General features: G+C 38.7%; 3 protein-coding genes and 1 long non-coding RNA gene across 10 annotated transcripts; 3 read left to right on the forward strand and 1 right to left on the reverse strand.

The window, feature by feature from the left end:
- Nucleotides 1–19,570: 19,570 nt before the first annotated feature.
- Nucleotides 19,571–35,795, forward strand: C12H2orf69 (chromosome 12 C2orf69 homolog). The gene is made up of 2 exons (XM_015110643.3): nt 19,571–20,040; nt 32,594–35,795. The coding sequence occupies exons 1-2, from the start codon at nt 19,705–19,707 to the stop codon at nt 33,416–33,418; spliced, it is 1,161 nt and encodes a 386-aa protein (XP_014966129.1). The 5' UTR covers nt 19,571–19,704; the 3' UTR covers nt 33,419–35,795.
- TYW5 (tRNA-yW synthesizing protein 5) lies at nt 32,061–62,903 on the reverse strand. Of its 6 annotated transcripts, none has more exons than XM_077956254.1 (9): nt 62,483–62,903; nt 55,422–55,576; nt 50,903–50,972; nt 47,535–47,579; nt 46,377–46,514; nt 43,886–43,973; nt 43,406–43,522; nt 40,540–40,836; nt 32,061–34,172 (listed from the first exon to the last, which is right to left on the reverse strand). In XM_077956254.1, exons 1-8 carry the CDS (start codon nt 62,558–62,560, stop codon nt 40,580–40,582), a joined length of 948 nt encoding a protein of 315 aa, XP_077812380.1. In that variant the 5' UTR covers nt 62,561–62,903; the 3' UTR covers nt 32,061–34,172; nt 40,540–40,579.
- MAIP1 (matrix AAA peptidase interacting protein 1) lies at nt 62,587–71,507 on the forward strand. 2 transcript variants are annotated; one of them, NM_001193896.3, is given in 5 exon segments: nt 62,587–63,340; nt 66,402–66,473; nt 66,888–67,014; nt 68,852–68,999; nt 71,116–71,507. In NM_001193896.3, coding segments are annotated over 5 exon segments (876 nt in total). In that variant the 5' UTR covers nt 62,587–62,890; the 3' UTR covers nt 71,195–71,507.
- Nucleotides 71,508–71,902: 395 nt separating this feature from the next.
- LOC144333322 (uncharacterized) lies at nt 71,903–119,361 on the forward strand. Its single transcript, XR_013401900.1, has 3 exons — nt 71,903–72,021; nt 117,431–117,552; nt 118,646–119,361. It is a non-coding gene; the product is annotated as an uncharacterized LOC144333322 (long non-coding RNA).
- The last annotated feature ends 24,818 nt before the right edge of the window (nt 119,362–144,179 follow it).

Consider the following 144,179-nt stretch of genomic DNA (forward strand, 5'->3'; position numbering starts at 1 on the left):
GTACTTGCTCTCTTCTCCTGCCTTGTCCTTTCTCTCCTTGTTTTCCAGGTAACAACCCATCTGATTTCTACCTTAAAGCCTATTTTGAATACCATTCTGTAAACACTTTTTTGACTACTCCCACCACTTTGATTTCACAAACATTACAATTCCTCATCTGTGTCTCCGCTACTTTGCAGAAGTGATTTGTATTGTTTCCTCAATTATACTGTAAATTCCTTAGGCCAAAAGTTATTTCTTATATCTATTTCAGTCCATAGTCTTTCACACACAATAAGTTCTTACTAAGAGTTTGTTGAATAAATAATGTGATGCATCAAATGACACATCCATCTCTGTGTTTTTCACCAAAGGGTATCTCTAAATACGTTTCCTCTTTACTTTATCGTTAACATCAAAGGTAGACAGTCCCTCAATTCTCTCTTAAGTTCAATCATAAACAAAGCCCTTACTCCCAGCTTTTTTAATCCATCCAAGTGACTTCATCAGTTCTTTCATTTCCTTATTTATCTCCACACTCTCTCCTTTTCAATTTGCTTTATATTTTCTGCTGTCAAGTATATCAGGTTTCAGTTATTCATCCACAGGATTACCACCTTGACTCTATTGCTCCTTATAGATACTTCATTTGTGCCAGATCTTCCCACCAATGCGAGCTGTAAAAGCATCTGTTTATTCTTTTTGTCCATCAGGTAATTGTCAGATTGCACATACAAACACATGTGCAGAAACAAAAACAAAAAGTACAAATCTTAAAGAAGAAAGGAAATATTTTCCTAATATTCAGTAATTTTGCAAGATTGCTATACAAAAGCTAAGCCAAATTTTAGAAATTACTATTTATTTGGGCCCATTTAACATTTAGACAAAGGCCCCCTTCCTTCTCAAGCTGCGACTAATAAGCTGTAATGAATCTTTGGTCTTCTAGTCACATATATAAAACCTAGAGAATGGAGAGTTATTAATTTTTATAATAGACCTTTGAGAACCTGATGAAAGGTATATAGAGTCTCACCCCAGGAAAAAACATACTGTCATTTTTTAGTTAGTTCAGAGGTTCACAGGTCCTGTGAAGCCTAACCATAGATCCAGATGTAAAATCCACTCATCTAAAAAGTTATCAGTTATTAGAGATGGTTTAAAGGTTTCCTTTTTGCTAATTTTTATTTTCTAATTTTCATAAAATGAAAATTATTTGTGTTAAAAAAATATATATATATATTTAAAACAAGCCCATACTATATGATATGCATAAAGGATCTGGTAAAATAAATTCATCATGTAGTGAACTTGTCAAAGACTGACAGGTTTTGAATGAGGCATGACTATAATACAAGGCACTTAGTTTTCCCATCTGTAAAATGGAGTAATTAATATTAATCAGTCATCATGTCATATAGGTTAATACTTGCAAAATTCTAATAATTGTGATTTTTCTATTCTCTCCCTGGGTAGTCTCTCTGTCATTTAGGTTGTAATTTTCTTCCCTAGTCTTGAAGCAGATATAATGCCACAGCTGTTTCTTCAGCTATTCTGTTTTCTGTGAACAAACACCTGCTTAGAATGTACCTAAGGAGTTATTTCTTTGTTTTTTTGATAATTAAAGCACTGCTATAGTGATGGCCGACATCTGGATTCACTTTTAAAGACTTCGTTGTGTTTTTCTGGTTCCTGGGAGACTCATGAAGTATAACACATTAGATGGAAATGTGGTGATGTGCTTCATTTTGCAACAGCAGTTTTATTCTCACTTTGTTATTTCCCCACTGCAATGAGAGAGAGCTGCCACTCTACTGTTGCTGCTAAGAGATCAGGGGAGCTGAGTTGAGCTCTAGAAATTTAATATGCCATATAATGCCTGATTCATTTTGATTCTGGCTTTGACTTGATAAACTCACTTGGGACTGCTATAAAGAATCAATATTGGCCTGCCACCACAGTGGCTCATGTCTGTAATCCCAGCACTTTGGGGGGCTGAGGTAGGTGGATCACTTGGGGCCAGGAGTTCAAGATCAGCTTGGCCCACATGGTGAAACCCCATCTCTACTAAAAATACAAAAATTAGCTGGGCGTGGTGGTGCATTCCTGTAATCCCAGCCACTCAGGAGCCTGAGGCAGGAGGATTGCTTGAACCTGAGAGGCGGAGGTTGCAGTGAGCTGAGATTGCACTCCTGCACTCCAGCCTGGTGAGAGAGAGAGGGTGTATAAAAAAGAAAAACAAAAACAAAAGAATCAATATCCAGAGATTGAAAATTTGTATAAATTTGTGTTTGTATAAACTGGTTTTAAGATAATTTCTTTTGGAGGACAAAAAAAGTCTAAGGTCTCCAACTATTTCCAACAGTAATAGAGAAACTTGGCAAAAATATCCCAATATTATGTATAATTTCCTTAAAAGATACAGTCTTCAATTTCTGCTATATAATAATAGTTCACTAAACTTTTCTAGAGTTTGTTTTCAAGCATTATGCACCTTTGTTTACAGTGATTATAAATTACATCATTACTGCCTCCACCTTAATATTCTTCTCAGCCTGTGTTACAGGTAACAATTCTTCAAAGGAAGAAATATGTTGTCAGTCAGGGTTCACAGTTGTAAGTAATAGAAGCTAATTCTGGCTGAGTGAGGAGAAAAGAAGTTTGCTAAAAGGAGATAGGAGGACTCAGAGAATCAATGGGAGGCTAGAGGAACAGGCATGGAATTAGGCTTCCAGAAACAATGCTTAAAACTATACCATAAAACTGGTCCAATGACACAGTCACTGTCACAACTTATTATTGCCCTACCAAACACTAAATGTAACTGCTGCCACTCCCACTGCCCAGCAAGGCCACTACTGCACTAGTTGTGGCCTTGCAAGCACTGCCATCCCAAATGTCATATGCCTTTATCAGCAAATTGTATTCAAAGCAGAATCTTCCCTTTCTCAAGCTGCTAACTTCCAAATCAGTCTTCTGCAGGTATGCTGGCCCTAGCTTTGAGAGTCTAGAAAAATTTTCAGAGCTTACCTTGGGGAAGCACCACTTATATTAAGATTGGAAATTCCCTAAACATAGCAAATATATTCAAAACATCCTGAGCTACCAGAAAATATGAAAATGTTTACTACAGGGGAAAATCAATTTTAGTTAAGAGTATATGCTAAGTGCCAGATGCTTTAAATCACATTACTTAATGCTCACAAAAATAGATACTTAACTCTATTTTAGTGAAGGGAAAGCTGGGGCTCAGAAAGGATGTTACTAGGCTGAATTGTCTTGTTGGTAAAATGGAGAACACAGATTCACGCCAGGTTTTTATCCTTCTGAATTCTTCATTTTATTTTATTTTTATTTTTTATTTATTTTTTTTTTTTTGAGATGGAGTCTCGCTCTGTTGCCCAGGCTGGAGTGCAGTGGTGCGGTCTTGGGTCATGCAAGCTCTGCCTCCTCGGTTCACGCCATTCTCCTGCCTCAGCCTCCCGAGTAGCTGGGACTATAGGTGCCCGCCACCATGCCTGGCTAATTTTTTGTATTATTTGTAGAGACGGGGTTTCACCGTGTTAGCCAGGATAGTCTCGATCTCCTGACCTCGTGATTCCCCTGCCTTGGCCTCCCAAAGTGCTGGGATTACAGGCGTGAGCCAGCACGCCTGGCCCATTTTATTTTTTTACAACAGAACTCTAATTTCCACTTCTCAGCTTCTAATGTACATATAAGCAGTGGTGTACAAAGTTGTGGGGCTGAGGGGAGAGTAAAACCATCAGCTTTGGGAGCAGGCAACCAAAGATGCCTTATGTGGGAGAAAATTTAAAAACAACAGTAAAACAGACTAAAAATAGATCTGCTTTTCAATGATAATCATCATGTGATATCAATTCTAAACCATGTCAGCAATAAAATATTCCTTCTTGCTGAGGTGAACTGTTCCCCACTCCTTGGTAACCAGTACATATAGGAAGCTGCCAAGTTAATTTTCAAGACTTTTCCAAAGAGAAGTTTGTTTAGAACTTAATAAAGGTGCCATAAACAGTCTTATGTTCCTAGAGTAGACCATAAAGAAGCCATTTAATACATGATGCACTAAGTACCTATCTTTTAACATTGTTTCTAAGAATAAATGAATTCCAATTTTCATTTTGGAAGCACATCTCTCCCAATTTTGGCAGTGTGAGAAGGGGTTGTTTATCTTCTAGTAGCATCAGACCCTCTGGTAATATGACAGAACCTCCTGGGAGAGCTCCTTTGGCAGTAGAGGCTCTCTTGGCAAGATGGCTGTTGCAGATGAGGAGAAAGAAGATGGGTCTTGGTAATTTATACAGTAGAAGAGGAAAGGGCACCTCTTTAAACTGGCAAGGAAAGTAACTGTTTAGGTTAATAGGTTCAGAGAGTTTGAGATCTTGAAACATTACTTTGCACTACCACCAAATTATATGTTGAATTCATTCATAAATAGGGAACCTTGGCTGGGCACGGTGGCTCATGCCTGTAATCCCAGCACTTTTTCAGGCTGAGGTGGGAGGATCGCTTGAGCCCAAGAGTTCGAAACCAGTCTGGGCAACATAACAAGATCCTGTCTCTACAAAAATAATAATAATAATTTTTAAACATTAAAAAAATAGGGCGAAGCTGGATCAATTTTTTAGTGAGACTGGAAAACTAATGATATTAAATTTAACCTTCAGAGTTTCCAGGTATCCCTGTCATTTGTGTAAAGAAAATTACTGTCATTCTTATGTATTTTTATATATATTTTTTCAAATGTAAATCTGTGATTTGGAAAGATTAACTGACTTGTACTGTACATATAGTGGAGCCTAGTGTTACAGAAATTGAAAAACTATATTGCATATACACAAAAAGCTATTAAATGGAAGGCAGAAATACATGTGGCATATTGCACAAAAATGACTGCTTACCAATTAATAAATTAATAAAAAACAGAAAACTTTTATAGTATTAGTGAGGATTCCTCAAAGAAACAGAACCAGTAAGGTACATTTATATCCATGTGCAAACACACACACACACACACACACAGAAAGAGAAAGGCTGACACAGAGAGACAAAGTGATATTTTATCTATTTATGTATTGGAGACAGGGTTTCACTCTGTCTCCCAGAGTGGAGTGCAGTGGCTCAACCATAGCTCACTGCAGCCTCAAATTCCTGGGCTCAAGCGATCAAACTGTCTCAACCTCTAGAGTAGCTAGGATGACAGGCATGTGCCACCATGCTCAGCTAATTTTTGTACTTTTTTTGCAGAGACAAAGTATTGCTATGTATGTTGCTCAGGCTGGTCTCCAACTCCTGGCCTGAAGTGATTGTCCTGCCTCAGCCTTCTGAGTCACTGAGGTATTTATAAGGAACTGAGAAAATTCACAAGTATGGAGGTTAAGAAATTCCAAGGTCTGTTCCAGTCTAAGTATGGAGATCTGTAAATCAATATTGCCAGTGGTCTGAGTTCCGGTACAAGTCCAAAGGCAGGATGTTCCAGCTCAAAGACAAAGGCAGAGAAAGCAAATTCTCCCTTACTCAGCTTTTTGTTCTAATCAGGCCTTCTGTCGATTGGATGAGCCCCACCCACATGAAAAAGGGCAATCTATTTTACTCAGTGTACCAATACAAATGTTAATCTCATCCCAAAACACCCTCACAGGCACATCCAGAATAATATTTAACCAAGCAGCTGGGCACCCTGTGGCCCTCTCAATTTGACACATACAATTAACCATTATGCCTTTAAAAAGGGCTGTATTTCAATATGTTATAGAAATTCAATAGAATATATAGAACTTTCTTACTATAGAACATTTAATAGAACAACTGACCTTGAAGTATACAGAGTATATAAGACACGATGCCTTTGATTGCTTTAAAATTCTAAAGAGAGAAAAACTAACAAAAGAATAAAAAAAAAAATTAAGCAAGTGAGGCAAATGTGACTAATGCCTTAAAAGTGTTGAACCTGGGGTGATGAGTATAAGACAAAGTTATTATACCATTCTCTACTTTTGTTTGTGTTTGAAGTTTTTCATAATGAAAAAATTTAAAAATAAACACCGACTTGTGTCCTGAATATGCTCTTCCTATTATTTTCCCTTAACTACTAGCACAGACTTTGATAATCACACAAATCATAATTTGCATATTATCTTTGATTCCTCTTTTTCATATACAAGAAGTCACTAAGTCTTATAGATTCTATTCCTAAATATCTGTCATATATATGTCCCCTCTTCTTGGCCTAACACTATTTAACCTAGACTACTGCAATATCTTGCTACTTGGTCTTACTTCCTGTTATTATTCCAGCTAATTGCAATCTATTATCCACAAAGCTGTTAGAACAACTATCTAAGCATGAATGAGATCACGAAATTTCCTTTCTTAAAACCTTATGACTTTTACGTCCTTCAGGATAACAATGCAAACTCCTCTGCAGAACTGACACATTTCTTAAAGATATGACACCTCCTCACATCGTCAGCTTCATCCTTTGCCATTCTTTATGTCAAGCACTATAGTATTCCAAACTACTTGCACTCCGAATGTGTAATGCCCTCTTAGATCTTTCTGTTACTGCGTATGTTGTTGATTCAGCTGCCTAACTCCAATTCATTCTCCTCTGGTGAGTCTTCCCTCTTTCCCACACTCAAATCGTATTATGTGCTCTGTACTTTATGATCTATCCCACAGTACCAGAGGGTACCTCCATATTAAACTTAAATTATACAAAAGTAATTGCTTTCTGGTCTGACTTTTCCTATTAGATGGTTGACTTTCATAAGGCAGTGACTATGTCTTTTATCTTTGCAATCCTTGCACTTAGTACAGTTTTTGGTATAAATATTATGTACTCAAAATTTTTAAAAAATAAATGCCAGGTTTTATATATTGTACATGTTGAGGAGGTGACAATATAGTAGTGACAAATCAATTTCATATTACTAAAACATAAGGCACAAGTTGTGCCACAAAATAAGTTAAAATGAAATTATTTATTATTTTCAGGAAGGAATGCTCAATTCTCGTTTTAGGGTGGGATGGGGGTACAGAATTGAGAAAGTTTGAGGGAGAAGATGGCAATTGGGATGACTCTGACAAAAATAATTTTAATACTTGGAGAGGCAATACCTAAGGAATACGTTCAGTAACAGTACTGACATAGTAAAACTGAGGGTGTAATACAAGATGATAGTGTAGTGCCACTGAGCATGTAACAGAGTATTGGAAAAAGCTACAGAAGGAGGTTAGGCTTTAAATGCTGGCTAAGGAGGAAGTATGTAATTTAGAAAGCAACTATAGTGTCATTAAAGGCAGTTACTAGCAGAAGACAAAATATTAGAGCAACTATGCTAGTCCCATTAAGGAATAACAAGGTCATCTTTGATAGGTAGTATGGTATAGACAGGCAGACAGACTGGGTTTCAAGTGCTGGTTCTGTCACTTATTAGTGGTATGATCTTGAACGTGTTACTTAACTTTGCTAAGTCTTATTTTCCTCATTTATTTCAGAATAACTTTGTGATTAAATTTATATAAAGAGATTAGCACGGTGCTTGAATTAATCAGTGATATTTCTGCTGCAACTGATAAAAATTCAACTCAAATGAGCATAAGCAAATAAGGGAAATTATTAAAAGACTACTAGATCAATGAAACAGAATCGAAAGCCCAGAAATAGACCCACTCAAATACAGTCAACTAATCTTTGACAAAGGAGCAAGGGCAATACAATGGAGCAAAGATAGTTCAACAAATGGTGCTGAAACAACTGAGCATCCACATGCAAAATAAAAAATAAATGTACACATAAATTTTACATCTTTCATAAAAACTAGCTCAAAGGGCCGGGCGCGGTGGCTCAAGCTTGTAATCCCAGCACTTTGGGAGGCCGAGACGGGCGGATCACAAGGTCAGGAGATCGAGACCATCCTGGCTAACATGGTGAAACCCCGTCTCTACTAATAATACAAAAAAAAATTAGCCGGGCGTGGTGGTGGGCACCTGTAGTCCCAGCTACTCAGGAGGCTGAGGCAGGAGAATGGCGTGAACCCGGGAGGCGGAGCTTGCAGTGAGCCCAGATCGCACCACTGCACTCCAGCCTGGGCGACAGAGCGAGACTCCGTCTCAAAAAAATAAAATAAAATAAAAAAATAAAAATAAAAATAAAAATAAACTAGCTCAAAATGTCTCACAGATCTAAATGTAAAATGTAAAGCTATAAAAGTCCCAGTAGACAACAGAGAAAAATCTAAGTGACCTTGGGTTTGATGATGTCTTTTTGGATACATTACTTAAAGCACAATCCATAAAAGAAAACACTGATAGTTAGACTTCCTTAAAATTAAAACTTCTGCTTTGTGAAATTCACTGTTAAGAGAATAAAAAAGGCTCACGTCTGTAATCCCAGCACTCTGGGGAGCTGAGGTGGGAGGATTGCTTGGGTCCAGTTCAAGACCAGCCTGGGCAACAAAGTGAGACCTAGTCATAGAGACAGAGACAGATAGAGATAGAGATAGAGATAGAGATAGAGATAGAGAGAGAGAGAGAGAGAGAGAGAGAGAGAGAGATAGAAGACAAGCTACAGATTAGAAAAAAATCTTTGCAAAACAAATATCTGATAAAGGCCTGATATCCAAAATGATTAAAGAACTCTTAAAAGCTAAGCAGTGAGAAAACAAACAGCCCAATTAACAAATAAACAAAAGATTTAAGCAGACACCTCACCAAAGAAAATATTCACATGGAAATAAGCATATAAAAAGACACTCAACATTATACATCATCAGGGAATTACAAAATAAAACAATCAGTTATTATCACACACCTATTAGAATGGCCAAATCCAAAACATTCACAACACCAAATGTTGGTGAAGATGTAGAGCAACAGAATCTTTCATTTAATGATGGTAAGAATGCAAAATGGTATAGCTACTTTGGAAGATAGTTTGACAGTTTTTCAGAAAACTAAACATACTTTTACCATTCAATCCAGCAGTTGCACTTTTTCGTATTTACCCAGATGACCTAAAAACTTATGTCCAAACAAAAGTCTGCACACCAAATGTTTATAACAGCTTTATTCATAATTGCTGAAAACTTGGAGGCAACCAAGATACCCTCCAATAAGTGAATGAATACATTAACTCTGACTCATAAATTCAATGGAATACTATTCAGCAATAAAAAAATGAGCTATCATGCCAAAAAGGTATGAAGGCAACTTAAATGCATATTGCTAAGTGAAAGAAGCCAATCTGAAAAGGCTGGCTACTACCTAATTCTACCTGCGTGACATCCTGGAGAAAGTAAGCTATGGAGACAGTGAAAAGATCAGAGATCTCCAAAGGAGCAATGACTAAGTGGAACACAGGGGATATTTAGCGTGGTGAAACTATTCAGTATGATACTGTAATGGTGGATTCATGGCAGTACACATTTGTCAAAATCCATAGAATATAAATATTAGGTGGTGCAAAAGTCTTTGCCATTTTAATGGCACCAACCTAATACAAACAGTGAGCCTTAATATAAATCTGCCTGCCTCAACCTCCCAAAGTGTTGGGATTACAGGCGTGAGCCACTGCTTCTGGCTTTCCTGGTCCCTTTTTTAGATGGAGTTTCACTCTGTTACCCAGGCTAGAGTGCAGTGGCACGATCTCAGCTCACTGCAACCTCCAGCCCCCAGGCCTACCTCAGCCTCCCGAGTAGCTAAGACCACAGATATGTGCCACCGTGCCTGACTAATTTTTTAATTTTTTTGGTAGAGACGTGATTTCACAATGTTGCCCAGCCTGGTCTTGAACTCCTGAGCTCAAGCAATCTGCCCGCCTCAGCATCCCAAAGTGCTGGGATTACAGGAGTGAGCCACCATGCCTGGCTTACAAGCTCTTTTTGAGGAGGATTTTTTTTCTTTTTTTTTTTTGGTCTATGCCTAGGGGCATTTCTGAGTTGCTGGCTTCTTCAGCTCCAATTCTGCAATATATGATGCAAAAAGAATACCCAAGGTATCACCACCATTTTGTTCCTTGAGTCCTGAGGTACCTAGTTGGTCTGCTTTCTCCTTTCTACCTTTCAGAGTCTTCTTCAGTTTGTTTCATAAATAATGTCCAAGGTTTTTAGTTGTACTTATCAGGAGGAATACAGAAATTCCTATTTATTCCATCTTCTCAGAAGCATTTTATGAACTTCTCTATTTCACTAAAGAGTTCTTCAGTAAGAATGCTGATGGTATCAGCTCCTAGTTGTGTATGAAAAGAGATAGAATGAAAGAGACAAGAGTCAAACCAAATATAAAGAGAGTATAGAGGGCCCAGGATTTCTTGTGTTGGAAAATAAAATTTTCTATCTCCAGTTTCTCCAATTAAAATATAGCCTGGTAGCCACAGATATAGATAAGATCAAGAGTATAAATATGAGATCCTTCATATAGGTCTTTGAAAGAACTAAAGTAATAACTATTAGACCTTATCAGCAGGGCAGAGGGGTTTTGGAATTTTAAGGTCATGGTCTCACAGAAACCTCTTCCCAAAGTAAAAATCTCTATACAGAGAGGCATGCTTTATTATTATTATTTGTTTAAGAGATGGGATCTCATTATGTTGCCCATTACTGAGCAGCACGGAGTTGTGACCTGCTGTTTCTGACCTGGGTTGGTTTACCCCTCCTTAGGCAATCTGGTGGTCCTCTGCTCCTTGGAGGTTACCATATTGATGCTGAAGCTAGTGCGGACACAAAATTAGCGTAGTGAATTACAGCCCAGAACTCTTGAACTCAAGTGATCCTCCTGCCTCAGCATTCAGACCAGCTGGGAGTATAGGCACACACCACCATGTCTGGTGAGAGGCATGTCTTAAAAACAATTGTGGAGGCTGGGTACAGTGGCTCATGCCTGTAATCCCAGCACATTGGGAGGCTAAAGTGGGCGGGTCGCTTGAGCCCAGGAGTTTGAGACCAGCCCAGGCAACAGTGGGAGACTCTGTCTTTACAAAAAAATTAAAAAATTAGCTGAACGTGGTGCATGCCTGTGGTCCTAGCTATTTGGGAGGCTGAGGTGGGAGGATTGCTTGAGCCTTGCAGGTCAAAGCTTCAGTAAGCCATGATTGTGCTACTGCACTCCAACCTTGGCAAAAAAAGTGAGACCCTGTCTCAAAAAAAAAAACCCTAAACCAAAAAAACAATTATGATTGTGAGCTTTGGAGCATGGCATAGACTATAATCAAATTGCATAGGAAACACACAATTTTAAAGTAAATTTTATAGGTAAAAAAGCTATTAGCATGCCCTTAAAAGGGCTGACAGTATTCAAACATGCAAAAAGACCTCTGGATCCCTAATTTGCCATTGGCAGAAAGCAGGTTAAGGAAGTTAGTCAGCTGCCAATATGAGCTACTTAAAGTGTATCCAAAGGACAATGGAGAAGAAAAGGTGTCTCATAGTATATTGCTCAGAGTCTAGAGCCAAAACTCATTGAACACAATGGAATACAGAGCCACTCCCAGAGACCTAAGCTGGGCCACACTCAAGGAATATTCCCTTTCTCAGGAACAGAGGGATCTGAGAACACGTGTCTAGATGAATTTCAGAACAGCTCGGAACCAAGGACTGAAGTGTGCTAACTTTCCTCTTTTTGAATGGAAGTATTATGTGACTTTCCACTCCTTATTTCACCACTAAATATTGAGTGTGTGAGGGACAGGTAACCTTTTTCACCTTACAGTGCATATCAGGAGGTTCTGCCACATTGGTACCTGATATAGAACATGAAATTCTGAAGTATGAAACCATGATTGGATGAGAATTAGGGTGTTTTGGGGTAGGAGTGAATGTATTTGTATGTGAGTATATGGGAAAAGAGACTTATCTTCTCATCATTCACCAGATTCATGGCTGAGGCCCCTATAACAAAAGAAAGATTAATAGGAGAAAAGCATTCAAATTTCTTTAATACAAGTTTAACATGACACAGAAGCTTTCAGAAATGTAGACTCAAATAAACAGGGAAATTTGTATATTTTTATGCTATGTTTGATAAAGAAGTGGATAGCTGAGACGTATGGACAAAGGTGGTGTGATCTAATGGTAATAAACTCGGGGGAACTTAGCAAGGCTTGTTTGTTCAGATCCTTCTCCTGTGACCCTGTGCCTTCGGAGATAAGGATGTTCCTTTCCTCCGAAAACAAGAAAGGAACCTCTGACACAAAGGTCATATGATCTACTTCAGGGGAAGGTCAGGAAATTAAGTTTTATGGCTGCTCCAGGAAAGAAAAATGAGGGGAAGATGAGAGTGACCTTCCTGCTTCTGCTGTTTTCTCAAATGCCACAATACCATATTTTGGAGTAGGAAGAGGGATCATGAGGAGGGATGTGAATAATTGTGGCCAGAGAGTGGACTGTGGTAGATTATAAAAATGGCCACAATTCTTTAACCCTGTCTATGTCTATGTCCTATGCAATATGACTTCGCAGTTTTTCCCATTAAGAGGTGGAATCTATTTCTTCACTCCTTGAATTGAGCCGGCCTTATTTCTTGCTCTGTTTAATAGAATGCAGCAGCTGGATAACATGCAAGTTCTAAGTCTTGGCTTCACTTTTGCTCATTCTCCTAGGCACCAGCATCATGAAAATAAGCAAGCCCAGACTACTCTTCTGGATAATAAGTGATACATAGTCTAGTCACCTTTGTTGCCTTAGCTAATAGCTAGGCAGTCACCAGACATGCAAGTGAAGCTATAATAAATAATCCAGCCCCTAACATTTCTGTCAGCTGAACACAGGGATTAGCCAAGTTCAGCTGATACTGGGCCAGATCAGCAGAACTGCCCAGCTGACTAACAGGTTCATAAGCAATGATAAGTACTATTGTTTTATGCTACTGAATTTGAGATTGGTTTGTTATATATACAGCATTATTGTGACAATAAATAACAAGACATATATGGAGTACTGAAGTAGCTGTCCAACTGGCTTCCCTTGACTGCATTTCTGCCTCCTTCAATTTCTTCTCCATACTGCTGTAACAGTGATCTTTCTAAAGTGCAGACCTGATCATGAGTTTCCCTATTTAAAATTCTTCAGTGGCTCCCCAGGTTTTTCAAGATAAAGGTTATGTTTTAGTCTCATATAATCATTTTTTTAACCTTTAAGCTCTGTTGGACTTGACAATAATCTAGTCTTAGCTAAGCCTTCTTTCTTTCTTTCCCCTCCCTCCCTCCTTCCCTCCTTCCCTCTCTTTCTTTCTCTCTTTCTTTCTTCCTACAGAGTCTCTCTCATCACCCAGACTAGAGTGCAACGGCACGATCTCGGCTCAGAGCAACCTCTGCCTCCTGGGTTCAAGCGATTCTCCTGCCTCCAAGCGATTCTCCTGCCTCAGCCTCCCAAGTAGCTGGGATTACAGGAGCGTGCCACCATACCCGGTTAATTTTTGTTTGTATTTTTAGTAGAGATGGGGTTTCACCATGTTGGTCAGGCTGGTCTTGAACTCCTGACCTTGTGATCCACCCACCTCGGCCTCCCAAAGTGCTGGGGTTACAGGCATGAGCCACCGCACTCGGCTGTACCTTATTTTTTATTCACCTTGTGCTTAAGTTCAAAGTTCTCTGAATTCTGATGGGTCTAGCGTGAGCTTGGGTATGGTTGTTTTAAAATATGTCTACAAGAGTTTGGATACTCCTCCCCTCAAGAGGTAGAGCCTTTTCAAAAGGTGGAAGGTAATTCTCCTCCCCTTAAGTGGACTTGGTGACCAGGTTTTAATTAGTTCCTCTTCTCGCCAGCCCTATGTAATCACTAATGTAACTTCTGAATCTATAGATACTCAATTTTTAGAGCACTAATAAAAATGGACTCATATAATATGTAGTCTTTTGTGACTAGCTTCCTTCACTTAGCATGTTTTCATAATTCATTCATGTTGTAGCTTAGATCAGTATTTAATTACTTAAAAAAAATAGAGGCAGTGTCTCACTATGTTGCCCAGGCTGGTCTTGAACTCCTGGGCTCAAGCAATTCTCCTGCCTCAGCCTCCCAAAGTGTTGGTATTACAGGAATAAGCCACTGTGCCCAGGCTAATTCCTTTTTGTTATTATTGATTAATATTTTATTATTCAATAAATCAATATATTGTATGAATATATGACATTTTTAATTCATTTATCAGTTAATACACATTTGTGTTGTTTTTACTTTTTGGCTATTACAAATAGTACTGCTATAAACATCTGTGAACAAGTTGCTGTGTGGTTATATATTTTCATTTCTGTTGAATATATACCAAAGAGTAGAATTGCTGGGTCACATGATAAATCTATATTTAACATTTTGAAAACTATCAAACTGTTTTCTAAAGCCACTACACCATTCTTATGAGCAATGCATGAATACCCAACTTTTTGTTGACATTTTTTATTATCTGTCTTTTTACTGTGACCATCCTGGTGGATATAATGTGGTATCTCTTAGGGTTTTGATTTGCATTTCCCTAGTGGCTAATGGTATTGAGCATCTTCTCATGTGCTTATTGTTTATTTGTATATCTTCTGTGAAATGTCTATTCAGATCCTTTACCCATTTAAAAAATTGGGTTTTCTTTTTATTACTGAGTAGTAAGAATGGATTTTATGTTTTGGATATAAATCCTTTAACCAATGGTATAGTTTGGAGGTTTGTCCCCTCTGAATCTCATGTTGAGATGTGATCCCCAATGCTGGAGGCAGGATCTAATGGAAGGTGTTTGGGTCATGGGGGCAAATCTCTAGCCAATGGCTTGGTGCCTTCCCTATGGTAATGAGTGGTTGTAGGCTCACATGAGATGTGGTTGTTAAAAAGAGCCTAGGATCTCCTCCCTTCTCTCTTGCTACCTCTCTTGACATGTGACATGCCAGCTCCTTTTCTCTTCTGCCACGGGTAAAATCTTCCTGAGGCCTCACCAGAAGCAGATGATGGTGCCATGCTTCTTTTATAGCCTGCGGAACTGTGAGTCAAATAAACCTGCTCCGTTTTTTTAAATAAATTACCCAATTTCTGGTATTCCTTTAGAGCAATATAAAATGGACTAACACAACCAATATGTTATATCCAAATAATTTCTCTCATTCTGTGGGTTGTCTTTTCATTTTCTATTGGTATCCTTTGAAGCACTAAACTTTTTCTAATTAGATAAAAGTCTGATATGCCCCCCCTTTTTTTTTACTCTTGTGCTTTTGGTGCCATATATGAGAATATGAGATCAGAATTCCAACTGCCTCTTTTGCAAAAATGTTTAAGCTGACCCTAAGATGTATATGGAAATGCAAGGAACCCAGAATAGCCAAAACAATCTTGAAAAAAATGATCAAAGTTGGAGGGCTCACATTTCCCCATTTCAGTACTTACTACAGAGCTACAATAATCAAGACAGTGCATATTGGTATGAGGATAGGCATGTAAAACAGTAAAATAGGATTGAGAGTCTAGAAATAGACCTTAAATTTACGGTCAAATGTTTTTCAACAAAGGTGCCAAGATAATTCAATGGGGGAAAAAAAAAAGCCTTTTAACAAGTGGTACAGGGCCAACTGCATAGACACACACACACACACACACAAAATGAAGTTGGACCCCTTCTTCGAAGCATTCAAAACTCAAAAGGGGGTGTAGAACTAAATATATGAGCTAAAACTATAAAATTTTTAGAAGAAAAAAATAGGAGTAAATCTTCATGACTTTAGCCAAAGCCTTCTTGATATGCAGTGATTTGCATTTTGAGGAAGTAGGTCTCTAATAAATTATATACCACAGGAACAGTGTACATGGTATTGCTTAGCTGGTGAAACTAGCCAAAGAATAAGCTTTCAAATCCCCAAATGCTCCATTCTCTAATTTTTATTTTATTGAGCATTTTGGGACCCAAATTATATGCTAGAGTGGCACACCTCATATGAAGCCTGTTCCTCTCAAGGCCCAGTTTTGGCAAAGAAGCTTATTAAAACACAAAAAAATACCTGTTCAAAACCAAGAATAATTTTTTAAAAGTAAAACTTTTTAAATCTCTTAAAGAACATCAAATGTGATCCAATTAAAATCTCACAGAACTTCTTAAAATCATTTCCACATTCTTTTCCCTCTCAATTGCTCACAGAAAGTCACATTTAAGGGGTTTTGCCCTTTTATTTTATTTTATTTTATTTTATTTTTTTAAGACAGACTCTCACTGTGTTGCCCAGGATGGAGTGCAGTGGAGCAATTTTGGCTCACTGCAACCTCCGCCTCCCAGGTTCAAGTGATTCTCCTGCCTCAGCCTCCTGAGTAGCTGGGATTACAGGTGCCCACCACCATGTCCAGCTAATTTTTGTTTGTTTAGTAGAGATGGGGTTTCACCATGTTCACCAGGCTGGTCTCAAACTCCTGACCTCAAGTGATCCACCTGCCTCAGCCTCCCAAAGTGCTGAGATTACAGGTGTGAGCCACTATGCCCGGTTTTTTCTGTCTTGTCTTTTTCTTCCCCCGATCTCCTGCCTTTCTGTATCCAGTCATTTCACCTTTTAATAGAGAAGTTGTACATTTGTGGCCCATAGGCCAAATATGGTCTATATGTGCATTTAATACAGTGTTTTGCAAGCAAATTTAATTAGTTGTCAACATTTACAAGTTGGCAAATGAAACATAAAAATCTGTATCTGATTTGTGTCGAGAAATCTCTTAACAAGTTTGAAGGTTTAGCAAAATGTTGCCTTCATTTTACAACTGGCTAGCAGTGAATAGTGACTGCCTTCTTCAAATATGACATCTCTCTAGTTTGCCAGGGTTTACATTCCCCATTGTTTACTTGTGGCCAATTTTACTATTTATAATATAGACCTGGCCCCTGTAGATATTGGAGTTTGTGCCTTTTAATGCTGTCCTTTCCATTGTAAATTAGTCTTTCTCAGATTCCTTCTAATTTTGCAACTTTTCTATTATATTGAATAGCATTAAAAAGGGAGAGCTCAGCAGGATCCCTTGAGAACTCTCAAGAGTCCAGAGGCGAGCTATAGCCTTTTGGACACTATTAGCATTAATCTAATCCCTGTGCAGAACCCTTACCAGTTAGAGAAGAGAAAACTCACACAACTGATTAGAGTAACTTTCTGGGACCTCTTTCTGGGATGGAAAACCAGCTCTGAGAAAAGGGAGAATGCTGGGCCATCTGTGCCAGTGTTGTTACAAAAGTAGTGATTTACAAAATTGGTCTCCTAGAAGAAGACAGAAGGGATGGAGACAGAAAATAGATATTACAGTAATATCAAGGGGATCTGTGAGAAGGAATTGCAGTGGCAATGACTTGCCATAAATGACATACATACCTCAGTGAATCAATTGAGAGCTGTTACTTTCTCTGGAGGTGTCTCCTATAGGGCTGTACAAATCCCTTGACTGTAGGGAAACATTTGTGCTAACTTTAGTCTGTTTCTTTACTCTTTAAATCCTTACTGGTATTTCTTAAAGACCTTAATTATTTTAGCAATACTGAGACAACTCTGTAGTATTTAATATTTGCTACAATTTTCCTTCTAAAACACATTCTCCATCCTCTTCAATAAGAATAGATTTCATTAAGGCAGGGCATGGTGGCTCCTGCCTGTAATCCCAGTACTTTGGGAGGCCAAGGTGGGTAGATCACCTGAAGTCAGGAGTTTGCGACCAGCATGGTCAATGTGGAGAAACCCTGTCTCTACTAAAAAAATACACAAATTAGCTGGGTGTGGTGGCACACGCCTGTGATCTCAGCTGCGAGGGAGGCTGAGGCAGGAGAATCACTTGAATCTGCAGGGTGGAGATTGCAGTGAGCCGAGATTGTGCCACTGCACTGCAGCCTGGGCGACAAAGCAAGACCTTGTCTCAAAAAAATAAAAATAAAAATAAAAACAGATTTCATTAAAAGGTCAAGCTAAAAACAAGACCACAAATCAAAAGCTGCTTTTGCAATTCATGTACATGTTTGGACTTTTAGATAACATTTCAGCAATTCTCTATCTAACAATGGAAAGTAACATGTATGCAATTGGCAAAACAGAGTGAAGTCAGGTTGCCTAAATGTCATTATATACTAATTATTGTATAATTAACCTCTACTTGTTTTTAACCAGTTATTTTAGAAAGCAGCAGATCTCCTTAGTAATTAATTTTTGATTGATAACAATATTTTGATGTCAGATGGAATACAATTATTTAGACCAGAGTAGGTTAGCATACTAAATCTATATATATCTATATATCTATATAAATATATATAAATCTGTATATATATCACTAAGTCTATATATATAAAAAAACATATTTTATCATTTGCTCATTTATGTCTACTCCAAGCCATTTGTTAATATTTGCATATGTAGACCAAAGAAAACAGTATGTGTGCTTAAATACACATATATAAACTCCGAACAATTATATACAAAGTGCTTAGATTTCTGGCCTATAGTAAACCTTCAACAAATGTTGGCTGTAGTTTTTGTAATTTTCATTAATATTCTCTTTACAGTGCTTTGCCTCACAAGTACTTGCATCTCATCCTCGCATGCACACATTTCCCTGTTTTGTTTGTTTTTGGTTTATTTTTTGAGACAGGGTCTGCTTCTGTTGCCCAGGCTGGAGTGCAGTGGTGAGATCACAACTCATCGCAGCATACAACTCCTGGGCTCAAGCGATCCAATCTCCCACCTCAGCCCTCCCAGTAGTTTGGACTATAGGCATGCACCACCACGCCCGGCTAATTAAAAAAAAAAAAAAATTTAGTAGAGACAAGGCCTCCCTATGTTGCCCAGCCTGGTTTCAAACTGCTGGACTCAAGTGATCCTCCGCCTGGCCTCCCACAGCGCTGGGATTACAGGCCTGAGCATACATTTCCCCAAATCTTATTCCTACTCAACTGGACACAGATAGTTGCTGGACACACATGACTTTCCTACACTGTTTAGTTTTTGAAAACCTCCAAGTAGCAAATCTCATCGGTTGCAAACACCAAGTAATGCGTAGTGCCTCGCCCCGTTTTTTCCTGTCCTAGACCATGTGCCCTGTTCCCCGCTACCAAGCAGAGATGAATTAGCTTCATATCTAACCGCAAATTCCCCATGAGCATAGAGATCTTCGTATATCTATAATAATTGTACTCAGGAAACTCAGGGTATGAGGAAAGAGATTCCCTTCCTTCAGGGCATGTAGACTTCCAACGGAATCCTCGATAGGTGAGAATTACTCACATCTTTGGGACTGTCTCCCTTTTAAGGCCCGAAAGACCAGATAAATCTCAGGTGAACCCACAGAAACAGGGAGCTTGGTATACTCAAAAGTCTATACGTTTCGTATTATTGAAGGGCGACCTGCGGCCGCCCTTGCTGCTGCGCATGCGCTGCAACTGCCGCTTGCTCTAGCCGGGAGTACTCAGTTCAACTCTGCTCTTCGCCGACTCGTCCCCAGACTTTTGTTCGAACTTCCCGGCCGCGGCAGAACCCACCAATCACAAACGCCCTTCCTCAAGCCACGCCCACCGTCTTCTCCGGGATCCCAAGTCCGATTTCGCGCACACCCCTCCCTTCCTTTCCTTACGCACGCTGCGCGCGGTCGTCGGCCTCTGACGTCGTCGCCTCAGCGCCGGCTCCCGGCCGGGCCGCGGCAGCCGACCGTTGGGCCGCTTGCTGAAGTCCCTCCCTCAGGAACCCCCCTGCCACCCTCCACCTCCGAACCGCTCTCGCAGCGGCGACCCATGTGGGGGTTCAGGCTCCTGCGGTCGCCGCCGCCGCTGCTGCTTCTCCTGCCGCAGCTCGGAATCGGAAACGCCTCGTCGTGCTCTCAGGCCAGAACCATGAACCCGGGCGGCAGCAGCGGCGCGCGATGCTCCCTCTCGGCCGAGGTGCGCCGCCGGCAGTGCCTGCAGCTGTCCACCGTGCCTGGAGCCGATCCGCAGCGCAGCAACGAATTGCTCCTGTTGGCGGCGGGCGGGGAGGGACTGGAGAGCCAGGACCTCCCCGGGGACCCGGCGAAGGAGGAGCCGCAGCCGCCGCGCCAGCATCACGTCCTCTATTTCCCTGGGGATGTGCAGGTAACTCGGGGCCTGCTTGGGTATCTGTTCCCTCCTCTCGTGTATACGGACGCGGTCACTGGATTCTTCCCTCGTAGCTGCTGCCTGGTTCCTTTCGTTGCCTGAACACACCCACACATTCACTGAGGGTGGCTCTTCCCTTACTCCACGAAATCCAAAACCGTGGCTTCCACGCCCCTGGCCCCCTTTGTCCATAGAACCCAATGGGGAAGGTGTCGGACGAGGGCCAGCTGTCGGTCCAGGCTTCCAGGAGGCGGAATTTGAGACAGGGAATGAGACGCATCTTGTATATTCATTCTATAATTTGGTTTTTCAGAGGACCCTGTGTGTATGTGTGTGTGTGTGTGTGTGTGTTGGGCAGGGGACAGAGATGGCTTTCAAATTAAGTTAGCACGTAGTGTTTAGAAAACGGTGGCAGTAATTAAAAATCAAACATTATGAAGGTACGACACCCAGTAACCCTAAAAAAGAGTGGGGATGGCAGAAAAGGGATAATGATTATTAAGCGTGTCAATGTTTTGATGCTCACCTCATTTTGTACATTTGCATGTTATGTTTATTATTTTATAGCTGCAGGCAAATATCCGTGGTTATGTTGCCCTGAAAACTGGATCTTAATCTAAAGTTGCATTATTTAATATGGTAGCCATTAGCCGTATATATATAGCTATCTGAATTAATTAAAATTAAATAAAACTAAAAATCCAGTTAGTCATGTTAGCTGCATTTCAAGTGCTCAGTAGCTACAGATGGCTTGTGTGTACTGTATTGGACAGCACAGATATATAGCATTATCATAGAAAATAATCCATCATCATAGAAAGTTCTAGACAGGTAAAGCTAGAATATAGCTAGGTGTAGTTTCTCTTTTTTGTTTTTTTGAGACGGAGTCTCGCTCTGTTGCCCAGGCTGGAGTGCAATGGTGCAGTCTGGACTCACTGCAACCTCCTCCTCCCCGGCTCAAGTGATTCTCGTGCCTCAGCCTCCCAAGTAGGTGGGATTACAGGCGTGTGCCACCACACTGGGCTAATTTTTATATTTTTAGTAGAGATGGGGTTTCACCATGTTGGCCAGGCTGGTCTCAAACTTCCGGCTTCAGGTGATCTGCCCACCTTGGCCTTCCAAAGTGCTGGGATTACAGGAGTGAGCCACTGCGCCCGGCCTAGATGTGTTTCTTATACTATGAAATTACAATCGTTTATTTTCAAAATTGATGCCTTAAAATGACATACTTAGAAACTTTGTGCTCTGAGTCAAATAATGATTAAGATATATATGTACACACACATACACACACACACACACACACACACACACACACACACACACACACACACACACACACACACACACACACACACACACATATATAGTATTTTCTTTTGCCCTCAAAATAACTGACTGGTTTAGTTGACTGCTAATAAAAACTGGAAAAAAAAAGAGAGAGAGAATAAAGAAAAAAAACAACTAGTACTTAGATTTAAGAGAAAAAAAAAGTCACTTACTGACTTGGTGCCCTTGTGGCTCAGATTGGGAAAATAGCATGTGACATTTCTGACTATCAGAATAATTTTGTGAAACAATTACTGCATGCATTCCTAAAATAATGATGATGATAATGATAACATTTATTGAGCACCTCCTAAAGTGTTTTAAAGTGTGCCAGCCAAGATGTATAGTACAAGACTTCAGAGGAGGTCTAAAAAGTCTTACATGCAGTTTGAGGCCAGATTGCCTGGGTTTGAACCCTGATTTAGAACTTTATATTTAGGTATAAAGTCCTTGGACAATTGTTACATCTCTCTGTATTTCAGGTACTTCAAGTATAAAATAAGAATAATAATTTATAAGGTGTCAATGGAGATTAAATATGTGAATACTCAATGAGTTCTGGTCCCTTCTCGTCTCTCTGGTGACTTTAAAAAGTATTGGAGTATCCTAGTCGTCTGTTCCTCCATGTTTCCTCTGTCTGTGTTCACTCCCTTCAGTCTCATGGCTTTACTCACTACCTGTACACTGACACCCCTCAATGTTTATGTATCTAGCCTACACATACTCCCCAAACTTTAGGCCAACCAGTTATATGCAAGATTATTTCCTTTTGGATATCTAATAGATATCCTAAACCTAAAATCTCTGGATCTTCACCCCTGTGCAGTCTTCCTCATGTCATTAATGGAAACTTTACCTTCTCAGTTGCTCAAGATAGAAATCTTGAAGTCATCCATTAGAAGTCTTTCATACCTCATATCATCAAATCTAATGGCTTCACCTTTTCAGTGTATCTAATCAGAATAACGATTGAAAAATGTAAGTCAAATCATTCCACATCTGCTTAAAACTGCAATCACTTCCCATGTCACTCAGAGTAAAAGCCAGAGTCCTTCCTGTTAATGTCCTGTCCTGCAAGGCTTTTCATTATCTCTATCTTTTCCCACCCTGTTACCTATCTGACTTGGTCTCCTTTTTCTGTTTACTTTTCTCCAGCCTCTCTGGCTTTCTTGGTGTTGCTCAAACATGTCAGGCACACTATACCTAAAAAGCGTTGTGCATACTGCCTGCAGCAGCCTTCCAAGTAGATGACTTGTAGGTTTATTACCTCACCTCTTCTGGGTCTGCTCAAGACTCTGCCTCTCTGAGACCTTTTCTGACCATTCTGTGTAATAATCATAGTATATATAGGCTTCCTATAAACTTTTCTTCTTTATTTTTACCCATTGCATTTACTATACTAGTTACTTTTCGTTTTGAGTTTTGTTTGCCTTCTGCCACTAAAATATAAATAAGCTCATGTCTGTTCACTGATATAATCTGTGATGCTTAACAGCGGCATGTAGTAGGTGTGCAGTAGATGACATGTTGTATAAATGAGTATTTGTGAGTTGCTTTGAACAATGCATGAAGTACTTGAAATGTGTTGGCTATTATATAAAATGCTATTAGGCTGATTTCCTCATCTGTATTTTTGTACTTGATTCTTTTGAGCCTAATATTTATCCTGATGAAATTTTTGCTGTTAAATACAGCCCATCTTTTTATTGTGTTGATCCTTTTAGAATGCCTATAGACATTCTATTTTATTTATTTATTTTCTTTTATTACTATTTTTTACAGAGACAGGGTCTCACTGTGTTGCCCACTCCTGTGTTCAAGTGATCCTCCCGCCTCAGCCTTTTAAAGTGTCGGGATTACAAGCATGAGCCACCACACCTGGCTGAGCATTCTTGTTATAGCTTTATTCTTAATTTGAATAAATATTGAACAGATTAGAGCTAAACAGAATTTTATAAGATAGTATTAGAAGCTTTCCCTATCTTTTTTTTTTTTTTTCCTTGAGATGGAGTCTTGCTCTGTTGCCCAGGCTGGAGTGCAATGGCATGATCTTGGCTTACTGCATCCTCCACCTCCCAGGCTCAAGTGATTCTCCTGCCTTAGCCTCCTGAGTAGCTGGGACTACAGGTGCGTGCCACCATGCCTGGCTAATTTTTTTTAATTTTTTATTTTTTTATTTTTAGTAGAGATGGGGTTTTACCATGTTGACCAGGCTGGTCTCAAACTCCTGACCTCAGGTGATCCTCCCATCTCAGCCTCCCAAAGTGCTGGGATCATAGGCGTGAGCCACCACACCTGGCCTGAAGCTTCGCCTGTCTTGATACTGTTTCATTATTTGGTGTTAATTGGAACTGGTTTTTCATATGATTTTAAGTCCTCCTAATTCCTATTAACTTCTTCATGTTCCTTTTGCAGTCATGTTTTGTTGTATGTCCTTTTTTAAAATTCTATACTTGTCCTTTATCATTTGAATTACAAGAAAGCTAAGGCCATATATATTAGTCCATTCTCATGCTGCTAATAAAGACATACCTGAAGCTGGGTAATTTATAAAGGAAAGAGGTTTAATTGAATCAGTTCCACAGGGCTGGGAGGCCTCAGGAAACTTACAATCATGGCAGAAGGGGAAGCAAATGAGTCCTTCTTCACATGGCAGGAGGAAGGAGAAGAATGAGACCAAAGTGGGGGAAGCCCCTTATAAAACTATCTCATGAGAACTCTCTCAGTATTATGAGAACAGCATGAGGGTAACCTCCCCCGTGATTCAGTTACCTCTCACTGGGTCCCTCTCACAACACATGGGGATTATGGGAACTACTATTAAGATGAGATTTGGATGGGGACACAGCCAAACCATATCATTCCACTCCTAGCCCCTCACAAATCTCATGTCCTTACATTTCAAAACATAACCGTGCCCTTCCAACAGTTCCCCAAAGTCTTAACTCATTCTAGCATTAACTCAAAAGTCTAAGTCCAAAGTTTCATCTGAGACAAGGCAAGTCGCTTCCACCTATGAGCCCATAAAATCAAAAGCAAGTTAGTTACTTCCTAGATACAATGGGGATACAGGCATTGGGTAAATACAGCCATTCCAGATGGGAGAAATGGACCAAAACAAAGGGGCTACAGGCCCCGTGCAAGTCCAAAATCCAATAGAACAGTCATTAAACCTTAAAGTCTCAAAATGATCTCCTTTAACTCCATGTCTCATATCTAGGTCACACTGATGTAAGAGCTGGGCTCCCATGGCCATGGGCAGCTCCACCCCTGTGGCTTTGCAGGGTACAGCCCCCCTCCAGGCTGCCTTCATGGCTGGTATTGAGTGTCTGCAGCTTTTCCAGGCACACAGTGCGAGCTGTTGGTTTATCTACTATTCTGGGGTCTGGATGACGGTGGCCCTTTTCTCAGCTCCACTAGGCAGTGCCCCAGTGAGGAAATGTAGAGCCCCACATTTCTTTTCCATACTGCCCTAGCAGCAGACTTCTGCCTGGACATCCAGGTGTTTTCATACATCCTCTGAAATCTAAGCAGAGGTTCCCCAACCTCAGTTCCTGACTTTTGTGCACCCACAGGGCCAACATCACATGTAAGCCACCAAGACTTGAGCTTGCACACTCTGAAGCAACAGCCTGAGCTATATGTTGGCCCCTTTTAGACACGACTGGGACACAGGGCATGAAGTTTCAAGACTGCACAAAGCAGCAAGGGCCTGGGCCCAGCCTACGAAACCATTTTTTTCTCTTAGGCCTCTGGGCCTGTGATGGGAGGAGCTGCCCTGAAGATCTGTGACGTGCCCTGGAGACATTTTTCCCCTTGTCTTGGTGATGAACATTTGGCTCCTCGTTACTTATGCAAGTGTCTGCAGTCTGCTTGAAATTCTCCTCAGAAAATGGATTTTTCTTTTTTATAGCATCGTCAGGCAGCAAATTTTCCAAACTTTTATGTGCTGCTTCCCTTTTAAATATAAGTTCCAATTTCAAACCATCCCTCCCAAGGTCAAAGTTCCACCGATCTCTGGGGCAGGGGCAGAATGCTGCCAGTCTCTTTGCTAAACCATAACAAGAGTGACCTTGGCTTCAGTTCCTAGAAGTTTATTATCTCTGTCTGAGAGCACTTCAGCCTAGAAAATCACTATCAGCATTTTGGTCAAAAGCCATTCAACAAGTCTCTAGGAAGTTCCAAACTTTCCCACATTTTCCTGTTCTCTTCTGAGCCCTACAGACTGTTCCATCCTCTGCCTGTTACCCAGCTCCAAAGTCGCTTCCACATTTTCAGGTATCCTTATAGCAGCACCCCACTATCTGCAGTACCAATTTACTATATTAGTCTATTCTCATGCTGCTGATAAAGACATACCCAAGACTATGTAATTTATAAAGCAGAGGTTTAATTGTCTCACAGTTCCACAGGGCTGGGGATGCCTCTGAAAACGTACAGTCATGGTGGAAGGGGAAGCAAACATGCCCTTCTTCATATGGTGGTAGGAAAGAGAATGAGAGCAAAGAGAGGGATGAGCCCCTTATAAAACCATCTCGTAAGAACTCACTGTCACCAGAACAGCATGAGGGTAACTGCCCCCATGATTCAATTATCTTCCTTTGGGTCCCTCCCATGTGGGGATTATGGGAACTACAATTCAAGATGAGATTTTGGTGGGGACACAACCAAACCTCATATCCATAGTATTTTGTATTTCTCTAGGTATCTATGTTTTTCTCATCTGGCAATAATGATTCTGAAGGGAGATCAAGATTTTTTTAAAGTAGGTGCTTTCCATTTTGAGTTATCTTTTTAAAGCCTTGGGTATATAATTATATGTATCCCCTTTATTTTATTTTTATTTATTTATTATCATTATATTTTCAGACGGAGTCTTGCTCTGTTGCCCAGGCTGAAGTGCAGTGGTGTAGTCTCGGTTCACTGCAACCTCCATCTCCCAGGTTCAAGCAATTCTTGTGCCTCCGCCACCTGAGTAGCTGGGATTACAGGCATGTGCCACCATGCCTGATTAATTTTTGTATTTTTAGTAGAGATGGGATATCACCATGTTGGTCAGGCTGGTCTCAAACTCCTGACCTCAAGTGATCTGCCCACCTGGGCCTCCCAAAGTGCTGGGATTACGGGTATGAGCCACTGCACCCAGCCCTTGTATTTTAAGTAAGAGTACAATTTTGTGAATTTTGACAAGTGTTAGAATTATATAACCACCATACTCATGTTGTAGAGTATCTCCATTCTCCTAAAAAGTACCTCTGTGCTCCTTTATGGTCAGTTTTCTTTTTCTAACCACTAACCTGCTTTCTTTCACTATAGTTTGTGCTTTTTCTAGAATTTTGTTATGGTCAGTTTTCTTTTCCCAACCACTAATCTGCTTTCTTTCACTATAGTTTTTGTTTTTTCTAGAATTTTGTTAATTTGTCATATGGTATGTAGTCTTTTGTGTGTGACTTGTGTCACTGTCTAATACTTTTGAAATTCATCCATCTCATTACCTGTATCCATAGTTTTTTTCATTTTTCTTTTTTTTGTTTTTTTGAGACAGGGTCTCGCTCTGTCACCTAGGCTGAAATGCAGTGGCGTGATCATGGCTCACTGCAGCCTCAACCTCCCAGGCTCAAGCGATCGTCCTACCTTAGCCTCCCAAGTAGCTGGGACTACAGGCATGCACCATCACACCTGGCTAATTTATAAAATTTTTTGTAGAAACGAGGATCTCATTATGTTGCCTAGGCTGGTCTCAAACTCCAGGGGTTAAGTGATCCTCCTGCCTTGGCCTCCCAAAGTGCTGGGATTGCAGGCATGAGCCATTGTGCCCAGCCAGTAGTCTGTTCCTTTTATTTACAGAGTAGTATTCTATGTATGGATATATAATTTGTTTATCCATTCAGCAGCTCATAAACATTTGAGTCAATTCCAGTTTTAACTCTTTAAAAATTTTGCTTTCCTAAAGGTTAGAATCTATAGATGATCATGCCCTAAGTAGTATGTCCTGGTCATGTACCTTGGAGCTTCCTGTACTTTATCAGGCAGCTCTCTTAGGCTGGACCCTGTTCTGGTCATTCTAGCCTGCTTACCTCAGATGTGCCCTTTATGTTTATAATAAACAGAAATTTATTTAGCTTATGATTCTGGAGGTTAGGAGGGGCCTGCATCTGGTGAGGGCCTTCTTGCCCTGTCATCTCATGGTGGAAGGCAGAAGGGCAAGAGAGCACTAGGGAGTGGGGGAGGGGAAGGAGAGGCCAAATTCATCCTTTTATCAAGAACCATTAATCCGTTCATGAGAGTAGAGCCCTTGTGACCTAATCACCTCTTAAAGGTCCCACCTCTAATCATAGTTGCTTTGGGGATTAAGTTTCCAAAACATGAACTTTGGTGGACACATTCAAACCATAGCAGAAGTTTGCTCTGCTCTAAGGGCAGAACACTTAGTTTGAATCTATGATTTGTCTACAAACTCTTGGAGACACATGTCAAGATTTCCTAAAAATCCTTTGTTCCTTACTTCAATAACAGTTTGGGGTGGCTCTCTGAGTTTTTGCAGGTCAGCAAGCATCTAACTGTGGAGCAGTAAGCATTCTTTAAACTCTCAAGAGATTCTCTTGTGGCCTGCCTCACTGGGGATGAGAAGCATGGCCTTTCACCCCTTACCTCTTATGGGGATAGTGCATTGCATTCCCAACTAGGATAAAAACTCTCTTGAAAGAAATCTCTCTCTTTCCTTAGTCTTTAACCTTTTCTGTAGATTGGCCATGGGTAACAGCCTTGGTTGCAGAACCAGTTTGGGCTACCTTTTTGTAACTTGTATAGGGGTGTCTGGTGCCTCTTTTTAGAATATAAAAGTGTGTTTCCATTGTTCTCAGATCTGGGCTTTGACACACAGTAATGATTCCATCTTTACATTTTACTGCATACAGTTCCTTAGAATAAGCATTCTACTTCCTCTAACTGTGGAACCCGGGGCTGAGCAAGGAAAATATCACGTTTCTAGATTTAGAGCACCTTCTATGTGGTAGGGACAAAACTGAGAGTCATAAAATCTAGGTTCGTTTTGGCTCATTAACTAAATAAATATATAAATAACTGTAGTTTCTAGGACCTCAGGTTCCTTAACTATAAAAAGGATTTAAATGAGCCCTTCCAGATGTAACTGCCTATAATTTCATGATAATTGTATGTATCATTAATTATAAAATAATTGTGCAGAAAGCAATAGCAGAATCCATAAAAGGTCAAATGATGGCCTTCTAGGAATTCGCATTTTTTTTTTTTTTCAGACGGAGTCTTGCTCTGTCACCCAGGATGGAGTACAATGGCGCAGTCTTGGCTCATTGCAACCTCCACCTCCCGGGTTCAAGTGATTCTTCTGCCTCAGCCTGCCGAGTAGCTGTGACTACAGGCACGTGCCACCATGCCTGGTTAATTTTTGTATTTTTAGTAGAGATAGGGTTTCACCATGTTGGCTAGGATGGTCTCCATCTCCTGACCTCGTGATCCGCCCGCCTTGGCCTCCCAGAGTGCTGGGATTACAGGCATGAGCCACTGCACCTGGCCTGGGAATTAGTATTTTTAACATATATGGCTCAAACTACTAATATTAGTGAAATATAACTTAGGAAGGAATTGAACATCATAGTGGGAAAATTATCATAGGACATGAATAGAAAATTAACAAAAGAAAAATGAAAACTGCCAGTTAACAATGTTTAACCTGATTGGGAATCAAAACATGCAAATTAAATCAAAAGTAAATCAAAACATGCAAATTAAATCAAAACATGCAAATTAAATCATTTTATCATAGTAGCAAGGATTTTTAAAAATTGATGCTAATAGCCATTAGCATTAAGGATGGGTAAAGATGTGGGAAAATAAGCACTCTTATGATTCCAGTGAAAGTGTAAATTAGTATTAACCTTAGATGTTTAAAAATTATGATGCCAGTCTATATTGATATGGAACCATGCCTGTAATATATTTTTAAGTGAAAACTATGTATAAGCTTATTGCTTGGTGGGGGAGAAGAATGCTCCCTTGTATACGTACTTGAATATGTGTATGCTAGAGAAAACTGGACTGCTAGACATCAGAATTTTAATAATGATTATTTTTAATTGGTGGTTATATGGATGATTTTTCTATCTTACCTATACCTTTGTATATAGACTGAATTTTTGTAGTATTTACTAGTTTTAATTTTTAAATAGAGAAAATGTGCATATTGCTAAAAGTTCAGATTATTTCAGGTTTTACATTGAAAAGTAATTCTTTCACCCCATTCCCTCCAGTTGCCCATTTCCCTTCCCTTCTCCAAGGCTGCTACTGTTAGATATATATACACACACATATATATATATATATGGGACTACAGGGGCACACCACCACACCCTGCCAATTTTTGTATTTTTTTTTTTTTTGTAATAGAGACAGGATTTCACATGTTGCTCACGCTGGTCTCAAACTCAAGCAGTTTGCCTGCCTCTGCCTCCCAAAGTGCTGGTATTATAGGCGTGAACCACCGCCCTCAGCCTCAGGCTTTTTTTAAAAATACAAATGGTTGCATAGTGTACTGGATTTTTTAGCCCTTATTTTACAACCCATAGGAGTAGGAGTACTCCTAGAGCTGCCTCATTCTTTTGAAGCAGAGATAAATATCCTTATACATATTTATTTATGCATATATGTAAGTATATCAATGAGATAAATTTCTCGAATTACTAGGTCAAAAGGAGAGTGTATTTAAAACTGATAGATACTGTGTATGACCATTAGAAATTAGGAAAACTCACATCATTTATCTTATTTTTCTCTCACCCTCTATATCCAGTCCATCTGCAAATCCTGTTGACACTACCTCCAAAATAAATTCAGGACCTGACCACTTCTACTACTCTGGTTCAAGCTGCCTTCTCTTATCAGGATTTTATTTCAGTAACCTTTTAACGGTCTCCTTGCATCAGCTATTGCCCCTTCATTATTAGGAGCCAGAGTAATCTTTTCAAAGCATGTATTGTATCAGCCCTTGGCTCCAGATCCTTTCAGAGCAAAAGGCAAAATCTTTGTGGTGTCTTATAAAGCCTGGTCAGCACCTTTCCTCTTCCCTAAACAATCTCTCTGCCCTCCTTTGTGATCACGTTTGATACTGTTGACTCCTCTGGAGCCACACTGACCTCATTGCTGTGTCTGGGTTATGTTCAGCAAGCTCCCACCTCAGGGCCTTTTGCAGTTGTAGTTCCTTCTGCCTGAAATACCCACGTGGTTCACTCTCTGAGTTCCTTCAGGTCCTTTCAAACTATCACTTTATGGAGAAGCCTTTCCTGACCATTCTGTGTTAACTAATAATTTTCTACCTTCTCCAAAACCTTGTCTTCCTTTTCTCCTGCTTTACTTATTATGTTCCGTTGTACTTACTACCATCTAATATATATATATATTTTTGAAATGTTTCCAAGCTATAAGTCTAATATGTTTTGAACTGTCCAATATGGTAGCCACTAATCACTTGTGGCTGTTGACTACTTAAAATGTTGTTAGTCCACTTGAGGAACTAAATTTAATAGAGGAACGAAATTTTTAACTGTATTTAATTTCAGTTAATTTAAATGTATATTAAAAAACGGATACCCAGTTCAGTTCATGGAAAACTTTTAAGTATATTTGGAACAAGTTGGGTATGTGAGTTTACTTTTTCAGCTGTAAATTTTATGAGATTCAAATTCAGATCAAGTATTTCTGATGAAAATTTAGCATCCAAATTGAGATGTACTATAAGTATGAATACACACTGGATTTCAAGCACTTAGGAAGGAAAAAAGAATGTTAAGATCCTCCAGTAATTTTTAATATTGGTAACATGTTGAGATTGTGATATTTTGTATATATTTAGCTCAAGAAAGAAATTAAAATTAGTTTCACCTGTTAACTTTTTACTTTTTAAAATCTGGCGCTTGAAAATTTTAAATGTGGCTCATGTTTTATTTCTGTTGGACAGTGCTGCTCTATTTACTTGTGGAGTTGTTTGTTGTGTGTATCTCTGCAGTAGAATGTGAGCTCCATGTGAACAAGGGTTTAGTCTCTTTTGTTCCCTGCCCAACTGGTAGGTATCCAGTAAATTTTATAGAACAAATGAGTAAATTTGAATGAATCTCCCCCCCCAAAAAAAAGTCAGTATGAATAAAATTAAAACAGTTTATATGTACATCCTAGGACCTAAACAAAAAGTTATGGTTAGTATATATAGAATGCTTATAAATAAGGTGTAAATACAAAAGGACAAAGGAGGCTGGGTATGGTGGCTCATGCCTATAATACCAATACTTTGGGAGAATGAGGTAGGAGGATGGTTTAGTCCAGGAGTTTGAGACTAGCCTGTGCAACAAAGTGAGATCTTCTCTCTACAAAGAATAAAAACGTTAGCTACATGTGATGATATGCACCTGTGGTCCCAGCTACTCGGGAGGCTGAGGAGGGAGGATTGCTTGAGCCCGGTAGGTCAAGGCTGCAGTGAGCCATAATCATGCCACTGCACTCCAGCCTGGATGACAGAGCAAGATCCTGTCTCACACAAAAAGTGGGGAATGAGGGGCAAAGGATATAAATAGGCAAGAATAGAAATCCAGACTTAAATTACAAATATTCTTTGACCTAGTTTTTCCATATCTAGGAATTTAAGGATATAATCACAGATGTGTACAAAGAGTTTTCTATAATGTTTATTGCAGCTTTGTGTATAATACTAAATTTGAAATTGAATGTACTGTTCAGGTTGCTAGAGAAATCCAAAGAGGGAGGGGTATAGAATGGCAACTTAGGGAAATATTTTAAGATTCTGTGTTGGTCAGAAAGTCTATCTAGTGAACCAAATTTATATTTTCAGTTGATGTGTTAGGAAAATTGATTATATGTATATACTAAAATAAAATTTGTTAAACATTATCTATAACTCTTCAAAATTAAATTTTTAAAAACTTTTTACTGTTCCATGTAGGTATATCTTATTTCCTTGTCTCTTGATAGATTTCAGGCTTAAACTGAAGAAGTAATTGGTTCAAAAATCTTATTACTAGAAAGTAATGACAAATTTATAGTTTTCATTTCTAGTGTATATTAACCATAGGTCATTGTAACATCCTTTCTCCACAATAAAAATGGAAACTGTTTTGTGGAAATCATTTTATGTAAATATGTATTTAATACTTATTTCATCTTTCTTACCTTTCAGAATTACCATGAAATTATGACTCGTCATCCTGAGAATTATCAATGGGAAAACTGGAGTCTAGAAAATGTTGCTACCATTTTAGCCCACCGGTTCCCCAATAGTTACATTTGGGTGATAAAATGTTCCCGAATGCATTTGCACAAATTCAGCTGCTATGACAATTTTGTGAAAAGTAACATGTTTGGTGCCCCAGAACACAATACTGACTTTGGAGCTTTTAAGCACCTTTATATGTTATTAGTTAATGCTTTTAATTTAAGTCAGAATAGTTTATCAAAGAAAAGTTTGAATGTTTGGAATAAGGACTCCATAGCATCTAACTGTAGATCCAGTTCTTCTCATACTACGAATGGTTGCCAGGGAGAAAAAGTGAGGACCTGTGAAAAGTCTGATGAATCTGCCATGAGTTTTTATCCACCATCACTAAATGATGCATCTTTTACTTTGATTGGATTCAGTAAAGGTTGTGTTGTTTTGAATCAGTTGCTTTTTGAATTGAAAGAAGCCAAGAAAGACAAGAACATAGATGCTTTTATCAAAAGCATAAGAACAATGTATTGGCTGGATGGTGGTCATTCTGGAGGAAGCAATACTTGGGTTACTTATCCAGAAGTCTTGAAAGAATTTGCACAAACAGGGATTATCGTTCACACTCATGTAACACCTTACCAAGTACGTGATCCAATGAGATCTTGGATTGGAAAGGAGCACAAGAAATTTGTTCAGATACTTGGGGATTTTGGTATGCAGGTGACTAGCCAAATTCATTTTACAAAGGAAGCTCCTTCCATAGAGAATCACTTCAGGGTTCATGAAGTATTTTGAGATTACAGGTATATTAATGAACTTGTTCACTGGAAGAACATAAGCACTTTGAGTGCTATAAATTCAGATTATGGGATGTAATTCATACCTGCATTGTCAGTTTTGGGGTATGGGGGGAAGCACACATTCCTAAAATGTGAGTGTAATGTGCAATAGTATTTTTTGCTTGTGAATGTGAGCAGTTATTAATTTGGATTGAGTTAGAATTAGTTAATTTGAAATCTAACAAGGTGGTTTGTAATAATCCTGAGGAGATATAAGACCCTTAAAAATGAAAGTTACAACGTAGTTCTTATAAAAGGTAACTAAAATTGTTACTGTTGGAAATAACTGCTTTTCTGAGTAATGTTTTAAACTAATTTGGTGACATTTTAACAGTAACTAGCTATTTTAAGTGGAAATATTTTCATTTCTCTTCAAACAAAAGCAAAGGTACGATGCTGTTTTCTCTCATTTTGGAATAACTGTACTCTGCCTCTTGTGTTTTTGTAAACTCCTTGACTCATTCTTTAATGTGTCACCAAGTACTTTTCTCATGAGAGTCAACATATATTTGTTTCCAGATGTCCAAAAGTGTACAGTAGTGTAAAGGTGGTTTTTAAAAACATAGCCAGGTGTGGTGGTGTGTGCCTTTAGTTCCAGCTACTCAGGAGGCTAAGGCAGGAGGATTGCTTGAGCCCAGGCTGTGGTTCACCATGATTGTGTTTGAGACTAGATATTGCACTTCAACCTGGGCAACATAGTGAGACTTCATCTGTAAAACAAAATGAAACAAAATTACACTTAAGCACTATTGTTTAATTTTTAATTGTCAGTTTTTTATTATTTTGGATAAGACATTCTGGGGTTTCTTGAATCTTGGCCAAAAACCAGTTGTTTTGGAAAATTGCTTTAAATTGAGCATATTTATGTATATTGGATAAAAATGTACTACAGAGCAAATTTCAAATTTTTCATTAATCAGTCTTTTTGAAAGGATCAACTTGGATAAAATAAATATATAAAGCTCTATTTGTTAGAGCTCTATTAAAAAGGAAACAGATTCCATAGATCTAAGTCAGTGTTTCTCCAGAAGCATGATTTTGTCTGCCAAAAGAAAATAGCTCTCTTTGGCCAAAATGCAAAATTACACTGCTATAAGAAAAGTTACAAGGGAAAGTTTGAAGACACAAATGATTTAATTTTGGCTCAAAAACTGAATTTGCTTAACACTGCTACATAATTTGGGTGAAGTTTCCTTCTGCCCGTTTTTCTTGACCTAGATAAATACACTTTGAGAAACCCAGATCTAATGAATGTCAACCAACATTGACATTGTAATTGGGTGATTACAATAAAAGGTGAGCAGTTTGTTGTTTATTAATAATTAGCTTTTGCAGGTCATGAAATAGCAGGGAAGTAACATGCTGCTTTAGGACTAAAAAAAAAAAAAAGACACTGAAGCTTAATACCTTAATGACCCAGAAGACCTAGATTTATAAAGCCATATAGAATAAAAATGTTAATTTCTTGGTTTCTTCCCAGAATTATATTTTAATAACTCTATAAATACATTCCAAATATTCAGAGACTCATGAGAAAGGATTCTTAACAAATGCTTAAAAATAACATCTTTTTGGTGTTTTAACACTTAATTTTATAAACTGCAGAACAGCATCGCTAAATGGTTTTTTTTTTTTTTTAAAGACAAAGTAGTAGTATGTTGCTTCAGTTTCTTTAAATACCTCCTGTTTCTTTTGAGACCAAAAATTCCCATGAAGGAAATAAATCAGCCTGATTTTAACATTTTACATATTACATTGCCTTTAAGCACTATGATTGGATGGCTTTGTTTCTATTTGTTTAATAATCCTTGGTTAAATTCACACGTATCTAAAGTAAAGTAGCTGAGTTACTGAATTCTATAAGGGGAAGAAAAAGCATTTATTTTCACATGATTAACTGAAATGGAAAAGTAAGACATTTAGCAGAATTCATTTAAAAATAAAATAATTTTTAAAAAATCAGACGTATTTAAAAATCTGGGTTCTTTGTCTATCCAGTATGTGAATGCTTAATTATAAATGTTACATGTTGAATGGATATTAAGAGTAACTCACCAGGCACCCAAAACTGCCATCATAGCAAAATGAGACAATATTGAAAAGAAAAAATATTTTCTGGAATGAAAATATGTTCAAATTGATCCATATTCAGATATTTTCTATTTAATATTTCAGATTGGTCCTTTGTCCACATGTAAAACTTATTGTAATGTTAATTTATACTTTTGGTTTGTGCCTTTGTCATGAGTTGAGAAAAGTAGTCCTACAAATAATGTGAAAGTTGTTACCACCACAGCATGAATGTATAATTGTATTAAAATTGATCATCCACAGAAGTTTGTTTGGATGTGCTTTATATTATTAGCATTGTTAAAACTTCAGATTATTTAAAAGGAAGCCATTTCTGTCTACCCTGCTAGGTTGGGTTTGTATATAGTAAGTCCTCACTTAACATATCAGTAGGTTCTTGGAAACTGGGACTTGAAGCAATATAACAAAACTAATTTTTTTTCTCATTGTTTTAACTAGATGACAATGAACAAAATGTTGAGGACCTGCTGTTTGTCCTTTTGTTTAAAGTCACAGTTTCTTAAGAACTTGTGCACATTAAGTGAGGACTTACTCCTATGTCTTTTCATTATCCTCCATGTCTTTTCAAATGAGCAACTTTGAACCTTTTTTGTACAAATACATATCTTCTCCCTTTAAAATTGCTCCATAAAAATTTGCACTATATCCACTTCTTTTATTGGATTTCATAGAGAACAAAACCTCTAACAAGTTCATCCTTTTCTCCTTTTGGTGCTAATCATCTCAGTGATCTGTAGTTCTGTAGTCCTTTAGCTTCTTACAAGACTTGGTTAGGGTATGGTGTAATCTATTTTTCATTTCATTCATGTAATCTAAGTAACCACCAAGGTCAAGGAGGGTAGGCAATAAGGATATAGGACAGACAATACAAAGTCCCAGCATGTTGGTATAGAAATGTTTTTAATACATTAAAGCTTATGAGGTAAAATACAAAACAAAAGGTAGTATTCATAAAAGAGCTATTTTGTTTTATTTCACTTGAAGGTCTTTAAGAGAAACAAACATAAGAGGAGATATAGACAGACCTCATCTGTAAACTCATGTGCTCTTTACAAAGGCAGAGACCCAGCAGCTTTTAAGCCAGTTAGTGGTAGAGCCAGGCAGAGTCACCAAAAAAGGTCATTTTAGTATCCTGTTTAATGGAACTTAAAAAGACTACATCACACACTGGGGCCTGTCGTGGGGTGGGCAGAGGGGGTAGGGATAGCATTAGGAGATACACCTAATGTAAATGACAAGTTAACGGGTACAGCACACCAAAATGGCACATGTATACATATGTAACAAACCTGCACGTTGTGCACATGTACCCTAGAAGTTATAGTTAAAAAAAAAGAGAGGACTACAACTTAGGTATGTTTAAGACACCCAAAAACTTGTGGCTTGTATGCTTGAAACAAGACTAAGGTAACACCAGAGATGCATGGGTGACTGCCAATCTATGTTAGTTCCTCCTGACTACATCTATTTTTTAGCACTGGGGAAAGGAGTCACAGCAGCACAGTTCCAATTCCATCCAGGCCTGCCTTCCAGCTTCCTGCATTTTTTTTTTTTTTTGTCAACTCCTTTGATGTCTGTTGGCAACTTTTTATAGGTGATAGAAAAGCCGCCTTACTAAGGTTCTTTCCAAATGTTCACATAGCTGCTGTTCAAAAGGATGAAGGATACAAAGTAAGTTTTGTTGACTTTGTTTCCTTTGACTTGGTATTTCATCAAAGTGAGTTAGAAATTAATTACAGAACAAATAGAATTCTAATGTATTCAAATACCAAGACAAATAATATTATGGAAATGCTAATAATTATACTCTGCTAAGTTTTGTTTTGAGACAGAAGAACTTGAACTCCTGGTTTCAAGTGCTCCTCCTGCCTCAGCCTCCCAAGTTGCTGGGACTACAGGTGTGGACCACCACTCCCAGCTCTGCATATAGTCTTCTTTTTTTTTTTTTTTGAGACAGGGTCTTACTCTGTCACCCACGCTGGAGTGCAGTAGCACAATTCCAGCTCACTGCAACCTGCACCTCCCAGGCTCAAGTGATCCTCCTATCTTAGCCTCCTGAGTAGCTGGGACTACAGGCGCACACCACCACACCCGGCTAATTTTTTGTATTTTTAGTAGAGACAAAGATTCGCCACATTGCCCAGGCTGGTCTCGAACTCGAGTTCAGATGATGCGCCCACCTCAATGCATATAGTGTTTTTACAACGTATTTTGAAAGGATAATGTAAACAAAAGTCCAAATAATACAAAACTGCAGATTCCAATCGGCCCACCTAGTTGAACCTCTTCTTAGAGGCGTAACTATCACTGGTTTCTTGTGCATCCTTAGAGATAATTATATGCATATGCAAATAAGGTGTTCACACACCACGTACCTTGTTTTACACAAATGACAGTACAGTTTCAAATATGTTTTTCATGTAACATATTTAATTCTTGTATTATTAGTAGAGATGGAGTTTCACCATGTTGGCCAGGATGGTCTTGATCTCCTGACCTCGTGATCTGCCCGCCTTGGCCTCCCAAAGTGCTGGGATTACACAGGCATGAGCCACCGCACCTGACCCATCATTACTTTTATTTTGAATCTTGTCTGTGTAGCAAGCAGTGCTGTGAGAAATTTTGTTGGCAGAGGAAAAAAATTCCATTTTGCATCAGGTCAAGCCCCCAGACTAGTCAAAGAAAAGCTGTGTAATGTATTCAGAAGTACTGGAGAGGTGCTGCACATTAGGGAGAAAGAATGGAGAGTTACTGCTCACAACTAATCCCAGTTTCTATCACCCATAGCTATGTGAGCCCAGACAATCATTAAGCAATCTGGGTTGGTTAGATGGCTTCTAAGATCTCTTTCAATAAAAAAGTTCTAAGATTCAGAAATCCTGAGAAGTTGCGCTAACATACACTGTATAATATTTTATACGTTAAAAACAAACATCTCATTTGGTTAACCCAGTAGGAAAAAAAGATTATTTTGTATTTGAAATAAACAGACCCTAATATTAAAAATTATGACCAGGGAAATAATTTTAAAACATCCCAAAGGAAAGTTCTCTAACTTTCTAAATAAAAATTAATACTGCAACAAGAGCTACCTCAAATCTCTCAGCAAAGAAAGAATATAATTAAATAGAAGAACTAGCACCAGTCATCAACTATGTGCCTGCCCTTGAACTATCTATCTGCATTTTTGTAGTTCTGTTTTAAAGATGAGGAAAATAAGGTTCATAGATAAATGTTATTTTGTCTCAGGTCATACAGTTTGCTTCTCCATTAAACAATCAATTGAGATGAATATTCAGTGCACAGACTGTTTTATTGATACTTCCAAGTTTTCTACATGACTGGATTTATACTTTGTATCAATTATCTTGCTGGTTAAGATAAAAACAAGATTTATTAAAAACCATAAATACTGTGTAAACTAAGGAGAGTTTTGTCTTTTTCCTTACTGAAGGACAAGGAATCATTAAAGAAGTTCTTTGCTTTGCTTAATGAAGATCAAAATGTGGTAATTAAATTTGCCTAATATAATCACTCCTTTTCTGACAAGACTTTTTTCACTTTTATTCACCTGAGTAACTTGACCTGTTTCCAAAGACACCTAGGAAATTCAGAATGTTTTATATGCTTTTCCTTTCTTATTTACTATAATTTATAGGACATGAGTGGATGGATTCTCTTCAATAGAGAAAATGATTTTCTCTAATTAAAATGCACCAAATTGATGTACTAAGAGATTGCTTTAGATGAACACATTTATGTTCAGCGAAGATTATCTGGTCTTCAATGACACTGCAATATAATTACTAGGTACAAAAAGAAAAGCAGAGATCCACACACAATGGCTCACTGTCTTCAATGACAACACTTTTAGGATCTCATTTATTCATTCTTTAAGTAATTTTTTCTTTTAAAAAAGGGATAAGTGGAGAAAAAAGTTGGGAAATCTTTAATTAGGCTAAGGTTTAGACATAAGTATAAATTAAAACATTTATTTTCTAACACTCGAAAACCAAAAAAAAGACAGACCTGACATACTGGGTGGCAAGAAAAGTCAAGATCAGATTAAACATTTGTTTTGGACTAATCACAAAACTAATAATCCAAGTCACTATCATCAAGTTCAGTTGATCTCAGCTCTGATTATGCATCAAAACACCCTATGAGGTCTACTAAGTTCCTATACCAAATCCCAAACACGAATCCATCTACAAAGTTGGGACCTAGGTATCTGTACATTTTTTAAAGTTCCTCAAAAAATTCTGCTTCTAGGCAAATGTAATAAATATTGTTGGTTGCTCATGTTTTTCCTATCAGAACCAAGATTTTTAAAAAAACTATCCTTTCTGCCCCCATATATCCCTCATGTGGTCTCCACTTCTACTCTCAGCTCCAGTGGACCTGACTGCTGTAAAGGTTATTCCAGACTCTTTGCCAGTGACTGGCTTAGGGATGGACAGGTCTAAGTTACTTTAGAGCAATGAGATCTAAGGATATGGAAAATGAATTCTGGGAAAGCTTTCTCATATTAGGACGGGGCCCCTGGAATCCAGCCTGACTCTTCCGCTGCATGTAAATGAAGATGCACAAGGCTCCAACTGCTACTGGCAATCATCCCATGACCACGAGGGTAGCCAGCCTTAGGATGATGCCAATGTTGTGGTTGAAAAGGGGGTGGGGTGTGGAGACGGGCTCCCAAGGTTCTTGATGACATTACTGAATCACTGGATCAGAAACACTGCAGCCCATTCTGTCAATAGATTTCACGTATTGTGATTCAATATATTTTCTTACTGTTTTTAAGTCATTTTAAGTTGGACTTTTAGTGGTCAGCATCTGAATGTTAAATAGTGGTCCGAGCATAGCATTCTTTAATTATAACAATCTGTATCAAGTAGAATGCACACAAATACCCCTTCATACTTACATAATCTGTAAATCTGATGTATCTTTCCTATTTTAACAAAATAATTTATATCGTTATACCTTACTAAAGTGTTGATGTACATTGCATTCACTTCATTATTTACTCAGAGTTCTTGCTGTAGGCTTTGTCTTGAATGTGTAGGACCATTCGTCGTGCATAGAAGTCCCTATATTCCTCTGGTAATTCGGCCAGTGTTTTCAAGGCTCTGTCCAAAATTTGTGCAGCTCTTGATGCTGCTGTAGGATCTTTGTTTCCATAGGTATCTGTCTTATCATAGCATTCAGATGGAAGGTGCTTCCAAAAGATATTCACTCCCACTCCAAACTCTTCAGAAATTACATTATGGAACCATAAAGCTGGAGAAAGTTTAAAAAACAAGTTAAAAATAAAACCTACAGTTAAAAAAAAACCCAAAATGTCAGTGAAATATCACGAATTGCATATAGCCAATGTAAGAAATAATTCTTGTAACCAGATCCCTTCGTTAGCACACTCTAGGCTTTTAACAGAATCATTTTAACTTTTATGAATTGCCAACAAATTTAAAGTGTCAATAGCACAACCCTTACTTTTAAAACCTTTAGAAATAGCAATTTTTCCTTTAAACTTGAAAGACATAATAAAGATATATTTGTTTTGCAGTTCTCTAATCTAGGGCTGTGTTTTACTTGTTTATACTTCCTGAGTCATGGAACCACATCAAAGTGTTTATTTTTTGGTACACAGAACATTTCAATTACTTGAGGAGTATCTTTGACCTTTTCTGATTCATTATAATACTTTTGTCCCTAAAGACTTCCTGTTCAAGCTGCAATTTGGTTTTCTAACTTGCTTACATTCGTATTCATTATAGCCTCCTCGTTTTATATTTTGAATGCAATTATAATCGTCTTATATTTCCTTCAGCTCCTTTATAAATAGTATACAACACTATAGCAAATATTTTGGTGGTGGAAATGATGAGTAAACTTTATTATATACCTAATTAATTTTTTTCCTTTTACTGGGAAGTTTACTACTTTATTTTCAAGTGAATCTAAACATTTTCAGAATATAGGTGCTAGAGGAATACTAAAGCAATACCACAATATAACAAAGATGGAACACTAATCACGAAAAAACCCTTTTAATCCTGTGAAAGGGAGATTTAAATTTTAGAAACTTATTCTAAGAGTGTTTAAGGAAAAACAAAAGCTTAACATATTTTATTTGGAAAACTAATTTTCAAACATGGTTTTAATCTTAACTACACTTTCTTTCAGAATTTTTTTTTCCCTTATTCAATATAATAGGAAGAAAATGCTAACCATTCAGTTGAATTTAAACCCAAAGATAGGAATTTTGCTTTTGTTTAAAAATATATGCAAATGTTCAGTATTTTTTTTTTTTTTCTTAAAACAATTGTATGAAGAATAAGGGAAAACTACATAGACCTTAATCATGCTCCCGAGATACAAAAACCAAAAATGTAAATTTAAAAGATGGCAATGGATTTGAAGACTAATACATGGGTTGCTTTCAATGAAAATAAGAATAAAAAGTCAATCAAATTTTTATAAATGATTATATGAAAACCATTATATTATATCAGGCCATTTTGGGGAAGACAAAGATGAACAAAACATAGTTCTTTGTCTTCAAGGAATTTATCTAGTCTCAAATGAAATAATCAGATATCTATCTTTATTAATATTATTTTTATCAATGAAAAGAAGTATTAATGATTCTTAATATATTAATTTAAATATGGAACTATAATTATAAATAGAATTTGTTAACATATCCCTTTAATTTTAATTACGACTTTTATAATCTTCAAGAGTTCCCTTTTAAGTACTAATTACAGATGTTAATTACCTTGTTGTGTTGAACTTTATGGACTTTCAAACTAATGCCTATTAATTGAACAAGGAAATTAAGTGACACAAATCCAGACTGTATAGAAAAATAATGTACACAAATGATACTACAGGTGTTGAGATTATAACATTTTAATATTTAATGAAATCTTTCATCTGTTTTGGCCTTGAAAGATATTTATCTTTTTTTTTTTTGTAAATATTTAAGTGACAAAGTTCTAAAATACAGAAATATTTTAAAAATAAAATAATTTACAAAACCAATCAGTATAAGCTTTTCCCAGATATAAAGTGTCTTACTTGATGTCATTTGTATAATATTATTTAAAAAAATTTTTTTTTAAACCAACCAGTATAATGTTTTCCCAGATATAAAGTGTCTTACCTGGAAAATAATAATAATAAAAAAAAAAAAGCCATAAAAAAAGTGTCTTACTTGATGTCACTTAGTAAAATAGTTTAGAGTATAGTATTATTTTTATAGGTTGCCCTTGAAAGCAAGACTGTTAATTTAGTTTATTTAGACACAGGGTCTTGTTCTGTTGCTCAGGGTGGAGTATAGTGATTCCATGATGCCATGGCATCAACCTCCTCAACCTCAACCTCCTGGGCCCAAGAGATCCTTCTGCCTCAGCCTCCTAAGCAGCTGGGACTTACAGATGCACACCACCATGCCTGACTAAATTTATTTATTTATATTTGTAGAGACAGGGTCTCGCTATGTTGCCCATGCTGGTCTTGCACTTTTGGCCTCAAGCAATCCTCCCACCTTAGCCTCCCAAAGTTCAGGGTGGGAGGATTGCTTGAGGCCAAAAGTGCAAGACCTGTTAATTTATAGGCCAAAAGTGCAAGGACTGTTTTATAAGTTTGCCTAGGCCTGCTTTAAACACACACACACACACACACACACACAGAGTTTTGTCAAAAAATCATCTCGTATAGGACCAGATACATATAACAAATATATGTTTGTACTAAAAAAAAAAAAAAAAAAAAATCACATGAAGGATGAGTGACAGAGTACACATTTTATAAATAGCACATTAGTGAGGTCTAGAAATCTTACCAGGAATGAATAATACATCACCAGCTTCAAGGGAACATTCATATCTTCTAGCCTTGGAAAAAAGTGGATATTTAGCCAAGTCTGGGTTATCTATATTCAATACTTCTGATTTAGTACCTAAAAAATTCCAAAAAGGGATAATATAGATTCAGCAAAGTTAGCATTTTAAAAAAAGTAATCACAAATATAAATTTGAAAATTTATTCTTTTCTATCCAGTTACTTACTGTACCCACACTGTGAGAATTACTATGCTACTGACACCTAAGACAATTTTCAATGACTCACTCTTTAATTCTGATGACGATACCCATGTAATATAATTAAGATAATGTCAAATTTGAACCTGTTATTACATATATACACAAATACAATTACAATTAAGTCCTAAAGTGTTCTTTTCCTATAAGAATCAAGAGATTTCTCAAAAAGAGTAACTGAACAGACTTCAGAAATATAAACTTAAAGAAAAATCCCATACCTTTTAAATATAAATACTGGGCATCTCGAGGACTGAAGAGTACAACACGCTTTTTTCCTGTCACTTGTATTAACAAATTATCCATTACCTGAAGACCAATAAAAGCTTATGGGTAATCATTATCTAAAATTCAAATAAATAGAACCAATGGCACTCTAAACTTTAACTGCAAACCCGATCCTTTAATGAGACTTGACTTATTTTACTTAACTCTTACAGTTACCTAACAATAAAAACATTTGTATTCTATAAACAACTGGGCCTTAAAGACATTTCTGGAGTACTGCCCTAAAATGGGAAGACTTGGCAAATTAGAAAATGTGGAGTCAGAAAACGATTTGCCTTTGCCTCACTATTAACTGACAGCATAGTTAAGCCTATTTAAGGCTCCCCTTGGTGAATATTTACTATCTGTTAAGCAATGCTATCAGCCCAAAATTAGACAACAGAGTAAAAGCACTTAGAAAAATCAGATGCTAGGAAAATACAAGGTACTGCTGCAACCACTGCTACACTCTTTACATATGTTCATCCATAATTTCATTACAGGTATCTTGATTTTCAAATTATTTCTATAGGAATATAATCTCACAGATTTTCTTTTTTTTCTTTTCTGCAAACAGTATGATTTATGACAGATTTTCTTAATATATTTATTATTGGAGCAATCTTTTCCCATGAATGTAATGGTATACTTTCTTGGTATAGATTGTGAAAAAATGTTAAAGGCAGAGCCACATAATTCTCAGCTAAGGATTTAAGATAAACACTAAGCAAGATATATTCATGATTTTTTACTTCTACCTAAGCATTCTTCCTTTTAGTACTAACCCTTTACTTAGCGTTCCTCTGACTTAATTTTATAATAAAACCTTTATATATTATATTCTACTATAATTTATGTAAAAGGATACTACTCAAAATTTAAAACATAATCATAGAGGCTGGGTGCGGTGGCTCACGCCTGTAATCCTAGTACTTTGGGAGGTCGAAGTGGGCGGATAACTTGAAGTCAGGAGTTCGAGACCAGCCTGGCCAACATCGCAAAACCCCATCTATACTAAAAATAAATAAAATTAGACGGGTGTGGTTGTGCATGCCTGTAATCCTAGCTATCCAGGTAGCTGAGATATGAAAATCGCTTGAACCTGCAAGGGACTGGTTGCAGTGAGCTGGGATCGTGCCACTGCGCTCCAGCCTGGGTGAAAGAGCAAGACTCTGTCTCAAAAAACAACAATCATCATCATCATCAGCATCATCATCATCATAGAATATAGTTAAAATGTATTACCACATGATTTTCTCATATTATTCATATAAAACTGCAAAATATGCTAAGAGTTTATGTCTATTTCATTTAATTACAGATTTACTGACTATGGTAAAATCCTCCCAAGAGGGTCTCAACTTAATTATAAAACACATGTATAAAATGTTATAGTGTGATTTATAACTTAAAATTTTTTTTTCTTTGGAAACTTGTTAGATATTCCTTTACCTTCCTTAAGTTTCTCTACTTCCCAACACCAAACTATATACCATACTAGTATTTTTAATGTTTTTAAAATGCTTATAGATGTGTATATAAACTTAAGCAAACAAAATAACACCACAAATAATCAAGATCAAAATTTTTTTTTTTGAGACAGAATCTCACTCTGTCGCCCAGGCTGGAGTGCAATGGCGCCATCGGCTCACTGCAAGCTCCACCTCCTGGATTCACGCCATTCTCCTGCCTCAGCCCCCGGAGTAAGTGGGACCACAGATGCCCGCCACGACGCCCAGCTAATTTTTAAAATTTTTAGTAGAGACGGGGTTTCACCGTGTTAGCAGGATGGTCTCGATCTGACCTCGTAATCTGCCCGCCTTGGTCTCCCAAAGTGATGGAATTACAGGCATGAGCCACCGCGCCCGGCTGATCAATATCAATATTGTACACATTTTTGCTGCCCTACAAATACAGCAGATATTTGATATTCTCAAGGCATATATATATATATATATATATATGATCTTCAGACATCCCCAAATTCTTACAATTGGTAATGACTCAACAAGCTTCAGCCTTTTTCCTGAATAACATAACTCTGGATGACCCAGAGAGTTATGGATCTCTGGGTGGCCAGAGTCATGTGTATCATTTATACCTCCTCATATTACAAGCTTACCGCTTTTTCCAATAGTTTCCCCCATTATCTGGTGGCCATTTTTCACATGGAAAAAAAAATCACTTCATAAAACTTGGTATATATATGATGATGAATCAAGAATAGGACCACAGGGAAATACAAATGTGAGGAACCAATTATTTTGCCATTAGCAAAATAATTCATTCCTCTATCACTGCTATGCACAGCACCTATTTTCAAAAGTCATGTTTCAGTGAATTACACAGATCTTTAGGATAACCTATAGGAAGTTGAAACTGACTGTTAAATCTATAATGCAAAAGATCTATTGTAGCTTTAAATTTCTCATTTATGTAGCATACATCATAATGAGTCCATAGTTGTAATCCTGGTGAACTAATTCGAAAAACACTGGAAAAGAATTGTTCCTCTTTGAAGAATTCTGGAAACTTAATATCTTCTTTCAACAAAGGAAACTGCTTTCTGATATCTGCAACATCCTGCATTTACAGAAACATAAAAAGAAAACATCACATTAGACCCTATGATATTAAGGCAGACTGGGGCAAGCAAACTTTGTTCACTACTTTAAAATACTATGATGTGACCATGTGCCAATACAGGATCTCTCTCTCTCTCTCTCCCCCGCAAGTAGATGAGATTATAGGCACCTCCTACCACACCCAGCTAATTTTTGTATTTTTAGTGGAAACAGGATTTCCCATGTTGGCCAGGCTGGTTTCGAACTCCTGACCCCAGGTGATCCACCCGCCTCAGCCTCCCAAAGGGCTGGGATTACAGGCATGAGGCCGCCTTGCCTGGCCGATATATGATCTTTCAAATGAAAAAATACCAGGCTGTGTAACAAGATTGCAGATTTAATAGTATCACTACTGTTAAGCTCAATATGCTTCAATAATAGAAAGGTTCTTTCTACTTTAAGCAAGAATTACACAATTGTCATTCACTCTAATATTCAGGAGTCAACACCTTGAACTAACATTACTAGTCATCACCTACACAAAACCTGTGAATTCTACTGAGGGAGGGGACTAAAAGAGAGGGTAAACAACTAAATGGTGACATAAATGGAAAAAATAATCTTATTTGATCATTTTAGGGACTACTCCTTAATATGGCAGCCATACTAATTTGACTCTGAATACATGTTAAAACTTATAAACTTATACAATGAACTATTCAGGATTCTAATAATTATTTCAAATTAATATTTTATTAACTGAGTCGCCATATATAAAATATACAGTAGAAGAGATTTCTTATTATATAGAGATTAGATGACTATAAACACTAAGATTCTACAGGCCTACCTGAATACTAAGTAATCAATTTTTAATCATCTTACTTCTTATTCAGGGGCACAAAACACTGGGAAAAGAATGGAAAAGGACAGAACAGGGAATATGTCAGGCAGTAAGTATAAAAATTACAGTGTTGCCAGTTAACATATATACGACCATTTAGATTTTAGGGAACTGTTTTACATTTAGAATTCTTACCTTTCTAGGGTCTTCTCCAAGTGACCGTAAGTAGTATTTCTCATCCTTAAACATCCCAAAGAAAAATAACATCAGCAATATTTTACCTTTTTAAATGTAAAAATACTAGGATACGTACAGCTATCATGTATTCATAATAATTAAAAGTAAAAAAAAATTATGTACTGAGAACTATGAAAAAAAATAAAACACCTTCACTTCAAAAATATTAGGAAGTAAAGAAGGAAACAAGTCTTAAAATCTGACCCAGTTAAGTAGTTTTCTAAAAAATTCAATTATCGCTGGGCGCGAGGGGTCACAACTGTAATCCTAGCACTCTGGGAGGCCAGGGCAGGAAGATAGCTTAAGTCCAAGAGCTCAAGACCAGATTGGACATTGGAGTGAGACACCACCTACAAAAAAATACAAAAAATTAGCTGGGCATGGTGGTGCGTGCCTGTAGTCCCAGCTACTTGGGAGGCTGAGGCTGCAGTGAGCTATGATCATGATACTACACTCCAGCTTGGCTGACAGAGCAAGACCTTGTTTCAAAAAAGAAAAAAAAAAAAACTTCAATTTTCTTACCCTTTCTACTAATGCTCTCTGGTGGCCATATGAAGAAATGTCTTTAATATGTTGCTCATGATAGTGACTGGATCCAAAAAACAATAAGGAGAATAAATTCCAAAGGCAACATATACATACCATCTCTAAAGCTACAATGATTTAGTCTTTACATTCCAAATTATTTAGACTCTTATTTTAATAGTGTCTTAATACTTAGTAAATATAATACAAATGTACAGTAACAGATACCTTATGCTTTTAATAATATATTTTTTTAAACTTGAGAACGCTGCATTTTATCAAGCTAAGCCTATCCCTGCCTATCAATTCTCAAGCCAAATGCTTAAGATTCAGCTCTTGTATGAATTAGAAAAATATAATTTTATTGTAGTAAACTTAAACTGATCGTTTAAAAAAATCATGATTTAATTTTTTTTTAATTAATTAATTGTTTTGAGACAGGGTCTCATTCTGTCACCCAGGCTGGAGTGCGGTGATGCGATCACACCCACTGCAGCCTCAACCTCCTGGGCTCAGGCAATCCTCCTGCCTCAGCCTCCCAAGTAGCTGGGACGTTCAGCTAATTATTTTTACTATTTGTAGAGAAGGAGACTCGCTATGTTGTCCAGGTTGATCTCAAACTCCTAGACTCAAGTGATCCTCCTTCCTTGGCCTCCCAGAGTGCTGGGATTATAAGCATGCGCCACTGTGTGTGGCCAAAAATTATTATTTATCCTTCACCAAGTACCTAAATAGAGAACTGTTTGAATTATAAAACATTCACTGTTAAGAGAAGTGAGATATACCAAGTCAAGCACTTGGACAATCTAAACTCAGAATTCTGCCTCTTTCACCCAACACTGAGCATTATAAACTTCAAAAGAGCTTCATATTTATCTTAAGACATAAATTGATGATTGAGGTTTTAATTGAACTCTCAGTGTTTTCTATTTTTAGCTAGCACTACATCACATAGATTCTATAAATTACTGGCTAATAGGTTTCAAAATATGTTCTTCAAAATTCTAAGGGTTTTCTACTAGTTCTAACATTTCAAGATTTAAAAAATAAAATTAATGCAGCAGACACAGAAGTGCATTGCTCAGAAATTCCTTCAGGAAAGAACTCACTGCTTAACTGCAAGGAGTGTGATTAGCTTAGAGCTACCAGCTGTTAACTTCTTCAGGTCCACTTCAGGATTGGAACCTAGGTCATGCTCTTCTTGGGGTAGTCCCAACCAGTGACTTAACCTGTTAAAAGACCTAGACACTGCCACCCAATGCAGGACTTTTCTCACAGGCAGTCTGCTCAGGAGTTCCAATGAGCCGTCAGAGACTGTCAGATCTGTATCTACAGCTCATGGCTTCCCCTTATCCAATCCTGCTTCCTCCCATTTCCTTTCACAGGTATTTCTCCTATTTAAAAAGCCTTTTGCACTCCTAATTCCATCTCAGCATCTGCGTCCTAGAGGACCAAACTGACAGTTCATGTTGATCTTGTTTACATACTTTCCATGATTTTTAGACTTTAATCTTTTACCATGTGTCTATTTCTTTTACTTCACATTTCATGGCTATTTAAATCTATACCACTGATTACCCTTAGACAGGAAAGTACCAAAGGGCAACTGAATATACATGTTCAAAGCATGGCTATAAAGTTATAAAACAGTTCTCAGGTGTAGCTAATGGAATCAATTTAAAAAGACATTTTGGTTATACTACAGAATCACAGACCTACAGAGTTTGTGGGGATTGCAGCGGTAATCTAGTGTAACTATTACCTGACAAGAGGACTGTAAAAATGTAACACCTTTTGGAACCAAACTGCCCAGCCCAGCTGGCTCAAATGCAGAAAACAGGTTTATTCAAAGCTTAAAAAGCAATTTGTTTTTAAAATGTGCTTTTGAATAACACAGTGAATTTTTTTTGTGTGTGTGAGACAATTAACGCTCTTGTTGCCCAGGCTGGAGTGCAATGGCGCGATCTAGCTCACCACAACCTCTGCCACCCGGGTTCAAGCGATTCACCTGCCTCAGTCTCCCAAGTAGCTGGGATTACAGGCATGCACCATCACGCCCAGCTAATTTTGTATTTTTAGTAGAGACGGGGTTTCTCCACGTTTGTCAGGCTGGTCTCGAACTGCTGATCTCAGGTGATCCACCCGCCTTGGTCTCCCAAAGTGCTAGGATTACAGGCGTGAGCCACTGTGCCTGGCCAACACAGGAAATTTTTAAAAACATATTTATATACAAGGCCTTGATGCCTTATCTCAAGGTATTTAAATTGAATTATTTAAAGCTAGACTATAATTAAGTAGAATTCTTCCGCATTTAATCCTGAACAAATATTATAGCAAATATACACAAAAGAAATCACATTGATAATAAGAATACAGAAACAGTCTAATAGTCAATAGATACGAAAATGAAGTTTTCCATTAGCATTTGAAGTTGACATATCAGACCAAAGCATTTTAAAAGGATGTAACATTAATAGCTAACATTTAATGAGTAATTTCCACACATCAGGCACTGCTAAGTATTTTACTGATTTTATTTAGTTAATCCTCACAAACACTTTATAAAATAGGTACTATTATTTCCCCCATTTCACAGATGAGTATACTGAAGTACAGAAAAATAATTTGGCCAAAGTTTGAGAGCTAATAAATAGCAGAGCTACAGTCTATGATGCATCCAACCAAATCTTATGAATGTCTATCAGAGAAGGCTATAGCTCTTGTATACTATTCCTTCATAAGGAAATTCATTTAGTATATAGATATTAATGCCTAATTTTAAAAATGTTAAAAGCAATTACCTCTGAAACAAAGAATTCTTTATGCTTCTCTTCAGCTGCCCTCTGGACCAACTGGTCAAAAGGTAAAGTTCTGAAATAAACACAAAAGAATTCTTGGACTTAATAATAACAGATCAACTAGTAAGAATCTAATGACTATACATAAAGGCTTGTTGGAGTTGGATATAATTTCCTGTTTTATAATATCTGTAATTTTTATTATAACCTATTACATGAAATTCTAACTTTTCAAAACTTATTGAGCAGTATGTTTACTTGACCTAAGTTGTCTGAAATTTTGGAATTAAAGATTTCAAAATCTATGGTACAGATGGATCCTTCCATAGGTCAATATTCTATTCCAAGTTATGACAGAAAAATGTTTCTATGGTATCTGATGACCTTTGTAAATATACAGACTTTCAGGTTCTGATTGCTACTTATTTTTAAGTGTCATGGCAAAACAAATCTTGTGAGAAGTGGGGCAAACTACTAGTGTTACTTTGGAAGAGACAGTACACAAATGGTCCCATGAAGATAACCACCCCCCATATTCCTGCCTTTTGGCATATCACAGAACTCAGAAGCCAGTAACACTGCTCTCATCCTGCTGCACCACCCTCTATCATTTTAAGGCTTCTGAGGAATAGTTCAATGAGAATTCCAGTGAAGTGACCAATTTTTATTCTTTAAAATTTCTGCCCAAATGCCTGTCTCCTTCCATCCTGATGAACAGGGCTGAACACTGTGGAACCAAAATTTGTTTCCTTTACATCACACTCTTGAGCCAGAAGGATATTCTTACTCTAGATTGCATCTATCCCTTTACTCTCTAGAATCAAAAGTATTGCCCTGTAAATGAAGATGATATGGTATAGGTAACAAGACAATGAGTCCTCAAAAGCCTCTCCTCTGCTACCCCCACTACACTCCTGCCTCCAAACTTGTGATTAAAAGCTGTAATCTTTTCAGTCTTACTACTAAATATCTTCCCACTTGAACTCTGTACTGAGAAAGTTGAAAGAAAAGGTTGAATACTTTCTCCTTCTCTATGAGAAGATGACCTTGGGCCAGCTTACTTTCTCCTTGCACTGTTTTCCCAGAAACATACTGGGTAAACACAAACACGGTGTGAACCCATGAATTACGTTGAATACAAAAAAATTAAAGATAAATGTAGAATGTCAGTTGTCATATCGGGTAACACTGTTTATTGTAAAAATAATCCGATAGATGAATTATGTTTGCACTAGGTGGCCTAAAAATGGACTACAAATACTTGTTCAGAAGCAGATGATTTGGCTTTCCTATGTGTAGTGCAACTCTCCTGAGTATGGTCCTTGGAGGAAAGCAGAAGCTAAGTTCATGGGGTGTTTCAAGCTACTGGTTTCTATGGACCGTATGTTTTACCTAAGCTCAGCTGTTTCTATACTACCTCCATTGTCTCATTCCCTTACAACTAAGCTGTAACTTGATGAGTCAAAAAACAGTCCCTGGATTTGTATAAAGACTCCACTGATACTATCCTGCTAGAATGCCGTTTCCTGCCTTATATCCTCCTGCAGAAAGGTAAGGGAATCTGAAGCCAGGTTATGGATTGGTGGATGCTCTGTATGTCAATCTGAACTTGAGGCCACTGCTGGTAATTATGTAGAGTGAGCACTGCAGGAGAGAAAAGAGGGATCTGCCATCTACTTAGACCAATGCAGAGTACTATTTCTTTGACTATAAATAGTGTCTGACTAATATCAACAAATTTACTTGGCATTCTCCTACTCAATGTTTCCCATCTCTGACCTCACCATATACCCTTCATTCTTTCTTGCTTTCATTCTTCAAAGCATCTTTGTCTGGGCCAGTGGGGAAGTTTATCTGGACCATAGCTACTACTATAATTGCTGCATTTACCCAGGCTTAGCTTTCTTACTAGGGAGAACAAAAAAGTGTTTCAAGACTTTTAGAAAAACAGAGCAGAATAGTGACCCTGAAAGAGCAGACAGAGTAGCTCAGCCCAGAGAAGCAGAACTGGGATGCCACCAGCAACCTTCTCTCCTAGGTAATGGTACCTGTCATAGCTTCTACTAAGCCCAGATGGGGGAGAAATTAGGTATGTAAATTGGGAAGTTCTTTGGCTTTTTAAAAATCTATCCTATCCATGCTTCAAAAAGAAGGGCATTGGTTATTAAAGTGCCATTTGTCTGGACTGGCAGCACCAGTAAGGAAGGTAATGTCAAAGAAGGCTTAATCATGGGCCCCGTGGAGTCAGGGAAATTAAACACCTTGGGTTCTGTCACTTCAAGCTATGTGATCCTGGAGAAGTTACTTAATATTTTTAACCTCTCTTTCCTCATCTGTGAAATTATTATTAAAAATATCTGCCTCACAGATTGTTCTGCAGTTGAAATGAGTAATATAACCTAGATGGCTTGGCACAGTACCTGGAATATAATAAGTGCTCAGCAAAGGACAGATGGTGGGGTTAACAACAATGACAACGTACCCTTCTGCAGCATGCAAGTAGTCATCAACACTTTAAAAAAGAAGAAAAAAGCCCTTCACTGTCTTGTTCCCCGTTTGGAAAAGGCTGCTTTATAAAATCAAGATCAGAACTGATGAGAGTACAATAAACAAGAGCAAGATGATGACAGGAATTACAGGATGTGACAGGAAGATGTGGCAAACCTTACATGATGAGACTTTTTTAAAAAAAAATCTATGATCAGAAGAATGCCAACAATATCCTTTGACCACACAAGGTTCTTTTGTCCATACTCTCCTGACTCTGAACAATGAGCGCTACCAAGAAGAAAGAAGTAAAAGTTCATACTTGTTAATGTATCACTCTTCCAAAGTTTGATAAAGCATAAAAGCAACCTCAATTTCAAGTGATAATAATAATATATATGTGTGTGCAGGGTTTCTTACTTTCTAGTCTCTCTTTGGCCTGGTTGCATTCCTTCTTTCCTACTGCCTGGTAAATGCTAAAAATGACTAAACCTATTTTTTTTGTTGCACTAAAAAAATAATCTTGCAACTTTTTAGTAGCTCTAGTGAAAGGCTTGGCGGAAGCTGCGATAGGAACTATTACATAATGTATGTGCTTCAAAAACAAGTTTTGAAAAGTTTAAAAAGACATGACAAAACATCAAGGCAATTCAAGATGAAGTTTCAGTACTCATTTGTTATGGCATTGGACTCCCTGGAAAATAAACATCATTAACTGCTGGCTGAAAAACACTCATCGTTCTGGCATTTTTAATTTGATAAAAAATGAAAAGTTCCTACACTTGGAAAAACTTAAGGCAATTAAATTCAATTCATGGACTATTAATAACTAAAACCATTATGGTGACTATTCAAAGGATTAAAAACTGAGCAATGCTTTGGCAGCTGCTATATGAACTTGGAAAACTAATGAGAAAGGAATGGCTGTGGACATTAGAAGCTCTGTTTAACTCATCTCTAAATTGAAGTCTTGTGAACTACATGGTTTTTCAATAGACTGAATTTGCTGGGAACTTCACATGCTCAGAGTTTGAAAGCTGTTTGTTTTTAATTTAACAATTTAAATGAAACTCATGGGAATAAATAGCAAATGAAATCTGTAAGATGACAGCATTTAAAACTTTCATCTTTAGACAATCAGCAGCTTTTGACTATTTCTTATTTACTTTTAAGAAATTCCACAGCATAAAATGATAATCATGGGAGAAATTAAAGGTACTTAAGACTATTTTATCAAAAGGGAAAATTAAGTATGATTTTTAAAAGTTATCTAAGATGATGAAATATTATACCAAACATAGCTTGTCCTGGTTGTCTGGAGAGGACAGAAAAAGAAAACACGAGCCTTTTAGAATTTCCTATTCTATATAACAGTTACTAATGTGATAGGATCAACTAATTAATCAAGCATTGAATGAGTATGGCACATCCAACTTCGTATGAAATCTAACCCTAGTTACAGAAATTTTCTCTTCCTTCCATGACTCCAGAAGGTATTGGGTATATACCCTATTTAAAAAATTGTTGGCCAGGCATGGTGGCTCATGCCTGTAATCCCAGCACTTTGGGAGGCTGAGGCAGGTGGATGCCTTGAGGCCAAGAGTTTGAGACCAGCCCAGCCAACATGGTGAAACCCTGTCTCTACTAAAAATACAAAAGTCAGCTGGGCATAGTGGCACGTGCCTGTAATCCCAGCTACTCGGGAGGCTGAGGCAGGAGTATCACTTGAACCCGAGAGGCAGAGGTTGCAGTGAGCCGAAATCACGCACCTGCACTCCAGCCTGGGTGGCCCAGTAAAACTCTGTCTCAAAAAAAAATAAAAAATAAAATAAAAAATTGTCATTGTATAATTATGTAAACTCAGAATTCTTGTCTTTTAAAAACCACTCTTTAAAAATCAGTAAGCTATTCCATGATTACATCAAACCAGCCAAAAGATGAAATGCCATATGGTCTTTGTATAATAATGCAAAAATATTTTAAAAGTTTTAAAAAAGTTATTTGTATCCCCAGAGTAAACCTCAGAAGAAAATACCTATATACAAAGTTCTTACTAATGAAGTCCATCTGTGCAACTGCAGCAACATGAATCTTTACTTCTTTCTTCCCTCCAACTTGGCTTAGGTAATCCACTGTCCATTTGCTTGTACATGGCCCCAAATCAATCCCTTCCAACACAAGAGGTTTTCTCTGTAAGTGGGGAAAGAAGTACAACAACAAAATTCATGAAAACCAACGACACATCAAGAGCTGTATTTGGCAACAGGAAGACAAAAAACAAGTAAGATCTGACTCTTGCTCCCAAGATGCTCGACCTCAAAGCTTTTGACAGTTCATGTTGTCACTAAAACAAGAAGAGGGGCCATGTGAAATATCTAGAACAAAATTTTAAGATTAGAAAAACAAAACAAAACTGCAAGACCATCAATATATAATGACTAAAATTTGTACTTTATAGTCAAATATTTTTGTAACTTTTAATTTCGATGTCATTTCAAACTTATAAAAAAGTTTTAAGAACACTACAAAGAAGTTCCGTAAACGCTTTACCCCAATTCACCAACTGTTAACATTTTGCACATTTGCTTTATGATTTGTTCTTACTGTCAATAAAAGGACATATTATCATTAATTGAAATTAAATTAAGCATAATTTTTCTGGAACCATTTCAAGGTTAAATTGCTGACACCATGGTCCTTATCTCTAAAAACTTAAGTATATTTTCTGAGAACAAAGACATTCTCTTATATAACCACAGAATAATTACCAAAATTATATTTAACATTGACGTAGGCTGGGCGCAGTAGCTCACGCCTATAATCCCAACACTTTGGGAGGCCGAGGGTGGATTGCTTGAGGTCAGGAGTTTGAGACCAGCCTGGGCAACATGGTGAAATCCCATCTCTACTAAAAATAAAAATTAAAAAAAAAAAAAAAATTGAAGTGTGGTGCATGTCTGTAATCCCAGCTACTCGGGAGGCTGATGTGGAAGAATTGCTTGAACCTAGGAGACGGAGGTTGCAGTGAGCTGAGATCGTGCCATTGCACTCCAGCCTGGGCAACAGAGTGAAACTCCGTCACACACAAAAAAACAAAAAACAAAACACTGACATAATACTATTATCTAATCTACAGTCCATATTCAAATTTTGCTAATTGTCCCAATGATTTCCTTTAGCGTTTTTTCCTAACCCAGAATTCAATCTGAGATGTCACACTGCATTCAGTTGCTATGTCTCTTTTAATCTGAAATGTTTAATCATCAGCCTCTTTATCTTCTATGACCTTGACATTTTGGAAGAGTATAGGCCAGCTATTTTTAGAAAACCCTTCAATTTGGGTTTATCTCAAGTTTCTTCGTAATTAGACTCAAGTTACACATTTTGGAAAAGGAATGTGCCACAAAAGGAATGGTGTAGCCTTCTCAGCATGCCACATCAGGTAGCACACGATGTTTTGCTACGATGAGTAAAAAAACAGTGATTTTTCTAAACTCCATCATTTCTTCTACATTTATTAGTTGGCATACTAATATCGAAATGAGCTCTAACTTCTCCACTGAATTATTTTATTCACTGGGTAATAATCTAGTGGTATAATTTTGACACCCAAATTATCCCAGATTTGGCCAGTAAGCCCCTTCAAGATGCTTCTTGTGACTTTTTAACCGGGGCACTTCCTTACATTATGGCAAAACAACATGACCCAACATCTTTGATACTTTCTCTGCTCAGCCTTGTGATTAGTCATTTCTTAAAGTAGCTCTGGTTTCTTCTGAGTGGACAGAGCTAGGATATATGTGAGGGTCTATGTATATCCCACAAATATATCTACACGTATACCCCATATATGCATATACCTATTCTGTTCAGCTCTCTCTCCATATATGTCCATATATATAATACATGCCCACACACATTTACCTAACAGGTGTACGTATGAGCCATAAACATTTCAAGGTTCATTATAATCTACTGAATTTGTAACTCCGATTTTCAGCCGTGGGAAACCTAGTTCCCATTATCCTCAATGTTTAATGACTTGTAAAATCCCAGAATTCACAGGAAGTAAAGAATTCACAGAATTTGCTTTTGCCACTGTTAGGTCACACCACTGTAAAAAACATGTCTACAACAGGTCCTCAAGTAAAGTTATAACACAGAAAAGGAAAAAAAGAAAATCAATTCCTAGCCAGGGCCCCTGTCTGAGTAGAGTTTTTGCATTGTCCTCACATCTCTGTGGGTCTTCCCTGGGTACTCTGGTTTCCTCCCACAACCCAAAGATGTGCACATTAGGTTCACTGGCATGTCTAAATAGTCCCAGCATGAATGAGTGCACGTGTGTGTGTGTGTGCGCACGTGTATGTGTGTGTGTGCCCTGAGATGACATGGTATCTTGTCCAGGGTTGGTTCCTACCTTGTGCCCTGAGCTGCCAGGATAAACTCTGGCCACCTGTGACCCTGAACTGGAATAAGCAGGTTGGAAAATGAAGGAAGAAGTGAATACAAAGTATGTAAAACAAAAATTTGTAAAGCATATGATAATCATTCAAGTGCACAATAAACAAGTCAGTATGAAAGCACTCAGTGAACCTGCCATACTTGTTTTGAACTGTTCAGTGGTAGGAGGTGCTCCTTACAATTTTCCATTTGTAAACATTTATTCCTTGATTTAACCCACCACTACTATGACCACTGTCACATAACAATTCACCAAAAATTGAGTAATTATTTATTTTTATTAATCCTTCTTAAATATTCATGTAGCTCACATTTACTTCAATGTTTAAGATTAGAAATGTTTTGGGTCTTTATTTACAAGTTTGGTGATGTTTTTGTGACCAGAAATATGCCACTGGAACTTATATCTTGTTTCTATCAATTAGCCTGTGGTAAAACTGGTTTCATTATAGGTCATTTCCCTTAAAGCTGCAGCTTCCAAGAACCTACTGAGAACGTTAAATGAGGACTTTACTGTACTAACTAGAATTCAGTTTGTTTTCAGTTCTTTCTGTCTTAGATTGAGGACATATAATTAAAGTATTGTGTTTAAAAAAAGTGACTTGGGTAACTTCTCCCTCTCCCACTTAAATAGGTTCATGTGTTACTTTTTATATTCTATGTTAGGGTGTTTTAAAAAATAACTTTTCCATCCTTGTTGATTTTATTATTATGACTTTAGAATGTAAAACATTAACGTGATTACCCAAATCAAAACTATATAAAAGTCACCCCATCCACATTTTTCCATCTCATACTCACACATCCCCTATGCATAACCATCTCATTAATTTTTGGCTTATCATTCCTTTATTTCTTTTTTGCAAAGTGATTAAAAACATGTATTTCATTATCTCTTCCATTTTTTACATAGATAGTAGCTTACTATATATTTTCTTTCGTTATGTGCTTTTTAAAAACTTCATAAATATATCCTAGAAATCACCACTATCAGTTCAGATATCGCCTTTATTCTTTTTTACATCTTAGTATACCTCAGTGTAAATGGGCCATAATTTATTCAACTATTCTTGCCTGCATAGGCATTTAGGTTATTTCCAATAATTTGCAAGTGCAGTAACACTATGTAAATATTTACACATTTTTGGAGCTATATCTCCAGAATAAATTCCTAAATGAGGAATTACTGGGTCATAAAGTAAACATAGTTAGACATGCCAAAAGAGTTGTACCATTTGATATAAAATTTGACTGTGTCAGTTTCTTCACGGCCTCACCAAGAGTATTACCAGAGCTTTTCAAATTTTTGCCAATATGATACGAGAGAAGTTGTATCTCAGTGTAGCTTTATTTCTCTTAAGAGTAAACTTAAACATCCTAGTTTAAAGGCCATTTTAATGTTGTTTTTTCCCCCTCTATCATTTGCTCATTTTTCTACCAGATTTTCAGCCTTTTACCCCCTTTTAAAAGTTCTTTCCATACAAGGGTTTTTACTGTCCTTTATATGAGATAAATGTTGCAAATATTTTCTCCCACTTTGTATTTGTCTTTCAAATTTGCTTATAGTGTTTCTGGCAAACAAATGTTTCATGTAGTCAAATTTTAATCTAATATTATACCTGAATTTTGAGTCATAGCTAGAAATGCCGTCCATACACCTAGATTATAGAGGAATTTACCCTTATTTTCTTCTAGCACTTGTGTAGCTTCATTTTTTTTGTATTGCCAAGTATACTCACAACTTGTGTAGTTTCATTTCTTTACATTTTTCTGATCCACTTGGAGTTTATTCTTGTGTACAGTGTGAGATATAAACTGAATTTTATCATTTTCTAAGTGAAACTCCTCTGTATAACACCATAATGGTGGATTCATTTCATTATAAATTTGCCCAAACCCATAAAATGTACAATATCAATAGTATGCCTTAATATAAACTATGAATTTTGGGTGAAAATGATGTGCCAGGCCGGGTGCGGTGGCTCTCGCCTGTAATCCCAGCACTTTGGGAGGCTGAGATGGGCGCATCACCTGAGGTCAGGAGTTCGAGACCAGCCTGGCCAACATGGCAAAACCCCATCTCTACTAAAAAATACAAAAATTAGCCGGCCGTGGTGGCGGGTGCCTGTAGTTCTGGCTACTCAGGAGGCTGAGGCAGGAGAATCGCTTCAACCCTGAAGGCAGAGGTTACAGTGAGCTGAGATTGTGCCACTGTACTCCAGTCTGGGCGATAAGAGCAAAACTCCATTTCAAAAAATGAAAAGAAGAAAGAAAAAGAAAATGATGTGCCAATGTAGGTTTATCAATTGCAACAAATACACCACTCTAATGAGGGGATGTATCATGGAGGAGGCTATCCATGTGTCAGCGCAGGAAGGATATGAGAAATCTCTGTACCTGTGGTCTATTGTGCTGTGAACCTAAAAAGGCTCTAAAAAACAGTCTATTTTTTAAAAAGTCATTTTTTGCCCTATTGATTTCTGAAATGTCATGTTTATTATACACTAAATTTCCATAGAAATAGATATTTCTGCACTTTCTATTCTAGTCCCTTGGTCTATCTATTCATGTACCTGTACAATGTACAGTGTTAATTATGGAGTTATTAGAAAATATTTAACAAAAACTCATAGGACTATGCTCCCTCATACTTTTTAGTGTTTCCAGATAGAAAGGTCTTTTTTTCCAATTTTGTTATGAATTTCTAGTTTTACTGCCCTATGGCCAAAGAAAGTTGTTTGTAATTTTCAACTCTTTAAAATGTAATGATGCTTTGTGATATGTCTTGTCTGAAGAGATTAAATTACAAAATACCTTTTACTATGCATCTTACAAAGCACTTCCACATACATTAATCTTCACAACACTGCCCTTAAGGCAACTAATGTCTAGCACATTCTGAGATGGGGGGGTCTAGGGACAGGAAGAAAAAGAACATCCCATCTAGTACAAGTCTCCCAACTAATAAAGGCTTGAATCCCCTCCCGTAGGTTGCTATCAAAAGAAAAACTTTATTCCTCCCACGTCCCCCAAACCCCTTCTTTTTTTTTTTTTTTAAACTAGGGTCTCACCCTCTCGCCCATGCTGGAGTGCAGTGGCAGGATCATGGATCTCTGCAGCCTCGACCTCCTGGGGTCAAGCAGATCCTCCGACCTCAGCCTCCAGAGTAGCTGGGAATACAGGCGTGTGCCACCACGCCCGGCTAATTTTTGTATTTTTTGTACAGATGGGGTTTCACCACATTGGCCAGGCTGGTCTTGAACTCCTGACCTCAAGTGATCCACCGACCTGGGCCTCCCAAAATGTTAGGATTACAGGCATTAGCCACCGTGCCTTGTCCATCCCTGATTTTTGTAACACTCAGAACTGTAGTGTTTATTTTTTTTGAGACTGAGTTTCGCTCTTGCTGCCCAGGCTGAAATGCAGTGGCGCGATCTCGGCTCACTGCAACCTCCGCTTCCCGGGTTCCCCAGGCGATGCTCCTGCCTCAGCCTCCTGAGTAGCTGAGATTACAGGTATGTGCCACCACCATGCCCGGCTAATTCTGTATTTTTAGTAGACACGGGATTTCTACTGGCTGGACTCTAACTCCTGACCTCAGGTGATCCGCCCACCTCGGCCTCCCAAAGTGCTGGGATTACAGGCATGAGCCATCGTGCCCGGCCCCAGAACTGTAGTTCTATGTCCACCCTTAGAAGTGTAAATATCAGGTAAGAAAATTGCTGTTTTTTTTTTTTTTTTTTTTTTTTTAGTGAGACGGAGTCTCACTCTGTTGCCCAGGCTGGAGTGCAGTGGCCGGATCTCAGCTCACTGCAAACTCCGCCTCCCAGGTTTATGCCATTCTCCTGCCTCAGTCTCCCTAGCAGCTGGGACTACAGGCGCCCGCCACCTCGCCCGGCTAGTTTTTTGTATTTTTTAGTAGAGACGGGGTTTCACCGGGTTAGCCAGGATGGTCTCGATCTCCTGACCTCATGATCCGCCCGTCTCGGCCTCTCAAAGTGCTGCGATTACAGGCTTGAGCCACTGCGCCCGGCTTGCTGAGTATTTTTCCTACCATAAACTGACTGTAATCCTGTAGATTTTTTCCTTTTAACACCTTCTGTTTTTCTTAGGTCTGGACTCCCTTGTAAAGCACTGCAAGTAAAAGCACTTTTTGTTCCCCTAATATTTCTCTGAGTTTTAAAGACCTAAGGTTCTAACTACAGGTATAAAAGACTCCAATGTCGGAACTAGAACCTAAGTAAGTTAGAATTCAAGACAAGTAGGAATTTCCCGGGGGAATCCCATTGCTTTCCTTTTTGGCTCAGTGGAGTGAAAAGTTGTGCCTTCAAACCCATTAATTCGGAATAGACTGACAGATGCGGAGTAGAGTTTAGGCAAAATACCTCTCGCACTCAGCTCTCCGCCATCATCTTGCTCCCTAGAAACATGGGGCTTTCTCCGGAAATTTCAATAGAGCCAGTCGGCGTCCCACGTGCACCTTTCCCTTGGCCTAAGGGCCAACCAGTCATCTGCTGCCGTCCTGCGCCTCTTTTCCACACCCTGGGTCTCTAAAAACCAGTTCCCCGTCGTCCAAATGGTGAAGACCCGTCTCCCGCTGGTTTCCCGGGGTTCTGCCCCGCGCAAGAGACTCACCTGTGGGTAGAGGTGCTGCATGAACTGCTCCCGAGAAACGCCCTCCAGCCGGGTAACCGGGAAGTGCTGTCCGGCCATGGTTGCTCACGCCTGCCCTCTTACAGGTCCTCGCAACTTCGGCTCTAAAGCGTTCCTCAGCGCCATCCGCCCGGAAACACGAGCGACAGAGAAAAGGTCCGCGAGGCCGGCGGACTCCAGAGAGGCTGGGTCGGAGCGCGGGGCGGGTTGCCGAAGGGCCTCGGCCTGGGCTGCGTGCTGGAGAGCGGGGACGGGGCCGACTCATCAGAGGCGGCAGCAACAAGTCCACTTTGCTCTCCAGTCTCTTTCTCCGACACCGCTGAGGTGGTTTCCCACCGACTTCCTTTCCATACAGCACCAGCAGGCACCGGGGTGAAGGGTCATATAAAAATGGCGCTGGCCGCTGGTCTGCTACCCCAGTTGCGGCACTCTGGGTCGCTGCCCTGCGGGGCCGTCCGACTCCGGACTCCCGCTGCGGCCGAGGTGAGGCTGCCGTCGGCCAGACTTTGCTACCTCTGCCGCTGTCGCCTCGGCTCGGGAGCGGCGTCATTTCCCCGAAGCGCTTGGGCCTTGGCGGCCTCGGCGCTACCTGCCCAGGGCTCCCGGCGGCCAGTGCTCAGCCGCCCGGGACTCCCCACAGCCTTCGCTTCTTTCCCTGCCTGCCTTCAGCGCAGCTACAGCACGGAGGAGAAGCCCCAGCAGCACCAGAAAACCAAGATGATCGTCCTGGGATTCTCCAACCCTATCAACTGGGTTAGGACTCGAATTAAGGCCTTCCTTATCTGGGCCTATTTCGACAAAGAGTTCAGCATCGCAGAGTTCTCTGAGGGAGCGAAGCAGGTTTGTTTATTTTCCTGGTTGACTTGTCTGTCTCTAATGAGTTCAACTATTATTCGCAGAAGTGCTTAGTTTCTTCACTGGGATACAAGTGATCCAAAGTGATTAGTGGCCCAGACATAGAGCTTTCCAGCCATTGCTTGACTTAAAGTAAGCTTCTGGCCAGGCATGGGGGTACACGCCTGTAGTCTCAGCTACTTAGAAGGCTGAAGGGGAGGATTGCTTGAACCCAGGAGTTGGACGTAGTGCTGTGATGGTGCCATTGCACTCCAGCCTGGGAGACAGAGCCAAGCCCTGTCTCAAAAAATAAAGGAAAAAGCTATATGGTCTCATATTGTCTGAACGTAATTTTCAAATCTACAAAGTGGGCAAGACAATCCCTGGCACATAGTAGGCCCTCCATGAATGTTTGTTGAATACATTAATAAATGGGTCAGTTTGAAGAATAAATGAGATAACATTTCCAAAGTGCTGTAATGTCACCTTGGGTAGAAGAGCTGAACTTTCTGCCGTTTATTTGACAGAGTCCACCAACACACCACCCCATACTCCTTAAAGATTAAACTGGAGATGAGCAGTTTTACCCTTTTAAAGGGTTTGCTGAGACTGCCTGGTGGCTAAGTGCGCAGCACCCTACACACAGAAAATATTTAGCCTTTAGAGATTCTTATCCCTGACTTCGTTAGTTACGTACCTGTTTCTGAATGGCTGATTATACCTTGCCTTACCCTTATGACAGTGGTCACTTGGGCCCTGAGGTTATTTGTAGAGTTTGTGGGTACATGCTTTTTTTCTAGGATTAAGGGCCATGTATACCTTTTTTTTTCTTTTTTTGACTCCTTTACAGATTGTATCGTTCCCAAACATTGCAAAACTATTGATAACAATAGAAGTCGGCCAGGCATGGTGGCTCACGCCTGTTATCCCAGCACTTTGGGAGGCCGAGGCAGGTGGATCACAGGTCAGGAGTTCGAGACCAGCCTGGCCAATATGGTGAAACCCCATCTCTTCTAAAAATACAAAAATTAGCCGTGGCGCGCCCCTGTAGTCCCAGCTACTCTGGAGGCTGAGGCAGGAGAATCGCATGAACCTGGGAGGTGGAGGTTGCAGTGAGCTGAGATGGCACCACTGCATTCCAGCCTGGGCGACAGAGCGAGACTCTGTCTCAAAAAACAAAAACAAAAACCACAATAGAATTCATAAAGTATATTTCCTGCTTCATACCTTCATATGCCTTAAAACCATACCATTGGTGTAATCATTTTACAATATTGGTTGTATACTGGTATTGATATTTTTACTCCAAATTTATTTCAGATTCTTTCCATAATCATGGCCATTTGTATTTATGAGACCTATCAGTTGTAAATAAATGTTTTCAACTTTATGTAATAAGTGTCAGTATTAACTCCTGCTGCCTGCTTCTCTGAGTCAACTCTTGACTACTATATATATTTACATAAAAAAAAGTCAAAGAACAAGCTTGATTAAGATGGTTAACTCAGCATCATAATTAAGGGATAAACCTCTGCTCTTGTCAGTTCTTAAAATCTTTTGTCCATGCAGTGGTAAGTTGTATTGATCCTCCTGTTCTTTACAGTGCCCACCGATGATATATGAGCTTGTCCACCTCATAACACATATGATGGTACCAGTTCATTTATGTTTCAGTAAGGATTGGAAATCATCGCCCCACCATTGGCAGGAATCAGGCCTCAGTACTTGTTTCCTCTGAACACACAGAGGAGCCTGCAGCATTTTTGGAGTCACTCCAGTCCTAGTGGTTCTCCAGCTGTTAGCTATTTTCACCTCCTTCCTTGCTATTAAGTAGTATTTCCACCCCATTCATCAGCCAGTCTGTATGCAATGTTGCTTATATAAAGCAACCAACCAAAATTTCAGTATCAAGGTGTCGGAGGGGTTTTTTTCCTGAGGCCTCTCTCAGCTTACGGATGGCCGTCTTCCTGCTGTGTCCTTGCATGGTCCTCCCTGTGCATGTGCGCTCCTGGTGGTTCTTACTCCACATTTGCCCCTCTTCTAAGGATGCCAGTCAGATTAGATTTTGGCCCATCCTGATGGTCTCATTTAACTTAATCACCTCTTTAAGGCCTTATCTCCAAATATAGTCACATTCCAAGGTTCTGGGGGTTAGAGCTTCAACATAAATTTTGGGGGAAGGAGAGCACAATTCATCCTATAACAGTTAGGTAGTATTCTCTGATATGCCATATCTGACATGCCTGTGCATCCTCTGGCAGCCTAGATTTCAGCTTATTTCAGATTTCAGTTTAGATGTTTCTTCCCTTAGGAAGCCCTCTCTGATCTTCTCAGATTGGGTTAGAAGGCTCTTCTGTATGCTCCCAAGTCATCGTGTTCTTATCCCTGTCAAAATTCCTAAACTTGTCAGTTTACTTGTCTTTTTCCCAAGTGGACTGAAAGTTCCCTGAAGACAGGTAGGATGTTAATTCACAGTTTGATTTCTCATTGCTAGCAATGAGAATTGCAGTTGGGATTTTCCCTCCTTGAAAATGGAATTTCACACTTCAAAGCTAGGATCTACTGTTTTAGACCATATAAACTAATGACCTTTTCTCCCACTTTTCTCAAACCTACATTATCTCCCATACTGAGATTCAGACTTCAGCCCAGATTTCCAGACTCCCAGTGCAATCTAGACTGTTCTCCTTTCCAACTGCTATCTATGCATGATTAAGAGGTGGGTCATACAGCTGTCAAATGATTGTTTACGTCATCATTTTAAAAAGAAATATAAAGGAGGATTTTTATTGAGATATCTAGATTGTACACAACACGCTGTCATTTCCCAGGTCCTGAAGGTGGATCCAGAATTAAAAGTCAAGTCACTTACTGCTATATATGTGGCAAGGCCATATAGAAAAAGTCAACCAACCTTGAAGGAGTCATGCCTTGATAAATTAATATTTGATGTTGTTTATCACCATTACCATAAAATAGTCTGTATTACACTTAGCCATTTAAATATGAACATGGTATGATATTTTGAAATAATAATCCCCACACTTCCCTTAATATTTTTTTCAAGGCTTTTGCTCATGTATCCAAGTTGCTGTCACAGTGTAAATTTGATCTGTTGGAAGAACTTGTGGCCAAAGAGGTAAAGTATATTGTACATTTTGCTTTAAAAATAAATGCTATTCTCTTGCAATAGAATGATGCACATTTTCCTTATTTATGCTTAAAAATAGCATGTGTGCCAGCATCCAAAGTAGAGTCTGTGTATCTGTTCTTATGGGTACTTCGGGTCATATAAAAGCATGGAATAACTCCTGCTACTTAAGGCATAAGTAAGTAATTATGATGTCTTTCAATTGCTCTTATATAGAATGTTCTGTTAGGAATTACCTAGTTGAATAATGAGATACATTTCAGCCTTGCTTTTGAGGATGAGTAAATACGGTAGTAAATTTAAAAATAGGTTTGGAAAAATGTATTCCATGATAAAGATCACTTTTTGAAAGGTTTCAAAAATGGTATTGGTGAACTAATGGCTTGCTTTTTTCAAACTTAGGTGCTACATGTATTGAAAGAAAAGGTTACTTCACTACCTGACAACCATAAAAATGCCCTTGCTGCTAACATAGATGAAATTGTATTTACATCAACAGGAGACATCTCCATTTACTATGATGAGAAAGGTAATGCCAGAGCATAGTCAACTTGAAATGATCCATAATTGTCCAGATAAGCTAAAGTAGTGGATAATCACAAAATAGAGTTTTGTCAGGACAAGTAGAAATTAATAGAACTTCCAAGAAAATGTTATATCCATTCTTTAAAGACCTACTTCTGAAAGAGTTGAGACATGGTCATCATTTCTTAAGCCTTTCTATCTAGAACTTTTTTCTGCTACTATTTATTTATTTATTTTATTTTTATTCAATACAATAGTAACTTGAAGGAAACAACTGAGTATTTTAAAACTGCACCTTATACGGAAGGAATGAGGGGTAAAAGAAAATCAAATTAGATATTGTCAACTAAAGATGATTTCAAAAGATTAACTGCAGAACTCCCAAATTGGATCTAGTTGAGAATAATGAAAAAAGTTGGGAGGAAGTTTAGTGGTTATCTGGTTCTTCTTGTCTGAGGCATACATTTTCCCTATAGCATTCCTGATAATTCACTGTTTGTTCCTGATACATACAAAGTTGGCCCTCTGTATCTGGGGGTTTCACATCCATAGATTTAACCAATCTCGGATAGAAAATATTTTAAAAAAAGTTGCATCTATACTTGAACATGTAGTTTTTTCTTGTCATTATTCTCTCAATAATACAGTATAACAACTATTTACATTAGCATTTACATTATGTTAGGTATTATAAATAATCTAGAGATGATTTAAAGTATACTGGAGGATGTGTGTTATGCAAATACTACACCATTTTATATAAAGGACTCGAGCATCTGTGGATTTTGGTATCCACAGGAGGGTCCTAGAACTAATCCTCCATGGATTTCAAGGGATGACTCTATTTGCATATGTATTATGTGCCAGCCACACAGGAAATGTAGACTCTGCTTAAACACTTCCTAAGGTAGAAGAAAGAGACTCTTAATGATGATAAAATTTTTCATGCACACATTATTTTGAAACATTTGTAAAGATATTTTTAGTGATAAATATTTTCTTCTTCCCTAATATTTCAAATTGCATCTCAGCACCATGGTCACTAACTAACTTTTGCATCAGGAGGTTGTCAGAATCACCAGGCACAGCAAGGTGAATTAGGGTAGAATAGAAAGCCTTTACTCTTTCTGGCAGTTGAAGTTAAGATAGTTACTGAGCAGCAAAAGATATTATTTTTCTCCTCGTTTTTGGTTTGACAATACATATCTGTCATGAGATTATTATAATCTTAGAAAATGCCTGGCCAGATGCAGTGGCTCACACTTGTAATCCCAGCACTTTGGGAGGCTAAGGCAGGCAGATCACTTGAGCTCAAAAGTTCAAGACCAGCCTGGGCAACATGGCAAGACCCAGGCTCTACTGAAAATATGAAAAAATGCCGGGCATGGTGGTGGGTGCCTATGGTCACAGCTACTCAGGAGGCTGAGGTGGGAGGATTGCTTAAGCTTGGGAAGCGAAGGTTGCAGTGAGCCGATACTGTGCCACTGCACCCCAGCCCTGGTGACAGAGTGAGACACTGTGTCAAAAAAAGAGAAAGAAAAAGAAAATGCCACTAATTGAAAATAATCCATATAGTATACTTAGTAAAGTATGTGCTCAGTTAAGTAGTAGCTTTTTACTGAGATACAGAGAAGAGAGCAAGTATGCCATAAACCCTAAGACAATTTACTAAAAATAAAACAGTATCAATACAAATATTTTAAGTCACATCAGAATAAGCACAGAATTTGACCTGTAACAACTGTATGACTACTGCCAATTTCTGATTTCATTTTGTATATATGGATGATAGATTATTTTGATTTGTATTTGTATGTGTGTGTATATGTTTTTTCTCTAAGGAAGGAAGTTTGTTAACATCCTGATGTGCTTTTGGTATCTAACCAGTGCCAACATCCCCAGTGAAACTTTAAGAGGAGCCAGTGTATTCCAGGTTAAGTTGGGGAATCAGAATGTGGAAACTAAACAACTTCTTAGTGCAAGCTATGAGTAAGTTTAATCAGATTTCATTGCTTCCTTTCTCCAGAAGATGGAAGGTAGTTTGAAGGTATGAAAATTAAGAGATCTTTAGGAAGAAAAGAATTGAAATTTGACAAGTTATTTATGAAGAGAAAAGGTCAGAAAGACACACTGGATATGAAACAGGAGAGTTAAGAAATTAGAAAGAGGTAATGTTGCTAAATTTAATTAAATGATGTTTTAACTATCTGTTGCTGCTTAACAAACTCCTCCCAAATTCATTGGCTTCAAACAGCCATTGATTTTGCCTGCTATTTCACGCTCAGAAATTTTGGATAGGCTCAGTTAGGGGGTTTTATCTGCTTCACCTGGCATCAACACGGGTGGCAGGAGCTGGAGGATTCATTTCCACAGTGACTTCTTAACTCACATGTGTGGCACCTTGATACTCCTTGGCTTCTCCATGACTCTGCATTCTCCAGGGCCTCTCTTTGTGGCTTGGACTTGTGGTAGTTTCAGACTAGTCATATCTTTCACAGAGTGGTTGAATTCCAGGAGGCAGAAAATGGAAGCTGCTAAACCAGTAAAGGTCTGTGCCCAGAATTAGAACATCAGTTCTGCCATAGTCTCCTTGTCAAAGCAGTCAAAGGATCTGTATAGTTCAAAGGGTATAGAAAGAGTCCCCCGCGGCCGGGCGCGGTGGCTCAAGCCTGTAATCCCAGCACTTTGGGAGGCCGAGACGGGCGGATCACGAGGTCAGGAGATCGAGACCATCCTGGCTAACACGGTGAAACCCCGTCTCTACTAAAAAATACAGAAAACTAGCCGGGCGAAGTGGCGGGCGCCTGTAGTCCCAGCTACTCGGGAGGCTGAGGCAGGAGAATGGCGTGAACCCGGGAGGCGGAGCTTGCAGTGAGCTGAGATCCGGCCACTGCACTCCAGCCTGGGAGGCAGAGCGAGACTCCATCTCAAAAAAAAAAAAAAAAAAAAAAAAAAAGAAGAGTCCCCCGCTTTTTGGGGCAAAAAACAGCAAGGTCACATAGCAGAAGAGCACATAGGAGGGGAGATATGGTTGTGGCCATTTTTGGAAAATAAAATCTGCCATAATTGGTACATGAACGATTTATTCACTAGACATCTGTTGATCATCTGTGTGCCCACATGCTCTGGTAGAGGTTCAGATACAAAGTTGAAGGGATACTGCCCTTAAGGACATACTGTATAGTAGGAAGTTAGCAGGTTATGTAAAAGAGACATTATATTGTATTTTTATGTGAATAAAGTCTACAACAGTAAACTGCTGGAGCATGTCAATGAAGATATAATTTGACATTTATTTTTAAAAAAATGATTATGTTGCCAGAGTTACACAAATCTGCTTTAAAATAACAAAGTAACAAACCCCCAAAATGACCTAAGAAATAAAATGTATTCTGTTTTACTAAGGTAAAAGAGAATCATATCCTCTTTTTTTTTTTTTTTTGCTTTTCTTGGAAGAAATGTGTTTTTTAAATTTTGCTTTATTTGTAATTACCCAAAATATTCTATATATTTAAATACTTAATTTAAATCTACTGAATTGTCTGTTAAGAAATCATTTTTAAAGAGCACTGTCATCAATACTAAACTTTATCTTTTCTGATGTTTCTTACTAAGACTGTGGGTACCTCATAAACATTGTTATTTTCAAGATTGATTTAATGTATGTAAACTAAATTCCACTATTTATTCCTAAATTGGTAACAGTGCAATTTGAAAAACAGCTTTTTTCCTGTATCCTAGGTTATATTTAAAGTGCTGTTTGCATCACCAGAGTCCAGTTTATTTCTCCTCATATTCGGCAAGTGTTATAGCTAGTATTTAAACAGAATAATATCCAAGTTTCTCTTAGGGGCTGGCAGATGTTGAATATAGATTAGTCCCTTAAAAATACTCACACTACTTGAGAATGTACTTCAATTTTGTGGGTATATTTATTGTGATTGAATGGGTAGGTTAAACTTTTTATTTGTTTTGATTTTGATTTAATATTAACCATTAGCTTGTTGCCAAAAATTCTTCTAAATATACACTTGCAAATTACATAGTTATCTAAGACATACTTGGACTGATGTAAGATTTACATTATTTGCAATATCTTTCCTAGGTTTCAGAGGGAGTTCACACAAGGAGTAAAGCCTGACTGGACCATTGCACGGATTGAACACTCAAAATTATTAGAATAATTTTCTTGGAAAAATCAGCTTATGGACTTTAGCAGTTGCTGTGAAAAACTAAGGAAGAAAAATTTTTGGATCATTTGATCTTCATTTAATCTAAGTCTGTGAATTACTTTTATATTATTTTGAAATACTCCTTGCAGTATATTGGCATGATACAGTAAAAGCATTTTCCACAGATTGTTATCACCTTCTTTAAAAGAAGTCAAAATTAAAAAAAATACAATAGCACGTCATTGGTGTCATATTCAATAATATTTCCAGTGCTCCATATAATTTTATAGACATAATAAAGAAGGTATTGAAAAAACTACTTACACATTTCTTTATTTTTTAAATTGTTTGAGAAACAGGGTCTTGCTGTGTCTCCCTGGATGCAGTCCAGTGGCATGATAATAGTTCACGGTAACCTCGAGCTCCTGGGCTTGAGCAATCCCCCTGCCTCAGCCTTCAGAGTAGCTGGGACTACAGGCATCCACCAGCATGGCTGGCGAATTTTTAAAAATTTTTATAGAGATTTTGCTGTGTTGCCCAGCTGGTCCTGAACTTCTGGCCTCAAGTGGTTCTGCCCTCGGCCTCCCAATGAACTAGGATTATAGGCATGAGCCACTGCACCAAGCCTACTTATACAGTTCTAAATTAATAGTCCTTACATATTTTATTTGTGGCCAATACATTTATACCTTTTTTTTTTTTTTTTTTTTTTTTTGGATGGAGTCTCCCTCTGTTGCCCAGGCTGCAGTACAGTGGTGTGATCTCAGTTCACTACAACCTCCACTTCCCGGGTTGAAGCGATTCTCCTGCCTCAGCCTCCCGAGTAGCTGGGACAACAGGTATGCACCACCATGCCCAGCTAATTTTTTTGTATTTTTAATAGAGACAGGGTTTCATCATGTTAGCCAGGCTGGTCTAGAACTCCTGACCTCAGACAATCTGCCCGTCTCGGCCTCCCAAAATGCTGGGATTACAGGCATGAGCCACCATGCCTGGCCTTATACCTTTATTTTAAGTATGTGTAAGATTTATTTTTAAATCACTGCTGCTGTTTGACTTCTTTGGTCACTAGCTAGGTAAGAAGGAATAGATGAAATTATAGCAGATCAGTCTCTACAGAACTGAAAATTAGTGAATTTAAAAGCATGCTAAAATACAAAGAGAAAAAAAATAGGACAGTGTCTTAGCCACCTATGGGATAATATCAACTAATCTAATATACTTGTATTTTGTGTCCTAGAAGTTGGAGTAGTGGAAACAAAAATAGTATGTTAAGAAATAATGGCTGAAAAGTGTCCTAGTTGATGAAAACTATAAGCCCACAGATCACTAGAAATTCAACAAACAAGGTAACAGAAAAAATCTGATCAAGGTACATCATAATGAAATTGTTGAAAACCAGAGAAAGTTGTAAAAGCAACTGGAGAAAAAAAAGTATATTCATGCAGAGAAGCCAAGATAAGAATAACTACCTATTTTTCTTAAACAGCAAGTTAGAGACCTTGGCATGCCATCTTAAAAGTGCTGAAAAAATAACATGTTTACCTAGAATTCGATATTCAGCAAAAATCTTCAAAAAGTGAAAAGACTCAGAGAAAAGATGAGAGAATTTATTGCCAGTGACATGTTTTATAAGCAATGTTAAGGACCAGTGGACAGAATAGAGTTCAAAAATGGACTCATGCGTATATGGACAATTGATTTTTGACAAATGCACAATTAGCTGTGTGTGGTGGTGTGTGCCTGTAGTCACACGTACTTGGGAGACTGAGATGGGAGGATCACCTGAGCCTGGGGAGGTTGAGGCTGCAGTGAACTGTGATTGCACTCCAGTCTGGGCAGAAGAGTGAGACCCTGTCTAAAAAGAAAACAAAACAAAAAGGCACCAAAGCAATTCAAAGAGGGAAAGCATCTTTTCAACAAATGGAATAAGTATATATTCATATGAGAAATGAACCTCAACTTTTACATCACATACATAATTTTAGTGCAAAATTTAGATTTAAAATGGATGATAGACCTAAACAAAAGCTAAACCTAGAAATTCTAGAAAAAAAACATAGGAGACATTTGCTATCTTGGGATTAGCAAAGATTTTCTTAGGATATAGAACGCATGAACCATGAAAGAAAAAAATTTATAACTTGGAATTTATTAAAATTAAAACTTTTTGAAAGACATCAGTAGGATAATTAAAAGGCAATTCACAGATTGGGAAAGATGATCTGAAAAGGTTTTAACAAAATTAGCTGAGACCACAATATCTTTGAAACAAGGAGAACACGCAATGGATCTTTGACATGTTTCATGCTGTTGAGTTATGGCCCCTAAAGGAGAAGAGCTTTATCTTTTCACACACCTATATAACTGAACTTTTATGATAACCTTGAAAGAGTCAATGGCTTCTTATGGCCTTTATTGCAAATATTCTGACCACATCTGTGGACCATAGAGAATTCTGCAGTTATTTCTTGAATTATACATAGTGAAAGTTTTCCAATTCATAGACCAGTTAGTAAGTGTGTATATGAGGGAAATTTTAGGGACCCTTAAAAATAACCCTTCTGCTTTAATTTTATCTGGAAATTCCATGTAAGATAGGACTTATGTCACAAAGAAGAAAGGAATGTTCTCATAGTAGTCCCAAAGTAACATTTAAATATTGGGTCTGGTGAAAAGATTTAGGATTGATAGAAATTCTCACTTCTGAATTGCTTTAGTAAAGCAAGGCAAGTAAAGTCCACTTTTCATCAAGGCTTCTAAAATTTATATACACCCTCAAGTTTGCTTGTTACTGTTTTCTTTCACATTTCACAACCAAACATTTTCACTTCAAGACAAAACTCTCCCTTTCCCCTCTTCTGAACTTGTATTACAAGTCAATTCATCTTTCCTCTGGCTCTTCAACTTTAAAATGTTTTTCTAAGCAATCTGATATTCTACAGAGGTAGAATTAATGATAGATACGCGGCACGTTTAGTAACATAAAAGCTGCATTGTTGTCCATCTGTATTAATAGGCAATTCCCCTTGGGACTTTAGAGGAATGACAGAAAATTGCTGGGTGCTGAGTTTTCTCTTAGAGCAGCATAATTGGACAGATCTAGGATAACTGTCTTTTTGTTTCGTTCATATTTTGTTCAAAATATCGCTCATTGTTTCCTTCACTGGCTTTTCTGCTTACAACATCTACAGGTGTTCCTAGCCATAGGCTCTTTATTCTTAAAGAACAGAGGACTTTCGGTATTATTTTTAACTTAGAGCCAGTTACTTTATCTGAAGGGTGATAAGCTTGGTTTAATTTTCAGCTAGTTTCCTTTTTAAAGCTCTTTGAAAATATTCAGTTACATATTGGAACTCTCCTAAACCGGCAATTTTCCATTCCATTGTATAATTGCTGTTTAAGACCCCTGTTTTGAGTCTGAGCCCATTATAATGACAGATAAGGTTCCCTTCATTTCACATATTGGGGCTATTCTGACTGTCTACTCAAACTGAAACTTTCCTGAAATCCATCTTTAAAACCCTGTATTAATTCATGTTCACTTTGCTTACAATGTTGAATCTGTTCATATCCATAAAGGAAAAACTGCATGTCCCTATATAGTGTACTATATATACATCTGTTTTCCCTCTCAAAGCCACTTTCTTCACTTATACACAGCTAAGTGATGAAAATCTCCTCCTGGTATTTCCCATCCTGCTGCTTTTAACCGTTTTTCCCTTTTGAGAAACTAGCAATTAAGCAAGCTATATAAATTAAATAGTCCAAAATTATGTGTATCTAACAAAATGCCAAATTCTGCAGCAAATTTGTGTTAGTCTTACTGATGCTCTAGACCAAGGTTTAAATTCAGCTTCTATTGATCCTGCTTTCTCTTCTAGAAAGTCTTAGGAGATACTATACAATGGCCTTTTCTGAGAAAAGTCCTGAGGAAAGGGTATCATATTTAGGAGGCCAGGAGTAGATGGAATTGAAAGAATATGACTGAGTAATGAGAATTTTATATCATCTATATACGGAGCATAGTTTCAGGAGGCTTGAATGATAGGAAATTAGAGAGTCTTTGAAAGAGACCATCTTCTCATCAATTGTTTGTTTTGAGGTCTCGACACACCAAAGAAGTTGACTAATGAATTGTGAATATTACTAGTTTTCCTCATTTTTCTAGAGCTCTACTTAAATGTATTAATTTTGACTATCAGAATGTCCCCCAAGGTAGTCATTGCTACTTTGAGTTAAAAATATTTTTGCTGTACTAGGGTGAGCACGTGAGTTAGTATTTTAGTGAGAATTCATATAAAAAGTAGTTCTGCCAGTAAGAAGTTATGACTTTAATTTAGAAACATTCATGACAAACAAGAAAGAAGCCATTCTAGTCAAATAAAAATATATGCTAAAGAATAGCATCTTGGGTTACCTGACCAACTGGGGCTAAGAAGGGACTATACAATGAATGGCATGACAGTTTTTTACCCTGGCATGTGAACTAAACAAAATGGCCTTTCATTAATTAGTAAAAGAGGAAGTATCCCTATGAAGGTGTTTAGGGGACAAAAGACAAAGTTTGATCATGAATTTTTCACTGTCTACTGGACCTCTAATTCATAGTCCTTGGACTCAACATGGATTGAATTGGAAACTGAATGGACTTATTCCTTTGTTTATTCCCTATGTAGAACCACCTTATATATCCAAGAAATAAAATGACTATGAAAGACAAAGCAACAGAAAAAAAAAAAGTCCTGAGCCAAGACCTTGTACTAATAGATGCACTAAAGCAAAACAAGCACACACTTGAAGAATAATGAAATTAATGGCCAAAATATTGACAATGCCATCTACAAAGAACTATTTTGATAGGAATCCTCATTTAACAAAATAAACTCAACAATACATGCTCACTGAGAGTCAGAGTACAGATCAATATTGAGACAAAAATACTTGGAACAAATCCAAAGGATAAATGAAATCTGGACCCAAAGGGACCTGGTGAGCACACCTTTATTTATTTTTAAGTTAGAGTCATCAAAATAACCTTGGTGGAACCTCATACTTGTCAAAATATGAAACCACCACTCAAAATCAGTATAAAACCCCAAATTTGAATTGATTTCTTACCTAAGTAAGGGAGGAGTCTTGTCAAGCAGAGCAAACCATTGATCTTACAGGGATTTTTGAGGAAGAGTGTGTTGTGTTAGTGAAAGGTGGGAGTGGAATTATGTCAGCTTTATTTCTGATGTGTGTGTTTTCATGTCTACATGTTCCATTTGACTCTTTCTCATAGCTTCTCTATGTCCATGTTTTCCTTTAACTTCCTGGGCATAGTTATAACAACTTTTTGTTTGTTTGTCTTGAGATAGGGTTTCATTCTGTTGCCTAGGCTGGATTGCAGTTGTGCGATCTTGGCTCACTGCAACCTCTGCTTTCCAGCCTCAAGTGATCCTCCTACCTCAGCCTCCCAAGTAGCTGGGACTGAGGTGCATGCCACCATGTCCAGCTAATTGTTGTAGGTTTTGTAGAGATGGGGTCTCGTTATATTGCCCAGGCTGGCCTCAAACTCCTAGCTAAAGTGATCTGCCTGCCTCTGCCTCCCAAAGTGCTGGGATTACAGGTGTGAGTCACTCTGCCTGGCCTAACAGTTGTTTTAAAGTTGTCTTTCATGAATCTTACTATTTCTCTCTCTTTAAAATCTCTTTCTAGTAACTGATTTTTCTTTTGGTTATGGGCCACGTTTTCCTGCTTTTGGCTGGTCTAGTAATTTTTAAAAAATAAAATAAATAGGGATGAGGTCTCACTATTTTGCCCAGACTGGTCTTGAACTCTTGAACTTGAGCAGTCCTCCTGCCTCGGCCTCCAAAGTGCTGGGATTACAGGTGTGAGCCACCAGGCCTGGCCTGGTCTAGTAATTTTTGATTGGACACTGAATTTATGAATTTTCTGCCATTGAATATCTGGGTATCATTGGGTATTATTTCCCTTGAGAAGAATGTTGAACTGTGTTCTTTTAGATAGCCAATTAGGTCATTTGTGGTTCAGGTTGATTTTTTTGAGGCTATTGTTAAGCTTTGTCAGGGTTTATCTAGAGTAATTTTTACTCTACTGAGAGTGTAGCCCATTTGTATGGAGTAATTTATGGGGTCTCTACTGGATGCCCTGAGTGATCAAACAGGACAGCACTCTCCATGCTGGCTTAGGGAACTCAAAATGTATTCCCAGCACTACAGGCTGTCTGGGAACTGTTCACTTCACAGCTTCTAGTCACTCTTTGCTTGACTTTATAGAGTCTCACCCTTTGTGTTCATAGCTTAGTGTTCACTAAAAACTCAAGGAAATTACTATACAAACTTCTGAAGTTCTGTTCTGCATAGCTTGCTCCTGTCTGAACATTTGCCTTACACCTCGGGCCTCTTCAGACTCCATGGCCTTCCATGTCCATCTCCTCAGTTCATCAAGTTTACCATGTTCTGCTGGGGACTTTTTTCCCCAGCTGGGTGGTCTAGAAAGTGCCCCACACAGAAATTTGGGTTATCATAGGATCTGCCTTGTTTGTTTCTCTTCTTCCATAGATAAAAATACTGTGCTTCCTACTGTCCAATGTTTGAGCACAGTAGTTTCATGTAATCTGTTGAGTTGTCTAATGTTTAAGGCATCAGGATAAATGTTTATTATGGCCAAAGCAGAACCTGACTTATTTTCTTATTTTAAAATTTTTTTATTTTTAATTTTTGTGGGTACATTGTAGGTTTATATATTTATGGGGTACATGTACATGGGATGTTTTGAAACAAGTATGCAATGTGTAATAATCACATCATGGAGAATGGGGTACCCATCCCCTCAAGCACTTATTCTTTGTGTTACAAACAATCCAATTATATGCTTTTTGTTATTTAAAATGTACAGTTATTATTGACTATAGTCACCCTGTTGTGCTATCAAATAGTAAGTCTTATTAATTCTTTCCAACTATTTTTTTGTACTCATTAACCATCCCCACCCCCACTCCCCCACCCCACCTCCATTTCCCTTCCCAGCCTCTGGTAACCATTCTTCTATTCTCTCTGAGAACTTGACATGTTTTTAAATAAGCTTTCTAAATGTGTTCTGTGTTGGTTACAGAGGAAGAAAAGAGTTTGTATCATGTTCACTGGAGTTGTCTGACTTTTGAAATATGAAGCTGTCACTGTTGGCTTTCACTGAAGTGGCTATATCATCAATACAGGCTCCCTGATCAGAAAACCTGTAGATTCTCTTAAAATCAAGAACTAGTTAGATGTGTTCTACTTTGACCCAAATGAACTTGGCTTGCCAAGTATGGGACACACAGTGACACAGGAAGAAGTTAGCAAGGACTACTTCTGGGTGGCTTCCCATTCTTTTCCCAGGACTGAGCATTAACCACTAAGACAATAAATTCTCAAAAATATTTGCAAACTGACAGGTGATGCTTATTTTTTGTTGGCTAGTCTATTTTCCATAAAGACTAATTTTCTCTCCTAGAAGAACAGCCATGAGCTACAAAATAATGCACTTAACTCCTGAATGTCAGCATTGACTAGATCAGGAAAATGTTTTTAAAAACTCCTGAATGTTTTTAAAAAATTATCTGAATTTAATTTTTTCCCTAACTTTTCATTAGAAAAAATTTCAAACATACTGAAAAATTGAAAGAAGGGTATTGTATTAGAGTTCCCCAGAGAAACAAAACTTATTATTTATCTATTTCATATCTATGGAGAGAGAGAGAAACATAGATATCTATGGAGACATATGTTATATAGATAGATTTAACATTCGTATAGTGGTTTAAATGTTAATCTCATCAAAAACTTTCACAGAAACATCTAGAATAGTGTTTGACCAAATGTTTTTATCGAAAGCATTTGAAAGTAAGTTTCAGACATCATGTATTAATATTTCAACCCTAAATATTCCAACATGTATTTCCAAAGGATAAGGACACTATCCTATATAACCACATGTACGTTAGCAATAATTCCATAATATCAGCTAATATTTCAATTTAAAATTTCACCAATTGTCTTTAAAGTGACTTTTTAATTCAAGATCCAGTCAAGGTTTACCCGTTGCATTTGGTTAAGTCTCTTTAGTCCTTTTTTCAAAATTTAGAATATCCCCCATCCTCGTTTATGGCATTACAATTTGGAGAAGTCTAGAATGGTGGACATACAGCATGTCCCGTATCTTGCATGTGCTTGTTTTTCTATGGCATCATTTCTGTAAACTGGAAGTTAGGGCGAAAGGGTTGATTAGATTCAGGTGAAACATTTTTGGCAAGAATATATCAGTGATTTTGGACCTCATATTATATAATATCAGGCAGTACCTAATTTCTCATTGTCCCATTGTTTAGAGTGGTGATTATGAGAACCCTTAGTTGTAAAAGTCATTTTTTTCTCTTTATAATTAATAAGTAATCTGTGAGATGATACTTTGATACCTGGTAAATACTCTGCTCACAAGATGCCCACGTACTAACCCCTGGAACACATCTTCACGTGTTCTAGGGCCTGGAACACATCTTCACGTGTTCCAGGGGTTGGCAAAATAGGACTTTGCAGGTATGATTAAATTCAGGATTTTGTGATGAGGAGGTTATGCTGGATTATGTGGGTGGATCCAATGTTATCACAAATGTCCTTATAAGAGGGAGGCAGGCTGGTTGGAGTCAGAGAGAAGAACACGTAGTGATGGAAGCAGAGGTTAGAACTATGCGGGGCCATGACAGCCACAGAATGTGGACAGCATTTACAGGCTAGAAATGGTAAGAAACATTCTCCCCAGAGCCTCTAGAAGGAACGCAGCCACGCTGGCTCATTTTAGACATTTGATCTCCAGAACTGCCAAATAATAAATCTATGTTGTTTTAAGCCACTACAATGTGGTAGTTTGTTACATAAGCAACAAGAAATTAATACAGAAGATGATCCTTATATGAATCAGTACTACCTCATAGTTTGCCAAAGGATTATTCTTTAATTCTATAATACCTGCTATTGGCATTCTTCAATAAAACAGAACCCTAGCCCTTCATTTTTCTTAAATATCACCAGAAACTCATGAATTCTTTCATTTTTTAGATGAGGTCTCATTCTGTCACCCAGGCTGGAGTGCAGTGGCAGGATCATACGCACTGCAGCTTTGAACCCCTGTATTCAAATGATCTTCCCACCTCAGCCTTCCAAAGTGCTGGGATTACAGATATGAGCCACCACACCCAGCCTAAACTCATGGATTTTTATTCATCCAATGTAATATCAATTACAGTTATTATTCTCGTTGATGCCTAAATATGCCCTAGTTTTGCCAGCAGGAGTCCTTGTAATCTATCTGCGTGACAGACTAAAGATGAGCATGACTGTTGTTAGCCTTTGAGTGCTCCTGTGTTTTCCAATGTAACAATACATTTCAGGATCTTCTTGTCCATTTCCTGCCTCAGACCTAGAATCAGCCATTTCTCCAAGGAGTCTTTTTTTTTCCCCAGGGCAATGAATTTGAAAACCAAGATTTGAGCATTTTGAGGTGTTTTCTCATTTTATGTCTGTAAGAGAATGTTTATACATGTTTATATCTGTTTGAGATTTTGGATCATTTATCTAAAATAACTTTGGGAAAGCTAAATGTGGATTGTATGCCTTTATTTCTGTCAACCTTATTTAAAATAATTCTTTTTTTTTTTTTTTGAGACGGAGTCTCACTCTGTCGCCCAAGCTGGAGTGCAGTGGCGCAATCCTGGCTCACTGCAAGCTCCGCCTCCTGGGTTCACGCCATTCTCCTGCCCCAGCCTCCCAAGTAGCTGGTACTACAGGCGCCCGCCACCGCGCCCGGCTCATTTTTTGTATTTTTAGTAGAGACAGGGTTTCACCGTGGTCTCGATCTCCTGACCTTGTGATCTCCCCGCCTCGGCCTCCCAAAGTGCTGGGATTACAGGTGTGAGCAACCGCGCCCGGCCTAAAATAATTCTTTCCCCATCACTCTCTATATGCCCTAACCCTGATTTATTTTGGCTTATAGCACGTATCACAATCAGACATTGTAGGATGTGTTTGTTTATTTCTCCCATTGTCTTTGGGACTAAGGCAAGAACTTTACCTATCTTGTTCACTACTGAATCCCCAGGCCCTGAAACAATATCTCATACAAAGTGGAGCTCAGTAAATATTAGTTGACTGGATAAATAAGAGTGAGCCTCACTTCTATTGAACTTCCTAGTTCACATGGCAGGAACTTTTTCCCTCTTGCTTTTGATTTGATACCCTAGCAAGCTGGATGTGATTTTTAAAATCATGTACAGTACCCCTCTCAAGGAGTATATGGTATTATTGGATATTTGAACTCACTTTCATGGTCCTGTAACAAATGTCATTCTTTTCAAGTTCCACACGGTGGAGCTAACCGTATGTAGAATCTAAATGCCAGAATTGGCTGTAAGTTTGATAGGGTATGAAGCCACTAAGGAAGGGGAAGATTGCTTTGCTTATTGACGGATTTTTCTAGATAGATATGTTTTAGGAAATTGCTCCACAAAAAATATTTTATGACTATAATTTGTTGATGTAAAAGTGATTAAGTGCATGGTCAAATTGGAGGAAAATTTTACCCGTATCCCTGCTAGAACCACAGATTACATCATTCGGTACCTCTGTAATTACGCCCATCCTGGGAAGATATTTTTCCTGAATGGTGTGGTGTATCAGCCAGGACAATGTAGATTATTCTGCATTAACAAACAGCTTCTCAATCTCAGTGGATTGAAACAAAACAAAACAAAAAAGGTTTATTTCTTGTTCATACTGTATGTTCAGTAAGAGACACCTGGGGACTCTGTTCAGTGCCAGCTCATCTTCCTCCCTGGACATGGGCTGATAGGAAGCCACTACTGGCTATGATAGCAAATGGAAAAGACAATTCTGAAGGATGAACCTGGAAGTGATACAATTATTTTTGCCAGAACATAGTCTCACTCAACCATAGGGACCCAGGAAGTACAATTCTGCCATGTTACTGGAAGGCAGAGGGTAAGAAGTATTTGGTGAGATGCAATAATGATTACCACATACAGAAAAAGCACACAGTATTACATCACAGAGACCAAGAGAGAGACTTTCCAGGTATTTTAGTTATATATTATTAACTGAGCATTATTGACTATTCTGCTATGGGGGTCTGAAGATGAGAATCACTCATTTAGTATAACAATGATTGCAGATGTCTAAACCAGTTTAAGTGAGAAAGGCTACAGACCCTTGAATTCCATTATCTCCATTTGATGAGATCTGCCAAGGTGCACTAACACACTCCTTAGATTAATGGGGTCACCTAGGAGGAAGCAGTGGCTTACGCCTGTAATCCCAGCTACTCCGAAGGCTGAGGCAGGAGGATTGCTTGAGTGTAGGAGTTTGAGGTTAGCAGTAGTCTGGGCAACATAGTGAGACCTTGTTTCTAAAACAACAACAAAATTGGTCACCTAAGACCTTATATAATGTCAATATTATTATAAATTGTTCATCATCTCAAAATAAATTTTAAGAAACTTACATAAAATAAGACCTTATAAGAGTACTTGATATTGACCATTTTAATTTCACAATGTGGGCAGATTATGCAAATGATTGGCATATTGTTTAGAATTACTTCTATTAAATAATTGCAGGAAACAAAAACTTTTAAATATTATGGCTTAAATAATATAGAAGTAGTTGATTCCTCTTACACTAACAGAGATTCAGAGATATGGTACTTTGGGGCTTGTATGCCAGCTCCACAAAGTCCTCAGGAATCTAGGCTCCTTCTAGTCACAACTGTCTTCTTTAGGGCATGATATGTGCCCTTATATTAAAAAATGGCTGATAGAGCTGCAGCTCTCATATCCATATTCCATAGAGCAGAATGGAGGAAAGAAAAGAACAGGCAAAGAGTATATACATCAGCTGGCTTTTAAGATGCTTTCCCAGAAGGCACAAAAAAAAATTCCACTTAATTTCATCAGCCAGGAATTAGTCATATGTCACATGTAATTGGGAAGGTAAGGCTGAGGAATAGTCTTTTAGCTGGGTACATTTTGTTGCCTCAAATAAAAGCAGAGGTCCTAAAACTGAGGAGGAGGAGGAGGAGAATGAATATTGGCTGTAGGCCTCTAGCAATTTGCCCTAATTGGGTTACTTGAGTCATGAAGCCACACAGACCCTGCCAAATGCCAAATAGTTGACAGACTTGCTTTCCCCAGCTTCACCGAGAAACCATAGTGGCTTCTAACTGCAGTCTGAAAATAGTCCTAAATATTGTCTAGCTATTTTTCTTTTCTTTCAGGTAGGGTCTCACTGTGTCACCCAGGCTGTAGTACAGTGGTGCAATCACAGCTCACTTCAACCTCGATCTCCCAGGCTCAGGTGATCCTCCCACCTCAGTCTCCTGAGTAGCTGGGACTATAGGCACACACCACCATGCTAATTTTTGCATTTTTGTTTGTTTGTTTGTTTTGTAGAGATGGGATTTCACCATTTTGCCCAGGCTAATCGTTAACTCCTGAACTGAAGCAATCCGCCCACCTTGGCCTCCCAAAATGCTAGGATTCCAGGTGTGAGCCAACATGCCTGGCCTTGCCAAGCTAATTCTTAAATACGGTTTTTATTTTTAATTTTTTGGGGTACATAGCAGGTGTATATATGGATTACATGAGACATTTTGACACAGGCATGCAATGCATAATAATTACATCAGGGTAAATGAGGTATCAATCATCTCAAGCATTTATCCTTTGTGTTACAAATAATCCAATTATACTCTTATAGTTATTTCAAAATGTACAATTAAATTATTTTTGACTATAGTCATTTTGTTATGCTAGCAAATGCTAGATCTTATTCATTCTTTCTATTTTTTTTTGTACCCACTAACCATCCCCACTTTCCTATCACATCCCCAGTTTCCTATCACCCCCCTTCATAGACTCTGGTAACCATCCTTCTACTCTTTTTCTCCATGAGTTCAATTATTTTAATTTTTCGCTTCCACAAATAAGTGAGAACATGCAAAAACTTACCTCTCTGTGCCTGGCTTATTTCACTTAACATAATGATCTCTAGTTCCACCCATATTGTTGCAAATGACAGGATCTCTTTCTTTTTTATGGCTGAATAGTACTCCATTGTGTATATGTACCACATTTTCTTTATCTATTCAGCTGCTGGTGGATACAGGTTGCTTCCAAATCTTGGCTATTGTGAATAGTGCTGCAATAAATATGGGAGTGCAGATATCTCTTTGATATACTGATTTCCTTTCTTTTGGGTATATACCTATGGGTGGGATTGCTGGATCCTACGGTAGGATTTTTAGTTTTTTGAAAAACTTCCAAACTGTTCTCCATAGTGGTTATACTAATATATGTCCCACCAACAGTGTATAAGTGTTCTCTTTTCTCCACATCCTTGCTAGCATTTGTTATTGCCTGACTTTTGGATAAATGCCATTTTAACTGGGGTGAGATGGTATCTAATTGTAGTCTTGATTTGCATTTCTCTGATGATTAATGATGTTGAGCACCTTTTCATATGCGTGTTGGCCATTCATTTGTCTTCTTTTGAGAAATGTCTATTCAGGTCTTTTGTCCATTTTTAATCAGATTATTAGTTTGTTTGTTTGTTTTCCTATAGAGTTGTTTGGGCTCCTTATATAATATATTCTGGTTATTAATTCCTTGTTAGATAGGAAGATTGCAAACATTTTCTCCCATTCTGTGGGTTGTTCTTTGCTTAGTTGATTGTATCCTTTGCTGTGCAGAAGTTTTTCAACTTGGTGTGATCCCATTTGTCCATGTTTGCTTTGGTTGCCTATGCCTGTGGGGTATTACATAAGAAATCTTTGCCCAGACCAATATCCTGGAGAGCTTCCCCAATGGGTTATTGTAGTAGTTTCATAGTTTGAGGTCTTGGGTTTAAGTCTTTAGTCGATTTTGATTTGATTTTTGTATGTGGCGAGAGATAGGGGTCTGGTTTCACTCTTTTGCATATGGGTATCTGCTTTCCCAGCACCATTTATTGAAGAAATTGTCATTTCTTCAATGTATGTTTGTGGCACCTTTGTCAAAAAATGAGTTCACTGTAGATGTGTGGACGTACTTCTGGGTTCTCTATTCTGTTTCACTGATCTATGTGTCTGTTCCCAGCTAATTTAAAAAACTTAAATGAAGTAGAGCATCCAGAGAAAATTTTTTTATTTTAGAGCCATTGAAGGGTTGCTCCAAATGATAGGTCCTGATCTCTGACCCTCACATCGTGTTGTTTACACCACACACAGGTTCCTGCCTAGAGGACCCTGGATACAGTTTATCCCATCTTCAAAAGTAACCTCCTCCCCACTTCCTTCCATATTATAAACCAATCAGTTTATTGGACATTCTATCAAAATTTACTTGCTTAATAAATTGCAACTCTGGCTCACTTCTATGTGAGATGTAGGCATGGTTATCCTGTGACTACTATTCTGCTTTCTCACTAGTACTGTCTTAGATTAGATGTAGGCAAAGAATCCTGTGATACTTTTTTACCTTCATGTAAAGAAATTCACCAAGACCAGAGCAAGACTTAGATGGTCATTTTCTTTTATGACTCATACCCTAGTCTCTGACTTTTTAAGTACAGAGTAGCTATGGACAAGGTGTATGGGTTTAAGAGAACACCCTGCCTGCCCCTCCCACCACCCCCATCCTGGCATTATTGGTTTTCAAAATGTGCGTTGCAATCTTACGTCTGACTCAGGGCAGCTGAAATGCTTCAACAGTGCAAAATGAAACTGCTTTGTCTCCTTTCTTAAGATACCACATCTGAATAATCCCCTATACTCCAGAGAAAACGAAGACACAACGTGGTTTTATCTCAAACCAGAAGTAAGCAAATCAATAATTGACCATATTAACTAACTCAGTGCTAGGAAAGAGACTTCGTGTTATTACTTCTTAAAGCAAAACAAAAACAAAAAGTAGACGACTTTAAAACCAATGTAAAATTATACCACATTAAGAAAAATCACATATTTTCGTTATAGTCAATTACTTTGAGACATTTTTCCCCCCTAAGGGAGTACACCAAGAAGTAGCCTCGTCCAAAGGAAGCCATTCTTTGAGGCCTTATTGGAATTTTATTTGACTCTCTCCCTCCCTCCCACTATTCTAATTTCCCATTCTTTCTGTTCCTCAGTCATATCAAAGTTGCCCTTCCCTTGACACTTTTGCAGGAACTGCTCCCTCTGCCAGCTGTGCTCTTTGCTCAGATCTTCAATGGCTGATCACTTTCTGGCAGTCAGGTTATAGTTTAAATGTCACCTCCTCTAAGAAGACTTTCCTGACCGTTCCATCCAAAGCAACCACATCCATTACTCTCTCTCCTGCCACCCTGTTTTATTTGTACTGCAGAATTTATTATCATCTAATAGTTCATTTTTTATTTTTTATTGTCTGCACCTTCTCCCCAATTAGAGTTTCAATTTGCACCTCCTTATGTCTGGCAAAATAGTCTGTACTTCACTGGCGTTCAGTTTGGGGCAGGCTTTCTCTGTCTTGGATTACTGACATTTGGGACCACACTAACCTTCATTGTAGGGGGCTATTGTGTGCATTCTAGGGTGTTTAACAATATATCTGGCCTCTATTCATTAGATGCCTTTTTAGTGGTGACAACCAAAATGTCTCCAGATACTGTCAAATTTCCCTGGGAGACAAAATTGCATGTGGTTGAGAAGTACTGGTTTAGGCTGTTAGCTGCTGTGTAGCTGCTTTGGTTGTCAGGAGACAACATTGTCTTAGAGTAGTAATAGCTATTATTTGTTGAATGCCTACAGGTATTGAGCACTGTTCTACAGGCTTAACATTTAGGCTTTACTATTGAATAAAGTAATAGTAACTTTAGTAAAGTAATAGTAAACATTTAGTCTTTATTATTATTATCATTTTACAGATAGGGAAACAGAGGCACATGATTACTTGCTTAAGTTCACACCATTAGTAAGTAGGGAAGTCCAGAATTCAAACCAGGCTCCGAACTCTATGATAACAGGAGTGGGCAGTGCTGTGGGATTCTCACTGCCATGCCCCTGGTGGCAGAGACTGGACAGCAAATGGGCTCCCTACCCACTCAAACCCACACAGTTGTTTATTCAGAGTGACCATGGGCAAGTGATGACTTTCCTCTCTGAGCCTCAGTTACCTCTGTAAATAGTAGCAACAATAATAATAAATTCCATATAAAGTTGCCTGAGGACCTCAGTGCAATAGCCTAAGCGAAAATAGCCGGTTTCTGGCACATAGTAAGTTCTGAATTCATTTCCCCTCTCCTCCCTTTCCACTTGGCTCCAAGCTCCAAGCACTGAAAGCAGATCCTGAAGACCTTGGTCAGACAAGCGTATTGGGAAATCTAACCTTTCAGCAATCTGCAGAGCTGCCTTGCTGTTGACCAGAAGCAGGGAAAGTAGCCCCCTTAGCAATAGCCTGCCAGGTTAGCAATCTGATTCTCCTGTGCTAATAACCAACAGCACAAGTCATCAGCACTTTCCCGTTAAGCCAAAAGGGGTTTTTTAATCAATGCTGATTAGATGCCCCTGGGCCTCACTGACAAGTAGTCTTCCTTTCTCCATTTCTTGATGTGAGTCAGTGAATTAATGAATTAATTGCCTGACCTATTGTTTTCTAACACGGCAAATTAAATGAATTTTCTGGTGAATAGCCCAAGCGTTTTGGCCTGCAGGGAGCGTCCTTTGCAAACATAACTGAGTTGGTGCTCAGGCTAGCTGGTAGAGCCCCACCAAAAATTGGTTGCCTTTGAAAAGTTTGCTTAGAGCAGGGGTTCTAAATTTGGTGCACACAAATCTCGGTGGATAAAATTCTGTGAACTTGGATGGGAAAAAAATGCTATATGTTTATTTTCACTAAGCTCCAATTGAAATTTAGCATTTTCTTCAATTATGAATATAGGCAACAAATTATAGATATTTACAGATTCCACTACGGTTGTTGCAGATATCTTGAAATACCATTTACATCTTATGACTTCAAAATTACAGTAGCTATAGGACTACTGCTGGATCTTGTCATTTAATGTATTAATAAAAAAGCACATACAGAATTATATCACAAATTTGTTGTTTTGTTGTTGCTATTTTAATACCTGTCTTTTGATATCATTGGTTTGCCTTGTAATCTTATGTATTTAGTTTTATTAAGTTTAAGACGTTATTTTGAGAAGGAACCCATGGATTCCCCAAACTGGCAAAAGGGCTCCTGGTACAAAAAAAAAAAAAAAAAAAGAAAAGAAAAAGAAATTAACACTTGCCTCAGAGGCCAATAGGATAGTTTCTGGAGAAAAGAAGTCAGTCTTAAAGGGAATCTTTGTGCTCAATAATTTTAGTCATGACTCAATTCTTGCCCTTTCATCTTTTCCAGTGACATAAACATATAAACATGTCACACACTTATATCAAAACTATCAACCCCTCATAGACTTTGGCTTAGGCAAAGACTTCATGATCAAGAGCCCAAAAGCAAATGTAACAAAAACAGATAAATGGAACTTAATTAAGCAAAAAAACTTCTGCACAGCAAAAAAAAAAAATAATCAGCAGAGTTCACAGAAAACCCATAGAGTTGGAGAAAATATTCACAATCTATATATCTGAGAAAGTACTAGTATTCAGAATCTACAAATAATTCAAACAAATCAGCAAGAAAAAAACCCAAACAAGCCCATCAAAAAGTGGGATAAGGACATAAATAGACAATTCTCAAAAGAAGATATACAAATGGCCGGCAAGCTTATGGAAAAATGCTCAACATCACTAATTATCAGGGAAATGTAAGTCGAAACTATAATGCGATACCACTTTACTTCTGCAAGAACAGTCATAGTAAAAAAATAATAGATGTTGGCATGGATGTGGTGAAAAGGGAACAGTTTTACACTGTTGGTGGGATTGTAAACTAGTACAACCACCATGGAAAACAGTGCGGAGATTCTGTAAAGAACTAAAAGTTGATCTACCATTTAATCCAGCAATCCCACTACTAGGTATCTACCCAGAGGAAAATAAGTCATCATATAAAAAGATACTTGCACACACGTTTGCAGCAGTACAATTTGCAATCGCAAAATATGGAACCAACCCAAATGCCCATGAATCAATGAGTAAATATATATATGATGGAATACTGCTCAGCCATAAAAATGAATGAAATAATGGCATTTTCAGCAACCTGGATGGAATTGGAGACTATTATTCTAAGTAAAGTAACTCAGGAATGGAAAACCAAACATCGTATGTTCTCACTCATATGTGGGAGCTAAGCTATGAGGACTCAAAGGCATAAGAATGATACCTTAGACTTTGGGGCCTCTGGGGAAAGGATGAGGGATGGTGAGGGATAAAAGACTGCACATTGGATACAGTCTACACTGCTGGAGTGATGGGTGCACCAAAATCTCAGAAATCACCACTAAAGAACTTATTCATGGAACCAAATGCTACCTGTTTCCGCCAAACCTACTGAAATAAAAAAATAAACAATTTTGAAAAGCTATTAGGATGCTTGGCAGTGTGCAATTTACAACATGAGGATAGAATTTTGGTGTATTCAGAATTATGTTGACTGACTAAATTTTAGCACATCCAGGACGCCTGTCATCCTGCCTTGGGAAGGAGAGGCCCAGTGTTTCCAGCTGCTTTTATATTTTTGTTATGCTTGATTGACTTCCAGGGCTCGGGAATCTTCTGAAAGCATAGGAGTTTCTGTCCAGGCTCAGCACTGAGATTCATTGCTTTTCAGCAAGAAGTCCTAGCATTCTGGTACTCTTCTCCCACTCCCTTAAGAAAAACTCTGAAATACCTATAGACAGAGAGGAAGAAGTGTAAATTTACACGTAGTTTCTTTCTGCATATTCCTATTTCTTTTCTCTTAGGGAAGTGGGACCACACTATGGGGACAGGACCAGACTGTGCCAGACTGTGCCAGGGTGAGGTGTCCAGGTTTCCTGATCAACCCTACTTGCTTATCCAGGCCATGGCATCTGAGGGTACAGGAGCCGGGCAAACCCAGGCAAGGATTGTCCCCTTAGCCATTTCTTCCCCCCTTTCTCAGGCTCCTTTCTCTCCATTCGGTCTTTATGCTGCTCCCTCCTCATCTACTCCTCAGGCCTGCCTTTCCACCCCCAAATCCAACCTTTTCCTTCCATTCCCTGGAAAAACAATCATGATCCCTGCAGCAGCAATAATAACAAAACAATAGTCACTCCATTTATTTATTAAAAACCCCTAATGTGCAGGTAATATGTGTGGCGCTTCAACTGTACCTTCTCATTTAACCCCCTTAATCAGCTCTTGTGGGTTGATGGTGTCTGTCAAGATTCATGTTCACCTGGAACCTCAGAATTTGACCTTATTTGGGCCTTTGCAGAAGTAATTACTTAAGGATCAAGAAGAAATCATCATGGAGTAGGGTGGGTCCTAAATCCAATGATTTGTGATGTTTTAAGAAGAGGAGAGAGCACAGAGACACAGAGAGAAGACCATGTGAAGACAGAGGCAGAGATTGGAGTTAAGCACCCATAAGCCAAGGAGTGCCTGGAGCCTCATTTTAACAGACAAAGAAGGATTCTTCCTTAGATCCTTTAGGGGGAACATGGCCATGCTGATACTTTGATTTCAGACTTCCAGCCTCCAGAACTATGAGAGAAAAAGTTCCTGTTGCTTCAAGGAACTTTTGTTGTTTTATGTTTATAGTACTTTGTTAAGACATCCATAGGAAACCAATAGCCATGTGTCCTGGATGCACTAAAATTTAGTCAGTCAACATAATTCTGAACACACTAAAATTTTATCCAGATGTTGTAAATTTCACACTGCCAAGCGTCATGGCTAATAGTTTCATCAGCCAATAAGATGAGCGTTATTACTCCCATTTGTTCAATGAAGAAACCCAGACAAAATGTCTAATACCTGCAAAGATTTGCATATCCAGTGAGGGCTGTGGAATTGGAACCCTGATCTAAGTAATCCCATCACCTTCCAATCTCCCTTTAACAGTGTTGGATTCAATTAACTGTTGATTTTGTTGATTAAAATAATTCATATTCAAGTTTGAAGGGGTATTGAATAATACCTTTGGTAGCTGTGTTGTAGAGGAGTGTAGAATTCTCTAAGGCCTTCTGGCTTATCTGAAGAAGGGAAGGGTTGAAACAGGAGCAGCTCTCCCCCCTGTTTCTGCTTAACAACTCTTAGAGTAAATTAGCAGGAATCTGCGTCATACCAGTCCCATTCCCTGGGAAGATTTGCTCTCCTCCCTTCACTTTCATTCCTCTCCAGGCTACTTTAGGGGGTTCTACAGATGTTCAAAATGATGAATTAAGATCATTCTCTGAGGCAGGCTTCTTGTCATTACCATAAGCCATCAATTTCCCAGCAGATTATATTAGGAACATTTTTATAAGCCCAAAATGGCACTATAAAAGTGCTGGTATCTGTTGGTGGAGAACAGAGAGGACTTGCTTTTGCCCAGGAGCACTCTTTTCCCCCCTGCATAGGAATATTTCGAAGAAAACAGGTGTCCATCTTTATACAATCACTCTATTCCTGTGGCTCTTGCAGGTACTGCCTTATTCCACATGCCCATTCCCTCACATGGTGTGTAGGTCCTGGGGGATGTTAAACACCCATGGACCTCAAATGGCATCAACATGGTGCGTGGATGGCCTGTGACTTGCTACGATGAGTCTATCAGGGATGCAATGATGTTAGGTCACTTGACTGAGGGGCTGGCAGTTTAACAATGTCCCTGTCCTTGACTTATCAAGAGTTATAAGGTTACACAGTGATAGGAAAGTTTTTATTTAAAAAACAGAATGTCTAACACAAGATCAATTTTAATCTGGCAGTCCTGCTACTGTCACTTTAGGTAAAACTCATCACAAGTTCAAATCCCAGCTCAGTTCTCACCAGGTGGGTGTCCTCAGGCAAGGTCTTGAGCTTCCCTGGGCTCTGGGCCTTTCCACTGTGACAATACTAACCCATTTCACAGACTTGTGTTAGACTGAAACTATTAAAGTCAAACAGAAAATAAAAATGGGAAAAAGCAAAGCAATAAAAAGGGTGTGGTATCCCTCACCCCCACACCCTCGTTTAATATTAAGGGAGTCTGAATATACTCAGATGTGGATATGACCAGAGAGCTACTTGCCAACAGCAAGAAACAGATTTTCCTAAATGATTTTTTAAAGCTGTTAATTCCCTTTCTTTTATTTCCCATCTAATTCCTGGCAGGAGAATAGACAGTGGGGAATAAAAACCTCTGTTGAGTTGGCAATTTTAGTACTCATATACAAGACTGTTTTATTATCAATCCTGTGAGGTCAGGGGGTCTATAAAGACATAAAGGGAGTCTTTCTTTCTGGTTGTGTTTGAGCCAGGACACTTGGACTCTTTCCTAGTGTCTTACAGAAGCAGCTTTTTACTTCTGCTGGTCCGGTCTCCTCACTTGACAGCCAGAGAAGTGGAGGCCAGAGGGTTTCATAGCCCTTTGGGCTTTGTTTTCCTCATCTGTAAAATGGGGGTGATGGTTCTTACCTTAGAGGGTTGTTCTATATTTTAAGGGAGTAGAGCCATACCTGGCATGTGATAAGCCCAATGTAAGTGAGAGGCAGCAAAGCTTGGTAACAAAGAGACAATCTCTATATCAGATGGCTGGGCCCACTTCCTGGATTGCCCCTTACTATTAGTGACCTTCGATGAGTTACTTAACAGTCCTGCTCCTCGTAGAGTTGTCACAAGGATTAAGTTAGTTGACATATATAAAATACTTAGTGCCTGGCACATCGTTAAGTGGAATTAATTCTTACTATGCTTATTTTGAAAGACATGTGATTTCTATAGAATTGTCCAGTTAATTAGTGGAGAGGGCCACAAATAGAATAAAAAAATTGGGGGTCTTGTGTGTATTCTCTACCAAACCAATGTACCTAGTTATACATAAGCGCCGGGCTCATTTCTAACTTCTTCAGGGCTACTTCTGACTCCTATGACTATGATAGAGCTGAATTGTTAATGTCATCCACCTAGATCGGTAAAGTTTGCAGCACAGCTTAATTGGGAGGTTCATCAATAAGCCACACACCTGCCCATGGGACTTAGAAGGAAGCTCAGCCATTTGTCTCCATTAGAGGGCGCCAAAGGGAGACAGCATGGTGGAAGGAAGAGAAAGAACTAGTTGCTTCCTGTTCCTGCCTGTTAGGGTTTCCCAGCCATAGCCCTTCACCCCAGCAAAGGCAGTTGATTCCAGTGTGCAGTTTTCCCAGCTTCTGCGGACACCCCCTTATCAGAGATCTGAATCCGCCCTCTGAGATCCTAACAAGCCCAACCTTTTCCCTTTGTTCCCCAGCCTGAAGTGGTGACTAGTTTCTGCAGTTATTATTTCTGTTATATTTCAGTGGCCCCTTTTTTGCCTTGTCAATTATTTAATTCCTAGCTAAAAATTCTTTATATTGAATTCCAATTCTTATTGGTAAAATAATCGAAGTTGTTTATTTCTTCCTACTGGTATACACATGAATATACATTTATAAAAATAATACATAAATAGAGGCCAATAGGAAGTCCTCAATAATATCACCACCTCTTCCCACTGCACACTGAACATGATCATGTAAGTTATGTCTCCTCTGAGTATCTATCACTTAGTTACTCCACTCCCTGGAGGAAACCACAGCTATCAGCAGATGTCTGTCCCTCTAGAATTTTAAAAAATACATTTACATGGATATCTATATATGTATACACACACACATACATATACACACACACATATATATACACACACACGGTAGAGTATGATCACATAATACAAACATAATGAAATAATTTAAAATAAATGTAACTATACATTAGCACTTTAAAATATTTTTCTCTTTTCTAAGAAAACCGATTTCTTCCATTTTCACATCTTAGATTGGATCTCAGCTCTCTATTCTTGCTTCTTTTCACCACTCAAAAGGGCATGTTTTCCCTGCAATTCTTGTTTTTTTCTCTCTCTCTCGATATAACTGATGCTAGGTACACAGTAGGTGCACAATAAATGGTAGCCATTATTATCACACTGATCCTCACTGCCTGGCTGTCTTTGAAAACCAAGACCTAGGATAATAAGGTGTAATGAGCTAATAAGTAATACGCATGCTTATTAATAAGTAATAAGATGCTTCTATGTCCTTTACTAACCAAACCCTAACTCTGTTTTGAGCCTCTTACCAAAAAGTGCAGTGAGAAGTATGAAGGGAAAACATACAAACAAATAAGATATTGTCCCTGCCCTTAAATTTCTTATAATCTAGTTGGGGGCCCCTCCCTGGCAGTTAAAAAGTGCCAAATGAATATGAAAGGTGTACATGCTGAAAGAGTTCACTTCCACTGGGGAGTCCAGCAAAGATATCACAGAAGAGATGGAATTTGAACTGAACCTTGAATGCTGGCTTGGACTTGAAATAATAGAAGAGAAAAGCCAGAAAGAGCATTAAGAAGTTGATCTATGGGATCTAGATTTTCCATCACAATGAAACAAGTTACTTTCTGCATCATAGATCAGAATTACACTAAACCAGTAAGAGCTGGAGCCAAGAAGGGCAACATCTCTCTCTATAAAACTCAGAGGTGAATCTGGGAAGGAAAGCATCTATTTCTCCAGTCTAAGGTGGGACGATTCTATGCTGCCATGTCAAAGATGCTGTAACATTTATTTTCTTCTTCCTTTAACCTTTCCACAGTTCTGACAATTATTCCGCTGTCCCTCTTTCCCATTCAACACTGCTCAATCCTCCTTTCCCCATGTCAACAACTCCAAGCTCTTCCTCAACAAACAAACAAAAAACATTAAACACCTTTTTTCAATTCACCTGAATTTGCAGACCCTGATTTTACATTCAAAGTCAAGCAGCCCTGTTGCTTTATCATTTGTAATCCCTTCAGATTTTTTCTTAACATCTCAATGAAATTCTCTCATAAATCCCCTTCTTTGCTGACCAAGTGCTGTGCAGTTGCTGATTTTGCAAGATATGTGCTAATGTAAAGTATGTCTCCTTTGAGTCTCTTTATCACTTGGTTGCTCTCTGCTCCACCTTCTCCATATTTATGTCCTTATCAAAGCTGCACACAGTATTTCAAATGAGCTTCAGTGTTCTTCCTGCCAGGCCACAGTATTGACTGTAATACGATAGCCTATCTCAAAATTGGTTTGGGGGATTCTTTTTCTCATTGTGGTTAAAATAGCTTGCCTTGTAAATGCCAGAATATATTTTTGCAGATTAGGTTTTTTATGAAAAATGATGTCAAATGCTTTCCGGAAGGGTGTTTAAATTATTTGGATACGCTGCTTCATCCATTAATGTTTTCTTTCGCAGTTTAACCTCACAGGTTTGCAGGACAGTTTCACCACTGAAAATTTATGCTGATTTCTTTGTCATTAAACATAACTTCCTTAAGGATTCTTACATTCAAGCTGTGGCTTAAAGCTTCAAAACACTTTCCGCCTGCTGTTGAAATCATGAGGTCCGTGGTCTCCCAGATCTTTTCTAAAAGTCTCTCTTAACAGAGAAGAAGCCTTCGCAGCGTCTGTCTTCTTCAGCTGTTGCTGATCATTTCAAAGACATATTCACAGACCCTGCTCTGCATCAGACAGCTGTTATGTGGTTACCGAGTGTTTGTGTGAGAGTGTGTGGCTCTGTGTCTCCTTTCAAGTTTCCACTTGCATGTAAAATTGTCTGAGAAAGGTTTTGTGCTATTTCCCCAGTGCAGTGTGTTTCCTGTTTTCCTTGGGAGGGCTCTGTATTGTAATCATTTTTCCACTCCAAATTCCTTCTAGGCTGATTTCCTTAACTGTTTTGACTCCTTCACTGTGTCTAAATTTGCATGTTGGCAATACAATGTTGGAGTTTATTTCACATGGGCAGAGCACGTTCCACTTCTGTCTCATCCCTGTCATTTCTCTTTACTCCATTTATCTAAGCACTTGCTACATTCTTCTAAACCTAAGATCCGAAACCTCAGTTTTGGTTTTCTAGTGCTTGGATGGGTGTCAAGATGATTTATAAAGCACTCTCATCCCAGTGCCATGGGCCAATGATACCATCAGTTTAGCAACTCCTGAACTGCTTACCTAGACTTGCCTATTGATTAAGGCTGCTACCAGATGCAGCTTGGTCCACATGCTCCATCCAGCAAGCCCTAGTTTACGAGCCAGTCATTTATGATGAGCATCATTTCAGTCATCATTGCGCGATGTGCCTTTGGCACTTTTTTGATTCACATTCATAGACTGCAGTCACCCATAATTAAATCCTGTCACTGTTGCATGAATTATTTTATCTAATCATATTTAATTCACCTCCTTCTTCTTTTGGAAATCTCTAGTGAGCTTCAGGCTTCATCCTGTAGATCTTTTGTCTATTTCTGAAGCTAAAGCTAGATTGATTACACATTCTGGCCTTTGAATACTTTGTGCTAGTCCTCATGCCAGGAATATAAAGCAATCTATTACCAATGTAGTTTTCTTCTTTCTTTCTTTTGTGGCACCTAAGACTTTTCAGATCATATGATCCATCTGAACATGGACCAGTGGTTCTCAACTGGGACTATTTCGCCCCCAGGGGAAATTTGGCAATTTCTGGAGACATTTTTGATTGTTTACAGCAGGGGGAGGGGTGCTACTGGCAGTTAGTAGGAAGAGGCCAGACAGGCTGTTAAACATTCTACAATGCACATGACAGTCTCTCACAACAAAAAAATAATTTAGCCCAAAATTTCAGTAGCACCAAAGTTGAGAACTCCTTGTACTCCACCAAATGATTCTAGATGTACTTAAATGTGGTAAGAATACATCTATATCCTTAGATCCCTGATATCTCTGGGTCCAGGGCGTGATCAAAGATGATCTTTTGAGAACACAGCTATATTTTCAACTCTGTTTCCTTAGGATTATGCATCTGAATGGCTGAGTTTGCATGTGCAGAGCCCAAATTTGCTATTAATCCTTGCTATCTTCTTAATTTACTTATACCTACTTCTTTGGACCAGAAAAGAAAGAGTATAGCCAGCCAATATATATTAAATTCATTTATTCATTTATTTTGTAGTGTTTGTTAACAACAGGCATTAAGCTAGGTGCTGGGAACTGCTAGGTGCTTCCATTTATACTGTTCTACATAATTCAAGCAAGCTGGCATGGGTCAGAGCTCTCTCTAAAGCATAAATTCATCTGTATTCAGAGACCAAGTTTTTTTGGCCTGAAAGGTCTAGAATATATCAACTTGTACTTAGAGCAAAAGAGAATCTTGGAGTCCGAGTGTATACTTTGCTCTGAGCCCTGGGGAGTCAGCTATTATGGCCCTTGGGTAATCTAAACATGACTTTCCCAAATGTTTTTATCTAGAGAGAGTGGTTTCAATCTCTTTCACCAGAGTAGCATAGTCCTTTTATTATTGTCTTTATTGTTTCTAAGATGTATGAGGTTTCCTAGGTGCTCAAAGTTGTTCTTTGGAAATCAAATCAGACCATTCTTATTGGTCTTGCATACATTAAATCCAAACAAAAATGTTCTTACCTTCTGTGGCTGATCTTAACTGGAACCCATGTTGGTGTCGTTAAATCCTTTCCCCAGCTCACCCTACTAGGCTTTTTACGTGGTCTACCTGAGTCAAAGTGTAACAGGTCTCAGCACGAAGAGGTGAGGGTGGGGAGGCTGGCAGACCCAATCAAAAATTTTTACTCAGACTCTGAAGGTATGACTGACTGAGAATTGGGTTCACTAGGTTCTGGCCTATGCAGGAGCTTTTTTGGAAAACAACCAAAATTACACACACACATAGACACACACATACACACAGCAGCCACATACAAATACACACACACATACATACACACAGTCGTGTGCTGCATAATGACTTTTCAGTTATTTCAGATGGACCACAGATATGATGGTGGTCGCATGGGATTCTAATACTGTTTTAATGTACCTTTTCTGTTTAGATAGGTTTAGATACACAAATACTCACCATTGTGCTACAACTGCCTACAGTATTCAGTACAGTAACATGCTGTACAGGTGTGTGGCTTAGGAGCAATACGCTATTGTCCCATATAGCCCAGGTGTGTAGTAGGCTATATCATCTAGGTTTGCATAAGTACACTCTATGATGTCCACACAATGACAAAATCGCCTACCAATGCATTTCTCAGATCATATCCCCATCATTAAGCAACACATGATTGTGTGTCTGTGTGTGTGTATGTATGTGTGACTGTTAATGTAGGAACATATAGCAACATATAGCAATAAATATACTTCTCTCACTTGGGACCTAGAATGTGTTGTTAAAGTGGAGTTTAAAAAAGTCCTCTTTAAAATCACAGCAGGCTGAAACTGCTCTGTTTCTAAGGGACTGGACTATTTCTCTAGGAGTAGATTGCCTTCTGTTATTGGAAAGGCAAATATTCCTTTTCTTCTCTTATTCCCTGTTCCCATCTCATCACCCCTCTCACTTGAAAGAACAGGAAGAGAGAATTAAACTGCTCTCCAAAAGAAATAATGAAGAGCAAGTGAAAAGAAGAAGAGGGGCTGAGAAATGTCACCAGTGGGAGGGCAGTGGGGGTGGTAACTAAAGGAATTTTTTTTTTTTTTTGAGACAGGGTCTCACACTGTCACACAGGCTGGAGTGCAGTGTTGTGATTATAGCTCACTGCAGCCTCAAACTCCTGGGCTCCAGAGAACCTCCTGCTTCAGCCTTCCAAGTAGCTGGGACTACAGGTGCGTGACACCATGCCCAGTTCATTTCTTAAAAATTTTTTTGTAGAGATGGGGTCTCACTTTGTTGCCCAGGCTGGTTTCAAATTCCAGCCTCAAGTGATCTCCCTGCCTTGGCCTCCCAAAGGGTTGGGATTACAGCTGTGAGCCACTGGGCCCAGCACAAAAGGACTGTTAAGATATTTAATATTAAAATTTAAAGGTGTTTATTACCTAGAGTTGTGGTATAGACACTATGGCCCCTGGCTGCCTCTTAGTCCCCACCAGTGCTCCAACACTTGAAGAAAGACTGGTCTATACTCAAATGTCTGATCGGTGATATCTGGGGCCAATAAAAAAGAGAAAGACTCATCTGGGTCATGTTGGAGCAGAAAACTAAGAACAGCTGCATGAGACGAGATGTGAATGAGATAGAGAATTTACAGGGGCAGCAAATTAAAACCACAAGTGCTCTTGAGAATTTAAGACCCCAGGAATTCACAAACATCCTGAGGAGGGCATTGTACTTTTTCAGGAAAGGGAGTTCTTCTCAACTATATGTAAATATCAAAGAATGGGTACCTCTGCTGGTATCTGAGTTACTTAACATTCAAATGACTGTGAAGGTAGGCCCAGACGTCTCAAGAATCCACATACTGCTTCATATGTGGAGAGCATATGAGCCATTCATTCATTATTCAGTAAGTATAGAGCCACTTCTACATACCAGACTTAGCAAGATATGATGGCAAACAAGACGGCCACCGTCCCTGACTTCATGGAGTTTACATTAGTGAGGGGGGAGTAGGGAGAAAAGTGGGGAGAGATGATAAACATTTAAATACATTTAATCATTTAAATAATGATAGTTTTTATGCAATATTAAAAATTGGATGATATAATGAAAAATACCAAGGTGGGTCATTTTAGGTAGGGAAGTCAGTGAGGTCTCCTGAGGAAGTGACTTTTAAGGCCTAAAGACTTAGGAAGAATCCTCCACACAGCAAGCAAAGGGAAAAACACTCCGGGCAGAAGCTGTAGCAGGCACAAAGGCCCTGAGGCAGAAAGAGACTGGAAAATCTCTGGAATCCATGGAAGACCAATGACTAAAACTTCATGAGAAGGTTGGGAAGGGTCATGAGATGAGGTTTAAGGGTTAGACCATGGCCAGTAAAGGCTCTGAAGGGCAAGAAATGGAGTTTGGATGTCCTTTTAAGCCTGATGGGAAAACTAAAGACTAAAGAAGACTAAAGACATCAGATTATGTCATTGGTTTGCTTAAAACGATGCTGTAACAGAACTGGTTGGCAAGGAGCAAGAGTGGAAGCAACAAGACAAAAAGAAAGGCTATTTCAGACATTCAGGTGAGGTGATCAGCATGACAGCCATGAAGATGAAGAGCGTGGGTAGCTGGCAGTGTATAATCAGACTCGCTGATGGAACAGATGTGGGACTTGAAGAAAATTAAGGGAATCTTCTGTTCAACAAATAAATATTGAGTGCCTACTACGTGTTAGTCACTGTTCCAGTTGTTGGGGATGTATCAACAGTGAATACTAACAAAGATCTCTTCCCGGTGGCACTTGCATTCATCAGGGATTATTGGTTTAAGCAACTAACTGGGTAGAATTGGAATGCCTTTTCCTTGGATGAGGAAGAGTGAGGAAGAAACATGGCTCAAGGACATCAAAAGTTCCATTTTGGCTATTTGAAAATACCTGTGAGCCATCCAGCGGAGAATTCTAGTGGCAGATGAGTCTGAATCTCAGAAGAGGAGTTTGAGGATTACTTATGAATTGAGAAATGATCAACATATACATAATGTTCTAAGATTTCTAAACCCATGAGAATGGATGAGACATATCTGGCCCCTGATTGAGTGCAAAAAAAAGAAAATAAGTCTCTGAGCTAAACAGTGAGCAGCTCCAGTTTTTAGGCGCTGGATAGAAGTGGGTCTACTGTCAAAGGAGCTGGAGAGAGGGTGATAGTGAGTGGGAAGAAAACCAGGAGACAGTGAAGCCATGGAAGCTATGAGAGGGAAAGGTTGAAAGAAGGAAAGGGTGGCCAGTTTCACTGACAGCCTGTGCCATGTCAAGCACTATGAAGACAGAAAGAATTCCCTGGATTGTCAGTATGGAGATGGTTGGAGGTCTTGACTAGAACAATTTCAGCAGAGCAAAGGGAATGGAAGCTGGTTTGGATTGTGCTGTGGAGTGAACAGGAGTGAGAAGGTGGAGACAGTGTGCTCACAATCCTTCTAAGAGGCCTTGAGAAATGGGATAGTGGTTGGAGGGCACTGTGGGGTCAGGAGAGGGTCTTTATTTCTGTTTTGCTGTTTTCCTAAATGGGAACTAATAAAGTATGTTTGCATTTGATGTTGGGAATGATTCAGTCCAGAGGGAAGCACTGAAAATGAAAAAGGAGAAGGTATAACTAGGGAGACAGCATGAAGGACTGAGACTTGAGCCCAAGCAGAGGTTGCCTTTGGGGGCACCTCCTGCTCTGGTGGGAGGAAGAAGAAGATAGGCAAATGTAGGTCTTACCACATTTGTCTTACTGAGGAAGCAAGATTTCTTTCTGCCACTGCCAGGCTTCAATGTTAACTGAACTCAGCACGGCCAGGTTGCTCTGTCCCTGCTGATGTTATTGACCAAGAGACTGATGAGAAGGGAATGAGAGGGTTTGAGCTGTAAACAGAAGCCACAGCCAAGAAGGAAAGTTCAGGTCTCTCCATTTAACTCTCCCATCGTGTTCTGATCCAGGAGAAGATTTTGGTCATTTTCAATTCAGTCGTTTAGACTTTCACGGAGTGGTCCAGAGGGCCCTCGGGCTCAGAGGACAATGAGGCTTGAGGATGGCATGTATCTACAACTGTGGATGGACTGACACCCTGGACTGGCCAAGCCCAGGTCGTCTGGGCTGAGGTATCATTTAGCTAGCAAGCAGTTTTTTGTGGTAGGAGAAATTGAAGACTTCCTCCATAAGTCTCTCTGGGGAAGGGAGAAATTGACGACGGTCAAGCGGCTGTTAAAGGACATCCTATAACTTCTGAGAACAGAATTGGATAAGGGTAGGGTTCTACCAAGAGAGTCAGGAATAGCAAGAGAAGGGAAAGTAGAGAATGGGACTCGGGGTGGGCAAGGATTCTTAGATATAAGGTTTTAATGGGAGGTCCTACTTGTGATTCAGTGTTCCCAGCAGAGGAGATGGAAGGAAATTATAGCTTGTGTACCTGAAGGGCCAGAGTTGAATTAGGATTTTATGCATATGATCTTACTTAAGCCTCACAGCAATCCTGTGAGGTAGTTTTCTCCCCTCTTTAATTTTACAGGTAGGCAAATTGAGGCTCAGAAAGTTAATATGTTTAAAACTACATAACTAGTAAATAGCAGATGCAGAATTTTAGCCTGGATCTACCTGACTCCAAATCCTATGCATTTGCCAGAATGGTGTTCTCCCTTCCTGGGCCTCCAGTGAGTGGTAACAGGTGCCTTTGCTGCCTCTTCAAGGGATTTGTAATACCATCTTTTCTTCCCTAGACTGTTGTGTGATAGCATTCCAAAGACTTTCCTCAGTGGGCTCCACAGAAGTCCTTGAGTTTGAGGGGCTTCAGGAAGGAAGAGAACAGAATCTCATAGGGAAGACTCCTCTATGAAAAACAGACCCCTTTCTCCTTATTTGTCTGCTTTCCCCCATCAATTCAACATCCTCTCCCTCCCCAACTTTGCCATATAGGGCTGGGAGGCTTTAGAACCATACTTCCACCCAGCTGGGTTAAAGCCCTCACAGGAGCCACTGAGCCAAACCAAACTTCATGTACATTACCCATGCAGAGCACATCCTCCAGTGTTTACATGTTGAATAGTTTATGATTTGCTCTACATCTGATCAGGCAGAGTCAACTACCAAAACTGCTGATCCGTGGAAACTTCACAGCCTTTCCGGGCATAATAACGGCTACAGCTACAGCTTATTCAAAGAGAGAAATAGCCTTTGATGAGCTGTGCAAGGACAAATTAAGACGTGACTCTCACCCAGCATCTAGATAGTATCCTGATGTTCCAAGCTTTACCCAAAAAGAAATGGTTCTAGGGGAGCTGGGAGGCTTTGACCACACTCTCCTAATAGCAGTGGAAGGAACAGGACCTAAAGATGACCATACCACCAAGGACTTCAGAGCATCAGAAGCAAAACAGCATGTTGCTAAGGCAATTCTTTCTGTCATCTCTGCTCTTCCAACCTGTGGCAAAGTCAGATAACTGTCCCTAAGTTCCCATTATCTACTTCTTTAGTAATAGAAACCCTAATTTTTAGCTGGCAATGTGGGGGGCGGATTCTGGTTGGCTGAAATAAACTCTATATTTCTCAGCCTCTTCTGGTTGGATGTGGTCATGTATCTAAGTTCTAGACAATGAGATGAAAGTAGAACTGCCATGTAAAATTTCTGAGAAATAGCCTTAAGAGGTATTAAATCAAGGTTAGCCTAAAGGTACCTCCTTACATATTTTAAGTTCAGCCTAAAAGTTTCTCTGTACATCGTGAACTGTAATCTAAACAAAGTTGTAAACAGAATGTAACCTACTCTTGTGCCAATCACCAAGTTTTGGTCAATCAAAGGTGGCCAGCTGTTCAAACCATGTTCAAATAAGGCAAACTCTGAGCGGTAACCAATCTGGCTGTTTCTGTACTTCTGTTTTCTGTATATCACTTTCCTTTTTCTGTCCATAAGTCTTCTCCTACCATGTGGCTGCACTGCAGTGGAGTCTCTGAGCCTACTCCGGCTCAGGAGTCTGCCAAATTCAGAAATTGTTCTTTGCTCAATTAAATTCTTTTAAATTTAATTTGACTAAAGTTTTTCTTTTAACAAGGGAGAGGTGTATACTTCGTTCTTCTTTCCTGCTGGCTGGAATGTGGAAGTGATGACTGGAGTTTGAGCAACTACCTTGAACAGTGAGGTGGAAACTATTATTCAGAATAGATGGAAAATACTATTATTCAGATACAGGGAGCCTGGATCCTTAGAGATTGTAGCATAATAATTGCAGCCTGAACTGCCACTATAAGTCATATCTTTTGGCACTCACTGTCAACCCTAATCTATCTTATATACAACCTCTACCTTAGGCACCTCCACATGTCCCTAATGACCCCTGGAAAGCCACATCTCACTAAAACATCCTTACCAAAACAGGGAGAGGCAACAACCTTTGCATTGTGAGGAGCAGTGATTTCAGGCACTGAGAAGCTGTGCTGCTTCTATACCATTATCAGCTGGCATGGGAAAGCCCATGCAATCCCATTTCTCCAGCTCAATGATGTTCAGGTTTCTACTGTGTGTAGTTCTTTGGTCAAACTTTACATGGACATTTCCCAAGGCCTGCAGGACATCTCAACCAGCTCCTCCAACTTGACTCATCTAAACCCAAATTTCTTCTTCTCTCTCAGAATAGCCCTTAGGCCAAGGGAAGAGGAGCTCCTGCCCTGGGCCTGAAGCTTGAGGGAGCATCCCCACCGCAAAGCCAACATCCTCCTTTTGAGACCACATTCCAGGTACCCAAGACCCCAGAATTCCCTGTCCTGGTAGCCTCAGGCCCACTTCCAGGTCTGGTCACTCTGAGGACAGGGTGGCCAGGATCAGCTCTCTTCAGGGAATGTGGGTGGAGTTTGGCTGTGAAGGCTGGGAAGTGCACACTTGTCCTTGCAAAGCCCTCACCATGTGGGGCAAAGCCAGGTCAGAAAGAAAAGGGGGTTGTGCAGCAAGGTGGGGCCAAAGACTAGGGGCTGGTTCTCACTGGCTCTATGTTCTGGCATAAAACTCTGAGGAGTACCAGAAATTAAAATTTCCATCTGGATCTCAAGGACATTGTGAAGGTATATTTGTCAAAGTAGGAGAATAGGACATGTTTTATTTAACAGTTGGTTGGCTTAATGTATAACTTTAAAATATTTAGACGTATGGTATGTGGGCCTCTGTTTGAACTTCTACCCAGGGCCAAGGTGTCTATGTGACACTTCCTGGGACAAAAGGGCCTGTTTGCCCCATGGAGGGTGTCAGGAATGCCAACTGAGCTTGCGGGGGGAGATGACTAGCCAGGTACTCTGAGAGAGACAGTGCTGGAGCACAGACCAAAAGGAAGTCAGGAAACAGCTTCTGCTAGAAGTGAGGAGTGGAAAGAGCAAATCAGGTGAGACAACTGGGCTGTAAAGAGAGTGGAGCAGGAGACGCCAGATGCAGAAATTCCATGCTGGAGGCATGGGATGAAGAAGAGCCTCTGGTCACAGAACCTGAAGCCAGGGATCAGCAAGGCTGGAAATAGCGCAGATACCAGAAGTACAGGATCCTGCTTGTCACACCCTTGTTCCTTATTGCTCTGTGTTTGCATCTTGTCAAACTCAATCTATATGGCTCAACAGCTGTCCAGTGCCCATAGGATAAAGGGGAGGAATAACCCCAGCATTCCATGATCCCCCTGCTAGTGGGTAGGGGGTAGCAGTGGGATCCAGGTAGCAGTTTTATCATAGGCAGGTAATGACATTATGCATCAAGATCATCTTCCTGATTTAGCACCCTGGGGAAAGGAGATGGGAAGAACTTGGAAGAGTATCAGAGCCTGCCCCAGTCAAAGACACTAAGGATCAGGAAAGGGTTCCAGCCCAGGAAGTCAACCGAGGCAGAATATCAGTTGTGTGGACTTTGCCAAGGTAGCAGGGAGAGGGAGAAGGCCAAGGATAAATGTCAGATGTAGAGCAATGCCAGTTCTAAGTAGAACTATGGCCATAGCAATTTCTCATCATCTGTGTCTATTTTTGCTGGTAGAATGGTTGGATGATTGGATGGTACTCATGCAATGCTAGTTAAAAATATCTTTTAATGTCACCCTTGGTTGCCAGTCCATTCTCTTCTCGGGTCATGGCTTGCTTTTGAAGTTGGACAGAGAGGAGTAGTGGACCTGAAAACTAGAGGCCTCAGGGTTTCCAGTAACAGCTGAGGAATCTGCAGGACCTAGGGGAACTGGCCACTGGATGCCTCCCCTTCCAGACCATGCCCCAGTAGCCAAGACCCTGGAAGTCTCTGCCCAAATGGTCCTGAGCCAATTTTCAGTTCTTGCATGAGCCTCTGCATAGGTCTGTCCTTCTGAGTGTGGACCAGGCTCCCCCAATGTACTCCTCAACCTGATCGGTGGCCAAAACAACAGACATTTGTGGGGAGTGTGGATGGAGCTTGGACACGGAGACAGGGGTGTCCACACATAAGATCTTGATGCCCTCATACTGTGGGATGGAAAAGAAAGGCCTGCCATATACTGGAAAGGGACTCTGAGAAGTCTGAGGAGTTCTAAATTCAAAACTAGCCTTCAAGGTCAGCGTGAAGTGTATTTGTCAAGATATGAGAATATAATATATTTTATTTAAGTGCTCTGTTAGATTCCTTGATCCTTTTAAATATTTAGATATCAGGCATATGGATTTTCATTTGTCCTCTGGCTCCCACAACTATTAGGGGTGTGTAGGTAAGGAGCACAGGGATCGTTCTGGCAGAGGTGCATCTTGCAGGCATAGCAATGGGGATTTCAGTCCTGATCTAAAGAGTCAATGCCACGCATGCTAGAAAGGCTTTCCACAGCATGGTCAGAGGCCAGCCATCAGGAGGGTCCAGGCCCCTTCTTAACAGTCAGCACCAAGACCTGGATGGCTTTGCATTGACAGCATTTCAGACTGGGTTCTCTTCTCTCCAGTAAGCACTGCCACTACAACTTTCCTCCTACAGTACTGTGTATAGCTGAAATAGTATCATTAAAAATATTTAAAAGCAAGGTCTCTATGGGCCAGACAGTACCTGATGCTGACATGTGTAAACAAAGGATTTACTTTATGTATCATCACATCTACCCTGTGAGGGTAGGCAGGGAAGGCTTCATCATTTCCATTAGCAGATGAGAAAACGAAGGCTTGGTGAGGTTAAAGAACTCCAAGATCTCCCAGTAAGGAGAAGGAAGGATCTAAACAAGAAGCTAGGCCTTTTAACTCCAGTTTAGTACCCTTTCCACTCCACATAGTCCCATTTAACTCAGAAACAGAAATGCCATAAGAAATCTCCAGCATTTATTTCCTGAAAGAGTTTATGAACTGCATTTGGTCAAAGGTTAGCACGTCTATTTATGAAGCTTCTTTAGTTCTGGTTGGTTAATGACATTTAATCGCACGTACCTTGCAGTGGGCCAGGATAATGGAGAGAGATGCGCAGGGGTCAACTAACAACATGCAATTTGATAAAATTCCAAGGCTTTTATGGAGCACAACTGATCCATTATATAAGATTTCATAAGCCAAAGGTAAAATTAAAGTGAGAGAAACTGCCTAAAAATGTCAGGTAGGTGTACTGGACCATGCAGTTACTTTTTTCTCAAGCAGTTTCAGAAACCGATAACTTAGCAAGATTGGAAACTTTATGTGTGAATGTTGGATGTATAAAATAAACCAATCCCCAAAACGTACTGATTAAAACAATCATTGATTGGCTCATGATTCTGTAAGTTGGCCCTTTGGGCAGTTCTGCTGGTCTGACCCAGGCTTACTCATGTGGTTGCAATCCGCTTGTGGGTGGGATGGGTGGCCGTGGCCTGCTTCCACATCTTCTTTTCCTCTAAAAGGCTAGTTCAAGCTTGCTTACATAGTTTCTAAGCAACAATTCTGAACCCCAATGTGCATGTTTTTCAAATGTCTCTTTGCATCACATTTGCTAATGTCCAATTGACAAATGCAGGTCACAGGACCAAATAGCAATGGGAGGAAATTCAAAGAAATTGTGGCTTTTCTTTTCTTTTCCCTTGCAAATCTACTACAGTCTTTTCAGGTCCATAAAAAATCTCATCTTATTATGGCAGCTGACTTGATGGCCATGATTTTATTCTCCAAATCAGGTCCAACTGCAGATGAGGTTTCACTCTTCAAGTGCAACACCTCTTGATCTGGAAACCTATAAACAAAAAAGACAAGCTATCGCCATCCCCTCTCCCCGCTTATAAATACCTTCCTTCAATGCGATACAGGGAAAGGATGAGCCAAACCAACACTCTCATTTATAGAGAGGAGGCAAAGAGAAGTCACTGGGTCATAGCAATTCTGAAATTTAACTAGGCATGTGTTGCCAAGACCCCGTGCCTGGAGGCAGCAAATGTTCTTAATTAGGATATGGTTCTACTGCCTGAGAGTAGTTCACCAGTCCATTGTCTTATATGAATTCCTGTGAGAAAATGTAAGATACATTAGAAAAGGGCTTAACACTTAGATTATATATAAGTCACAGATAGTTAATATTAAATGTCTATTCTGCAGACACATAGTATTCTAGAAGGTCACAGGTATAGGGCAGATTAGGATTTGATACCATCTTTGTAATCTCTCCAGTGGATGAGGTAACCTAAAAGGTGTGAACACTTTCCATCCTGAGCTTTTGATTAAAACCTGGTAGGCCTGGCCTGTATAGGTTGGTGCATGACTTTGGTTTTCAACAATATAGTATCTTCATACTGCAAAAAGGGCTAATTAAATGATCCTTGTATTTTGAGTTGTAGTAAGATGCCCTAATACAGTGGCTCTCAGGGATACACCTTCCCCAAGGGTCGTTTGGAAATATGGGGGAGACATTTTGATTCTCACAGTGTTTGAGGGCTGTAATTGCCATTAGTTAGGTAAGTGTCAAGGATTCTCTATGAACTGCAATGTGCGGGATGATCTTGCACAGTGAATAATTGATGCATGATTGCCATGACTTTTAAATGTCCCAGAAGACAGCAGTGTAGGTGAAAAACCTGTTTGCAGTTATCTAAGCTTAAAGCCTAACTCGATTTTCATATAAACACCGACTATTTTGGGTACAGTTTAAATGTATACTGAATTTTCCACGAGTGCAACTACCATGTGAGTGGAGGGAAGATTATACTTGGCTTTGTTGGGAACTTAACCAAGAGTTGTTAGCCACTTCAGAAAACTGTATCACTGGCAACGATATTGCTTGGGGCACTTGAGCTGCCAACACTGCACCTCTGTCTGTTGGCATTTTTAGCTGTTGCAATCATAGTAATTCTACATATAGGCACAAACATCTGACTTCTTCTTTCTATCTTCTAATGAAGTCATGTCTGAGCTTCTCCATATTGATATATGTTGTTTTATTATACATTATGTTCCTTTTATTTCTTATTTAAATTACAGTTATGGCATTATATTGATTTTTAAAACATTATGTTTGAAGGTAAGATATACCATCTGTGATTTTAATCTCAAGATAATAAAGAAGGTATTATATAATATGTGTTCTAAAAGGGTCTGATAGGGTTTAGAAGCACTACCCTAATACAAGCTTATCAGGATAGAATATTTTTCAGAGGCCTGAGGAGTACAGGGTAAACATGAGCAAGGCTAATCCATTACCTGAAGTCATGCTCTGGGTCATTGGTAAAAGAAAGATGGATTCGATGTTGGAAAATAGATTCTGTATCTTATATGCTTAGAAACCAGATGAGACTGACAGGTTTTGACAGCTCACTAATAAAGAATGTGATTTTCTTTTTCATGACTGTAGAAAAACATTGCTTATTAGTTTTTATTTTGACATGTGCTAAAATTTAGCTACATATTTATGACTTCCTCAGATTATTCCAGTCAATGGCCTTGGGTTCTGAACGTATGAAGACACTGTCCTATGCTCAGTGCCTCACGCTCTGGCTCTGGGCTTAGGCTTGGTTGGGAGGGTTGAACGGTGGTCTTGTCCCAGATGCCGATTCTCAACCTCTTGCTTCCAACCAGAAGAAGCTGCGACTCCCAGATGGCCTCTCCCAGGGTTCAGACAGATTGCCCAGAAAAGGTAACTCTGGCTCTGAAACTGGCTTGCCTCCAGTCCTGGCCAACATCTTGTTTCCTGGGTTTGACCCACAGTTTGGCCATATCAACTCTACTGAGGCTTGCCTTTATCAAACTATAGCCTCCTGGGCATGTTGGTGTCACCTGCTCCAAAAAGGGTGACTTGAATAAATCCTCAAAGGAGACTGATGGTCAGTGATATCCTTCACTTAGGCAGAAAGTAGAAATTTGTTTATTATTTAGTCCTAGAATAATTTGTTTATCTCAGTTTGTGAAAATGAACCTTAAACAATCTGGATTTCCAAACACTTCCCTAGAATGATGAGTTCAATCATGATGGATGGCAACTTTTTCCTCACAATAAAAATGAGCTGGGCAATCTGCTCACCCAGCCCCCTTTCATCGGTGTGTCTCCAACGGGAACATTTCACTCGCCTCTACTTCCATAATCACCCAGGCCTAGCAAAGCTGTTAATCTTTTGTAGATAGTAAATCAGCTATTTTACTTTTTTGACACCTTCCTTTTCCATCACTGCAGCACTGATAGAGGTCATAAACTAACTAGTTGGCATTTTAAAAGACCCCTTCTTTCTTCCACCCTAAATTACGTCTTTTGGTAGGTGGATGTATCTTACTTGATTATAGAAGTTTTCTTTTTCAAAACTTGGTCAGGCATGCTCAGTAGGTCTATTGTAACCCATTGTTAGCCCAGCACTCTCATCTTGACCATGTTAAGATGAGCCAAATGATGTTTTCAAAGCCATGGAAACATTTAGACTTAAAAACGTGCCTTTCTTTTGGAATGAAGAGACGATACCCCTAACCATTGTTGGAAGTATTATGGCAAAGTATTAAAGAAATGCTTCGCAGGCATGGTTCTGTTCAAAGCAATATACAAAGAGGGGTTCCTGACCTTAAATGCCTGTTGATGTCACTTTCCTTGAAGGGGACCTGCCCCAGATAGGCAAAGGAGAGATCCACAGCAGCCATGTCTTATTGAGGGGCTTTCACCTCTGTCACTAGCTGATTGACACAGCAGTGAACACCTGATCTGAACTAAGCAAATCAGATTCTCTCTGGAATCTCCAATTTGGAATTTTGAACCAAAACTCACAAAGATGGGATTACTCAGGGCTGATGCACGTCAAAGGCAGCACGCTAGAGAGAAAGTCCACAGATTCCTGCTGCTGAGGTTTCAGCCAGCAGACTTGGCTGTTCCCCTCATCCTCAGATTGGGAGCTGCCTCAGCGTCCTTTCAGTAAGTTACCTTTTTAACTTAACTTAGCCAGAGACTGTTTCTAACACTTGGAACCAAAAGAATGTTAACTAACATGCAGACAATGGCAGAGAATACCAACGTAGCAAAATGTCTGCTACGCTTAATGATAAGGGAATGGAGACAGACACTCAGTATAGAATGGGGCAGTGTTTTCATCATGGGCATCTTGGTGACCTTGGTTTTCAAATTAAAAAGTAGGAAACATGATCTGATAGATATGAGAATGCTTATGAGGAAAATAACATATTTGAAAGAAGTGTCTAGAAATATGTAAGATGTTTCATTACTCTCTCTGTAAGTGTTATTTACAGGACAAAGAAAATCACAATAGGGCATAAAGAGGCGAGGAATGATAGAGGACTCGACAAGCCACTCTAAAACTAAAACAAAAACAAAATGAAGGAAAAGCCCACTTTGCTTCACCCTGAAATGGCTCTGCCTTCTGGTAACCCCAAATTCAACTTTCTCTCAGGAGGAAAGCAGGAACAGCATATTAATGAAGTTTCAACTTTACATTCTTATGATCAGTGAGAACTGCCTAATATTCTCTTGATCACACTGGGTCACCTTCCTGTGCTATTTGTTTGTTTTAAATGCACCAAAAGCTGCTTTGTCTACAGTTCTAGAGGTCACTGGCTCCTGGGGAGAGAGGACAGGAAAACTGAAGGAGACTTTTTGCCATGTACTGCTTGGAAGGGTGCCTTTTCAGATGTGAAGGGCAGTTTGGCTTCCTAAACCTAATTATATGGAGTTGTGTCTAGGAGAATGCAGCTGCCCTACTCTACTGGGCACCTGAAAGAGTTAACGTTTCCCCCAAGTCCAGACTCAAGACAACAGAGTGCTGATGTGTACTCGGATGCCATGGCCATATTTATGATTTGCCAGCTGATCCATTTGGCTTTGTAAGTTTAATGTTTTCAGGTTGATAGGTGATAATTTTGGTTGGATTTATGCATCCGATAATCAACTAGGAAATAATTCTGATTCAATAAGATACATTACACAGCAGCATCTATTTCAGTAAGTAACATCTCTGGATTGCTGTATACTACTAGGAAATTCAAATTTTTTCAAGAGAGCTACATCAGATTTTTGGGATGGTACCATATATTTATTTCAGACTAAAAAAACTTGCTGGTAATATAAGCTGGCTAACTCAATTTAGTTTGTAGAAATGTAGTTATTTTGAGGTCTAATTCATGGATATCTTTGCTAAAATCTGAAGTGGAATGAAGATGTTCACAGACTTTGATTGAATAAAGGATAAACCAATAAAAGCAAATGTACTATTCAATATTTCACTAGTATTCTGGCTGGTTGTAGTTTATATAATTTGAAGAAAACAAGCAGCCACGGTTGCAGCTACAGCCGATTAACTGTTACTATTAACTTTGTAATCACTGGTGTGGGAAGAAATGATTTTAGCCACAATAGATCCTTTACTACCCCACTTTGGTAGACACTACAGTGAAACCTTGACCAGAACCCACAGCCTCTTGATTCCCTGCAAAAAACCTTATTGAATTCAGAACTGCCTCTTCCCTGAATAGAAACCATCACTGCTGGGTTGCCACAACGGTACCAGTGACATTTTCAGAGGAATATACAAACAGATTCAAGTTTTCAAAGATCTATGTATCCTTTTCTGCTTGGATATCTTTAAACTTGCACAATAGTGAATCCATGCATGAGGATGCACTTTAGAATTCATACGATATTAATAGTTATCAAGCACTTATTCTACGGCAAACACTTTTTAGGAAGTTTGCATGTGTTAAGTCATTTAATCCTCAAGGTGGCCCCACTAAGTGGATACAATTATTATCATTATCCCCATTTTACAGCTGAGAGGATAACTAACTTGTCTAGATCTCATAAACGGAGGCAGAGCTGGGCTTTAACCCTGCATTTTGCGGCTGGGTATGGCACTTCTAAGTGCAGTGCTACACTTTACTGCATGTTTTGCCCTCAAAACTATTACTGTTGATAAAGATGAACATATTCTGAATTTTCATGTGTGCTTGAATTTCATAGCAAGTATCTATTATCAGGCTCTCCAGGGAAAGCAGATATGTTAGGAGCCAGCCTTGGAACTGGCCAAGAAACAGAGCATATTTCTCTGAATGTCTCCCATCAGTATTCTCCTGTTTTACTGATGTTTTATTAGCAGTTTTCTGTTTACATTCTTTTGTCAAATAATATCTTCCCTCTGATAGTAAAGTGCACAGATCTCAAGTGTACAGTTTGATGAATTTTGACAAATATATGATCCTGTAAATCAATATTCCAACCAAGTTATAGAACGTTGCCATCACCCTAGAAAATTCTTACCCTGGAAAGTTCTCTTCAAGGTCTATAGCCCCTCCTCCTCAGACAATCACTGCTCTGATTTCTACCATCACATGTTAATTTTGCCTATTATTGAACACACAGTATGTCATATTGGGGGGTCTAGCGTCTTTCACTCAACAGAGTGTTTTTGAGATTCATTCATGTTGTTGCATCTACTAGTAGTTCCTTCTTTTTATTGCTATGTGGTATTCCATTGTATGAAAATGCCACAACTACTTTATCTATCCTTTTGTTGATGGTTAATTTGGTTATTTTTAAATTAATGAATGAAGCAGTAATGAACATCCTTGTTTAAATCTTTTTGTGGATATATGTTTTCATTTCTTGTAGGTAAATATCTAAGTGTGGAATTGCTGGATTATGAGGTAGCTATATTGTGAAGATTGTAAAACATTCAAGTAGCTTTCCAAAGTGATTGCATCAATTCACAATTCGATTAGCCATGTATGAAAGATCCAGTTGCTCCATGTTATCTCCCACACTTGGTATTGTTAACACTTTTATTTTTCAGTTATTCTAATGGATGTTTGGGTATTCTCATTGTAGTTTTGATTTGCGTTTCCTTGGTGATTAATAATATTGACAATCTTTTCATGAGTTTATTAACCATTTGTATATCCCTTATTGTGAAGTATTTATTTAAGTATTTTGCCCATTTTTAAAACTTTGGTTGTTTTATTTTAAAATTATTGATTTGTAGGAGTAATTTGTCTATCAGGGACACAAGTCTTTTGTCAATGCTTGTCAGAATGGGTTTCTCAGGAAGCAGATGGAGAGGGAAATGTATGAGAAGTATTAGGGAGTGCTCTTGGGATCAACATCTGTAGGAATAAGGAAGATTTTTAAAGGGAGAAACTGGCCACCTGTGTAGTCACAACATAGGAAATTCTGAACCTGGTGGGCCTTCAGAATTTTCCTAAGTTGCAGTGTAGGACCAAACATTTACACTCCTGAGTCAATAAGACATTAGAGGTGGACTACCCCCAAAAGGAGGTGTGACATCTTCAACCTAGGCAATTCTTGAAGAGGGTTGTCAACTGAGAGCTGTCAGCCAACAATTTTCTAAGCAGTTCATTGCATAATCCTGTAGTCGTAGAGAGGGGTCTTGGAGATGCAACATGCACTCGCGATGGTTAGATACATGTATTGCAAATATTTTCCCCAAGTTTATTCAGATTTCATTTTCTTTATAGTGTCTTTCGATAAGCAGAATTTAAAAATTTTTTCCAGTTTATTAGCTTATCAAATTTTTTCCTTTAGAATTAGGTCTTTTCATATTTTACAACAACTTTGCCTATCACAAGGTCACAAAGAGATTTTCCTGTGTCTTCTTCTAGGGACTTTATAATGTAGCTTTTAAATTTAAGTGTGCAATCCATATTGAGTTAATTTTTGGGAATGTGAAGTATTCATCACGGTCCTTCTTTTTCCCATATGGATATCCAAATGTTCCAGCACCATTTGTTATTGATCCATTAGTCTATTCTGATACCAGTACTACATTCTTTTAATCACTGTGGCTTTATTGACAATATTGCAATCAGGTAGTGTATGCCTGCCAGATTTGGTTATCCTTCTCAAGATTGTTTAGGACCTTTGATGCTTGAACAACATAGATTTAAACTGCACAGGTACACCTAAACATGAATTCGTTTTCAATAAATATATTGAAATTTTTTTTGGTGATTTGCAACAATTTGAAAAAACTTACAGAAGAACTGTGTAGCCTAGAAATGCCCCCAAAATTAAGAAAAAGTTAGATATGTCATGAATGCATAAAACATATATAGATATTAAGCTGTTTTGTCCTTTACTACCATAAAATATATATAGATATTTTATAGAAAGTTAGAATTTATTAAAACTTATGCATATAAGCATTTATAGATCATAGATGGTGCCACTCACAGTCCAGAGAAATGTATACAAATGTAAAGATGCAGCATTGAATCACAACTACATAAAATTCACTGTTGTACATATTGTACTACTGTCATGATTTCATAGCTACTGCCTGTTGCTGTTTCCATGAGCTCAAATGTTGCAAGTATCTGCTTAAAATGTCACGTGATGCTAATCATTTCCACATGAGCAGTTTGTCTCTTTAGTGTATTGCATATTGCAGTGGAAAGTGATTTCTCTCAGTTCTTGCATATTTTTCAATGAGTTTAGTGCAACAGCGTAGACCTTGAGTAACATCATACAAAGTGCCACTAGTGATGCTGGAAGCACTCCCAAGAAGCAGAGAAAGATTATGACACTACAAGAAAAAGCCAAACTGCTTGATATATACCATAGATTGAGGTCTGCAGCTATGGTCACCCACTATTTCAGATAGACAATCGATCTTGTAAACAGAAAATGCAAACTTACAGTATCAATAAATACCATGTGCACTGTAAATGTATTACCTCTTCCTTATGATTTTCTTAATAGCATTTTTTCTCTAGCTTACTTTATTTTAAGAATACAGTTTGTTATAGTACATATAACAAACAAAATAAGTGTTAATTGACTGTTATCAGTAAGGCTTCCAGTTAGTAGTTAAATTTTTGGAGAGTCAAAAGTTATATACAAATTTTTAAGTGCGTGGGAGTTGGTGCCCCTAACCCTCATGTTGCACAAGGGTCAAGTGTTCTAAGTTGTTTAGTATTCATTATACATTTGAGTATCAGCATGTCAACGTCTACAAAAGGGCATGTCAGTATTTTGTTGGAATTGTATTGAATTTACAGATCACTTGAGGAAAATGGCAGGCAGAATAATTTTTTCCCTTCCCCTCATCGCCTGCCAAAGACGTTCATATTCTAATTCTTGGAACTTGTAAATACGTTAGGCTATGTGGCAAAGGGAAATTAAGGTTGCAGATGTAGTTAAAGTTTGCCACCCAATTAACCTTAAAATAGGGAAGCTATCCCGGCTTAATCTGGATGGGTCCAGTGTGATCACAGCAGTCCTTAACTATGGAAAAGGGGTGCAGAAAAGGAGGTCAGAAAGATGCAACACAAAAAAAACTTGACATGCTGTTGTTGACATTTCAAAATGGAGGAAGAGGTCATGAGCCAAGGAGAGTGGGTGGCCTCTAGAAGATAGAAACGACAAAGAAATGGATTCTTCCCCCAGAGTCTCCAGAAGGAATAGAGTCTTGACACCTTTATGTTAGCCCAGTGAGACCCACATCTGACTCTTTGATCTACAGAGCTATAAAATAAGGAGTTTGTATTATTTCAACTGACTAAACTTTTGGTAAATTGTTAAACAACCTTAAGAAATGAATACAAGGGATAATTGATATATTCACAATATTGAATCTTTCAATCTGTGAAAATGGTATGGCTCTCCATTTATTTAGATTTTCTTTCTCTCATCAATGTTTTATAGTTGTCAGTCTAGCAAACATGTATATCTATCATTAAATTTATTCCTAGGTACTTTATGTTTCTTGATGCTACTATTCAGCATTTTAAAAATGTTACCTTCCAATTGTGTGTTGTTGACTTCACTTGTGAGAGCTAGCAGAGGTTTGTAGATTCTTTTGCATTTTCTATGTACATAATCATATCATTTGTGAATAAAGAGTTTTACTTATTCTTTCCCAATATTTATCCATTTTATTTTATTCTCTTGCCATGTTGTAGTATTGGCTGAGACTTTCAGTGCGATGCTGAATGCGAGTGATAAGAACAAATTGTTTTTTGTTGTTTCTGAACTTAGAAAGATAGTATCCAAAATTTCGCTATTAAGTCTTTTGTAGCCATAGAGTTTTCATGTCAGATTATTAAAGTTTCCTTCTATTTATATTTCCTGAGAGATTTTACTACAAAGGAGTTGAATTTTGTTAAATTATTGTTCTATATCTATGAAGAAGGTTACATGATAATTCTCCTTTATTCTGTTAATATGATGAACTATTTTTTTTTTTTTCAAGACAGAGTCTTGGTCTGTCACCCAGGCTGGAGTGCAATAGTGAGATCATGGCTCACTGCAGCCTTGAACTCCTGGGCTCAAGTGTTCCTCCTGCCTCACCCTCCTGAGTAGCTGAGACTACAGGTGTGTGCCACCATGCTCAACTAATTTTTAAATTATTTGTAGAAATGAGGTCTCCCTATGTTGCCCTGGCTGATCTCAAACTCCTGGGCTCAAGCAACCCTCCTGCCTCAGCCTCCCAAAGTGCTGGGATTACAGGTGTGAGCCACCACACCTCGCGACAAGTTATACTTTTACATTAAAGTGACCTTGAATCCCTCGGATAAACTCCACTAGGTTGTGCTGTATTACCCTGTGTGCACATTGCTAGAGTTATATTGTTAACATTTTGCTAAAACTTACTTCTCCATCTGTAGTAATTAGGGAAAATGGTCTGTTATTTCTTCTCTTGTAATGTACTTGCCAATTCTGGTTTTGGGGTTATTCTGGCTTCACAACAAAGTTGGGAAGTATTGTTTTCTCATCCATTTTCTGAAAGAACTTATGTAAGATTGGCATTATTTCCCCTTTAAAGATATAATTTACCAGGCAAACCATCTGGGCCTTTAGTTTTCTTTATGGGAAGGACCTGAATCCTGCTAAAAACTGCATGAGTTTGGAAGTAAATTCCTCTCCAGTCAAGTATTTTGCTGAGACAGCAGCCATGGCTAACACCTTAATTGCTGCCTTGTGACACCCTGGAGCAGAGGCCAGCTATGTCATGCCCAGACTGCTGACCCACAGAAACTGTGAGATAATAACTATATATTGTTTTAAATAACTGTATTTTTGGCAAAGTTATTATACAATAATAGTTAACTAGTACACTCCCTTTGCCGTACTTTAATTTTATTCCACGCATTTTGATATGTTGTAGTGTCCTTTTAATTTAGTTTGAACGTTTTCTAATTTCCCTTTGATTCTCCTTTGATTTATGGGTTATTCAGAAGTTAATGTTAGTTTCCAAATACTTGTAGATTTTTCATGTATCAATTTTATTATTGATTTCTAACTTAATTCTATTTTGATCGTAGAAAATACGCTGTATTATTTCAATCCTTTAAATGTACTGCCATGGTCTATCTTCCATGTGTACTAGAAATGAAAGTGTATCTTGTAGTTGTTGGATGAAAATATATAAATGTGATTTCCAGTTTTCATTCTGACATGTTAACAGCCTGAGTCATCACCCTCATCCTTACAACAAGAAGAAGCTGGAAAACTGAAAATCAATGACTCTTCTTGGACACGTCAGAGAACTGAGATTATAGGGCAATCCTTCTCCCCAAAATCTGGGGAGACAGGTTCATCCAGAGAAACATAGCCAAGAGCTTCTTACCTGAAGCAGAAGGCACTCAAGCCATAAAGTAGAAGGAACCTTTACACAGTGATTTTGATAAATTGTTGGAGGCTGAATATGGACTCGAATGAGCAACTCTTGGGAATCACAGTTTTAGGTGGCCCCTACACTTTCACAGACTGTGTTTTCAGGGACCTCAGCAGTTTCTCACAGTGAAGAGTGAAGGAAGATCCCTTAGTATCTCTGGAAGAGAAGAGGAAGAGTGAGAAATATACCCAGAAATATCCCAATGGGAAATATACCCAGAGACCTCTCCCTAACAATGGCCTATGCTCCATTTTGGCCTATGCTCCAAAAATCTTTCAGAACTTTGTCCCAACTGGGGGAAGGACATTCTTCCCACTGAGGCTCCCTCCAGTCTTCCTGTCTCATGTAAGGAGGAAAGACATAGTCAACAAGGGTCAAGGCTTTAAGAAAATAGATTGGGATTGGGGCAGTCAGGGATATGAGTGGAGGCCAGAGAGGGAAAAAATGTCTTTACCACTGGAGAAAAACTGTAAAAGACACAGGACCAATAAAACATAGAGATTTAATTAGAAGAGTATAGAATGCTCCTTATCTGCCATGGCTTACCATCACATCAGCAGGGCTCCGGTATTATAACAGGGGATTATAGCTGAAAGAGCTGTACAACACAACTCTTTTTGAGGAGGAATACCTAGGGAAGCCAAAAGTTAAGAAGGGAGACAAAAACAAAGATGCCAGAGGAATTTGAAGCTTCTGGCATCTATAGTTACAGCAAACATTAAAAAGTCTAATTTCTGGCTAGATTACCATAAATTCTAAAATTAACAAACTATTTACCCCAGTTCTTATTACCTAATACAGCATGCCCAGCTTTTCTCAACAAATTGTAGAAAAAGAGAATGGGGAGAATTATTATGCCAAGAAAACATATGCTGCATTTAAGGGGTCTTCCATACCTCAGTCCATCCTACCTTCCTTTACCATTGCCAATAGATCTGCTGGCCTCTTTTTACCTGATAAACTTATCATAAAGTTATCAAGTTTATGGTATGTATTCTCATCTGCCTGCCTGTATCTAGACACAGTACTTACCCTAGAGGATGTTGTCACTTTCTGCTCACCCATGAAAAGTTTTGCTCTGTTAAAAATTAGTTTGTCAAGGTTTTCTTTTGTCTACCACTTTTCTATTGTCTCATAGGTAAGTATAATTTTATATTATGACTTTTCTGATGTTACTGTAAGAATGAAGGTCTTCTGAGTCTTTTCACATCTTAACTCTCTCCCCAGGTATCTTTTTTTTTTTTTTTTTTTTTTTTTTTTTTACTGTGCTTTCTATTTCCCCCAAGATTCTTATCTCAGTGGTTTTTTCTCAGTTTGTTAATATCATCCCAAGCTTTTAATGGTTTTTCTTATTTGATTATTTGCTCAGATGTTCTTGGCTTGAACTATTCCTCATTTTCCTTAAATCTTGTTTTAACAGGCCAAAAAGAAGGTTTATGACTTTTATTGTGACACACATAGCTTAGTCAACACTTGCCTTTTCTAAGAAGGAGTCTTTTTTAAACCAATACATAATCATAGAAATAGAATAGACGGTTGATTCAAGAATCTGCTGATTTACCTTTCATGCTGTAGGCCACATGTACACTCACTCTATTCTCTCTCTCGCTCTCTCTCTTTCTCTAATTGTCAATGCAAGTCACAATGGTTCAAAGGACTTTCATTTAATAATTATTTTATGTCAAAATAACCACTACTTACCAGAAAATAAAAATTCTTTATCTGTTCTGCCTCCTCAGTGTTTTGGTCATACTTTTGAGTAGGATAAGTTGACTGTGGGCTGTTTAAAAATAATCTTCACCCACTGCTTCCCTAAACTGATTCAGGATTTAAACCAAAAGTGAGACAACTACATTTCTGATGTCAGATTTGCTTGCCTCTCTCCAAAATTCTGGCAGGGAAATGTAAGTTGTTGCCATCTTTAGAAGTCTTGAAAATTAACATAGCGGTTGAGCAGTTTTATATGCATAGTTGCCAGAAGAAATCCACTTAAGCTGGGCTAATTACAGAGAAGTTTATTGTAAGGATACAGCATCTCAAGGTGTCCAGTTTTAGCAAGAACTAAAGAATTTTATAGAACCAGAAGATTATCAGTAAAATTCTTTTACTCTCACTTTCTTCTTCTTCCTGTTCCTCTGGCCCCTGGTTCCATGTCTCTGCTGCACCTGTTTCATTCTTTTGTCTTTGGAAAAATACCCATTACCAGTGTTCCTAAAACAGCAGTTCCCACCTCTGATTACAAATGGTATTTCTAGCCTGCACATCCAAAACCAGGAGAGAGAATGTGATGGACTCAGCTTCAGTGTGATGGGCTCACACTCTCAGATAGGCAAGGACATAGTGTTCTAGTGCTCTTTCCAGGCAGTGCCAGGTATGCTCTCTAAGAAGGGGCGTGGGCATCAAGGAAATGATAGTTGGGTAAAGGACAATCATCTCCAATACAAAGTTTTGTCAAGCTTGTAATTATTTAATTTATTGACTGCTATTGCCAAATATCAATAGCGATTGACAATGTTATTTTAATACACATTTTGATTATGATTTCCTCTAACTTATTTATTTTATAGGTATTATGGAAAATATATAAATAAATCACATCCTTCAATATTAATTATGTCTATCTTAATAGGTGTCTTCAGTACCTCAGAATGGTATTTGGTAAAACCAGAGAGATAATTAACTATGTTTATATTCAGTCTTTTGTTGCCAGTGATAATGTTTGAGGCTTTGATAAAACTCTTAAGTGTAATGATTAATAGTATATTTTCTCTCAAAGTTTACCCATTGAAAATTATAATTCTTGGTGAAACTACTTGAGAAATGAAAAGCCTCATCTTTATATGTTCCCTTTCTGTTATGTGACATTAAAGTCATTTACTTAAAGATTATGGTTGAATTAAAAAAAAATCAAAATCCTCACATTTTCAAAGTTAGAATGCAGCTAAAGATAGTTACTTCAATTCCTAAAAGCAGGGCCTTAGTAATTCTCTTTTAGTGCTAAAGGATTACCATAAAATTATCATAAATTCTTCTTAATTTCTCTCTTTCTCTCTCTTACACACACACATGCATGTAGAATCATAGAAATCAAAGGAATTTTACAGTTGGCCTCCTAAGACAAAATATATACTATATAAGAATTCTCAATTATCTGGCTCTGAATTACTCATTTGTAACTATTTGTGGCAAATAGTTAATCTCAGGCTGATGCACCATTGCCAACCAGCCCACCTGGGCTATTCTTCCCATTATAAATTAGTGTGTAGTCAGGGATAGCAAATTACTTTAGCATTAACTTAGGGAATACAGATTTAAAAAGACCTAGCTGCAAGAAAAGAAAGTAATTGAATGTACTCCCAAACTAAAGAGCCATGTGTTTTTGGATGATCTACCATTGGGATTATCTCCATTTTGGCTCCCCTTCATTGATGCAGGTGATTGGGAGACTGCATCACTAACAACAGTTCCTAAAACCAGGAAAATCCATTCTCCATGGGCCTGCTCCTCTGCATAGCCTAGGCAGAATCAAGAATTACATTTCCTTAAAAATGTAGGTATCAAAAATTTTCTTAAAATTATAAAACTGATTTAATATCCTGAAAAAGACAGATTCTCCCATAGGAGGCTATGTCCTTGTAGCTAATAGGACCCTTCCAAAATTTCCATATCCTAACTCTCTGTATAAGGTAGAGCAGGATACAGTGCAAAGAGAGAAAGGGGAGGAAAAGCAGATATGCCTGGACTGCCTCTGTAGTTGAACATCTTCTGGCTATTCTTAGATCTTTGGTGAAAGAATTCACTTTGATCAAGTTCTTCAAAGCTTTCAGTTACCTACAGGATAAGGATTATAGATACCAATTTACAATCATGATTTAGAGACTCTAAGTATTTAAATATAATACTATAGAATGAATGAGAATAATTAATATTAATATTACATATTTATAGCACCTCAGTTTTCAGAAGACTTTCATATTATTGAACTCAACTTCCAAATACTTATTTCTGATAGACTAAGAGCATAAGGGTAATGTGGAAATGTACTACTGATTTACTAATAGTGAATATGTACTTCTGCCTGTGTTGCCAATACTCCATTTCTTCTCCAGCCAGCTTTGCATGCTGCTGCCTGATTTGTCTTTCTTTTCTTTTCTTTTTTTTTTTTTTTGAGATGAAGTCTCGCTTTGTCACCCCGGCTGGAGTGCAGTGGCACGATCTTAGCTCACTGCAACCTCCGCTTCCTGGTTTCAAGCAATTCTCTGCCTCAGCTTTCTGAGTAGCTGGGATTACAGGCACCCACCCCCATGCCAGGCTAATTTTTGTATTTTTAGTAGAGACGGGGTTTCACCATCTTGGTCAGACTGATCTTGAACTCCTGACCTCAAGGTCCACCCGCCTCAGCCTCCCAAAGTGCTGGGATTACAGGTGTGAGCCACCGTGCCCGGCCCTGATTTACCTTTCTAAAGGACACCTGTAATCACATCTCTCTCTTGCTCCTCATCACCTTTCCTGGAGGTAAAATCTAGACCTGTTCCACCTTTCTAATCTTATTTCTTCCTTAGCCTCCTCCACAGACCCTCAGTTTTAGTCAAAGTGGCCTCACCAGTGGCCTCGCTGACCAGGTAGGGTAATTTCTTTTTGCCAAATATGTCTCCTTCCCTTTGCAACCCCATGAATCAATTCAAATCCTGACATTTCTAATAGTTTTGAATTAACATGTTTGATATTATCCTGAGGCTCATAAGCTAGTACTCTTAAAGCTTTTTATAAATTTACAGATTTTTCATCATATTTTGTATTTAAAAAATTAAAATATTATAAATTTTTATATTTTAAAAATATGAAATATAATAAATATATATTATAAGGACATATATTTACATATATGTAATTTTTTAACATTCCATTTAATCCTGTTCAATTTGAATTTTAGTTTGTTCAATAGTAATATTGCCATCCCTGCTTACTTGGTCTTGTTTTATTTTGGTAAGTAATTTTCCTGGCTCTTTGTTTTAACAAACTTTAGTCACTTTGTTTAAAGGTATTATTTCTCCTGCTTTCTCTCTTGTCTTGTTTTAACACAACTTAAGACATCAGAATCTGGTTTTTTTAATTGAGGAATTTAACCTATTCACATTTATTGAGGTAATTGTATGTTTGATTGAGTCAGCTAATATTTGTAAAGCACTTTGAACAGTCCCTAGGACTTGAAAGTGCTGTATTTGTTATATCAATCAATCTTATTTTTGCTTTATCATTTTGTGTTTTCTGTTTGTAAGGCTTTTTTGTCTTGGTTTGGTTTTGCTTGTTTTCTATTTTGTGTTGTTTTGGGTAGTTGTTTTTCTCTTTTGATGATAAGGTTTTCTTTTTTCACCTGGTATTTGAAAGTTACAAATCTTATTTTTACTGTTCCAGTAGTTATTGTTAGGTTTTTAATAAATACATTTAAACTTACATTTTTCTCAGTATTGATATTTAATCTGTATTTAAAATCTCACTTGCCCCAGAATAAGGGCAAATCCTCTCAATTACTTCTCTTTCTCTCTTTTCCCAGTTTCATTGAAATTGCTTTGAATTTTAAGTTCTAATTATTATGAAATATTTTGTGGTACACTTATCTTTTTAAAAAATTATAGAGTCATATAGCCATACTATCAATAATTATTTAATTTTAATTAAAATTCCTATTAGTATCTATTTTTTCCTTGAATTACACTTCTTTTTAAAAACCAATTTCTCAGTTTACTATAGCTTTCAATAATTGATTTAGAAATAATTCATAAGTCGTAAACTGAAATCTTCTGTGTTCAAAACTTGCCTTCCCCCATGACACTTGTGAATACCAGTTTTGCTGAAGCAGGAATTCTAGGCTCAAAATAATTTCCTTCAGAATTTAGAAGACATCACTCCATTTTTTTCTAGTGTTGTATATTATAAATAAGATGCCAATATGATTTTTTTTCTCTTTGGTAGATATCTTAGTTATTTTGTACTGCTATAACAAATGCTGTAGACTGGGTGCTTATGAACAATAGAAATTTATTTCTCACTTTTCTGGAGGGTGGAAGTCCAACATCAAGGTTCCAGTAAATTTGGGGGCTGTATTAGTTTGTTTTCATGCTACAGATAAGACTTACCCAAGACTGGGCAATTTACAAAACAAAGAGGTTTAATTGGACTTATGGTTCCACGTGGCTGGGGAAGCCTCACAATCATGGTGGAAGGCAAGGAGAAGCAAGTCACATCTTACATGGATGGCAGCAGGCAAAGAGAGAGAGCTTGTGCAGGGGAACTCCTCTTTTTTCTTGTTTTTTTTTTTTTTTTGTTTTTTGTTTTTGTTTTGTTTTTTAGAGCCTTGCTCTGTTGCCCAGTCTGGAGTGCAGTGGTGTGATCTTGGCTCACTGCAACCTCTGCCTCCCAGGTTTAAGCAATTCTCCTGCCTCAGCCTCCTGAGTAGCTGGGACTACAGGCATGTACCACCATGCCTGGCTAATTTTTTGGGTTTTTGGTAAAGATGGGGTTTCACCATGTTAGCCAGGCTGGTCTCCATCTCCTGACCTTGTAATCTACCCACCTCAGCCTCCCAAAGTGCTGGGATTACAGGCATGAGCCACTGCACCCAGCCAGAACTCCTCTTTTTAAAACCATCAGATCTGGTGAGACTTATTCACTATCAGGAGAATAGCATGGCAAAGACTTGCCCCTGTGATTCAGCTACCTCCCACCAGGTCCCCCTTACAACATGTGATAATTCAAGATGAGATTTGAGTGGGGACATAGCCAAACCATATCATTCCGCCCCTGGCCCCTCCCGAATCTTATGTCCTCACATTTCAAAACCAATTGTGCCTTCCCAACAGTCCTCCAAAGTCTTAACTCATTTTAACATTAACTCAAAAGTCCACAGTCCCCAAAGTCTCATCTGAGATAAGTCCCTTCCACCTATGAGCCTGTAAAATCAAAAGCAGGTTAGTCACTTTCTAGAAACAGTAGGGGTACAGGCATTGGGTAAATACACCCATTCCAAATGGGAGAAATTAGCCAAAACAAAGGGGCTCCAGGCCCCACACAAGTCCAAAATCCAGTGGGGAAGTCAAATCTTAAAGCTCCAAAATGGTCTCCTTTGACTCCCTGTCTTACATCCAGGTCACACTGATGCAAGAGGTGAGTTCCCATGGTCTTGGGCAGCTCTGCCCCTATGGCTTTGCAGAGTACAGCCTCCCTCTGAGCTGCTTTCATGGGCTGGTGTTGAGTGTCTGCAGCTTTTCCAGGCACATGGTGCAAGCTGTTGGTGGACGTACCATTCTGGGGTCTGGAGGACGGTGGCCCTCTGTACACAGCTCCACTAGGCAGTGCCCCAGTAGGGACTCTGTGTGGGGCTCCAACCCCACGTTTCCCTTCTGCACTGCCCTAGCAGAGGTTCTCCAAGAGGGCCCTGCCCCCGAAGCCAACTTTTGCCTGAACATCCAGGTGTTTCCGTACATCCTCTGAAATCCAGGCAGAGGTTTCCAAACCTCAGTTCTTAACTTCTGTGCACTTGCAGGCTCAACACCACATGGAAGCTGCCAAGGATAGGGGATTGCACCCTCTGAAGCCATGGCCTGAGCTGTACCTTGGCCCATTTTGGTCACAGCTGGAACGGCTGGGATGCAGGTACCAAGTCCCTAGGCTGCAAATAACACGGGAATCTTGGACCTGGCCCACGAAACCACTTTTTCCTCCTAGGCCTTTGAGCCTGTGATGGCGGGGGCTGCTGTGAAGACCTCTGGCATGCCCTGGAGACACTTTCCCCATTGTCTTGGGGATTAACATTTGCTTCCTTATTACCTATGCAAATTTCTGCAGCCAACTTGAATTTCTCCTCAGAAAATGGGATTTTCTTTTCTACTGCATTGTCAGGCTGCAAATTTTCCAAACTTTTATGCTGTGTTTTCCTTTCAAAAATGAATGCCTTTACCAGCACCCAAGTCACCTCTTGAATGCTTTGCTGTGTAGAAATTTCTTCCACCAGGTACCCTAAATCATGTCTCTGAAGTTCAAAGTTCCGCAAATCTCTAGGGCAGGGGCAAAATGCCACCAGTCTCTTTGCTAAAACATAAGAGTCACCTTTGCTCCAGTTCCCAACAAGTTCCTCATCTCCATCTAAGACCACGTCAGCCTAGATTTCATTGTCCATATCATTATCAGCATTTTGGTCAAAGCCATTCAACACATATCTAGGGAGATTCAAACTTTCCCACATTTTCCTATCTTCTTCTGAGCCTTACAAACTGTTCCAACCTCTGTTTTTTACCCAGTTCCAAAGTTGCTTCCACATTTTCAGGTACCCCACTCTACTAGTACCAATTTACTGTATTAGTTAGTTTTCATGCTGCTGATAAAGACATACCCAAGACTGGGCAATTTACAAAAAAAAAAAAAAGAGGTTTAATTGGACTTACAGTTCCACGTGACTGGGGAAGCCTCATAATCATGGGGGAAAGCAAGGAGCAGCAAGTCACATCTTACATGGATGGCAGCAGGCAACGGTGTGCAGGGGAGCTTCTCATTTTAAAACTATCAGATCTGGTGAGACTTATTCACTGTCATGAGAACAGCACAGGAAAGACTTGCCTCCATGATTCAATTACCTCCCACCAGGTCCCTCTCACAACACATGGTAATTCAAGATGAGATTTGGGTGGGGACACAGCCAAACCATATCAGGGTCTGATGCTTTCTGGTTCTTGCCGTGTCCTAACATGGCAGAAGGGGTAAGGGAGCTCTCCGGGATTTCTTAAATAAAAGCACTAATCCCATTCAAGTGGGCTCAGCCCTCATGACCTAATTGCCACCCAAAGGCCCCATCTCCTATTACCATCACCTTGGGGGTTAGGATTTCAACATATAAATTTTGGCGGTACACAAATATTTAGTCCATAGCAATAGGTAATCTTTTTCTGGCCTGTGGTTTTTAGGATTCTCTCTTTAATTTTAGAGTTCAGAAAATTCATCATGATGTGTCTAGGCTTATTTCTTTTACAATTATTTCTGCTCATCTCTCAATGAGTTCTTTCTATGTGAAGACTCCAGCTCAGTGAAACTTTCCATAGTTCTTTCTTTATAAAAATGTCTAATTTATTTAAATGTAAAAGCAGTATTGTAATATGTTTTGCTTTGCTTTAAGGGTATTTGATTATGGTAAAATATATAAACATAAAATTTACCATTTAACTATTTTTAAGTATATAACCCAGTGGCATTAAGTATGTTCACATTATGACATAACCATTATCACCATTCATCTTCAGAAATTTTTCAACTCAAGCTGAAATTCACAAACCATTAAATGATAACTCCTCATTTCCCTGAGCTCCTGATAACCACTGTTCTACTTTCTGTCTTTATGAATTTGACTACTCTAAGTACCTCATATAAGTGGAATCTTATGATATTTGTCCTGTCATATCTGGATTATTTCATTTAAGCATGTTTTCAAAGTTCATCCATGTTATAGCATGTATGAGAATTTCTTTCATTTTTAATGCTGAATAATATTCCATTCTATGGTTATACCACATTTTGTTTATCCATTCATCCATTCATAGACATTGGGTGTTTCCACCTTTTGGCTACTGTGAATAATGCTGCTATGAATATTAGTATACAAACATCTGTTTGAGTCCTTGCTTTAATTCTTTTTGGTGTACAGCTAGAGTTAGAATCGCTGGGTCATATGATAATTCTACATTCAATTATTTGAGGAACCACCATACTGTGTTTCACAGTGGCTGCATTATTTCACATTCCCACTAACAATGCCCAAGTGTTCCAAATTCTCCACATCCTTGTCAGCACTTGTTATTTTCTGTTTTGGGTTTTTCTTTTTTCTTTTTTGTAATAACCATCCTAATGTATATAAAATGGTGATTTTTTCTCATTGTGATTTTGATTTGCATTTCCCTAATGATTAGTGATGCTGAACACTTTTTCTTATGCCTACATAATTACTTATTTGATAATTTCCTCCTGATGTTCTCCCTTTTTAGAACTCCAATTAGATGAATGTTGGATCTCCTGCATCTGTCTTTCCTACCTCTCAACTTTGTACTTATTTTCATCTCATTATTTTTTACTATATCCTAGGAGATTTCCTTGGCCACATATTTTAATTTACTAACTCTACTTTCTGTTATGTAAATTCTGTTATTTGAGCCATCTGTTATTTATTTTGGTGATCATGTTTTTAATTTCCAAGGTCCTGATAGATTCTTTTTCACACACATCTGCTTTTCTTTAGGATGTGGCATGCTCTTAATTCTCTTTTGTTTTTTTCTACTAATTCTGTTTCTTCAGGAATTAGTTCTTCTACTCTTTTGGTTTGTTCCCTCTCTTTTATGCTATTCATTTTCTTCAGATGACTGGTGATTGTTTGTTGTATATTCACGTTTATCAATGGTCTGTATTGACCTGGATTGGTAGCTAGGGTCCATTTCCTCAGCCCAAGTGAAAACTCTCTGCTTCTCTGGCAGTGACAGGTTTCGAATATAGCAAGCTTTCTTTTGACAGTTGATAAAGGAAGCAGAGAGAAAGATGTAGAACCAATAGTTATCTGAGTCACCTGTTTTTTCATTACAAATCTTGTAGTGACCATATATTACCTAGGGAGTGCCCTGCTTTTCTGGTCCCAACAACCATCCTGGGAATACTCTGTATCAGGGTTTAAAAATTATTTTGCAAATGGAAAACTGTATCCTGCAGGCAAACAACAGAACCAGCAATTCTGAGAGCAGGGAACTCGTGCAGCTGTTCCATAGGTCTTTAATTATTCACCCAGTCTGTCAACCCATTTCCAGCTCCTTCTTTTAATTCCAAATATTGTTGGTTTTAGGATTTCAAAGTTCTTCTGGAAAACTTTCTTCCTTGCTTCTTTTTTCCTTTTAATCTTTAATTTTCTCTCTCTCTTTTTTTTTCTTCTTTTTCTGTTCTTGTTCAACTACGTGGGTTGCAGGTTTTTCAGCTTCAGGGAGATATGCCATTTGCTTTATATACTCCAGAAATTTTTTACTTGCCTGAAGATGCCCTCTTGGTTTTCAGTAGTGCAATAGGTTTTTTCTTATTTGGTATTACTTATGATGTTTTGATGGGATTTGGAAAAGAAAGTGAGAGAAATAGATGTATATATACCAATATGTATATATTTGGTTACAAAATTTTAGTCTGAAGTTTCCAGTTTAGATTTGATCCCTGCATTTTTAAGTCACAGTCATGAGTCCAAGTTAGAGTCCTTCCCTAAAAACTCTTCCACACCATTGAGACCCACAACCTTCCCTCCCTCATGGGCCCACTCAGAGCAGTCGTGACAGAGGACAAACTGTTATTTAAAATGTAGGTTAACTATAGCCATTTCTGCCCCACTTGAAGCCCCTAAGGATGGGTGACGGGATTAATATCCCTGAGAAAAAATATTCTGATCCAGTTCTTTTGTAGAGACTGATGAGGAAGTAGGTGATCCATTGTCCAACAGCTAGTGAGTGTTCAGTTCTACCAAGGGAGGGCTGCAGCTGCATTGAGGAAACCTAGATTGCTTTGCATAGTAACATGGGACAAGTTACTGATCAGCAGTGAAAAAAGGAGAGGGCTGAAATACATGAGAGGATGCTGTGGCCTGAATTGTTGGAAATAGTTAAAAGACTTTTAAAAATATAGAAATCAAACACTTTTACCTGTTAGCTCTTCTTTGATGTGGGTCCCCTTCTTCTTACCAATGTTTGAGTGGAGTTTGCTGTACTCAACACACCCCCTTTTTTAATGTGGGTATTTCTGGTTTGGTATGGAACAGAGAAAAGGCAACAATTGTGGGGCAAAAATAAAAGTGAAAATAAGATTTCAGGGATAACAGAACTAAGATTCAAAAGTGACATTGAGTATGGGAACTTCTGGGACTCTTCAGAACATAAATATTGGGAAGGAAACGAATGTAGAGTTTCCACTGACATCTGGGTTACGTATTTCTTATTGAACTGTCATTTAATTGCTTGCATGTGCACATGTTCATTATAAACTTAGGTGTGGGAAGTTATACTTTTTGTGGTGTGCATCTATCTTTTTGCTGCCCATGAGTCTGGCAGTGCAGTGCCTACATAATATGCTTTCATTAAATAATTTTAAAATCACTTAAAATATTTTTTGCTGATCCATTCATATCTCTACTTCTTCTTTGTGAAAAAAAGACCTATTTTTGTAAGATATAGGGTTGGAGTAAGAGATAAGGCTTAAAGGCAGATGGGCCTGTCTGAAGGTTAAATCCACAACAAATCTACCTTACAACCAGGTATTGAGGCAATGTTTTATTTTAATGAAACAAGTAAAAAAGTACACAAATACAATTACACATGGTAGAAAGCACAACCAAGTGAGTGGGTTAAAATATGATTTACTTGTTTTGTTTAATAATCATTGATTTTCTAATTCATATAAGATAATGACATAGCTCCAGAAATGTATGCCTTTGTTTGTTTTTGTTTTTGCCTGCCTAGAATCCCTTCCTCTTTCTTTGGGTAAATAGTCATTTGGTTTTCCTTTGAGCCACCATCTGCTGTCTATTGCGGATTTGGTTGTATTTTCGATCAACATGTCCTCCTTCCCTGGGCCAAGACTCCAGCCATACCAGTCAGAGTCTCCTCCTGCAGTTTGAATGCTAGGCCAACTAACGGAAGGATTAGAGTTAATTCATTTCTTCCATGCTGCCCTCAATAGAGTATTCGTCAGCTTCTGCTACCAAGATCCTAATCAGAGCTGTCCTGATTATTGTCCTTTCTGAACCTGGGCTCTTTAAGATCTTTTTTTTTTTTTTGAGACGTAGTCTCGCTCTGTCGCCCAGGCTGGAATGCAGTGGCACGATCTCGGCTCACTGCAACCTCTGCCTCCCGGGTTCACACCATTCTCCTGCCTCAGCCTCCTGAGTAACTGGGATTACAGGCACCCATCATCATGCCCGGCTAATTTTTTTTTATTTTTAGCAGAGACGGGGTTTCACCGTGTTAGTCAGGATGGTCTCGATCTCCTGACCTCGTGATCCGCCTGCCTCGGCCTCCCAAAGTGCTGGGATTACAGCTGTGAGCCACCGCGCCTGGCCAAGATCTTTTTTTTATCCAGTTTTCTGAGCTACTGAAATCCAGTACAATAAGTTCCCTTTTTTGTTAAAGTCAACCAGACTCAGTTTCTATGGCCTACAGCCAAAGAACTCTGACAGATACAGCTCCTATACAAATGGTCTGTTTAGATTTTCTATAAATATTTGATAAATTAATAAAGAATTTGGCTGGCAATAGCTACTCAAACAAAGATTGGCTTCCTCAAACAATAACATTTATTAAGTCACTGGTTATTGTATTCCATCAAAAAGGACTCGGTATTATCCACGACTTCATGAAGGAACATAAAAGGGGAGGGACTCGCATGCTTCTTTACCTCTAAAACATGTACATTGAAGGAGGAGCGGGGCATATACAAATCAAAACTTGTAGAGTTCCTTCTCTATTTTGGTTTGATCCTTTAGTGACATGTACTACAATGGTACAAGGACTAGAACTAAGGTCCCATAGCATGCTTGCTTCGACATCTGAAGAAAACCGGACAGGCCTCAGATGGCCTAACACAAGTTCCCCTCCCTATTCTGCTAGAGTGAAAAAGGTTCCCTAGCCAATAACCCTTCTTATCATGTGTTTGGTGTTCCTACAACCCTAAGGATGAAATACCTCCTTCACCAATGGGGGTGAATAGGACATGATCAAAGCACCTATCACAAGAGGAGCTCAAGGCTTTCTTCCTTAGGCCAAGGGAAATGTACTTGGCTATGAATGCTAAGGACACAGCTTGGCCACATTCCTTTTCTAGGAAATAATACTAGGGACTGGAGCAAAAGCTCCTCTAGGAGATGCAAAAGCTAAAAGCTCTTACTCTCAGCAGAGACTGAGAGTGCTTCAGGAGTATCAGGGTGATGAGAAGGCCCAGAACTATCTCCTGCTTGGAGGCTCTTAGAAGTCACATGGGAACCAGGGCTCACAATGGCACACGCCACCTCACCAGGAGATTATGTTGGGCTTTGGGGCTCAAATCCAGGTTGTAATAAGAAATGTACCTTTATGTAGAATGTTACCATCTCTCAGGTAAGAATTTGAGGATGAGAAATTCAAGGCATTTTTCTGTTTATCGTGAGCAGCATGTGCCATTCACAAATAAGTGAGGGGCTGTAAAGGAATTTAGTTGACTGATTTCTGTGGCCCATCACTTTCACTACTTTTTCCCCCTCTTGAAGACCAACTCAACCTTCTTTTACATTTGATGGCTAAGATACATAAGAAGCATCAGCTCCCTTTTTGCTCCCCTTTAAATATTGTTTTAATTTCAATAAGAGGTTCTGTTTTAAAATATTTATTTTGTAGCCCATTTACTCTGTCTTTTAGGGCTAGGAAATGGAGATTGGAACATGTGTTTGAATCCTGGATTGGTCTCTTACTAAGCTTTGAAACTGTGAGGAGGTACTGGATGCTGGTCTACTCTCCTGTAAAATGGGGATATCACATCTCCCTGGGAGAGCTGCTGTGAATATTTAATGAGACCGTCATGGATATCAAGCCCTGGCCCAGAGTCTGGTGCTCAAAGTGCCTCAGCTTGTGTTCATCTCCACTCCATCCATCCTTTTCATTTATAAGTCCTTTTGGCCTGGGAGGTTGAGGTTGCAGTGAGCTGCGATCATGCTACTGCGCTTCAGCCTGGGCAACAGAGCAAGACCCTGTCTCAGAAAAAAATTTGTAAATGGGCTTCTTCCTCATCAAGAGTTACTGGATATAGAAAGAGACAAGAAGGCTGGATCTATGTGGAGTGTGAGACCCACAAAAGTAGACCAAAGCACATGGGATCTACGGGGGATGTACATTCTTGTCTACATAAGTAGCGGTGAAGTTAATTACCACATTAAAAAATGGGTCAGTGAGTAGGGCCAGTCCTAAAGGAGAGAGAATGCCTTCTACAGATGGAAGGATAAAAGTGGACTTGCTCTAAATCTCTTGAGGTGGGCATGTCAGCAGTCATAGGGACTCTGGTTATAGCCTTCTTTTAGCTTCTCTACAACCTCACTGCCCCCTTTAGACTTCCCACGTGCAGTCTCCTCTGATTCCTGGAAACACTTCCTCTCAGTTTGTTATCAAGTGATAAAGGGCCTGAAGAACTCATTGACACTGGAGTTGATAACTGAGAACATGATACCATGTAATCCCTTCCAAAGGAGGATGGCATTTAACAAGGGACAATGTCTTATTCCAAAAAATGGCATTCTTTGTGGATCATTCCACCTCAGAGCCCTGAGTAGCTGGGACCACAGGCATGTGCCACCATGCCTCGCTATTTTTTGTATTTTTTGTAGAGATGGAGTTTCACTATGTTGCCTAGGCTGGAGAAATGGCTTTCTAAAGGTGAAATTTCTGAGTGAAGGCTGAGCATATAGTTTAGAACTTGGACTTTACAATTAAGAGTCCTGGATCCATCACTTAACAGCTACAAAATCTAAGGCAAGTTATTATACTTCTCCTCGCTAAGACTCAGTTTTCTTATCTACAAAATAGTAGGTATAGTAACACCCACCTTATAGGATTATCATGAAGAGCCATGAAACATCTAGTCCACTGCTGGTGTTTATAAATGCTGCGCTCAATAAATGTTAGTTGTTATTGTCATTACTGTTTTTATTACCTATGTGAAATCCCATCTCATTGGCCTTGATCAATTCTATTCATATGTAAAGTCTGCCCAGTATCCAGGAAAGGTAGAAGATTCATTTCCTCTGAATTAGTTGTAGGAAGTGGCATATTCAGGTCATTTGGAGCCCTGCCCGCCCTGGCTGAATTCATAGCACTCACAATAGAACCAAAGCATTTTTTGTCTTTTCCAGACAGAGTGGAGAAGCTCCATGTTTCAGTGCTGAGGAGTTAAATTCTAAGATGAAATATTTTACCTGTTTAGCATATTGTTAAATTAGGCTGGTTCCCTATCTTTTGAAATACACATTTTAGGGTTGATGGATTTAGAGTTTTTTGGGTTTTAAGTTTTGTCTGTCCTAGGTTTAAGTCGTTAAGTCTTTTCATCTCCTCTTCCATGGATAAACATTGATAAAATATAAACAGTCAGTGAGCTGTTTGAATAAAATGAAAGTCAAAAAAGGCTATAATGAAGCGTAGGGTTTATTGGTCCTTGGTTTCTGGTTTTGTTTTTTCAAGCTATTGCCAGTTGGATGTTGAGGATATTCAGTTCCCCCTTTGTGAATGAACAGACACTTGACATGGCCTTGCATTTGGCCAGGCCATGATCTTTTCTATTAAAAAAAGAGTGTAAGTAATTCCTCCTTTGGAGGAACAATTTTCTGGGACAGCTGTTTTCCAGCTTATGGGGAGAAAGAATTTCTGGCTGCTACTTAGCTTCAGCTGAGAGGGTTGCAGACTTCCTGCTCTTCCTCAGTTGGCACTAATGCATTCCTGATTGTCTGCGGTCACCAGACTGCTCTCTTCATTAAGAAAATAGACATAGGGATCCATTTTCAGAATCATAGACATCTAAACGTGTGCAGAATTTGGCTATTTTAGACATAAGTACCTACACTAACATGATAAATCCTGGATGCCAAACATCTGGGTAGACCTCAGAGGTAGCAGAAAATATGTTTCAAGGTATAAAGTGACTCTCCCTTCTAAAAGGGCTGGCTTAAAGAATAAACAAGGCTTTCACTGAGAAAGAATTCCAACTTTAAGTTTACCTTCAGAATAACTCTGGAAAATCATTTTGACAATTCTAGTTTCTTCATCTCTAGCGTGAGCACATTTGTTTGAGCCAGACTCACAGGCCAGATGTGAAAATCATATGACGTACATGATTTCATCTTATTATGCTTTTATTTTTGGAGATTAAAAAACACTTGGGCATTTATCCCAGGGAAATAAAACTTACATCCACACAAAACATGTACACAGATGTTCATAGCAGCTTATTAGTAATAGCCAAACACTAGAAGCAACTCAAAGATTCTTTAGTGAGTGAGTGAATACACTGTGGTATATCCACACCATGAAATACTACTCAGCAATAAAGATAAATTGATCCAGGCAACTTGGATGGATCTCAAGTGCTAACCCCAGAAGTTTACATACTATATGATTCTTCATTTTTTTTAACAGTCTTGAAGTGACCAAATTTTAGAGATGGAGAACAGATCGGTGGTTGCCAGAGAATAGGGATAGGGGAGGCAGGCAGGAGTTATGGTAATAAAAGAACAGCAGCACAGGGGATCCTTAAGGGGATGGATCTTTTCTGTAGCTTGAGGTAGTGGTGACTCTGTGAACCTATACATGCAATATAAAATTGCACAGAATTAAATACACACACAGATCAGTGCATGTAAAACTCATGAAATATGAATAAGATCAGTGGATTGTATCAACGCCAATTGCCTGGTTGTAACATTGCACTATAGTTACGCAAGGTGTTATATTGTGGGAAATTGGATAAGGACTACTCAAGATCTCTCTGTATTATTTATTACAATTGCATGTAAATTTATAATTATCTCAAATTAAAACAATTAATTTAAAAAATACAGATAGTAAAACAAAAATTCTTCCATGACTAGGTCAGTAAGATACTAATATCACCTTTCAGGCCAGTTGAATTTCTTGGTACTCTTTTTGTATGTTTCTGTATTTTATCCATTATTGTACCGTTGCGTTTGTTTGGAGCAGAGTGAGTTTTCAAAAATGAATTCACACTGCCATATTAGCCCAACAGACCTAGCTTTAATGCTATATGTATCTAGCATATAACTGCAGTATGATAGTTCTACAAATGATAGAACTTTAAAAGTGAATTCTAAGGCTGTGTTCAGATTCAGTGCAGGGTATCTCTTCTATACAGACAGTCCTCTTATGGGGTTAACATTTTCATATGTTTGAACTTGTTCACAGTATTAGTAGCTTTTATACAACAGTTTAAGTCATTCATGTAATTCATGTTCTCTATGGAAAAGTTAAAAATTCAAATAAGCAAAATAAAAAGATAAAAATCAAGGATTCCAATTAATTTTTAACGGGAATTTGGAAGGTAAATTTGTCTCCTGAACCTCAAAACCATCTGCTACTAATTAGGACTTTTAGTAGAAAGTTTATCAAGCCAGAATATGGATTTTATTAAGCAGGACTCAATTTATAATGAGCAGTAATTTGCTGCTTCTCCCTTTCTTTCTACTCTCCACCTTTCAAAAGAAGTGACTAATAGGCAGAATTTCACACATCGAAAATGAAAATTTGTGTAGACTCAAAGATAACAATGTCACAATAGAACAAAACTTCATAGCTTGAGGAAATTTGAAATAAATCAGATAAGTCAATTGAGATCTTTAAGAAGGTAATGCACCAACATTCTAGGCGTCAGTTTTCTCGATGGTAAAGGACAGCTGTTGGACTTAAGGAACATAATCATATTATGATAGTTCTATGAGGGAGTTGCAAGTTAATATCTATAAAAAGAGGTTGAAGACTATTAAAGACTCAAATGAGGTAATCATTCCTTAATAAGTTTCTCTAAGACTATAACATTAGGCCACTAGAAAAGAATCTGAAAAGCAACTGTCAGGTTTCCAAAATAGTGGCTAGTACTTGTATTGGGAGCAGTCAAGCACGTGTCAAACCCCATTGTTTTTACTAAGTGTGCAGAGATGAAAATGACACACAATCTTGGCTGAAGAACAAGTCATCATCCTATGATAATACAGTTGGGGTTAATGCTAACGCCGGATATATTTAGAAACTTAAACATGGGCTTTAGACAAGGCTCATCTGTGGTCAAATGCTGGTCTCCAAGGAAAGCAGGTTGATGACTGGGCTCCTCATTCTCTGAATGGCTACCTGGGATGCTTCCACGTGGTTCTGTAGACATGTCAGTCTAAGTTATTATTACTGGCAAATGCTAACTTTTAAATATTCACTTATGTTTTAGGTCCAAGTCTCTTTAATTTCTAATCCTGGTGGAGTGGGCAGACATGGAAAATTTACAGACTCTGTTTACGCCCATTAACTTAAGGTCCAGATGAGAAGACCTGAAGTCTAGCTCCAGGCCCTCTTTCTCCTGGGCCCCACCCCATTGTCTATTAGACCTTCAAGAAAAGAGAACTTCTCAAACAGTAGCCCCTCACTTAACCCCAAATACCCTCCAGCTGCCTAGGAAGAGAGAAAAATGGAGAGAACCAAAAAGAAGGAGTTTAACTCCATATTGCTGCTCCTGAAATTTCCATTCCTTTAGAACAGAAGTCCCCTTAGGTCTTCTTGAAAACTCAATGTTGTCCTTGAGCCAAGGACAGTGGGCATGGAAGAAAGGGAGGTCCTGAACATGCCCCAGAGTATTTGATCTAGAGTTCATGGCGATGGGGATCCTACTCCTCCTATCCCCTTGGTCATATCTCAACACTCTGAAGTAGGATATTAGTGAGAAGCAGATGTTCATTGGGTCACTACTGGATGGGTCTAATGTGCCAATGGCTCGTGCTAAATGTGCTAAATGCCTCGCTTGTTTTTCTTATCTTGGACTTGCTTGACTTCAGATGGAATGGCTCTGTACAGCCTGATATTTTATAAGTTGCCTTGGATTTTCAACTGCTGAGAAAGTCTACATTTTTCCAGCTTTTTAATCTCACTGGTGGGTAAGTTCAACCTGGAGTAAGAGGTAGAGTATCTCCGCACACTACCCAAATCAACTTTGCCAGTACTCTACTTTGTTCCTAACTTGACTCCTTGAGTCTATTTATAAATTGGTTGGAACTGATAAATAAGGAGGAATGAGTAATTACTCTTTCCCAACTTCCAACAGTAAAGTAAAACAGTAGTGTCATTGAACTCCAAATGTGATCAACAACTCTTTAAAAGAGAAAGAGAAGGGGTCAGTCCAATTATTGAGTGAAAAGAAATCTGACTGAAAAGAAAGCAGTAGTGCAGTAGCAACATTTCAAGGTCTACACGTAGATGGAATGCTGGGCCTGGGTCTATCTGGGAAGATGTTGAATGGCCCACTCAGAGTCCTGTTAAATAAGTCTAAGGACATTCCTGAGAGAAAACAAATTCATTTTAGAAGAAAGAGTCAGGCTCTATACTCCAGACCAACTTAATAATAATAATAATAATATTTATTATTATTATATAATAATATATATTTATTATATATAATAATATTTATTATTATATATAATAATAATAATTATTATTATTATTGAGACAGAGTCTCACTCTGTTGCCCAGGCTGGAGTGCAGTGGCGTGATCTTGGCTCACAGCAACCTCTGCCTCCCAAGTGTAAGCCATTCTTGTGCCTCAGCCTCCTGAGTAGCTGAGGTTATAGGGATGTGCCACCACGCCTGGCAAATTTTTGTATTTTTAGTAGAGATGGGGTTTCACCATGTTTTGCAGGCTGGTCTCAAACTCCTGGCCTCAAGTTATCCACCTCCGTTGGCCTCCCAAAGTGCTGGGATTACAGGCACGAACCACCATACCAAGTTACTAATTCTTAAATATGGATCAAAGGGCAATTCTGGTCATATCTGAGTGTTTATCTATTGAATTTATCTTCTCATCCAGGTCTCTACTAGAATTATGTCTGAGCTTGCTATATCATCTATGTGGGATTTTACTTTGAAACAGTTCAGAATGAACAATGTGATATATATGTATTTAAGTTAATTTTATCTGTATTTACAGTGTAGTATATTAGTTGATTAACATTTGAAATTCCCTAATCTTCGATCCATACTCCAGAAATGGCTGAGAAAGTATTTCAAATATCCTCATCAAAATCTAGCCAAGCACACATATTGAATACCACTAATTTCACTACTGAGAAATTATTTCTAATATCTTGTATGTGGCTTAACAAGGTCACATTGATCAGTTCCTATAAGAGAGTCTCACACTAAAAAAGGGAGAGAGACATTTTCTCCCACTTCCCAACAGCAGCCTTGGGGTCAGGGTCCCCTTGAATCAACACTGGAAGCCTGAGATTTGCTAGGTTAGGGGCAAGCAGTGGGGACAGCAAAGCCTGTTGGGCTGGTGGTATGGCCAAAGTGGTTGTGTTGTTCAGCTCAGGCACCCAGCAGAGGGGACAGAGACAAGAGGGTCCTGGGGAAACCTCAGCGGGCCCAACAGGTTCAGGAGAATTGGGTGAACATGGCAGCACCCAGGGGAGGGAAGATGGGGCAGGTAGAGAGAACTAAAATATCAGAATCATAATGAGTCCTCTCTGAGAACTCCCAGAAATACATGATGGAGATTTTGCTGGAATCTGAGGGCCAGAACCTGCCAACATGGATTACATACATATAATTGCATCAGAGTGGGAAATTAGACATGAAAACACTGAATTAATATAAAAATCTGAACAGGATCTCTCAAAGAATGCTTCCAATTTCACACCCGACCCAGCCAAAAACAGTTGTGTTGACTCCTTAGAAAGACTAGAAGGCGCCTGATAGAGTCAGGCTGCCATTGATGCATCTAGTTTCCCAGAGGCACACAGCTAACACAAGCGAAGAGGCCTGTGACTGTGATGCCAAGAGTCTTGTGAATGATTCCAGACCTGGCCTGAAGTACCTGCCTACGTTCAAGTACAGATTTTCATTTGGGAGTCAGAGTGACATGAAAAAAGTAAATATTTGAATCACCTAAAGAATCTTTTCAAATCACAAATTCCTCAGGGCTCACTCTGAATTTACTGAATTAGAATTTCTTTTCTTTTTAATTTAAAATTTAAAAATTTTTATTTTTTATAGACTTGGAGTCTTGCTGTATTGCCAGGCTGGTCTCAAGCACCTGGCCACTAGTGATCCTCCCAACTAGGCCTCCCAAACTGCCAAGATTAGAGACATGAGCCACCGTGTCATACCTTAGAACTTCTGGTAGTGAAATTGAGAGTGCAAGACCTCAGATCATTCTAACAGCCCAACCTACCTCCTTTCCTTACACTGGTGGAGAACTAGCTTTATTAAAAATATGCCATTATCCAAGGAGTAGTGGTTTCAAGAGGAGACAAAGGGAGAGAATGAATTCACAAGGAAAAAGCCAAATCACATCAACAAAGGGAGAAAGTTTATTGTATTTTATAAATGCAATCTCCAAAAAGTATCTTCCTACACAAATATATACACCATAAATAGTTTTCTTTCTCTATCTCTCTCGTGTGTGTGTGTGTGTGCAATATATTGCTTGAGTTTATAGTGTCTATTCACCGATCTGTATTTTCTCATTAGTCCTGAAGTCAAAGTAGGTACTATTATCTCAAATGTACAGACAAGGAAACCAACAGACGCAGGAGGAAAAGTAGGTGTTAATGTTTACCCAGCCAGTAAGTGGTAGAACTGGGAACTGGACACACTACTCACTATTTTTTAAGACTTTATAGCATAAATACAAAAATACAGTGAATAACCTGGAAATATATTTAAAATAATAGATTATTGAAATTAAGACAACCTCTAGAGAATATTCAGAAAAGTTTCTCTAGAATTAGGAGGTAAATGGAGGGTCAGGGAATTTTAAGGGAGAGATAGGGAATATTTGTTCAACGTTAATGGGGAGTGGGGTAGGGAGGAAGAGATTGGAGAGCCAGGAATTCTAGAGGAGGCAGCAGGAAAGAAGGTCAAGGAACACAGGTGGCCTTGAAGAGAGCAAGAGGAGGGGCACTCCAACACAGGCAGGCAAAGGTGTGGACATAGATAAACTTGAAGCTGGGGGGAGACACAGACAGCATGAGGTCACATCTGAGGGTTACCATTTTCTCAAAAGAGTAGACTATAAGGCCTGGCTGATGCAGAAAGTGAGGAGAGGGAGGTTTTTTGGGGGGGAGGGGGAAGTAATTTTTTTCTTTCTTTCTTTCTTTCTTTTTTTATGAGACGGAGTCTCGCTCTGTCGCCCAGGCTGGAGTGCAGTGGCACTTGGCACGATCTCAGCTCACTGCAAGCTCCACCTCCCGGGTTCACGCCATTCTCCTGCCTCAGCCTCCCGAGTAGCTGGGACTACAGGCGCCCACCACCATGCCCGGCTAATTTTTTGTATTTTTAGTAGAGACAAGGTTTCACTGTGTTGGCCAGGATGGTCTCGATCTCCTGACCTCATAATCTGCCTGACTTGGCCTCCCAAAGTGCTGGGATTACAGGCGTGAGCCACCACACACGGCCAATTTGTTTGAGCTTCTATAATGGTGAGTGGCAGATCTGAGCACACATTCAGGTCCGTCTCTATCCAAAGTCTCTGTTCTTTCTCCAACTCCAGTGATAGCATTCACTGCTGTTTCTATGCACAGTATTGTCGAATCAAATCCTGATATTATGCCCTTCTAGTTAAGTACCCTCCTTGAAAAGTAATTTTTGTCACAACTAATTTGATGGATACTAGAGACACGACAGTTTTTTACATTAAACTAAATTGTTTCCACTTCTTCATAGTCATTTCTTTGCCTCCAAACTGCACTCCCCAGAGTCCCTGGTTGGTTAAGATCTGTGATCTTTGTTGTCTCATGTGAACTTTAATTTGGGAGGAATCCCTCACTTTCTTGGTAACTATGTAGAATTGCCATCAATTTCTGGTCTACCCCTCCTCCTCGTCAATTCTCTTTCTGAAGAGAAGTCTCATTTTTTCCTTCTGGGATTTTTGGCTGCTATTTGATTCTGAGAGAGCACAATAGAGAAAACAAATTTTCCATTCCTACCAACTTAAGCCTTCTCTAAACAAAGCATAGAGCCCTTCTCTGAGCCAGCATGTATTCATATTCCCAGAGGATCCACTGTATTTCTTAATGCTGAGTCCCTGTTGCCCATCCCGAGTCTCTCTCCACATGCCATCTGTATGACAATAACAGTGCTCTCCCTGCCACAATCTCATAATAGAAACCCCATTCAAAACACCCTAAAGAAAGAGCCCACAGATGTTCCGGAAAATACACAATAATCCTTGGCTGATTAATTTAATATCCTTTGGAGACACTCTATAGATCACCAGGCTGCTGTTTTATTCCGGAAGCCATAACTTCCACCATTCTAGCCCCTATAATGTTTCATTTTGATTCATCTCAGGGCAAGGCAGATGATACCCTAAACATATGAACAAAAGAGTTGAACCATATATTATTGCCTTCCTAAAAAGAGTATCAGTGCCTAGGAAAGAAGCCTTCAGTAGCAGAGCTGAAATGACATGTGAAAGGACAAATGATGTGGGGAATTTGAAAACTATTTTACATCTTGCCAAATGACTTTGTGTATTTGTGATTTTATAAAAGATTACGACTTTTTAATTTCTATGTTAGGTGTTTACTGTGTTTGCCTAGAAAATAAACCTTCCCACATTAGGTAGCAATAAAATAAAATAGCAAACAGAAGTATCTATCTAAAATCTGACAAACTACTGGATTGTGTATTTGTTTTGATACTTCATCTAGTAAGTATGTCTGTCTATAGCAGGAGTTGACCAACTTTTTCAGTAAAGAACCAAAGAATACATATTTTAAGCTTTGCAGACCTAAAGAAAATGGTTTCTGTTGTAACTAGTCAATTCTGCTATTATAACATGAAAAGATAATAAATATGTAAACAAATATGTATGTTTGTGTTTCAATAAAACTTTATTTACAAAAACGGTCAACCAAATTTAACGTGGGGACTGTAGTTTGCTGAGCCCCTAGTGGGTACCATTTAGAGTATAAGCTACATAAGGACAAATGAATCCTCTAACAAGCAGTTTGCCAATGGTTGGTGGGAAAAATAGCTACCACTATTAAGAACTTATTATGTGCTAGGTATTGTAGTTAAGAATATACAAATACTGTCTAATGAGGTAGCAATTGGATACCCATTTTGTAGATTGAAAAACAAGGCTCAGAAAGCTTTAGGAACATATCCATGATCACAGGGCTAAGTAGTGAAATCCTATGACCTGCGTTTCTTTCTGTGAGGGTGTGGTGTGGTGGCTACCTGATAGGACTCTAAGGCACTAAGCTGTATTTGTGTCGCACCACTTGAGAAATAACTGGGCTCAGGACCCCAGCCATTGTGCCCTCAATTTCATATAAAAGCTGAGATGCTGAGCAGTCTTGGGGCAGGACTTGTATCAGTGGACTTCATGCTTTCCCAGAGCTGTGCAGCGAGGTGGCTTGGGTGGGTGTGCTTGGGAGCCTCAGTGTCCAGGTTCAGAGCGTAGTCCTGCTTTTTACCAGTGTGTCCGGGCAGGTTAGTTAACATCTCTGGATTTCAGTTTCTTAATCTGCTAAATG

This window comes from Macaca mulatta, chromosome 12 (assembly GCF_049350105.2).
Source record: "Macaca mulatta isolate MMU2019108-1 chromosome 12, T2T-MMU8v2.0, whole genome shotgun sequence".
NCBI lineage: Eukaryota > Metazoa > Chordata > Mammalia > Primates > Cercopithecidae > Macaca > Macaca mulatta.

What these genes read in the sequence shown, in the direction of transcription:
- MAIP1 (XM_077956257.1), top strand. Translation starts at nt 62,891, where the DNA reads ATGGCGCTGGCCGCTGGTCTGCTACCCCAGTTGCGGCACTCTGGGTCG. An exon ending in TCTCTGAGGGAGCGAAGCAG is followed by an intron (nt 63,341 to 66,401) that starts GTTTGTTTATTT and finishes ATTTTTTTCAAG; the next exon opens with GCTTTTGCTCATGTATCCAA. An exon ending in AAGAACTTGTGGCCAAAGAG is followed by an intron (nt 66,474 to 66,887) that starts GTAAAGTATATT and finishes TTTCAAACTTAG; the next exon opens with GTGCTACATGTATTGAAAGA.
- TYW5 (XM_015110595.3), bottom strand. Translation starts at nt 62,560, where the DNA reads ATGGCCGGACAGCACTTCCCGGTTACCCGGCTGGAGGGCGTTTCTCGG. An exon ending in AAGAATTCTTTGTTTCAGAG is followed by an intron (nt 48,166 to 50,902) that starts GTAATTGCTTTT and finishes TTTTGGATCCAG; the next exon opens with TCACTATCATGAGCAACATA. An exon ending in TGATGTATTATTCATTCCTG is followed by an intron (nt 40,837 to 43,405) that starts GTAAGATTTCTA and finishes AACTTTCTCCAG; the next exon opens with CTTTATGGTTCCATAATGTA.
- C12H2orf69 (XM_015110643.3), top strand. Translation starts at nt 19,705, where the DNA reads ATGTGGGGGTTCAGGCTCCTGCGGTCGCCGCCGCCGCTGCTGCTTCTC. An exon ending in ATTTCCCTGGGGATGTGCAG is followed by an intron (nt 20,041 to 32,593) that starts GTAACTCGGGGC and finishes CTTACCTTTCAG; the next exon opens with AATTACCATGAAATTATGAC.